At 48.1% G+C, this 121896-nt stretch overlaps 3 protein-coding genes and 1 pseudogene across 4 annotated transcripts; all 4 read right to left on the reverse strand.

Annotated features, from left to right (window-relative positions):
• Positions 1-13401: 13401 nt before the first annotated feature.
• On the reverse strand, positions 13402-24561 carry Arhgef19 (Rho guanine nucleotide exchange factor 19). The gene is made up of 16 exons (XM_027399909.2): positions 24432-24561; positions 22994-23440; positions 22390-22665; positions 22128-22236; positions 21984-22060; positions 21511-21773; positions 20538-20698; positions 20305-20457; positions 19984-20113; positions 19553-19627; positions 19388-19477; positions 19101-19261; positions 15964-16122; positions 15597-15676; positions 14156-14260; positions 13402-13878 (listed from the first exon to the last, which is right to left on the reverse strand). The coding sequence occupies exons 2-16, from the start codon at positions 23409-23411 to the stop codon at positions 13721-13723; spliced, it is 2415 nt and encodes an 804-aa protein (XP_027255710.1). The 5' UTR covers positions 23412-23440; positions 24432-24561; the 3' UTR covers positions 13402-13720.
• Positions 24562-32851: 8290 nt separating this feature from the next.
• On the reverse strand, positions 32852-33440 carry LOC113833892 (annotated as a pseudogene).
• Positions 33441-44030: 10590 nt separating this feature from the next.
• Cplane2 (ciliogenesis and planar polarity effector 2) lies at positions 44031-49435 on the reverse strand. 2 transcript variants are annotated; one of them, XM_027399908.2, is made up of 6 exons: positions 49292-49435; positions 48870-49018; positions 45794-45946; positions 45161-45285; positions 44827-44963; positions 44031-44628 (listed from the first exon to the last, which is right to left on the reverse strand). In XM_027399908.2, the coding sequence occupies exons 1-6, from the start codon at positions 49432-49434 to the stop codon at positions 44379-44381; spliced, it is 957 nt and encodes a 318-aa protein (XP_027255709.2). In that variant the 5' UTR covers position 49435; the 3' UTR covers positions 44031-44378. The 2 variants fall into 2 exon arrangements, with proteins under 2 accessions (XP_027255709.2, XP_035295328.1); XM_035439437.1 differs by having other exon boundaries at positions 49350-49433.
• Positions 49436-57457: 8022 nt separating this feature from the next.
• Positions 57458-120384, reverse strand: Fbxo42 (F-box protein 42). The gene is made up of 10 exons (XM_027399907.2): positions 120151-120384; positions 103318-103583; positions 99915-100031; positions 89709-89843; positions 68161-68314; positions 66857-66967; positions 63930-64026; positions 63441-63497; positions 62699-62815; positions 57458-62345 (listed from the first exon to the last, which is right to left on the reverse strand). Exons 2-10 carry the CDS (start codon positions 103565-103567, stop codon positions 61230-61232), a joined length of 2154 nt encoding a protein of 717 aa, XP_027255708.1. The 5' UTR covers positions 103568-103583; positions 120151-120384; the 3' UTR covers positions 57458-61229.
• Positions 120385-121896: the final 1512 nt, after the last annotated feature.

Here is a 121896-nt window from a genome sequence, read left to right on the forward strand (position 1 = left end):
TTTATTTATTCATTCGTTTATTATTGTGTCTTAAATTTTTATATGTATATGTATGTATGTACACATGTGTGTTCAGGTACCCGCAAAGGTCAAGGGAGGGAGTCAGATGCCCGCATGGGTTCTGGGAACTGAACTCAGGTCCTCTGAAGAGCAGCAAGTGCCCTTCACTGCTGAGCCATCTCTCCAGCCTTCTCTTTCCTTTTTTGAGACAGCCCAGGGTGACCTTGAACTCCTGATCCTCCTAATTAACCAGGTGCTACAAGCATGTACCACCACACCTGGCTGTTGCAGTCTAGCCACAGCCTGGGTTCAGGTCCTGAGTTGGGGAAGAGGTATTGAAGCAAAGAAATGAAGCAAGCATGTTTATTGCATGCTCAAAGATGATCCGTAGGCTGTAATCTAAGATTTCTTTATTCAGATAAACACCAGCCAAATGCAAGCCAGAGCGTGCCCAGAGGCCGCAAGCTGGCGAGGCCAGAGAGAAGGGGTCTCCATGTGTTCTCGACCCCTTAAGAATTGCCCTCCCCTGACCACGCCCTCACAGGCGTGGCCAGGCACACCTCTAGGGGCTACTAGGAGGCAGGGCTACAATGTCTCCCTACCCATGTTTTTCCAAGCTAACAAGTTTTCCTATCCTCCAACAAAAATAAATATGTCAATTGTGTTTTTTTTCCCAACTTTTACATCAAGACTTCTTTTTTTGTTTGTTTTTTGTTTTGCTTTTGGAGACAGGGTTTCTCTGTGTAACAGCTCTGACTGTCCTGGAACTAACTCCATAGACCAGGCTGGCCTTGAACTCACAGAGATTTGCCTGTCTCTGCCTCCTGAGTGCTGGGATTAAAGGTGTGCACCACCCCCACACTTTTCTCCACCTCAAAACTTCTTTAAACCAAAAACAACACTTAGCATTTTGCTAACTTGGTCGTATATCCAGCCAAGTACATCCTGTCTTTAGAAAACTAAAAGGTGATTGACATAGGCACACATTTCCAAGAACAACAATCCCATTCAAAACATATTTACAGAAATGGGGTGATCTATCTCCGATCCTGTCGGCACTGAGTTAGAATGGGGTCTGAAGTGACAGCTGTCATCCCCAGACAAGAAATCTGAGAAGCATCAACTCCCACAGAATTTGAGGGGAAGGTATTTTGAGAAAAAAAAAATGGGGCTTCCAGGAATGATCACATCTGTCCAATGCAGGATTGACAAAATGACTCTAAAGTCACCAAGAGAATCAGCTATATTAAGGGAGAGATGAGAGATGAAGGCCGCACCGTCCCAGTAGTATTCTGGACTGTCCCCAAAGTCCGCCGGTCCTGCTGAGTGAGACTGTCCCTGGGGGCTTTTGCCTCATCTGGAGCCCCATTGGACAAGCACTTGTATACTGGCTGAAACTAGGCTGCACAGCTCCCAGCACCTGGCTTTATGAATTGTTTTTGAGACAGGGTTTTGCTGTGTAGCCCAGTCTGGCCTCAAACTCTCTACCTTTGTGCTGCAGCTTCCCAGGGGCTGGGATTACAGGCATGCACCATCAAAACATTTGGCTGTGTCTTCACCTTCAATCCACATTGTTACCCTCATTTAATATTCGAGGAAACTGAGGAACAGAGGGGACGTGACAAGCTAAAACAACTTGCTTGTCAGTGAAAGTCAGGGCTCAGACCTGGTCTCTAACCCTGCCCCATTTCCCCACACCCCACAGCAGACATTTCACAACCCAGCCTGGAACACACCCCCACCACAGCCCAGAGCCCACACCAGCACTGGACCACCAGGCCCTGTCAGTGATCATTCTCACTCAGGGGCTAACAGCAGCCAACATCTTGCAATGGCCACCCTTTTCGTCCCCCTGTACCCCTGCCCAAAAGGATGACTGTATATCCTGCTCTTCTCGAGGTTCAGTGGTGAGGACTCCATACCTCACTTCCTCCACCCTCCCAACTGTTTGTGACAGTCCCCACAGTAGGCAAACCCAAATCAGACTAGGGTCCCTCCTGCTGCCATACCACACTTTTCCTTTTGTTCTTTCTCCCAGGAGTGTCAGAAATACGACCTGGGGAGGACACTTGAGAACGGTACTTGGAACAGGAAAGAGTCACTCAGGAGCGGAAGTGAGAGCTCAGCCCAAGTTCAAACCCAGGTCAGCCGGACGTTGGTGGCACACGTCTTTAGTCCCAACACTGGGGAGGCAGAGGCAGGCAGATCTCTGTGAGTTCGAGGCCAGCCTGGTCTACAAGAGCTAGTTCCAGGACAGACTCCAAAGCCACAGAGAAACCCTGTCCTGAAAAACCAAACCAACCAAACAAACAAACAAAAACAAAAACAAAACAAAAACAAAAAAAAACAAAAACAATCAAACCTGAGTCAAAGTGGCAAGAGTGGCCAAGTTGGTTTCGGTGCCCAGGGTTGCTCAGCCCAGGTGGAACAACCTCCCCCACAGCCCAAGGACACTCTTGCTGTACGAGCACCATAGTGCTCCTCGGGAAATGGGGAATAGAGGCCTTGAGGGGTAGTGAGTGGTTCAGACTCAGGACTAAGCAGATTTGGGTGTGACTCCTGGCCCGCCAGCCTTGGTCCACATTTTCTTTCCCATGGAGAGACCACAGCACTGGAGGGCAGCCGAGGCCCTGCCCTCATGGACCTCAAAACCCAACAAGGAAAACAACAGTAAATGAACCTACAAAGGAGTCAACAGGGAGCCCGTGGTGTTGAGGGGAAGTGGGGACAGCGTGTGTGCAGCAGCACCAGGTGCCTGAAATGGGAGGAGAAATCTGTGGAGCTTAACAAAAAGCTTTTTTTTTTTTTTTTTTTTTTGAGACAGGGTTTCTCTGTGTAACCCTGGCTGTCCTGGCACTCACTCTGTAGACCACGTTGGCCTTGAACTCACAGAAATCTGCCTGCCTCTGCCTCCCAAGTGCTGGATTGAAAGTGTGCGACACCACCACCCGGCCTCTGAAAGCATTTTCAGTGATTCTTGTCTGCAAGAATCGACAGGTGAGGTCCATCCAAAATGAAACTCAGGTAGAGTCATTGTAGGCATCTTCTGGTGTCAGAAGGTCACGGCTCTATGGTTAGCAGTTTTTATCCTCAGCTTCATGGACGTCAGATTCCTCCTGTAGAACCTTCTGCTTAGTTTTAAATTAGGGAATTTTATTTATTTATTTATTTATTTTGAGGTAGGGTCTCATTATGTAGACCAGGCTGGCCCTGAGCACACAGAGATCTGCCTGCCTCTGCCTCAAAAGTGTTGGGATAAAGGAGTATGCCACCGGGGCTGGGGAGATGGCTCAGAGGTTAAGCACACTGCCTGCTCTTCCAGAGGTCCTGAGTTCAATTCCCAGCAACCACATGGTGGCTCACAACCATCCAAAATGAGATCTGGTGCCCTCTCTGGTCTGCAGGTGTACATGTAGGCAGAACACTGTATACATAATAAATAAATAAATCTTTAAAAAAAAGAAAAAAAGAAAAGGAAAAACACAGAAGGAGTATGCCACCATACCTAGCCAAAAACAAACAAACAAACAAACAAACAAAAAGCCTTTAAAAAATGTTTTACAGGATGGCTCCACAGCGAATGGTACCATCTCCAAGCCTGATGATTTGATTCTAATCTCTAGGCTCCCAGAGTAGAAGAGAACCGACTCCCACAATCCTCCAATCTCTTGACATGCTGTAGCATATGCATGCAAGAACACACACCAGGGCTGGAGAGATGGCTCAGAGGTTAAGAGCACTGATTGCTCTTCCAGAGGACCTGGTTCAATTCCCAGCACCCACATGGACCTAGGTTAAGTTGGTCCCCAGCATTCACACTGGGTGGCTCACGACTGCCTGTAACTCCAGCTCTAGATCTGATGTCTTCTACTGGCCTGTGGCACCTGCACACACATCACACATGAACACACGTATACATAATAAAGATGAAACCAGGCGGTGGTGGTGCACATGTTTAATACCAGCACTTGGGAGGCAGAGGCAGGTGGCCAGCCTGGTCTGTACAGTGAATTCCAGGACAGCCAGGGCTACACAGAGAAACCCTATCTCGAAAAACAAACAAAAAGTAAAAATGAATCTTGAGAAAGAAAGACCAGCCGCCTAATGGATTACAGCAGCTGGCAAGCACAAGGAAAGAGAGATGGGGCCAGGGCTGCCGTATCTCCTTCAGGAGATGCCACCAATGACTTTCTCCCAGCAGGTGCCACCTCCCTGTAATGCCACAGGTTGGACAAAACCTTCAGCCTACGGCCATTGGGAGATATTTCAGATCCAAATCATAGCAATCAGGAATTCATTTTACTTTACTCATTTTTAAAAAAGAGATTCCCCAGCCGGGTGGTGGTGGCCCGTGCCTTTAATCTTTAATCCCAACACGCGGGAGGCAGAGGCAGGTGGATCTCTGAGAGTTCAAGACCAGCCTGGTCTACTATAGCTAGCCAGGACAGCCTCCAAAGCCACAGAGAAACTCTGCCTCGAAAAACCCAAAAAAAAAAAAAAAAAAAAAAAAAAAGATTTCCCTTTGCCCGTGTGTATGTATGTATGTATACCGTGTGTGTGCAGTACCTATGGCATCCAGAAGAGGACACCAGATCCTGGAACTGGAGTTACACAGAGTTGTGGGCTACATGTGGATGGGGGAATTGAACCCAGGGTCTCTACAAGAAGCAGCCAGTACTGAGCTGTGCTTGTGCCCTATTTGTTTTCTTCTTGAGACAGGGTCTTGCTGTGTTGCTCAGGCAGTTTCTTGAGCTCCTGAGAATGCCTCTCTGTGGTCTGGGCTCTCTTGCATTTCATCCATGTGCTCAAGTACTGCTGTGTTTTATTCTCATCTCTGTAAGTGTTTTGCTGTGTGACACCATAATTGTCATTTTAGCGTTAACAAGCATCTGGTGGTTCCTGCTATTTTGACAGTCAGTGGTTAGTATCCTGAACAGCTCTTTGGGACATCCGGACCCTTTCTGTTGGGTGTGTGCCAAGGAGACAGCAGACGCTGACTCATGGGGAGGCGCAGCCCACAGATGCAGTGAGTTGTTCGCAGAGCTATCCTTCAGCAGGCTGCTAGGAATATATATCCCCACTGCCTATCCTCAGGACGGTGGAGCCCCTGCACTTCCCTGTGTATCCAGCAGGGGGAGCCACAGAGGCTGAGGTTAAGAACAGTTCCCTGCTGGTAGAAGACACAAGTGTGTGTGTGGGGGGGGCACGACACGACACGACAGACAGAGGTAGGCAGAGACAGAGAGACAGACAGAAATAGCAACACACAGAGAGAGGATGAGAAAATAAGGGGGATTGGAAAGATGGTGAGAGAAAGAGAGAGGGAGGCAGGCGGGAACCAACAAAGAACACAGTCCCCAGGGCCCTGGGCTGTCCCATGCTCCGGAGCAGGGGTTCTCCACCTTCCTAATGCTGCAGCCCTTTAATACAGTTCCTCAACTTGCAGTGACCCCCAACCATACAATTATGAAGTATACCATATGAAGTAGTCGCTGCTACTTCATAACTGTAATTTTGTTACTGTTATGAATCTTTTTTTTGGGGGGTGGCTACCATGTGGATGCTTGAACATGTGGTTCAAGACAGGGTCCCTCTGTGTAGCTTTGGAGCCTGGTCTGGAACTGACTCTGTAGACCAGGCTGGCCTCGGACTCACTGAGCTCCTCCACCTGCCTCTGCCTCTTGATTGCTGGGATTAAAGGTGTGCACCACCACTGCCCGGCTACTGTTATGAATCACAATTTAAGTGTCTGATATGTGACCCCGAGGGGTCTCAATCCACAGGTTGAGAGCCACTGATCTAGAGCCTTAAAGGCTGAAGGCTAGACTGACTGGTTCTTAGAGATTTGGAGACGTTACAAGACACTGTGGCAATGAGCTGGGGGTTTGTTATTATTGTTTTCTTTTCTTTTAAAGATTTATTTATGTATTTATTTATTATGTATACAGTGTTCTGTCTGTATGTATACCTGCAGGCCAGAAGAGGGCACCAGATCTCATTTCAGATGGTTGTGAGTCACCATGTGGTTGCTGGGAATTGAACTCAGGACCTCTGGAAGAGCAGCAGGTGCTCTTAACCGCTGAGCCAACTCTCCAGCCCTATTTTGGTTTTTCAAGACATGGTTTCTTTGTTTAACAGCCCCTGGCTGTCCTGGAACTTGCTCTATAGACCAGGCTGGTCTCAAACTCACAGAGATTCCCCTGCCTCTGCCTCCTGAGTGCTGGGATTAAAGGTGTGCAGCACCACTGCCTGGCTGTTTGAATTTTTACCTTCCCTTTTAAAGATCTTCCTGTAGGGTGGGATGTCTGAGTCTTGGGGTAAGCTAGTCCTGACATCCCTAGCCCATGTTTTTCTTTCATTTTTCTTTTTTTAATTTAAATTAGAAACAATCTTATTTTACATGCCAATCCCAGTTCCCTCTCCCTCCCATCCTCCCATACCCCCATCCCACCCTTCTTCTGCTCCATAGAAAGTGTGAGGCTTCCCACGGGGATCATCAAAGTCTGTCACATCATTTGGGGCAGGGCCTACGCCCTCCCCGGTGTGTCTAGGCTGAGAGAGTATCCCTCTATGAGGAATGAAGCCCATGTTTTTTCAGTGTAAACATTATTGCTTTAACTAATTTCTTTCTCATGTGTGTGTGTGTATGTACAGAAGACGTAGGACAACTTGCAGGAGTCAGCTTTTCTTTCCATCACATAGGTCCTGGATGCAGAACTTGTTTTCAGACTTGTCAGCAAGTGCCTTTAGTAACTGAGCCATCTTGCTAGCCCTGTTTTTCACTGTTTTCTAAAGATTTGTTTTATAATTTTCATTTGTGTGTGTGTGTGTGTGTGTGTGTGTGTGTGTGTGTGTGTGCGCGCGCGCGGGCGCGCGCGCGCGCGCGCACGCGCGCACACACATGAGTGCAGGTGCCAACAAAGGCCAGCAGAGGGTGTCAGATCCCCCGGAGCTGGAGTTACAGGTTTCTTCAGTTACTTTTCTATTGCTGTGATATAAAACACAGTACCAAGGCACCTTATGAAGGATTTATTAGGCTGGAGCAGATGCTGGGGGTGAACCTCAAGCACAAACCAGAGAGAGCGCACTGGGAATGGTGCCGGTTTGAAACCTCAAAGTCCGACACCCCCCGCCTCCCGTGACACACACACCTCCTCAAGCAGAGCCATGCATCCTAAACCTATCTACCCAACAGTTCCACCTACGGGAGGCATTCTCACTCAAACCACCACATTGGTAATTGTGAGTCACAGGACATGGGTGCTGAGACCCAAATTGGTCCTCTCTGGTCACTAAGCTTTTTGAGGTAGGATCTATGTAGTCTTGGCTGACCTGGAACTCACTAGAGTGACTTTCTGCCTTTCCCTCCTGAGTGCTGGGATTACAGGGGTGCACTACCAACGCCAGCCAAAATGGACAGTTTTATGTGCCCCTTACTCTTGTTGTTTGGGTGCAGAGCAGAGATGGAATCCGGGACCTCCTGTGTGCTACATAAAGAGAGCGTCTTTCCTAGCAGACTTTCTTCAGGACAAAGCCTTCTGATCAGTGGGCTGGGCTTGGTGACCGGGGTGAGGGGTGAGGGGCAGAGGGGAGGGGGACGGGGATGGGGACCGGGAAAAACAGGGCAGCAGGTACGAATGAATACTGGTGGGTAGGAAGTGCCAGCAGCCTTTGAAGCCAGCCCCTGAGGGCTAGGGCCTGGAGATCAGCTGGACAGAGTACTGGAGCCAGACCTCTGCCCCCCAGTCTGCCCTCCCACGTCCTGTCCTGCAGACAGCCCATGGGCCTCTTTCTGCAGCAAGCAGAGGCAGGGCCCTCGGTCCACAGCCAAAGCTGGTTGCCAGGTCAGGGCCTCCTGGGCAGAGGCAGGCATCTCAGAGAGAGGTGCACCCTGTGAATTTGCCTGGAGGGGGCAGGCGGAGAGTGAGGCACGGGGCCCCTTGGAGGCCTTCTGCAATATTGTTTGCTGCCTGGCTGCATGTGCCAGATCAGCCCTGGCTTCCAGTGTGTAGCCTGGACCCTCTGCCAGCAGAGTCCTAATGTACAGGGAGCATCCTTCCTCTGTTTATTTTACCTCCTTTGTTTTTGATTTTTGGGGTTTGGTTGTTGTTGTTTTGGTTTGGATTGGTTTTTGGTTTTTGGGGTGGCGTTTCTCCGTGTAACAGCCCTAACTGTCCTGGAACTTGCCTTGTGGATCAGGCTGGCCTTGAACTCACAGAGATCCATCTGCCTCTGCTCTGCCTCCCCAATGCTGGGATTAAAGGTGTGCACCACCACTGCCCCACATGCTCCTTTGTGTTTTGAAGGCAGGGTTCTCACTGTATGGTTTTGGCAGGCATGGCACTCACTATGGAGACCAGGCTGGCTACGAACTCACAGAGCTCTGCCTGCCTGTGTTCTGTCCCGAGTGCTGGGATTACTGATGCAGCACCAGGCGCGGCTTCCTGCTCTCCTCTGTGAGTGGTGCTAGCCGTGGCTTCCCCTGTATGGTAAGACTTGGCACTGGAGATCTCAGAGGCCCGGTCCACACTTCACTCGGGATGCCTACTCTTGGCCTCAGTGTCTGGAGTCCTTAGGGGCTGGAGGGAAGGAAGCCCTGTGCTTTGGCGAGAAGCTCCGACGACAAAACCACCATTGTCTATATCATCTCCCAGAGCACAGCCTGTTGCATGCACCAGCTTTATCCCTCTGGGCTGGGCTCTGTCATTGTCACTGTCATCCCTGTTGGCAGCTGAAGCAAGAAGCCTTCCTAGATTCATGGTATGTGGCTAGGAAACATATGAGTTTGGGTCAGCAAGTTGGCTCAGCAGATAAAGGTGCTTGATGACCAAGCCTGGTGACCTGCGATCAATCCCCGGAACCCACAGGTGGAAGGAGAGAACCTGCTCCTGGGATTCCCTCTGACCCCCACACAGGCACTGTGGCACACACAGCCCCTCCTGATAAATAATAAATAATATATTAAATACATGCTAATGTATAAATGAATTTCCTCTCTGTCTGAGGCCCAGGGACCATAGTGGCTCAGCAGCAATGAACACACTATGCTTTCTAAATTTACTGTCCAAGACTTTGAAAAGAGCCACAGTCCTCAACTGAGTCTCTACCTGGGCAGGACTTGAACCTGGAGCATCTTGTAGCATGAGCCCCGAGGGAATGCTGTGTGTGGGACAGTACGAACCCCAGAGAGCTCATGGCCAGGGGCTCTCCTACACACCATGGCTGACCTTGAATCAGATGTGGCCAAGAACAGCCTTGAATTCCTTGTCCCCTCCTCCTCTGAATGTTGGGGTTTCGGGCACCATTCCCGCTGCTTATGCAGTATGGGGGTCCAGCTCAGGGTCACATCAATGCTGGCAGGTGCTCCATTGACTAAGTTATGTACCTCCCCAGTCCCAACTCTGCCCCCCCTTTTTTTTCCCTGGACATAAGGGTTTCACTATGTAGCTCAGGCTAGCCTCCTCGGCTGCCATCCTCCTGACTGAGCCCCTCACCCTTCCAAGGGACTGCTGGGATTATAGGTGTGCACCGCCGCACGCAGCTAGCTAGAACAAGGCAAATGAAAGTAAACACTGTGATGAAGAGTCCACGGTGACAGACAGGACAGGCTGACAGGATGAACGAGGTGCAGGGTGGACCTGCATGGTGGAAGAACACAAATGACACATGGAGACACCTGATCCAGGATGGGCTTTGGGTCCAGGTCAATGCTATAGGTCTTGCCAGGCTTGTGTGGGGCTCTGGGTTCCATCCGAAGTCCTAGAAATAAAAGAAGGGAGGGAGGGAAGGACAAACATTTCTTTTCTTTTTTATAAATATTTTTTAAAGATTTCACCGGGCGTTGGTGGCGCACGCCTTTAATCCCAGCACTCGGGAGGGAGGCAGAGGCAGGTGGATCTCTCTGAGTTCGAGACCAGTCTGGTCTACAAGAGCGAGTTCCAGGACAGCCTCCAAAGCCACAGAGAAACCCTATCTCGAAAAACAAAACAAAACAAAATATTTTATTTGTTTATTATGTATACAACATTCTGCTTCCGTGTATATCTGCACACCAGAAGGGGGCAGTAGATCTCATAACGGATCATGTGGTTGCTGGGAATTGAACTCAGGACCTCTGGAAGAGCAGTCAGTGCTTTTTGTTTGTTTGTTTTTTTGAGACAGGGTTTCTCTGTGTAGCTTTGGAGCCTATCCTGGCACTTGCTCTGGAGACCAGGCTGGCCTCGAACTCACAGAGATCCGCCTGCCTCTGCCTCCCGAGTGCTGGGATTAAAGGTGTGCACCACCATTGCCCTGCCCAGCCAGTGCTCTTAACCTCTGAGCCATCTCTCTAGTCCGAGACAAACATTTCTAGCATCTTCCCCCAAAATGGTTTTTGATCGTGGGGTGTGACGGCCTATGTCTGAGCACTCAGGAGGTGGAGGCAGGAGGATTAGGCTACATTGAGACTCCCTCTAAAACTTCTTTTTTAAATCAACATCATCTGGGCTTGGAGGCTCATCTCTGTCGTGACACCACTTGGGAAGGGAAGAAGAGGTTTGAGGATTGCCTTGAGTTTGAGGCTAGCCTGAGCTACAATGCTAAAAAAGAGGAGGAGGGGAGAAAGAAAAAAAAAACAACCCCCCCCATGGTGAGCCATGTGGCCATCACGTGCCCCCTGACTTCACGAGCTGAGGACTCTGTTTACCTCTGTGGTGTTCTTGCCCCAAGCCACAGCAACTCCTGCTTCGTCATCAGACACACCCAAATTGCAGGGTCGTCTACAAAATGCCGACCAGAATGCCTCAAAATTGCCCAGGTCAGGAAAAAGAAAAAAGGGAAAACTGAGAAGCCAAGTCCGACCGACAGCAAAGTGAGAGGGTGGACAGGGATGGCACATGTGGCCAACACACCCGGGATGCCTGTGACAGGCAACTTGAAGTCACACAGGCTCAGTGCAAAGGAGGGAAGCCCACCTGGGCTTCTGGGCAGGTCCAGAAACTTAAACTCGATACAGCTCTGGGGCAAATGGTGCAGCAGCTCGGTTGGGAGGGTTTCCCTCTTGCACAAAGCTGTGTCCACCCCCAGGACCGCATGAACCTGCCGTGGTGGCACATGTCTGTACTGGGGGGTGGAGGCAGGAGGATTAGGAGTTCAAGCTCATCCTGGGCTATGTAGGGAGTTTGAGCTGGAGACCTTGCCTGAGCAAGGAGCATTAAGGAGATGTAGGCAAGAGGAAGCAAGACTCCTTCCTGTTCAGGGTCATCCTTGGTTACACTGTGAGTTTGAGCTAGCCTGGACTACCTGGCCCTGTCTAAAAACACTAATGAAACCAAAGAGACTGGGGTGTGGGCTTGGAGGTAGAGTGTATCCTTTGGAAATGGGTCAAGCAGGAGGAGGAAGAAAGAGACTATCCCACACCACCCTAGAGGCCTGCTCAGCATCCCTCCCTGGCTACCCAGCGCTAGGGCCACTAGCCTCTTCTGTTCCTCCCCTTTTTGGGGGGAGCAGAGTCTCACTACGTAGCTCTGGCTGTCCCGGAACTCACAGAAATCCACCTGATCCTGTCTCTCTAGTGCTGGGGTTACAGGTGTGCACCACCATGTCTGGGGCCCCTCGCATTCTAAGCCCTGAAGGGCCTGAACCCCAACTGTTCACAGTCAATTCCCTGAGGTGTTCCACCCTCTGGGTCAGCAGGGGTGGCCAGCAGCTGCTTATACTCAGAGACCCATGGGACTCCAGGGCAAGCCCTGTGTTGCTTGGTTCTCAGAACTGTGCACATGGCCTAGAGCTAGGGTTTGCATCTGAGTGTTCCCGGAGGCCAAGGTACTGAAGGGTCACAGCCTGAAGCAGTGTTAGAGGTGGTGGACAATGGCAAGTCTGCCTGGGAGGTATTAGGTGACTGGGGGTCATGCCCTTGGGGGATATAAGAGACCCTGTACCTCCCTGTCTGTCAGGCATGCCCACTATGAACTACTGGGCTGCCACAGGCTCAAAGCAGCAGGGCCAGGTGACTCTAGACTGAAACTTCTGGGGACTCAAACTTTTTTTCTTAAGTTGATTATCTCGGGTATTTTGTTGAAGTGACAGAAAGCTACCACACTTATTAGGGCCTATCAGTACACACTAGGCCTGGATCAGTCCAGAAGAAACCATGGGACCCAAGCTGGTCCAATTAGAGAATTCCTAGGACTCCAGCTGGAAATCCTGATGGTTTTCTTCCATGCAGGGCTGGTAGAAGCCTGTGGAAGAAGTAGTTGGTAAGTGTATAGGAAGGAAGTAATAGCAAGACCTGGAATGGAGAGACAGGAAGAGCTGGGTCTTCAGGGACAGCAATGGGCCACTTGGTCCAGCCGTGTCTGAAGCTCAGTTTCTTCCCTCACTTTTGTTGAGATCTGTCATGGGTTGAAAAATATCTGCGCTGTATGTGTATGTCCTTATTTCAGGGACTTGTGAATGCTACATCATTTTGTTTTTGTGTTTTCTTTTCTTTTTTCTTTTGAGACAAGGTTTCTCTGTGTAGCTGTCCTGGCACTCGTTCTGGAGACCAGGCTGGCCTCAAACTCAGAGATCCGCCTGCCTCTGCCTCCCCAGTGCTGGGATTAAAGGCGTGTGCCACCACCACCTGGCAAATGTTAATACTTCAAAGTGTATGTTGAGGGCTGGAGAGGTGGTTTAGGGGTTAAGTGCACTGGCTGGGACCTGGGTTTGGTCCCCATAGGGTGACTCACAACCATCTATAACTACAATTTCAAGGAATCTGTTGCCCTCTTCTGGCCTTGCCAGGTATTGTACGAAGGCAAAACACCTATACACACAAAATAAAGCATACACCTTTAATCCCAGTACTGGGGAGGCAGAGGCAGGTTGATATTTGAGTTCAAGGCCAGCTTGGTCTTCAGAGTGAGTTCCAGGACAGCCAGAGCTAAACACACACACACACACACACACACACACACACACACACACACACACACACACAAAACCCTGCTTCAAAAAACAAAACAAAAAATAAATAAATTAAATAAATCTCTAAAAAAATGCTTCTAAACAGAAGAACATGGAAAAAGTGTGACGGTAGATGGTTTTGCCAAGACTGTGGTAGTGTGATGGTCTAGGAGGACTCCAGATGAAGACAGAGGTTCACAACAGGAGGCGGACGAGGACATCAGTGGAACACGGGGATATGACATACTGGAATACAGCTGCAAGGGCAGTTCACTGGCAACCACCAGGCACACAGAGGCAAAGAGCAGTTCTCTCCGGAGACCCTGATGGCGCCCAGCATGACCTTCACCTGGAGCTCAGCCCAGGAAGCTGATTTTACAGCCTGAGCTCTGAGCTTCGGTGCACCTTCCACCCCACTCCCCACCCCCGCCCCTGTGGGTGGTGCTTTCTTAGCACAAGTCGCAAGAGGCAACTACAAAAACTCATGGAGTCACTTTAATATTCACGCCTGCTTGGATCTGACACTTTGCCACTTGGAGGGGAAGCACCAGGTTGACACACAGCCCCTCTGCCCTCAAGGCACCTGGGGACCAGTGTGAGTGAGAACAGCCAGCACCCTCATGTTAGGCGGAGCTCTCCAGGCAGAGAAGGCAGTGCAAAGGCCCTAGGGTCAGACGTCAAAGCAGAGGCAGCCAGGGCGTATTTACAGAACTGTTACCCAGCGCCTGCAGAGAAGCCCCCAGACACACAGAAGCCCACAGCACAGGAGCAGACCCAGCTGGGTGCCAGGGGAGCATCAGGCAGGCGGGTCCCCCAGCTTGCTGCTAGCATTGGTGACCCTCTTGTTCTCTCGGAGGTTTCGAAGTCGAGCGCTGAGGCTGCTGATCTCCTCCACGTGGGCCTGCGGTACCCACCCCTTCTCACCATCAGCGAGGCGCACACCCTCCAGCCAGCCTAGGAACACAGCAGTCAGTATCAGTGGCATGGAAGGGATGCCGGCCTGGGGCCAGGTGACATTACCATAGCATCACCAGCTCCCAGGAAGGACCCCATTTCCCACTCTCCCCCATTGCTCTCCATTCTCCAGTAGGAAGTTCTTCCTCTGGTATCACCAGATGCCCAAATGCTGTGGTTGGTCACCACTTGCATAACCTTCCCCTGTGACAGGTTGGTCACTGCCCCTCCTCCTCCTGCCCCTCAAAAGGGCTGTGGGGGAAGGCCTGGCTCTCACCATCACTGGTCCGGGTCTTCACTGCCAGGATGTCTGTCTTCTCCAGGGTCAACTCATCAGGCTGCAGGGCCTTGTAGGTCCTCACGCACTGGACCTGGGGGCGGTCTGAGAGCCAAGAGAGGGTCCAGGAGCCCCCAGGTCAGAGGTGGGAGGCAGCAGGGAGAAGACAATGGGGGAGGGGACCACAGTTGCTCCTCTGCCCGTCCTGGGCATGCATCTCCCTAAGCTGAGGCTCTTGGCCAAGGGCGCTGACCTCCCCACCCACTGTGACACCATGCGTTGATCTCTAGACTGCCACACAAACCCCAGATGCCCAGTGCGTGTTCCTCGACAGTTCTCTGAGTGTCTAAAGTTCAAATCCAAAGACCTCTCAGGATCCTCAGGCTTCCCGTGCGGACCCTGCCCTCTGGCTCACCTCCCTTCTCCCAGCCCTTTTCCCTCCAGTCCCTGCCACATGGGGCTTCCTTCCATGGTCCCTTGTGTCTCAGGGCCTTCTGCCAGGAGGCCCTCTCCACCCCTCAGGGCCATTTCCCAGCGGCCTCTGTCTGGAGTAGGGGGCTTGTCCTCAGCCTCAGTGGGACTCTGAGGCCATGACAGAGAGCTGTCCGGTTTCAGTTCTTTGTGACAGAGCAGATGGGCAGGGACAACGCAACAAGTTTGAGCTGGGAGTGCTGGCTCATCCTTGTCATACCAGTGCATAGGGAAACTGAGGCAGGAGGTTTGCTACAAATTCAAGGTTAGCCTGGGCTATACATCAACTGTCTCAGACAGGGAAGAAGGAAGGAAGGGGGACAGGGAGGGAGAGAGGGAGGGAAGGAGGGAGAGCGGGAGACCAGACCTGGCCCCATTCCCAGCTCTGCCAGCTGCTGGCTGTGTGACCTTGGGCAAATTACTTAACTTTTCTGAACCTCAGTTTTCAGAGGTGTGTGAAAAATGAAGACAGTGAATCTAGGTAATAGGATCACTGTGAGGATTAAATAAAATGTGTGAAATTACAGAGTCCAGTCCCTGGCCTGACTCCCCCATCTCAGACCTACAACCCAACGCCACCCGCCCCCCCCCCCCCCCCCCTCTGCTCAAACACCTTCCATGGCTACCTACTGCCCACTGCCAAGACCCTCACCATCTAGATGTAGCCTGGCTTGCCAGCCTCATATCACACCCAAGAGAGCTGCCTCCATCCCAACTGAACACCCGTCCACCCTGCTACCACCATCGTTCTACCCCTGCCCCCCACATACACTCTGTACACACCAGGCCTGCGTGATACAGACGGTTGTGGGCTCCAGACCCAGCTCTGTCCAGCCCGGAGGACACTAACCCTCTGAATCTCTCTCTCAGAGTCTGCAAGACGGGCTGCCTACTCACATGGGGTGTGTCTATGCACCCTGCTGAGCCCTGAGTGGTCATCAGAGCCACCCTAGAGGGTTCTGAGTCCTACCTTCTCCATCACAGGTGACCTGCTTGTCCTCCTGGGGGCTGGCTGGTCGCAAGGCTGAGATCCACCGTTGCTTCTCACTTCTACGGAGAGGAAGACATGGTTGTAACAGGCAAGGTACAGTGGCCCAGAGCGGGGTTGGGAACCCAGGCTGGGAGAGCCAGGGCTAGCGCCAGACTCCAGGCCTGTGCCCCACCCCTAGTGCTTCTGTATGTCAACTGTGGCCACCGTAGCCTCATGCCACCTCACTGATAGAGGGGCACAGTGGCTGGTGCCATCTGCCAGAATTTGGGCACTGCTCTGGCCATCCAGTCTTGCTCTGTGCCCCAGGGGTTCAGCGGGACCCTTGCTGAGGGTTTGGAGTGCTTACTCAGTTCGTGCTCTCAACAGCAGCTGGTGCCTGGCACGCTGCCCATGCAGCAGCCGGAGCAGGAATACGTGACCTGGGATGCCCTGCAGCTTCAGGCTCAGGTCTCGAACCTGCAGCTCAGCCATATTGGCATGGACGAAAACAGCAAACTTCCCGAGCCTGGAGGACAGACGACAACAGGGCAGGGAGGGTCGACAGAGCCCGGATCCTACCCTCAGAGCACCCCAGGACCAGGTGAGCCAATGGGAGGAGGAGGAAGGATCATTTGCTCTTCCAGGCCTGGCTTCACTGGCCATTTCCCAATAACCAGTAAGGCCCCCATCAGGGCATCCAAACAGAGCTCAGGGTGCTAAGGCAGGAGGATTGCTGTGAGTTCAACTGCCTGGATTTCTGCTGGCAGAAGGTAACAGAAGCCAGGCCCCCATCCCAGATACACTCTCAATTTTTTTTCTGTACCCTTCCCTGACTCCAGCTGGACTGCCATGTGGCCTGCACCAAGACAGCAGAAGCTGCTTCTCTGCCTGAAGTCAGAACCAGGTATTGCCAGGCCTGGAGGGTGGTGGTGGCGGGGCGGTGGGCTTGTTACCCTACACAGAATCAGGGCCCAGCTCTCCTCCTGCGACACCCCCACCCCCACGCACTAGAGGGAGCAGGACCCTCCTCTGCCTTCTGATTCCCGTGTCTGCCCCTCCTGAAGCACCTGCCACCTCTTGGCCATCTATGCTTACCTGCCTAAGAGCTTCTGGTCCCTCCCACCACTCCACCCTCCAAACCGGCCAGAAGCAGAGTGCTGCTCCTCTGCACACCCTACCCCTATCCTCAGAACAAGCCCAGCCTCTACGATGACTTCAACACCCCCACTCCCTTTTCTTGACTTCTCTTTGATTTGTTTGCTTATTTATTTAGAGACAGGCTCTCACGACAGAGTCCCTGTTGCCTGGAACTTGCTGTGTACAGGCTGCCCTCCATCTCTGTCTCTGCCGCCTGAGTGCCAGGACTAAAGGTGTGTGCCACCATCCTGGCATTCTAGTTTCTCCGCCAGTCAACAGCCTGACCTCTCCATCCCTCAGACACACTCTTCTGCCACAACCTTTTTTGTCTTTTCCAAACCACTTCTCAACACAAAACTCTTACTCTTCAAAACACAGCCCAGCCAGGCGGTGGTGGCACACGCTTTTAATTCCAGCACTCGGGAGGCAGAGGCAGCCAGATCTCTGTGAGTTTGAGACCAGCCTGGTCTACAAGAGCTAGTTCCAGGACAGCCTCCAAAGCCACAGAGAAACCCTATCTTGAACCGCGCCCGTTCCCCAAAACAAAAGAATCAAAATTCGGCCTAAGGGCTGGAGAGATGGTGCAGTGGTTAAGAGCACCTGTTGTTCTTTCGAGGAGATGGGTTCAGAACCCGACACCCACGTGGTAACTCACAACTGTCAGTAACTCCAGTTCTAGGGGATCTGATGCCCTCTTTTGGACTCTTTGGGCATTGCATAAACATGGTAGTACACAGACATACATGTAGGCAAAACACCCATACACATACAATAAATCTTAATTAAAAAAAAATAATCCCAGCACTTGGGAGGCAGAGGCAGGTGGATCTGAGTTTGAGGCCAGCCTGGTCTACAGAGTGAGTTCCAGGACAGCCTCCAAAGCTACACAGAGAAATCCTGTCTTGAAAAGAAAAGAAACAAAACAAAATAAAACAAAACAAAAGAAACAAAAAAACCAACCAAATAAGCCCCAATTTTCATCCCCTGGCAACTTTACTCTTTCCACCTTAGCCCATCTTCCCATTAAAACCCAGACAGGGGCTGGAAGGATGGCTGGTCAGCTAAAATACCTATTGCTCCTGCCCACTTTTAGGTCCCAGAACCTACACTGCATGCTCACAGCCACCTGTAACTCCAGCTGCAGAGCAATTCTACGCCTTTAGCCTCTGAGGGCACCTCCACATATCATATCCACGGAGACATATAAATAAGACAAACAAAAACAACCAAATGGTAGCCCATGCTTGTAACCTCAACACTCAGGAGGAGGAGGCAGGCAGATCTGTGTGAGTTCAAGACAAACCTGGACAATGTAGGGGGTTTCAGACCAGTGTGGAATACAGAATGAGACCCCGTCTTATAAACAACAAACACACAGCCCAGGCGGGGTTTGGTAATACACACCTTTAATCTTAGTGTTTGGTAGGCAGATCGCTGTGAGTCCTAGGCAAGCCCACTCTACATAGTGAGTTCCAGGCCAGCCAAGAGTTTCTTAGTAAGACCCTGTCTCAAAACTAAAACGTTCAACAACAACAAACAAAACCACAGCAATACAGGGGCACTTGACTGACTGAACCAATAAGGAATAAACTTATCTATTGGCATGAGAGACCTTGGGGTGGCAAGATGGCTCAGTGGGTAAAGGCACTTGCTGCCAACCCTGGTGACCTGAGTTTGATCCCCAAGACCCACGTGACAGAAGAGAAATGACTCCTACTTGTCGGCCTCTGACCTCCATGTGTGCACCGTGGTGTCACATATACACACAAAAATAAAATTAAATAAAAAAAATTAAAAGATATCTGCCTTTTCACCCCCTCTCCAGTCTTATGTGCCCCCCCTGCCCCGCCCAACTCTTTCTCTTCATCCTGCTCACTAGAAAAATCATAGCTGTGGGGGAAGACCTAGCAGGACAGCCAGGTGGCCAGACACCTCCTGGCTCCTTTACTCACTAGCGCCCTGACCTTGAGACTGACAAGGGAATCTGCTTGCCAGGGAGGTGTCTTCTGAACAGACAGGAATAGTCCATGCAGCGTGCCAGCACAGGGAAGCTGCTGGGTGCTTGCCACTTACCTGGCAAGAGCTGGGTCTGGCTGTGTGTCTGTCACTGCCTTAGGGGGCTCAGAGCAGTGACAAGCCATCAGGATGCAGTCTACCCCTCAACTCTGCCTGAGAGATGGACCTGCCTCACTGCTCTTGCTACAGAGCCTCTGAGGCCCCGTGGTTCAGCCTGGCACCAATGGAGGCTCTGAGGCCCTGTGGTTCAGCCTGGCACCAATGGAGGCTCTGAAGCTCTAGGAGACAAGCCCTGCACTGGAGAATGAAGAATGGCGTCTCCGACCTCCCTGGCCTCTCCCTCGCACTCACTCTTTCCTCCGGGACAGTAGCAGACAGTCATTGAAGAGGTGAAGGTACACGGCCTTGCTGGACAGCTTCAGCTTGGCGGGTGGCGCAGCGGGCAAGGGGGCCAACTCCACCAGCTCCCCGTGCCGCACCAGCCAGCGGGCCTGTGAGATCAGTGGAAAGATCTAGAGAAAGAGGCAGACAATGGGGAAGGGGTGCTGGGTAAGTCCAGAGCAGGGAAGGGAGGCCATGGGCAGTGACTGCTGGACCCCTGCCCCCAGAGGAAGGAGGAAGCAAGGGCTGTCCCTTACCTTGCCCTCAAAGTGGATCTTCTTACTCAGGTGGATGAGCTCCTCAGTCCTCTTCATGGACTGCACGCTGGAGTTGCATTCCTGCACCAGCTGGGGATGGGGTGGGGAGTCATTTGGGCTCCCACCAGGGGAAGAGGAGCCCACAGCTCTGGCCCCTAAGCTTACCTCCTTGAGTGCACTGAAGGCTTTGGTGGCCATGTCCTCATCTTGGGAGCCCGGTGCCGTCCGCTTCAAGATGTTCTGGTGGGAGAGAGACATGTTCTTGAGGGCTGTAGTCACTAGTAAGGCACCCATGTTCCTGTAAATAACCCCTCATTTGAGTCCCTTAAGCTGCTCCACTGAAACTCATTGGGTCGCACAGGAAAAACAAGGGTAGAAGGAGGGGCCACCGGGAAGAGGAAGGAGACCAGTGGGAGGGGACACAGGGAAAAGGCGGTTGAGTATGGCCTATGTATGTATGGAATGTCACAATGGAACCTGTTATGCATAATTAATATATGCTAATAAAAAGGAAGACAAACTTGATAAAACAACGAAAACATAACCACCAGTGGCAGGCCAGCCGCTCCCTCCCCACCGTTCCTGAAGTGAGCTACCTCCACCAGCATCTTGAGGCGGGTGACCCTCTGGAAGGGTAGGATGAGGAAGGAGGTGAGAGGCAGCCGCTGGCACACAGGAGACTCTTCTAGGCGAGCCAGGATGCCAGGGAACTTGGGGTTCTCTAGGCTGGACAGTGGGCAGGAATGTGCTGTCACAGGTGGGTCTCTCGACACACCTGCCCCATGCAGTGGTCTCACTTATCCCAGGAATTTCTTCCCAGAAGCCCTCGCCTCCCCGCCGGAGCCTGCCTCACCCAGTCCTCTGCACCTACACCTGCCCAAGCCTCCCGACCCCCAGCCCCGCAGAGCCCCTCCTACAGCAGGCGCTGGTAGGTGCGCTCCTGGTAGGCCTGGTTGGTGACGTAGGGCAGGTAGACCCGGCGGAAGGCAGGGCAATGGTGCAGAACAACGTCGCACACGCTGAAGCGCAGCACGTCGGCCTCTAGACGTTGTTCCAGATCGTGAAGAAACCTGGCAGTGAGCCAAGGTCAGGGACGGCGCCACTCCAGACCTCCGTTCCCACTCTTAGCCAGGCCAGGTCACTCCCTCACCTCTCGCTGGTGCTCTTGACTTCGGGCAGTTTGGAAAATAGCCATTGCTTGTCCTGAGTCCCCAGACACTCGCTCAGCTCCACGGAGCCTAAGAAGTGACCCACGGCCACAGACAGGCTATGGATGTAGGAGGCCTCCGAGGTGATCAGCTCAAATTTGGCCTAAGGGAGGGTGGAGGCAGGGTGGTAAGAGCAAAGCCGCCCGGTATCAAGGTCTCAAATCTCCCTCTATAGACCGAATGAGGCCTCTATAGACACCAATTCCCTGTCCCTTCCCAGACCTAGGGATAATCTGGCGCCAGGTGGGCGCGCCCGAAGCTGCCGCTGACAAGCTCTGCTACTTATAAGTCTTTCCCAAGAGTGTGCGATGCCCATGGCGCGCTCTGCTACGCCCAGCATCCGCCTTTGGCCCCGCCCCAAACAGGGAGTGTACTCTCGGTGACCCCGCCCCATGCTACCCCGCCCCGTTATTGACCCCGCCCTCTCCCCGGCTTCCCCTTAGGACTTCCAGGACCCTTACTTTCCCAGGTCTTCCCAGCTTCTCTCCACGTTGATAAAGCCTCACCCCTACTAAGTCCCTGAGCACATGCACCTGGCCCCGCCCCGTTTAGGCTCCGCCCCTCCCGATGCCTCTCCTACCTTCCCAGTCTTCTCCCTCACTCTCCGCTTTGACAGTCCCTGGGCCCAGCTGAGTCAACTGCTTCTGGCCCTGCCCTGTCATAGGCTCCTCCCTCCTGTTTAGACCCTGCCCAGGCTTTTCTCTTGGCTTCCTAGGTTTGCCCCCACCCACCCTGCAAGTTGACAGTCCCCATCGCCTGCTTCTGGCCGCGCCCATCCGTGGCTCCGCTCTACTCGCCCCCCTTTCCTGGCTCTGGGCTCCGAGTCTTTTCCCAGGACCTCCCACCCCTGCTCCACGTGGACAGCCCCTAACTCCCCGTGGGTCCCCATCTCCTGCCTCGAGCCCCGCCCTTCACCTCCTGCAGTTTGCAGTCGCGCAGGCTCAGCGTGGCCAGGACGCCGCTGCCGCGCACGTCGGGGATGTCCTGCCACAGCGAGAAGGTGGAGCCTCGGGCCGAGCGCTGCGCGCGGAAGGAGCTGCTCGGGGAAAGGTTGGCGCGCGGTGGCCCGGGCCCCTCCTCCGCGCCCTCCGCCCCGTCCCCGGGGCCCTCCTCCTCGCGCTGCTGCCGCCGCAACTCGCGCGCGCTGGCCACGTCGCTGTACTCCTGGTAGAGGACAGCTGGGCGGGGTGGGGGGGGAGAGCTCATTTACCCATGCCAGGAACACTAATTGGGCACCAACTGCATGCCAGCCCACCTGCTAAACACTGGTTCTGCAATTCTCTCCCTAGCACTCTGTCTCTACCTCCCAACTCCCTCAAAACAGTCTTCCCAGATCCCAACGCCCGGGCCCATCCCCCCTGATCCCCTCGCAGGGACTCTGCACCTACAGTTAAGGAGGAAGCGGGACTGGCGCCTCTCGGTGGCGCTGCTGGCATCCTGAGAGGTCTTTTCGTGCGTGTCCAGCCTAGGAAAGAGTGTCAGGACCTCTTTGCATCCCTCCCCAGCCCGAGCCCCAAGAGAGAGGTGGGTACCTGGGTTCCAGTAGACCACCGTGAACCTCATTTGGGTCGACAGGGGCTGACAGCGACACGCTGTCCACCCTCATCTCTGCTCTTCGAGATTCCCTCACAGGCAGTTTCCCTAGAGAAAGCAAGAGCTGGGAGTGGGCGATCCAGAGAACGACGCGTGTGGGGCACCCGGCTGATCACCTAAAGATGTTAACACGGGTGGGTAGGCTCTGTCCTACCCGCCTGGCTCAGGCTGCCCTCAGTGCCCGGGAGAATAGCTGGGTACCTTCCCGGGTGATTCCAGCACCTGACCCTGAAGTCAGAGCCCTGGTGGCCGTGCGCCCCAGGCGCAGAGATGAGTGCAGCCTTGTCATCAGTTCAGAGGCTGAGAAGCGCCTTCGCTCCTGAGCCTCAAGGCCCCCTCTGGTGTTTCCTGAAAACTCCTGTGGCTTGGGCTCCTCCGCACACAGAGCCTGCTCTTGTGCAGTCTGGCCAGTCTCCAGACTGGGGGTCTCCGTGCCACCAGTGGCCTCTTCATTATGATACACCTGCATCTTGCGCCCTAGGTGTGGGGATAAAAAAACAGCTGTCACCCACTGTAGTCTGTCCCATCTTCCTCCTTGTTGTGGTGGCATGGCCCTGGGCAACAAAATGAGATCCCCAGGGCAATGGGATAGCAGAGGTCCTGACTGTAGAGAGCAAGGGAACAGTGGCTGCCAGACTGGTTATGTAATGTTGGCAAGTCACTTGGACCCTATGAGCCATCTTTCCCTTGTCGTTAAAACTTGTCCTGTCCTTTGGGACACTCTGAAGTTTAAAGAGTTCAAAAGAGCCACCCAGTCCCTCCCCTAGCTGCCCCAAAAGGCCCACCCCCCACCAGGGTGACTCACAGGCTGACTTCTTCTCTGAGCCACCATGGCTGGCCCTGCGCTGGGGCTGCATGTGTTGAGAGCTCCAGGGTCCCACCAGAGTTGGGGGCTGGGCACCAGGGCAGTGGGGCCAGCTGCCAGCCCTGCTGGGTCTCATTCCTCCGCTGGTGGAGACATGGGTATCTGGGCCTCCTGGGGATGGCGGCCATAACAGTCCTTGGAGAGGGGCAGGGGTCGCCAGGGACCAACGGCTACCAGGAGCCCGTAGCTCCTCTGGAGCAATGGGGAAAAGGTCCACGCACACTGTACTTGGAGGATGCAGGGTGGGCAGTCCCACAAAGGACAGGCTTTCCTGCTGGCACACGGCTACTGGGCGGTGGGCAGTGCCAGGTGGTCCAGCCAGGTGAGGCTGGAGGGTTGCAGGTGGCCCACAGTCCATTCCTCCTTTGCTCTGCCACCCTCCGGGGCCTGCCATGGGAAGAGGGATCAGACCCAGATATAGTTCAACAGGGAGGGCCTGTGAGCCTCCATGTCCTGGAGGCCCCAACGAACCCTTTTGTACACAGGTACACAGCTACACAAACACACTCACAAGCCCATTTAGCAATCGTATTAGTCAGTACTTATTAAATAAGTAAGCACCCACGTAACACCTCACTTAATCTCCACCAGCCTTCAAAACCGATGCCGTTAACCCCATTTTGTGGGTGAGGGAAGTGAGGCACACAGGTGGTTGTCTACCAAATGGTAGTGCCAGGATTCCCACACAGGCTCCCGCATCTGCGTTTTAGCCACTCCATACATTCTCTAACACACATACAGATAACATAGGTGGTCACACAAATTCATGTTCCAACACACAGCCACACAGTTTCTTCCGCAGATAACTTGAGACATCTCAAATGCGGATGTATGCCCACATACTTTCTTGTTTTGTTTTGTTCCACAGGCTTAGAAACTTTCTCTCAGTGACACACACCGACACCTTGCCTTACACACACACTTCCTCACACTGTTCCAGGCATACACACACACACACACACACACACACACACACACACACACCAGGATTCAGATACATACGAGACCTAATGTCCTTGTTCTGACGTTATCCACCCCCTTCCATACCCAGACTTGAGGCCTTCATGCTGAATGATGCCTACATCCTTGCCAGGCTGGCTGGGAGGGTCACAGACTGGCAGGCGGGCCACCACCCAGATTAGTCCCTCCCAGGGAAGAGCATGGAGATGCCCAATCCCCAGTTTGGGATGACAGAGGGGCTTATCCCCATCCCAGCTCCCAGACACTAGATCAAGCCAGGCAGAATGGGCCGTTTCTGGGCAGAACGCCATCCCCAGGCAGTCTGCCAGCAACCCCAGGACAGAACGATGAGCCCAGAGGTCCAAGCCCCTTCAGCCTCTGCCCCGGAGCCCTCTGTGGCCTCCCTCTTGCCCCTCACCTCTTCAGCAGAGACCGAAGCCTGCTGCTGATGCTGCCTGCCTGCTCCGGCAGGGGAAGCCCTCTCTCTGCCCAGCTGGCTGGGGGAGATCCCACCCAGACAAAGGGTTTGATTCATCAAACCCTGTGGTGAGGCGAGGAGAGGGAGGGAGCAGGCAGCGGGCTGGGGCTGGGCGGGGGCCTACACTTGCCTGGCTGCGTTGTGGGCAGTCTGGGCAGCAAGGACCCCTGCAGAGGCCCCCGCGGGCCAAAGGGGCAGTGGCCAGTCTGAAGAAACAAGAGGGAGACCCAGAGAAATAGCGGCCTTGGAGACAACAGCTCTGGAACCGACTCTGAGACACTGAGGGAGAGAAACCACAGAGGCCGAGACATTTAAGGCCCAGAGCCTGAGACAACCGAGGATTTCCGATGGCTCCAGATGCTCAGGCAGATGGGAAATTCAGGGAGCAAACAAACAAACAAACAAAAACAGGGAGACAGATGAACAAATAATAGCTCATGCTCAGTGGGGTTGCCAATCTGGTGGGAGAGCCAGAAAAACAAAAGTGGCTATAATCTGAGTTGGCAAAAGACAAGCCAGTTTGCCCTAACCCAGGAGGGGGCTGGGCCCGGCTCCATCTGAGTATGCCAGGAAGGCTTCCTGGAGGAGGTCCCAGATCACTGTTGCAAGACTGAAACCCTCAAGGACCCAGTACAAAGAGATGGGCAGTAATCCCCTGCCTGAACCAGAGACAGCACCTGGGCACATTGTAGAGCACTGTTGGGTCCCCACTGCACCCCAGCTGCTTTTCCCAGTACTCCTGGCTTGGGGAGCCTGAGGGAAAGGCTGACTGGTCCTCAGGGGCCCTCCCCCAAACAAAAACAGCAGCTGTACCTCACTCACTCGCTCACTCCCTTGTTTAGCCTTTGCTCCTCAAGTGTATAGTGCCCATCTGGGTAAGTCACTGTGAACCTTAGCCAGCAAAGTAGGAGAGCTAGTACCGACTTCCTAACTGCTAATACAGGAATTAGCGGTGGTGCACAGGAGGTGCCTCGGGCCGGGGCATGGTGGGATCCCTGTCATCGATAGGCAGTCCCCCAACTGTGGTTATTTTCTCAGTCTTTGGCAGGGGATGGCTTGGGCCAGCAGCCGGAGGTAGTAGCAAGTGGGAGGAGACACAGCCAGCTTCTGTCCCCACAAGGGTCTCTTCTAGATGTAAGAGCATACCCCACCCTAGAAGCCCCTAGGGAACAGGAAATGAGCCCTTCTCCCGTGATTTATAAGGCTAAATAAACAAAACGTTGAAACTTAAGGCAGGGGCGTCTTCAAATACGTTCTCAGAGAAGGTTGGGGGAGCTGAGGGAATGGGCAGGGCTTTCTGGAAAAAGGATAAAAAAGGGTGGCAGAGAGTGACAGAGTGCTCAGGCCCAGGGGCCATGGGAACGGTCCATCAAGCTGGCATGCCAGTCCAGTCGCTTTTCAGGGCTCAGCCCACCCAGCCTTGGTATGGGTGATTCGGGCCCAGAGCTGGATTTAATAACACATAGCTCGTTTCTGTTAATATAAAATGTCAGGGAGCACTGGCTTCAGGTGGCTGGCTCCAGATGGGACCCCACGACAGACCAGTGCTCACAAGGCAAGGCTCACTCTGGAAACCAGGGTCAAGGCCCTGGGTTGACACTGACCAGCCCTGTGAGGCCTTAGGCAAATTATAAGTCCTTCCTTGAGCCTTGGTATCCTTGTGTGTCAAGCGACCCTAAAGTCCCCCAGAAGCCTCCTCTATGAAACCCATGTCATAGGTGTCTCTGCAGACTGAGAAGGATTGGCAGAGGCCAAGAAGTGGTCTGTTCAGGGGCACTACTAGTTAGAGAGGGCAACAGGTCTGTCTAGCATCCCTGGGCACTGCTGCTGTGTGGGACAGTACCTTTGGCCTTTCCCTACCTTCTTAGTACCCCTTGGCTCCCTGCTCAGAGAAACAGAGACCCTGCCAGAATCCCTTGATCCTTAAGGGACAAAATCTAGTAGGAGGTCCTGCCTGAAAAGGGGGTTCCAAGTCAAGCAGAGCCCCAGGAGGCAAAGAACAGGTTGGAGCCAGAAACAGCAAGCGGGCAGGCGGTACAGCACAAAGGACTCCCTCGGGACACAGCAAGAGGAGGATGGGCTGCTGACCCAGGGCCCTACCTCAGCCAGGGAGCTCCTCTGTCCAGCGGCTGGTACACTCCAGGGCTCCAGGCCACCCTGGGGGCAATGGGGTTGTAGCCAAGTCCTCAGAGGACCATGCCAGCATGGCTCCAATGCTGGGCAATGCAAGCTCCTGGGTATTGTGTGGGGCAGGGAGGGGGGAAGGCGAGGGTGAGGGAGCCTCGCAGAGGCAGGCTGTCTCGACGTGCCTGCTCCCCGCCCCCCTTCCCCAGAACCGGTTTGGCCAGTCGGGTACAAGAGGGGGCTGGAACAATGGGAGTCCTATGCCTCCCAGAGGCTCTGAGGGACCCCAGACAGCTGCCTAAAGATGGGGTTAGCAGAGTCCTGCTCCTAAGAGGTAGGCCACCCCTCTTTGGAGCTTCCCAAGTACTAGGGATAGGTGGGGACTTTGTGGGAGTGGAGGACATCCTAGAAGCTTTGCAAAGGAGCCTCCAGACCTGGAACCCCCCTCCCCCAGGGATCCTGAGACCTCCTCTGTCCCTCACTGTAAATTGGGAAACAGAAGTCAATCTTGAAAGTTAGTTATCTTTTAGATGGTTCTTCCAGCATGGCCACTCCTTACCAGTGACCCTTGCATGCTGGAATGACCAGCCTCTATGTCTTCAGCAGCTGCCTCCCCAGTGAAATCTTCCCAGAGTCCAGCCTCCTGGAGGGAATTCTCAGTAAAAGGTCAAGGAAACAGCTGAAATCAAGGCAGCCTCCATAACTGTGTGTGTGTGTGTGTGTGTTTCATGCTCTGTGCCAGGCACACAACTTGGCCAAGCCTGTGGAAAAGGTAAAGCTGCTACTTCCTTCCAGTGTACTTGCATGTGTCGGTACCAGCTCTCCTGCTTTGCTGGCTGAGGTTCACAGTGACTTACCCAGATGGCCACTATAGACTCGAGGGGCAAAGGCTAAATAAAGGAGTGTGTAGGGTGTGTACAAAGATGATGCCCACAGGGTTAATAACCGGTACACTTCCTGTGTGTAAAGCAGTTCACATGCAAGGGTTCACTTATTGTCCATCACGACCCTGTGAAGCCCATACGGTGACTGCTACCATGTAGCAGGTGCATACACCCGGTTTGTACCCCTAAATAGGAGCGCTATTCCATCTGTGAGGTCCTGCTCACCTTTTACAGATGGTGACATTGAGGTTGTAAGGGTGTTGTTAACAAGAACAACCAGGGGCTGGAAAGATGCCTCAGTGGTTAAGTGTACTTGCTGGAAAAAAGAAAGAAAGAAAGAAAGAAAAAAGAGTACTTGCTGCTCTTCATAGAGGAGCCAGACTCAATCCTCAGTATCCACACGGCAGCTCACAAGCATGTGCAACTCCAGTTTCAGATTGTCTGACACTTACACACATGCAGGTCAAACACTCAGACACATAAAGGATAAACATGAGCCAGGCAGTGGTGGTGCACGCCTTTAATCCCAGCAGAGGTGGGCGGATCTCTCTGTGAGTTCAAGGCCAATCTGGCCTACAGAGAAAGCTCCAGGACAGTCAGAGCTACACAGAGAGACCCTGTCTCAAGAAAACCAAACCAAACCAAACAAATAAATAAAAGTGAATACATCTTAAAGAAAGAAAGCAAAGAGTAGCCCTATTGTCTGACCCCCCCCCACACACACATGCCTGCACCCTTCCCCACTGACTGTAGTTGGAGATGCCCTGCTGACCTACCTCAGTACCGCTCCCATCCTTTTTTGCTTTTTTCCAACTTGGTGGGTAGGTAAGGACGTTGATCTTGGGATATTAAGCCTCCTGCCTCTACCTTTTTGAATGCTGGGATTACAGAACACCACCACACCCAGTTTACACAGCGCAGGGGGTGGGACTCAGACCCTCTTGCATGCCAGGCCTGCATCTCCAGCCCCCTGCTAAGTCTTTCTACTGCTCCTCCCACACCACAGGGCCGGCTGTGCTTTATGCCCAGACCCCAGTGAACTCTCCCTCCGAGTAGGTTCCTTAGCTTGTCATTGATGACTTTAAATTCAGAGCCGAGTCCTCTACTCCTCCTGTCTGCTTTGCCCTCCCTGAGCAACCATTGCACTTGGTGAGAAGACACTGACTAAAGTGTGTGTGTGTGTGGGGGGGGACGACAGGGTTATGTCAACATGGCACAGAGAGCAGGAAGAAGGTGGAGAAAAAACTCCAACCTTCTCGTCCTCCCAAGAGACGCGACCCTGTCCCCATTCTGGAAACCAGCTGGCTCCGACTTTGGGGTAGGATACGGCGGGAGCTCTAGATAACTTCAGGGGACTGTGCTTCTGTTGCACCGGGCCGGGTGAAACAGGCCAATCTCCAGAGTAAAGAACCTTCCCCGGCCCTCTGAGACCTCAAGGTAAAAGGGAGCGTGTCGTGTTCAGGACCAAGCGGGAACTATTATCGGGAATCTGGCCAATCCCTGCTCCACTCCAGAAGGCGGGGCTTGAAAGGGCGGAGCCCAGGCGTGGAGCCGACGAAGGGGCGTGGTCAGTCGAGTGTGGATGGAGCCGGTCCGCGGGTCTTACGGACCTAAAGTAGCGGCCTTTGGTGGACCGCCAGGGGCTCCCTTGAACTTGGTATCACAGAGGGCACATTCCACAGGAGCCAAACTAACAGATGTAGGGAGATCGGAAGGAGCTGGGGAAAGAGGGACCAGAGAATAATCACAGTAGCAATCTTTTTCTTCAGTTTTGTCCAGACAGATTCTCTTTTGTAGCTCAGGCTGGCTTCAAAATGACTAGGCACCCCTGCTAGACATGTACTGCACATTCAGGCAACACATTCATACCCATCAAAGTAATAAAATAAACTTTAAATAATAAAGTAAGCTTTAAATTTATTTTACATCATAGGAGTGTTTGCTTGCATGCATGGCTGTGCACCACGTGCGTGCTTGGTGCCCACAGAAGCCAGATGAGGGTGTCAGATCCCTTGGAAAACTGTAGTTACAGAGGGTTATGAGTCATCACGTGGGTGCTGGGAACCTAACCCCGGGTCCTTGCCAGAGCAGCTAGCAACTGCTGAGCCATCTCTACAGTTCCTTGACAATGGGTGTTCACAACGACCTTGTTGTATACTATATATCCTCCTACAGCAAGTTGGCCAGTGTCAGAGCCTGAATTTAACCACGTTTGCAGGTCTTAGACCCGGGCTCAGTCTTCCTCCAAGTGGACAACGAAGCCAGAGGCATGGCCAGCATTTTCCAGTAGTGAGGGGGAGGTCCCCTGGGGGTCCCAAGAGCCTCTCGGGCGTGGACTTCAAAGAGCTCTGCACTCCTGCCCTTACCCGCCGCTAGAAGTTGGTCCTGCAGCTTCCATCCAGCAGACTCTGAACAGCTGTGTACGAGACAGACTCAGTTTCCTGTCGCTGCAGCTAGGTCCCTCTTTACTAGAGTCAGAGCCTCGCCCCATCCAGGCTCATCGCTCCTCCTCTTCTATGCTGAGCACCTTCTCTTCTCCAAACTCGCCACCCTACCGCCCCTGGCCACCCGGGCTCAGCACCCCCGCCCCCTTTAGACCCCGCCCCCTAGGTCGAGCACCCTCCAAGTCAGGCCCTGCCCTATCTAGGCTTAGTACTCTGGGATCCTCCCAGCGAGGCCCGGTCCCACCCAGGCAGGCTTCATCCCTCCGGGACCCAGCACACTGCCTCCTCCCAGAATGGCTTGGTCGCACCCAGGTTTAGCGCAGTGTCCCTACAGTCGCTCCCACCCTCCTCAGTGCCTGATGGGTCTTCCTCGTGCAGGGTGTGTGTGCGCTTGCTCTGGATCAGGGCCAGGTGAAGGGCACAGGCACCAGCGTGAAGTTGGCAAATTCACTCTGCTGGCTGTGGTATTCTAACTGGTACGGGAGGTGTGGCAAACAGTTGGAGGGAAGGCCTTCAAGAACCAATCCTACGTAACTCACCCCGAATTCAGCTCCAACTGCAGGCTCACACTAAGCTGTGCTTGACCTGAGATTTGCTAGGTCATGGGCCCTAGAGGAAAACAGACTATTATTCTGCTTAATGAACATAGCAATAAAATGACTCCTAAAGACATACTGCTACAGCCATAGATCAGTGCATTGCTCAACCTGAGAAGCTGCTAGCAGGGATAGGAATTAACAGAGAGGCCCATAGCTCTCCAAAGACTTTCACAAACCTAAACGGGAGATGTTTATCATACCCCCAGGCTCTGGGATCTATTCCAGAGAGGGGGCAGAGCCAGAGGTGGTAGATAAATCCAAAGGAAACTGAATTTTTCAGACTCAACAGGGCAAATGCACATACGAACTCGGAGACTGTGATAGCATGAGCAAGACTTAATCACGTTCAAGACAAAAATCCCAGCATGCAGAAGGTGAAGTGGGCACAACCTCCCGCCCCTAACCAAGAGGCTTTTTGCAATTGATACTGGCTAGGAAAGGGGAAAAGTTTTCTTCAATGGAGTGACACCTGGTGTATCAACCACACTCTGCAGCCTCATGCTCAGGAGTAGCTGGCCAACACAAAGCTGACTCCAAGGTTTTTGGCTTGCGTTCTGCTTTGGTTTTTGGATTTTTTGAGACAAGGCTTCTCTGTGTAGACTTGGCTGTCCCTGGAACTCACTCTGTAGACCAAGCTCGTTGTTAATTCAGAAATCTGCCTGTCTCTATCTTCCAGGTGCTGGGATTAAAGGCATGCACCACCACCGCCCCAAGATTTGTTTTAATTTCCTTTTTTTGTTTGTTTGTTTGTTTTTTTGTTGTTTTTTTGTTTTTCAAGACAGCGTTTCTCCGTGTAACAGTCCTGGCTGTACTGGAACTCAGGGTGCCCTCAAACCCACTGAGATCTGCCTGCCTCTGCCTCCTGAGTGCTGGGATTGAAGGTGCACACTACCATTGCTCAGCTCTTTTTATAAAAAATAATTTATTTTTATTGTAAGTGCACTGGTGTTTTGTCTACAAGTATATCTGTGTGAGGATGTCAGATCTTGGAGTTACAGACAGTTGTGAGCTGCCATGTGGGTGCTGGGAATTGAACATGGGAACCTCTGGAAGAGCAGCCAGTGCTCTTAAACACTGAACCATCTTTCCAGCCCCCTTGTTTTGTTTTTAAAGAGAGAAGAACATGAAGTTTGGTGGGTAGGGAGGGGAAGAGGATCTGGGAGAAATTAGGGAGGGGAAAGATATGAACAAAATATATTGTATAAAATATATTTATAAATAATAATGAACCATTTCTTAAAAATATCCAGTGTTTATAGTATAAATGTGCTTAGAGAAACCTACCATGTGGTATATATATATATATATATATATATAATATATATATACATATATATATATATATATATATATTCTTTTAAAGATTTATTTATTTATTATGTGTAGAGTGTTCGGCTTGCATGTATGTCTGCTGGCCAGAAGAGGGTACCAAATCTTATTACAGATGGTCATAAGCCACCATGTGGTTGCTGGGAATTGAACTCACGAACTTTGGAAGTGCAGGCAGTACTCTTAACCACTGAGCATCTCTCCAACCCCATGTGGTATATTTTATTTACTAATGTATACTATCATAAGCACACAAGCACAATTATTATTTTTTAAATTTTTTCATGTGTATGGGTGAGTTTTTCTGTTTTTTTTTTCTTTTTTGGAGGGGGGAAGATCATCAAATAACTTTATTATAAAATGTCTGCTATTTATTAACAGTTGTTCTTCTAAAGACACAAACATGAGAATCAAGTACCACATCCAGAGTGACTCACCTCTGCGTCTAGCGAGTCACCAGGACAGAGACAGTAGGGCTATCCCCAAGTCTCAGCTTCCTCACTTACTCCAGGGCTCCAAGCTACTTCTGACAAGAGAAAGGAAACCACTAAAATCTCCAAGCACAGGGAGGTGACTTAGGGCTACTGATGCTAACTGCTGCACATCCCAGCCTGGAACTCTAGCAACAACATCAAACAGCTGCTCCCATTGCTCTTTGCTGTCCTGATGGGCCAGCCTTAGTCTGTCTTCTGCATACTGCCGAGCACAAGTGCTAACAACCGCATGCAGGGGACGTGTTCAAGTTTAGGGGTTTGTTCAGGATAGCAGTGCTTAAACCTCTACTGTGGTCAGCCCCTGGGACAGGCTGGTCAAATGTGGCACAATGCATGTGTTTTCCATCGAATACGGACACCACCCCAGTCAAGGCCAAAATCTTGACCTCGGTAGTGGCATGGTCGACTCAAGTTATATTCGTATGAAACAGGAATCCATTTCATTTCTTCATTAAATGGAGTTTCCCAAAGGCATCAGGGATATTCTTAGGAAGTGTCTTGGGGTGGTGTTGGAGGATCCTGGCATTCAGATTCTGGAGTGGGAGCTGGCATAGCTGCTCTTTTTTTTTTTTTTTTTTTTTTTTCTGGGCTGCCAGGAACTCATGGATCGCTCGATCTATCTGCGGCCTGAAGATGTGATTTAGTTTGGGGTCCACCCTGCTTCCAACATGCCTGACTGGACCACGCTCTGCCTCAGTCCATCTCGCAACTGGTTCTGGTTCATTGCAGGATTCCATTCCTGTTGGTGACACAAAATTATCCACTTTCTGCCTCAGGTTCTGGTAGGCTGGCTTGGTGTCCCGGCGGAAGCTATCGAACAGGCCACGGCTCTGGAGCTGCTCCACTATGAGAGCGATGAGGCAGCGAAGCGGGGTTGGCCAGCCCTGCCCCCGCGGGTCCCGAGGCCTGGCCTGCTCTGGGCCCCGGCACTGGGCTGGGCCGTGCTGGGCAGGCACAGAGGGCCCCACGGAGGAGGCGAGGCGGCAGGCCCTGGGGGCGGCAGGGTGGGGGGCAGTGGGGCCCACGGCGCTCCCCGCTCGCAGCACTCGTGTACGTGTGTTTTGCCCGAATGCATGTCTGTTCACATGTGTGCAGTGCCTGTGGAGTCCAGAAGAGAGTTGTACATCCCCTTGGACTGGAGTTCCAGTAGGTTGTTGGAAGCCATGAGGATGCAGGGAATCCAATATGAGTCCTCAGGAAGAACAGCCAGTGCTCTTAACCTCTGAGCTCTCCCAGCCCCCATTTCCCTGTTCTTTTCTTTTAAGTAGGGTCTCACTATGTGGACCAGGCTGGCCTCAAAATCACAGAGATCCGCCGGCCTCTGCCTCCAGAGTGCTGGGTGACCATACCCTGTCACCGTTTCCCTATTCCTGGCCCCATGCCTCCAGTCTCTGGCCTCTGCCTCCTCCCATGACCTCTATTGCCCTCCTCCACCACTCATTCACCAAGACCAAGGGATGGGTCATGGGCTCCATCCGGATCAACCTGTTTCTGATGCCCTGGGCCCTCCAGGCTGCTGGCTGTGGGATTCCAGTCCGATTTCCACTCAGATGCTGAACACAGGCAGATGGGCAGAGTCAGGAATCTCTCCATAGAGACAGCAATGAGCCCAAACTCTGGAGCCAAGGGAGGGAAGTATCAGGCTTGCACACACATGCACATTCCCAAGTCACACGGCTGGGCCACTGCTCACCCTTCTCTAGGCATTCATCAAAAACCCTCACACTAGCTGGGCAGTGGTGGTGCATTCCTTCAGTCCCAGCACTTGGGAGGCAGAGGTAGGTGGATCTCTGTGAGTTCCAGGCCAGCCTGGTCTAGAAAGCTACACAGAAAAACCCTGTCTCAAGAAAAAAACAAACAGACAAACAAAAAACCAAAACAACAAACCCTCACCCTAATTTCATAGTTGTCACAGTGTTGCAGATTTTGAACCACCCTGGCGACCTGAAGCTGGGCTAGCTGGGGCTTCCACTGCTGGGGTGGAGAAACTGGAATGGTGTCACAACAGCCTGTGCCAGAAACTGCCACTTCAAGTCCCCCAGATCCCTTCAGAGCAGGTGCCATAGTTAGTCCCCCTTTACAGAGGAGGAAACTGAGACCTCGGAATTCTACCAAGGCTCCAGAAACTGAAGTCAGGACTCAAACACAGCCACTTGGACTCTGGTTGGTGCTCTTTGCTCAGCGCCCCAGAACTCAGGTCATTTTGGTCTCTGTAACTCATTCTCTTCCCAAAAGAGTAATAGATGCCCAGCAGCTACCAAATGCTTCCCTGTTTACAGAGGTGTCATTGTCCCCATTGTGAGAAACTGAGGCTCAGAGAGCAGCAAAGCCACACTGCCCACCAGAGTCTGGGCTGGGACTTGTGTGATGTTTTGTTGATGACCTAACAAATAAAGCTTGCCTGAAGATCAGAGTGCAAAGCTAGCCACACTAGTTAGCCATAGAGGCCAGATAGTGGCACACACCTTTAATCCCAGCACTCAGGAGACAGAGGCAGATGGGTCTCTGTGAGTTCAATGCCACCCTGGGTTACATGAGAGTGAATCAGTCTGAAAGAGAAACAGCTCACACCTTTGATCCCAGCACTTGGGAGATGGAGACAGAAGTGATATGGCTGGGCAGAGAGAGGCATATAAGGCCGGAGGAGACAGGAGCTCATGGAGTCTGAGGTTTGGTGGAGAGCAGTGCAGTCTGAGATAGGATCACCCCTTTGGTCTGAGCATTAGTAGAGGTGAGAACTCTTTAGTGGCTGGCCGCTTTGCTTCTCTGATCTTCTGCTTTAACCCCAATACGTGTGCCTGGGTTTTTTGTTTGTTTGTTTTATAATTCATGCTACACTTGTGCCCGGGTTTCAGGCTTTCAGTCAATGCTTCTTCCTACTGTGCTTTCAGGGACAAACTTGGTAGACACACACAGGGCACTTTGCTGGGGGCTTGTGACGGTATGGCTGACTCTCCTCCCTGCTGGTACTGCTCCCTTTGACCTGAGAGACCCCGGAGGCAGATCCTGCCCCTCCAGGCTTGAAGATGTAATGACGCCCACTCCTCACCAGCCAGCTACCCAGGTGTTCTCACTCTACATGCTTCTTGCGGCACCGCCCAAGAGACCCCACACGCCGGTGGGCCCACTACACGAGCTGGCATGCATCCTCGCTCTGAAGCCAGACCACAGCTCACCTCCAGGCCGAGGTGTAGCCCTCTCTCCATATGATACTTTGGATCCCTGGCCACTAAGAGTTAACCCGTGGGCAGGGCTGAGTAGACTTGCCAACCACCACTCCAATACCCAGGAAGCCTCCCCCCCCCCATGGCTCTGAAGAGACGGTGGCCTATATTTACTCTTCAGCCTGTTACTGACTGATGGCATATTTGTGGTGCCAGAAGATGCAATATGGTTCTTTTGGAGACTCTCTTTCCACCCTGCCAATGACAGTGGTAATTATATCGTAATAGCTTCTTCTGGGATTTCCACCCACTGTGGCTCCTAACCAGTCCTCATTAAAGACCAGAGGCTCCCATAGGGAAAGAAGCAGCTCTGAGTCACTTCTGAGGCCCCCTTCTGGACACCCCAGTATGAATCCAGGCTGGCCCCTCGGAAGGAAAAGACTGATGCATTCAATATCTCGGGGGGGGGGGCGGTTCTGTCCCTCCCCTTAGGCTGAGTGAAGGAATGGAGGGAGGGCTTGGGGGACCACAGCTACCTAGTACTGGGCCAGGTTACACTGGAGGAAGCTCCAGTTCAGGAGAGAACAAGCCAGCCTCAAGCTCAGCAGCCAGTCCTGTGTAAGATGAATCTGGAGTCCAAAGGCGCTGCTCCTCCACCAGGTCCTTGGTTGGGAAGAAATCAGGTTTAAAAGTAGTAGGGGTGAGGACCATCCTCATTTGACCTTGAAAAATGCCACAAATTCAGGGCTGGAGAAATGGCTCAACCATTAAGAGCACTGGCTGCTCTTCCAGAGGACCTGGGTTCAATTCCCAGCAACCATATGGTAGCTCACAACTGTTTGTAAGTTCCTGGGGGGAACCCAGCACCCTCAAACAAACATGCACACAGAGAAAATACCAATGCACACAAAATAAAAATAAATAAATTTTAAAAAGGAAAAAGAAAACTGCCATAAAAGGGGAGGAGTGGGAGTGTGGCTGAGCTGATAGAGTGCTTGTCTAGCATGCACAAAGCCCTGGGTTCCATCCTCAGCCGTCATAAACTGGGCATGGAGGTGCATGTCTGTGATCCTAGTTTGCAGAATAATCTTTTTGTACACTGTGAAGATGTGTCACTATGATTGGTTTAATAAAAAGCTGAAGCCAGGCGTTGGTGTTGCACACCTTTAATCCCAGCACTCGGGAGGCAGAGGCAGGTGGATCTCTGTGAGTTCGAGACCAGCTTGGTCTACAAGACCTAGTTCCAGGACAGCCTCCAAAGCCACAGAGAATCCCTGTCTCAAAAAACCAAAACCAAAACAACAAAAAGTTGATAGATGCCTTGTTCCTGCTCAAACAGGACAACAACAACAAAATCATCCTAAGCATATTGTTCATTTCTTACTTGTATCAAGGCAAATATATATGTTACCTTTAAAAGTTTAAATATGTTTTAGAAAAAACAGACCAGACACCAATAAAGACAACTAGCCCAGGTGAGCCAGCATCTCAGAATGCCTCTGTTGTGGTATCCTAAAATTCTGCATCCAGAACTGTTAGCAGAAGTTTCTGTCCTGCCAGCCAGCTCCCAAATAACCACACAGAGACATATTATTATTAATTATAAGTACTCTGCTGATAGCTTAGGCTTGTTACTAACTAGCTCTTTCAACTTAAATTAGCCCATATTTCTTATCTATGCTCTATTACATGGCAGTACCTTTCTTTCAGCATGGCACGTTCATCTGCTTCCTCCCATTGTGACTGGAGACTCTGCCCTCCTCTTCTCAGTGTTCTGTCAGTCTGACTCCCCTGCCTAACCTCTTCCTGCCTAGCTACTGGCTGGGTAGCTATCTATTCAACCAATGAGAGTAAAGCATCTTCGCAGTGTACAAACGGATTATTCCACAGCACAGAACAACTTCAAAGCTGCTGGCTGAGATGGTTCAGCCTCACAGGCTACTCCAGCCAGGACTTCAGATAAGCCTTGCACTTTCCCATCATGCCAAGACTGGACAACAGATAGTTCTCCCAGGACTTGACCATTATCCCAATTTTCTCAGGGTTCCCCAAAGATGCTGTCACCCCCCAGACAACAGGAAGCAGTCTAGAGAACACAGAACTCACATTTCCAAGAGGTGGGGTGGGTGGTTTTTGGTCATTCATTGGGGTATGAGTGTTTGTCATTGTTTAGGGGGGGTTGTTTGCAAATTGTTACTGGTCACACAGGGTAAGGGAGGAAACTAAGCGAGGGAGTCTGAATTTAAGGATCTTTTTCTGAAAAAAAAAAGAGGGAGGGAGGATATGGAAAGGATGGGATAAAAGGGTAGATTGTTGAGTCTACTTTAAAAAGCAACTACTTGTCTTAAATACTTTACATTTGTATGGATTTTTGGATATTGATACAAATTTAAGGTTGTTTTGTTATACTATATACATGTTTCTACTCTTGTTTAAGGTATTGTACCTATGCAACTCATTAAAAAATGTAATGTATAATTAAGAAATACAGGTTGGTAGTCATCTATAATAAACTTCAGGTATATTTTTAAGGTTAAACAGAGATATATTTTAGAGAGACAGGTGATTTTCAAACACTTCAAAGACCTTCAGAATATGGCATTTAATGTGTTTTAATAATCCAAAGCTTTTCATGACAGTGAGACATGTCTGTTCCTGGAAGCACTAATTTTGTTTAAAAAAGGATGATGGGCATTGAAGAACCTCTATATGGAGTGGCAAAAGTTAGCCACTGGGCAATAAGCTGCCCTTGCCTTGACCACTGACAATATACTGTTCAAATTGGACAAGCAGGGCACAAAAGAAAGTGATTGTTGAACCTTGCCAAGACAAGGTAGGACAGACCTTCAAATTCCCTACTTAACAGAAAAGTCTCAGATATTTGAAATCTGTAGGTTGAAGACTCACGCCCCAACATTGCAGAGGAACCTTGGGTGACTGTCCAGGCAGCTGGATGTCTCTGTTGTTTCTATAAATTTGAAAGTTGTTTGCTCTGCACTTCCTGTGTACTCAAGTAATATTTTATCCTTCTCAGATCTCTGGTGGAGTTGAAGACAAGATAGTTATGGTTAGTAAAAAAAAAAAATACCTTACAAAAGAAATGCAAAGTGTATAAGGTCTACAGAGTGAGTTCCAGGACAGGCTTCAAAGCTACACACAGAAATCCTGTCTCCAAAATAAATAAATAAATAAATAAATAAATAAATAAATAAATAAATAAATAAAAACCAAGGCCGGGCTCATGCCTTTAATCCCAGCACTCGGGAGGCAGAGGCAGGTGGGTCTCTGTGAGTTCGAGGCCAGCCTGGTCTCCAGAGGCAGTGCCAGGACAGGCTCCAAAGCTACACAAAGAAACCCTGTCTTGAAAAACCAAAAACCAAAAACAAAACAAAACAAATTTTGGATGGATGAATGGATGGGTGGGTGGATAGATGGTAGGGGGATGGGTGAGTGTGGGGTCATCAATGGATGGATAGGTACTTGGATGGACAGATAAGCGAATGTGTGGGTTAGTGAAGGAGTTGACCAATAGGTGAGTAAACAGAAATAAATAATTGGATAGATAGATGCAGAGGGTTAGAGAGACCAGTGCATGGCTGGGCAGGAGGTTGAACTGAAAAAAATCAGTAAATCTCTTTAAGGGCAAACAAGTGGGTAGGAAGGGCAGATGGACGGGTGGACGGACAGATGGATGGGTGGATGGGTGGATGGACAGATGGACAGATGGATGGGTGGATGGACAGATGGACGGGTGGATGGAAGGATGGGTGGATGGGTGAACAACCAAGCAGATGAAAGTCTGGTTGGATGGTTGGTGGATATGAGGATGGATGGATGGATGAGCAGCAAGGTTAATTTACCAGTTTCACCAGTGTTAACTGACTGTGTACACCTCTGCAGTAGACACTGGGTATCCCACAGTGATGGTTTTTCCACGTATGTGCCTTCTGCCTGAAGAAGCCAGAAGAGGATGCTGAATCCCCTGGAGGTGGAGTTACAGACCCATCATGTGGATGCTGGGAACCAAACCTGAGTCCTGTGGTAGAGCAACCAGTGCTCTTAACCACCGAGCCCCCTGAAGAGACTCCATCCCTGAGACGACTCCACTCCTCCTCTACCTGCAGCATGCAATAGGCTCCATGCCTAGTGTAACACCAGCAGTCCCCATGGCAAGGTCGGGATGGCCAAGAGCATCACTTAGCTGTGCTCCTGGGAAGCCAAATGTCAAGGTAGACCAGGTCCCCCACAACTAACCACTATGAGAAGTGGGAAATGAGGTACTGCTGCATTCTTGGGGAGAAAGACGGCTCAAGAGAGACTTGTCTCTGGCTACTCCAGCATCCTTGGTGGGGTGGTCTCTCACCTGGAAGAAAATGCTGCCACTAGGGAATGGTACATGAGTGCCCCTGTGGTACCCAGAGATCCCGGTCATTGCTGGGTTTTTGTCATTGCTTCAGGTGTGAAGGGTTGGGTAATCAGAGAACCAGATGTGCTGGAGCCAGGAGCTGCTCAAGCAGCCCAGCTGGGCCACTCCTCCCTCCATTCACTATCATTTACTTGAGCTAAAGACAGAATAGAGGAGGAGGTCTCCTGGCAGACTTGAGTCCCTTCCGACTCCCTTCCATGCTCTCAGCCTAAGAGTCACCTCTATGGTAAGAATGGTCTCTGTACCGGTGCAATAGTGGCATGAAAGCTTTGGAGTAATCAGGCAACCAATTACTTTCTGATTGGATTTGAGGTCTGCCTCAGAGGAGAAGGGATTCATGTCTGGTACGGTAAGAGTGCTCAAAGGCTCTGGAGGTCATAGGCTCTCGCAGGGACCCTTATACTGTTGCTTTGCTAAATGGACATGTTGTCAAACTGCATTCTAAATATTTGCTTATACCCATGGATTAGTGCTGCTCTCAACCCCTTTCTGCAGTGGGTAGCAGTTAGTGCAGAGATTCATAACTAATCAAACCACAGACAGCAAGAGACTGTTGAGTGCTCAGGATTAAATAGGACACATATATTTCAACCCCACCCCCAGCCCAAGGCTCAAGGAACAATACCGAATAAGGGGCAGAAAGAATGTAAGAACCAAAGGATGGAGAGAAGGAGTGTGAAATTCTGTCCTCTGGGCATGGCACAGATGTTTGCACTCAGGAACTCACTGTAACTATGGTTACCTGCATTAGATCAAGCCAGTGAAATCAGTGAACATTCCAGCAGGCGGCACTGATTGGACTCAGTGGGTTACAAAAAAGAATGGATATGAAGATGAGATAGGGATGTGTTGTCGGGGGTGGGGCTGATGGGGGATGTCCTTCCGTATGCTGTGAATATGTTTCTCTTATCGGTTGATGAATAAATGCTGATTGGCCAGTACCCAGGCAGAAAGTATCGGTGGAGATACTAGACTAGGAGAATTCTGGGAAGAGAAAGAAGCAGGGAAGCCATTGCCAGAGAGTGATGCCATACAGCTACCAGGAAGATAAGATGCCGGGCATTTTCCAGTAAGCCAAAACTATGTGAAGATACTTAGATTAGTAGAAGTGGGTTAATAATGAAGAGAGAGCTAGCCACTAAGAAGCCTGAGCCATAGGCTCAACAGTTTATAATATAAGCCTCCGTGTGCTTATTTGGGACTGAAAGGTGGCAGGACAGGGCTACACAGAGAAACTTCTGTCTTCAGGGGTGGGTCAGGGGAAGCTATAGACAGGTAAGATACATTGTATACATGTATGAAACTATCAATGAATAGAAGATATTCTAAAATGAAACAAAAGGGAAGACCTCAGCAAGTCAGCATTCTGGCACCTTATCATGGTGTTGGGCAGGGCTAAACTTTTCCCTGGGTAGGTTGCGTGCTGCTGTTACCTCCCCTAGACAGCAGGTCTGCTGAGCATATAGACTGTGTGTGCTCACTCAGTTCTCCCTCATCTTCTTGCTGGACCATCCCTCATGTAAGCCTCAGTGCCTCTCCTGTGCTTTCTAAAGGAGTTGAGCACTCACTCCTGACATTGTCCTAGCCCCCATCCTTTATCTCACCCCCCCCCAAGTCCTCTGTTGATTTGCCCTGACCTTTAGCCCCACCCCTAACTCTGCACACTCCTAGCTCCCCTAGACTGAACCTGGCACATGAAGGTTAGGAGAGGCACAGGCTGGCCAGAGAGTAAGATCTAGAAGCCTGGACAGAAAACTCAGGCTCCATCCAGGACTTAGCCATGGACTCCTATGGCCTGCCCAGCAGCCTCTGCATGACCTGGTCCTGTGTCCCAGTACCTTGCTGTGGATCATCCTCTCTGACATCCTACGGCCCAGCTGGCTGCTCAACTGGCAAGAACTTGTCTAGTGGCTCAGTATGCCCAAGGAGTGAAGGAGCAGGGGTGGAGAAAGAAAGGAGAAAGAGAACAGGGACAGGGAAAGGAAGGGAAGGAGGAAGGGGGAGGAAGGGAGGAAGTCCCCAGCAAGGTATCTCCCCTCCTGCAGGATAGAAGCAAGATGGGCAAGGGTAGCTAGTGAGAAGCCTGGCCCACCAGTATAAGGGCTGTTTGCATCTTTGAAACCTTGACTTCCTGTTCCTCTTAGGGCTTCACCCTCACTATATCTGTTGGATGTGAGAGGCAAGAGAAGACAGCTGGAGAGCCCCCGGGGAGACAGTGGGGCTGGACCTGGCTGCACACATCCCCACCCTCCTAGTCCCAGGGAAGAACCCTGATCCCACCTGGGGTGTGATCATCAACTTTGTCCTCCAGGGATCCTCAGGAAATTTCAGGAATGTGGGACATCTCAGAAGAAAGCTGTAGTTACCAAATGGAGGGAACCCAAGAGAGAGATTCCGAGGGTGTACTGCAACATGGTGGAGGCAGAGCTGGCCAAGCACAGAGGGGCTCCCATGACACCTGACAAAGGACATGGAGCCTTGGGGCTATAATTTGCCATGCTGGGCTCCAACTCTGCCTGCCCCCCATGCTTCCTTTTGGAATGGAATTGTTGACTTGGTGTCACTGTGAGTTAGATATATGTAACTTATTCTGGGACTGTTACAGGGACTCTTCAATAGGAGATAGCCATGAACCTATGGCAAGGTGACAGCCTGGGTCTGCACCGTTTTCCCACAGGCCCAGCTGTCTGAACACCTCCTAAATGGACGTGCTGTTTTGGGACATTGTGAACTTTTATATTGGAAGCTGAGCTCTGGTTGCTGAGAGTGGGCTGTTTTTGAGACAGGGTCTCACTATGTAGCTATGGCTGTCTTGGAACTCACTACTTAGACCAGGCTAGCCTTGAAGTCCCAGAGATTCACCTGCCTCTGCCTCCAGACTAAAGGGGTGTGCCACGGTGCCTGGCTGAGTGGGGTTTTACAGTATAGCACCACTCCTGTTCTGGTCTTGCTCTCTCGGCTTCCTGCCTGTCACAGTATGATACGGATTTCGTGTGTCTATCAACACAGGCTAAGCGCCTTACCCTGCCATGGCCTCTTCACCATCATGGGCTAAAGTTTCCTAAACCATGAGCCCATATTGCTTCTGTCACTTTGTTATACTAACATAAAAGTTACTCAAATCCAGCCGGCAATGGTGGCGCATGCTTTTAATGCCAGCACTCAGGAGGCAGAGGCAGGTGGATCTCTGGGTTGGAGGCCAGCCTGGTTTACAGAGTTCCAGGATAGTCAAGAGCTGGAGAAACCCTGTCTCCAAAAACAAGCAAACAAAAGGTAAGAACTGCTGACATTAACATCCATTCGGCGTCTGTGACTGATGGGGCTTGGTTGACAAGGTCCTAAACATAAGGACTGTGACTGGATCAACAGAATTGATTGTTACTGGGTAAACAGAAATTTAAATTTGGGGTTCCTCAAGAATCCTCTAGATTGGATTCCTATTAACTAGGACTGTCCCCCCTTTAATTTGCCCCAAAGATCAACTACCTTGGGCATCTAGTTCCCAGTTAATCTGAATGGTCTGTGTCAGCTCACAAATCCTACCCTGCTGACTGTTACATAAAATGTGCTTGCTTTCCACCATTTTGCTGTTTTCTCTGCCCGAGAAAGGAGAGATAGCCTTGGCACACTGACCCCAGTAAATCTTTCTACCCACAAAGTGGTCTAGATCAGTGGTTTCAGTGGCGTTGCTTATGCTCTCCCTTTTTCCATACAGGAGAGCTAGCTCAGGCTACCCCACATCCCACTCTCTACTCAGTAGGGAGGGCCCTTGGTCCTGCCCAGTGGTGTTTTCTGACTCCTAGGCAAAGCCCTTGTCTGAAGGCGTGTTTACAGCTTCATAGCAGTCAAGGTCAAGAGAGAAGGGCTAGCTTCCTGGATGTACAGGTGGACCACTTCTCTCAGGCTCCCTTTAGCACCATGAGACTGGGTGCTGGCCATTGCGGTCTGTCCACAGAGACCTCTGGTAGCCTTATACATGCATTCATTCCATGTCTGCTGACTTGGGACGCTAATAAACTAGGAACATAGCTCTGAGTAGGTGCAGGGAGAAAACGAACAAACCCATTCTACAGAGTTCAGCCACTGAGATTCTAGAGTTTATCTGTTAGAGCAAATGGTGTTACTTGAACCAATAAAGCTCCTGGCCAAAGTCAAGAGAGGTCCAGGGTCCTTCTGAGGTGTCCCCCCCTACCATACCCTCGGTGGGTGCTGCAGAAGGGTGAGGGGTGGGGGGGCTAGGAGACCTTTCAGCTCTGGAGCTTGTGTCCCCACCTTACCACCAGGTGAGTGCCCTCCCTGGAAGGTTCTGAGGACAGAACAGGGTCCTTGCATTAGCCCTAGGTTCCATCATCTGTCCAAAATCACCCAAGGGATGGGTGTAAGGATCATCAGTCCTTGTCCCTACTCGGGATGCCGTCACCCTTCAGCCAGGGGTATTCTCTGGGGAACTGGGGAGCAGGCCGGCCACCACCTGGTCCTGGTGCCACAATTGTTCTGCAAGGCCATTGAGCACATGGGCAATGTCAGCCAGCCCAGCTCGCCCGTCCAGTGTACGCCCATCTGCCAGCCGCCGCCCTGGTACACTCTTCACCCGCAGCAAGGGCAGTTCCCAGGCCTGCCGGAAGGCTGTGAGGTCTCGCTCTGGCACGTCTGTGTGCATGTACTGGTCAAACCTGGAGGAGGGTTAAGGCTCCTAGCCAAGAGGCTCAGCTCACCACCCCATCAGACCCAGCCTTGGCCTTCCCTCTAGAGGCCACACCCAGAGGCTGGGGTAGGTCCTGGACACCCTTTGAAGAGAACCTATGGGTCGGACCTTACAGAGTGACAAGTACCTTACCAGGAGTGCGTTCTAGGGGCCGCTCAAAGGATACTTGGAGCCAATGACCATTTTGACGACCCCAGGAGCCTCACTGGCTACTCGGGTCAACTGTCCAGGAAGGTCTTCGAAGGAGGCGCGGTCAGTAAAAGAGAAGAGGAACAGGAAGGCATCTGCATTCTCTTTGCAAGCCTGAGGACACATGACATGTGACCACATGGCCCCATGGGCCCAGAGGTCCCCAAGAATGATCAGGAGTACCCCCAGTGCCAGTCAGAGCCCTGCAGCCCAGTACACTGCCCTCGGGTAACTAATGTTCAAGTCAGGATCCTGTGGACAGGGTGGGTCTCTGACAACCTCTGCCCACAGCCCGCCCAGGCCCAGCTCACCGGCAGCATGTGATCAAACTTCTTGAGGGCGGCCTCGCCACAGTCCCAGAACTCAAAGCGGAACATGACCACACGGTCGCTGGCCCTTAGCTTGGCTGGCCAAAACACCACAGTGGTCTGAATACCTGAGAAGAATTGGGATCAGCCAATCAGAAGTGGGGTGGGGTAGGGTGGGGCTGGGAAGGGGTATGAAGAAGAGCTACATCTCCACCCTGTGGGTCACCACCCCAACATGGAAGGCAAGGTCCCTGACCTGGGAGAACCCTCAGATCAGGAAGGAACAGTGTTGAGCTGCAGGAGTCCTTGGTAGACCAGGCAGAGTTGACCCACGCCACAAGAAAGCAGTCTCACTGCTTATATAGGGAGACCTCAAAGGTCTTGGGACATAGGATGGATCAGAAAGAAACACGAAAGGGGGATGGGCAGGTCTTGAGCGTCTACCTTTATACCAACTAGATCCGAGGTATGTAGCCACCACTGTCTCTGGTACCAGACCAAACAATATGACTTCCCAAGGTCACAGAAGAAATGGCATGTTCCGTATGAACCCCTGCTAATGTAGTCTGGGACCAAGTTCTTGCCTCCATCTCATGGAAGGCCACCAAGGACAGGCTGAGGGTTAGATCCACTCACCAGTCGTCTCATGGTGCACTACAGGAACTTCCAGGCCTGCCAGCTTTGCCACCAATGCCGTCTTGCCCACACCACTCTTCCCGGACACGAAGATCTTGTAGTTGGCTGTATCAATGGCCACTGAAGGGGGCAGTACCGGCCGTTCCAGCAACCCTGTGGCAAGGAGGGAGCCAGGGAGTTGGGGAATTAATTCTGCTCTTGCTCAGACCCTGGGAGAGATACCCGGTATCTAAAGCTAACTAGCCAGCTTGGTTCTCAGCCTTCGGCTCAGCTCTACAGAGGCCCAGAATAGACAGAGACCGGTTGCCAAGGATCTCACAGTTCATTTGCTCAAATTGTCAACTGCTCTAGATCTTTGCTGGGGGCCTAGATGACATACTCCTCTGGGCACACTTTTCTGTAAACATAGACAAAAGGCAGGGTATTTGCTTGCAGGTATGTCTGTGTAGCATATGTGTGCCCAGTGCCTGCCAAGGACACAAGGGGGTGTTGGATTCCCTACAACTGGGGTTACAGACAGTTGTGAGCCACCATGTATGCACTGGGAATCAAACTTGGGTCCTTTGGAAGGGAAACCAGTGCTCTTAACCACTTAGCCATCTCCAGCCCCTCATACATTTTATTTTGTTTGTTTTTGTTTTTGCTTTTGGACACAGGGTTTCTCTAGGCAGCCCTGGATGTCCTAGAACTCACTCTGTAGCCCTGACTGTCCTAGAACTCACATTGGTATACCTGTCTCTGTCTCCTGAGTGTTGAGACTAAAGGTGTGCACCTCCACCTCCAGGCTATACTTTTTATTTTTAAGTGAGTTATTTACAAATTGTCGTCACTACCATCATCAGTGACAAACGATTCTAGCTCAAACTTCACATGTGTAAGCGATGGCCAATGTGAGATTTGTATTAAGCATTTATTATTCTGTATATTATCATGTGGGAGTATGTCCATGTCACATTACACATGTGAAGGACACATTACACATGTGAAGCAAATGAACTGTGAGATCCTTGGCAACCGGTCTCTGTCTATTCTGGGCCTCTGTAGAGCTGAGCCGAAGGCTGAGAACCAAGCTGGCTAGTTAGCTTTAGATACCGGGTATCTCTCCCAGGGTCTGAGGACCTTTGAGAAGCTGGTTTTCTCCTCCCACCTTATCAGGCTTCTGGGGATCCAATCCAGGCCGTAAAGCTTGTGCTAGTTGAGCCATGTCACTGGCCCCCAAACACCAAGTTCTTCTTGTTGTTATTTTGTTTGAACTTTTGTATTTATTTTGATGAGTACCTACATGTATGTATGTATACCATGTGCATGCCTGGTGCCTACAAGGCCAGAAGGAGGTATTGTGATCTACCACTGGATGCTGGGAACTCAGCCTAGGCCATTTGGAAAAGCAGCTGGTGCTCTTAACTGCTCTCTCTCCAGCTCCTCCAGGCCACTTTTAAGCTTGATGTTTGAATTTTTGTTTGTTTGTTTTTGACACAGGGTTTCTCTGTGTAGCTAGAGTTCCTGTCCTGGAACTCTCTTTGTAGAGCAGGCTGGCCTCGAACTCACAGAGATCCACCTGCCTCTGCCTCCCGAGTGCTGGGATTAAAGGCGTGCTCTACCACTGCCAGACTTTGAAATATTGTCTATTGATACAGTTAACTATTCAATCTGGATTCCTCATACACAAAACGTGGTGTTTTACAGTTTCTTCTTTAATAGGGAAATATAAGCAACAGTATTTACAGCTACTAGAAATAAATCCCATAAAACCAAATCATTGATGTCTTTATGAGTTCTTAAAACTTTCACAGAGGGGTTGGAGAGATGGCTCAGTGGTTAAGAGCACCAGCTGCTCTTCCAGAAGACAGGGGTTCCAGTCTCAGGGGATCTCTCTGCTCTCCTCTTCTGACTTCTGACTGAGGACACTGCATGCATGTGTGCACAGATACACATGTCAGTATCACACACAGACACACAAAGAATACTTAATAATTAAAAAGTTGCACATAGCCGGGCGGTGGTGGCACATGCCTTTAATCCCAGCACTCGGGAGGCAGAGGCAGGCAGTTCTCTGTGAGTTCAAGGCCAGCCTGGTCTCCAGAGCAAGTGCCAGGATAGGCTCCAAAGTTGCACAGAGAAACCCTGTCTCGAAAAACAAACAAACAAACAAACAAAAAAAAAACCTTGCACATAAAAAGTCAAAAATGATGATATTGCGTAGTCTAATGACTTGAAGTCCTAAGTTTCGAGCTAGTCTCTATTCTGTTCTTTGTGGCACCAGGGACAGAACAGCCCTTGCATGCAGGGTGATACCCAGCCCTCATGAGATAGAATCTTTCAGTGTTGTCCAGGCAATCCCTGAATTTGTTCAGGCCAGTAGCCTTGGCCTGAACCCAAAGCAGACGCCATGCCTCTTGGCCTGTTAACTGGGGCCTTGCTTGGGTAATCTGCTTAATCCTGGGACACCGATGTCTTACCCTAGGCAGGAAGACACTAAAGGGGCTCCCCTTAGTGAGCCCCTTAGGTGGCACATGCCTAATCCCAGCACTCAGACGCAGAGGCAGGCAGATCTCTGAGTTCGAGGCCAGCCTGGTCTACAGAGAGTTTCAGGACAGCCAGGGGCTACATAGAGAAAAAGACAAAAACAACAACAGAAAGGGGTTGGGAGAAGGAGAAAGAGAGGGAGGGGAGAAGAAGGTTGAATGGTTGCAAGCCTGACTTTAATCCCAGCACTGGGAAGACAGAGGCAGGTGGAGCTCTCTGAGTTCAAGGCCAGTCTGATCTACATAACGAGTTCTGGCTACATAGTGAAACCATGTCTAAAAACAGGTTGCACAGAAGGCCACTGTGCAAAGTGCCCAGCAGAGGGCATGACCCCAGGTGAGGAGGGCCCAGTCAACAGCATCTCTGGTGACAGCTGCTGTTGGCAGGGATGGGCCGTTTCCATGCTCCAGGCTCCAGGCCCTTCACAAAGGTCCTCTAAGAACATGTGGGTGAGGCGGCCCTAGAGACTGCTGTGGCGCAGGTCCCACTGTCCTGTTTCTGCCACCCCAGGGAGGGCGTGTCAAGCGTTCGCGGTGAGGGAGGCACTTACCAAACTCCCGCCGGCGACTCTTGCGCAGGATGCAGGCTAAGTACTCCTTGCCCTCGACCGTCTCATGCCAGTCTGGGACAATCACCGAACCGTGCACGGGAGGTCTGGCCATGGCTGAACACGCAGTGAGGTTGGGATGGGGCAGAATACTGGGAGTAGGAGTGGAGAGAGGGGTAACCATTACCCCAAGCCCGCCCGGGGGTTCCTCTTAATCTCTCTCTGGCTCTCCCTTGGAGCCTGGCTCCTCACCCAAAGGTGCATTTCCATAGCCCCGCTCCTCCACAACGCTCGCTCTCTGCGCAAACAGCCCATCCTTGTCCTGGGAAGGTATTTCCACAAGCCTCTTCTGCCCTAGCACCTCCCGAGAGTCTCAGCCCCGTTTCACCTCTGCCTCCTAGACTCCCACTCCCGGGACCACCGACCTCCACACTTCCAGCGACCCGGCCGGCTGGACCAGGGAGGATCCCTTTAAAAGCCCGCCCTGTGGTCTCGCCCTGCCCGCAGAGCCTGCGTCCGCCAGGCCTAGCCGCGCGGTCCGCCAGGCGCATGTGCAGGGCGCTGCCATGGCGACGCAGGGGGAGGCGGGGCTCCCGAATTCAGGCCGGTCTTTTGTGGGTTCTGCAAGGTCTGCAGTTCCTTCCCTCAGCTGGAGCTCCTTCGGTTTTACCAGTCTGACCTCAGATTTTCCTCTCAACATGATCACCTCCCCCGCCCTCCCGGGGGCAGGAAGGAGGCTTCCTCGGTTCTCTGTACCTCAGTTTCCTCTTCTGCAAAGTGGACTTTAACATTAAATGCTCCCCCCCCCTTTTTTTTTTTGGAGATGGTCTCACTATGTATCCCTGGCTGGACTGAATCATCCTATGTAGACCAGGCTGGCCTCGAACTCACAGAGACCCTCCTGCGGCTGCCTCTCTAGTGCTGGCATTAAAGGTGTGTGCACCACCACGCCTCATAGCATTCTTTACAACAGTGTCTGGCCAACACAGCTCAGCCGGTTTGGTTATTATGTTGATGTTATTAATGTCACGGCCCCAGCAATCCTGCTCAGGCCTGGCCAGCATCAAACACTTCTGGATGCAGAAGTCAAGGAACTTTCTAAGAGGTCTGAATAGAGAGTCATCTGTTTACTAATTGATTTATTCATTCCTTTTCTGCAGCAGTGACCAACCCCCAGCTGTGTGCTCAGCATCTAGCTGGTGCTGTGCCTGCCAGGGTGAGCCACAGTCCTGCCCTGGGACTGGATGCTCCAGCCTGGGCCTGTGAGCAACCCAGAAGGTGGCTGCTCAGTAAATGCCTGTGAGCGGGACAGGACGTGGGGCCACCTCTGAGAGGTGGCTATTACATTTAATCTTCACCGGCATCCTGCACAGTGTCTTCAAGTGGGGCCAGCCACTGCCGCGCAATGGAGGAGGGGTGGGCGCTCTGTGGGGGCTGCGGCACTGGGGTCTACAGCACTCGTCTCCATATAAACAGCGTCATGGCTTTTCTATTACAGATGAAGAAACTCAGAGGGATGACATGACTTGTCTGAGGTTACACCCGCCTCACAGCCAGTCAGTGGAAAAACAGACTCAGAAGCCTGGGTAAGTTACCTGACTCTAAAAACACGTATCCATTCAGCCAGATTGGGTTTTGGGTTTTCACCACTTCACCCCTAGCACCTAGGAGGGGCTAGTGAAGCTGGCAGCAGGAAGCGGGTAGGGAAGGGAGAAGGGCGCAAGAGCGGGTGCTTCCCTCACCGGCCTACACTGCATGGGGCAGAAGGACGGGAGGAAAGCATTTGTACAGGGCTCTGTGGCTGGAATCCGTTGCTCATGCTCCCGGTGCCTCCACAGTGCTGAGAATCAGCACAGTCAGGGTTATCCATGGCTGTGCACAGCTCTCCCCACAGGCCAGGCATGCGCAGATCTGAATCGTCTTTGGGCTTCCAGACTTCACATCCAGCCTTGCCCAGGCCTGGTTTGTGGGAGGCACAACCAGGGGATGAGAAAATGCAGCAACTTGGCAGAGTGAGCTGCTGTTAATCCTGCTGTTAATCGAAGCACTTCACTTCGATGTGAAGTCCTCGTGGGAACAGCCAGGGAGGTCTGTGGATAGAGGAGCTGGTGGCCAGAGGGCCAGGAGTTTAGTTTTCACTGCTTGCCTGAACTCAGGAAAGGACACTTGATGGCCCAGCTTCACCTGGGAGCATAGAGCCTTTTCTGGCACTCGCTCTGTAGACCAGGCTGGCATCGAACTCATAGATCGGCCTGCCTCTGCCTCTGCCTCCCAAGTGCTGGAATTAAAGGCATGCACCACTGACAGGGGAAGTGCTTCTGTATATGTGTTTGTTTTATTGGATGATAAAGTACTGTTTGGCCAATGAGGCAGCAAGTTAGGTGGGGCTAGGAGTCAAGGAGGATTCTGGGAAATGTAGTAAAGAAGTGGAGATCCAGGCAGGAAGTGACATAGCAGGGAGACTCATATATAAGCAAAGGCAAGAAGGAAGTGGGCTCCCTCTCTCTTCCCCATATGAGTCACCATGTGAGCCTGGGAAGACAGGACGCTTGCCACTGGCATCCAATAAGTCTTATAAGATATATAGATTTATGATAATTAAGACTGAGCTAGCAGATGAGAAATCCTGGTTATTGGCCAAGCAGCATTTGTACCTAATATAAGTCTCCGTGTATTATTTTGGCCATCCACGTGTCGGGCAGAACTCAAGCGGGTGGCGGAAAGATTTCTCTTAACACACCACCACCTCCCAGCGCCCTGGATAAAATTGTAGAAAGCCAGTTCTAACTGTGGAAACACAGGTTTTATCCTGAGTCACTTTTTCATTATACTTTCTGAGTGTGGTGGTTTGAATGAGGCTTGTGTATTTGAAGATTTGATTCATAGTCTGTTGTGGAAGAGATGGCCTGCTCTTGCTAGGCAGAGGAGCACTGTGATTGGTCATCATTGACTCACAGGTGTCATGTGGATTCTTGGTGGAGACTGCTTCACCCTTCTGAGCTCAGAAGCCAGCTGCCTCCCAGCCCCTGGGAAATGAGGTTGAACCACCCTTACTTTTCAAATTAGTGCCCTGGAACTTCCTCTCTCCCAATCCCTGCCAGTACCTTTATATTGAGTGTGGCTTTTACTCTGTGCACTCTTTTCTTATTATTGTGATCATTGCTATTTTAATAAGCTTTCTAAAATTTTAAAATGTTATTTGATTGACATGTGTCAGTGACATGATGGCAGCATTTTATATGAAGAATAATTGCTTTAAGAAAACCAACAACAACAACAAAAAAATCTCACTCCTGAGCCTCTTGTCTCAGCCTCTCATGTGCTGGGATTACAAGTGTGCACTACTGGCTGAGCGGTGGCGTGCACACTTTTAATCCCAGCACTCGGGAGACAGAGGCAGGTGGATCTCTCTGAGTTCAAGGCCAGCATGGTCTATAGAGTGAGTTTCAGGACAGCCAGGGCTACACAGTAAACCCTGTCTCAAAAACAAAACAAAACAAAACCCACAAACGAAACCAAAGCAACAGCAAATCAAAACTAAGTGTGCATATACATATGCACTGCAGGAGGGAGAGGCAGTAAACAAACACATAAACAAAGGCATAAACAAACACATATACAAAACTAACTCTTTCTTGTTTTTTTTATTTTTTTAATTAAAAAAAATTTTGATACAGGGCCTCACTGTGCAGCCTTGGCTAGCTTGGAGCTTGTTATGTAGACCAGGCTGGCGTAGAACTCACAGAGATCTGCCTGCTTCTGCTGTCTTGAGGGCTGGGACTGTCACACCATATAAGGGCACTAATCTGGTTGGATTAGGGCCCCATCACTCCCACCTGTTTTAATCTTAACTCCCCTCATAAAGGATCCAAATATGTCCTATAAAGAGTCAGACCTCAACATGTGAGCTTTGTAGAGACACATGTAGGTCAGTCTACAGCAGGGCCCAAGACCTTAACCAAATAAACACTGCTGCTGCAGACAGGGAGCCAGCCAACATGGGCTGAGGATGACGGGTTCAGAGCTGTGCTTAAGGACGAGTGGACTATCTTGGTGTGCTGGGTTCCACCTCCTGTTCTTCAATCACTCAATTTTCATTGTCTTCGCCCCCAGCTTCAGCAAGTTGCTTTTCTGTCTCTTAAACTTATTGTGTATACAGTGTTGTTAGTATTCAGGAATCTGGACTGGCCTGTCCTTGGGGTTCTGACAGGATACGCCCTCAGCTGCAGCCACTAAGAGCACCACCTGTGATATTCACTGTTTTAAAAGGGCCCTGCCACCTCCCATCCTTCTCTTTCTCTCCCTCTCTGTCTGTTGCTCTCTCTCCCCCCCTTCCCTTTCTCCTCTCTCCTGCTGCTTCTGTCTCTGGAGGCCCATCTCCCCCCTTCTCTTTCCCTCCTACGTGGCCCGCCAGCCTCCTCTAGGCCACTCTCCAAATGGAAAGTACAGTTAGCCCAGTCACCGGCACTAGCCTGACATCATGGTGTCTCTCCAGCCACTCCATGGAGAGTGATTCCCCTGAGAGGAGAGTACCAGAGGAAGAGCCCCTGACAGAGGGCCCGGTGGGCACTATCTGGAGGTGTCCAAGACAGTGGGGTGTAGCATGTGAGTGGTCTGGCCAGCTGGGCACTGTCAGCCACATAGACCCTGGCTGCCACCCATCCATTACAGCGACAGGCTTGGGCTGAGAAAACCCTCAAAGAGGCTGAGAAGTGGCAAGCACTCATGGGAGAGCCGGGGACCCAGGCCCAGGTGACTGAAAACACAGGTGGCCGTGCTTGGCACCCTCAGCCCGGGGTCATGTGACTCCTTGCAGGGAGCGGTTCCTCCCTGCATCTCGAATACCCCACTCTGCTTCCTTACTGCGGCCTGTCGGCCCCCAGCCGCCCTCCCTCACACAGATATGCTAGCCACACTGCCTCTCCCTCCTGCAGTGTGTGGACTTCCCGCCACCTCAGGGCCTTTGTCCCCGATGTCACACTTCCATGGCATGCTCTTCCTTCCACCAGTTTCTCCAGTCAGCTCTCAGCTGAAACTTGTCTCTCCCGAGGCCTCCTGGGACCAGTCAGGCTACATGGCTTTGTAGGTAGGAGCACTTGCTGCCAAGCCGGTGACCTGAGTTTGATCCCTCAGGCCCACAGTGGAAGGGGAAACTCCTGGGACCCATATGATGACGGAAGGAACCAACTCCTACAAATTATCTTTTGACAGCAGCACATGTTCATCTATGAAGGTACAGATATATACACTTATTTTAAACAAATGGGTGTGTATTTATGTATTTATATTTATTGCTTTATAAATATAAAGACGGGAGCTGGAGAGATGGTTCAGAGGTTTAAGAGCACTGGCTGATCTTCCAGAGGTTGAGTTTAATACCCAGCAACCACAGGGTGGCTCATAACCATCTGTAATGAGATCTGGTGCCCTCTTCTGGCCTGCAGTCATACATGCAGGCAGAACACCAAATAAATAATAAATAAATCTTTTAAAAAGGTGGTTAAGATGAACCTCTTTTTTGTTTTTTGTTTTGTTGTTGTTGTTTTGTGTTTTTTTTTTGTTTTTTTTTTCGAGACAGGGTTTCTCTGTGTAGCTTTGGAGCCTTTCCTGGCACTTGCTCTGGAGACCAGGCTGGTCTCGAACTCACAGAGATCCGCCTGCCTCTGCCTCCCGAATGCTGGGATTAAAGGCATGTGCCACCAACGCCTGGCGAACCTCATTTTTCAAAAAAGTTTATCAGAGGGCTGGGATCCCAGCACCTACATCTAGGGATTCACAAATGCCTGTAACTCCAGCTCCAGGGAATCTGTCACCCCTTTAGCCTCTATGGGTATTATTTACACACACACACACACACACACACACACACACACACACACACACACACACACACGGGGTGGGAGGGGATGTGAAAGAGAGGTCAGAATAAAATAGTCTGTTTGTTTGAGACAGGGTTTCTCTGTGTAGCCCTAGCTGTCCTGAACTCACTGTGTAGACCAGGCTGGCCTAGAACTCAGAGATCCACCTGCCTCTGCCTCCCGAGTACTGGGACTAAAGGAGTGAGCCACCACTGCCCAACCTTCTGTCTCATTTTAATTCAGCCCTGAATCAGTCATCTAAGTTCAGTTATTTCCAGGTAAACACTATCTGCCCCCCTCTCCCCAACCCGTGTGTGTGTGTGTGTGTGTGTGTGTGTGTGTGTGTGTGTGTGTTTCAGACAGGATCTCCCTATATAGCCCTGGCTGCCCTGGAACTCACTCTGTAAACCAGGCTGGTCTGGAGCTCAGTGACCCACCTGCTTCTCTCTCCCAAGTACCCAGCCTCGGGGCTCATGTTCAGTGTTGGACGCTTACTCGAATGCCAGAGAGGCACGGTGGGGAGGGTCACCCACTCAGAGGCCGTCTCTCAAAGCGTTTGTTCCAGGGAGAACTCTGCACTGAGCCCTTAGGTGCTGGTCTGGTCTGGGAGAGACTTGATCCTCCTATGGGGATTCAGGTTGTGATCTTTCCCTGCCACCTCTGGGAGGATGAACTCGGGTCATCACATTGTCACGAACAGTCTGCCAAGAATAACAGCCATCACTAGCCTAATCAGAGCATCTATGACTATGAAAGAGACACCCCCCCACCCCCCGAGAAAAAAAAAGTTCAGGCCTGCTGACAGTTCCTCACAGGAGGGGTGAGGAGGAGGGGTAGACCTCCTGCTGACAGTTCCTTACAGGAGGGGTGAGGAGGAGGGGTAGACCTCCATCCAAGGTCCTGAGCACTCCCTCCAGCACCTCTGCCCAATTGTATGTATTTGTACCTCAACTGCATGTGGTTTCAGGAAGTATATAGGAGGGAAACTAAAGGGCGGATGTAATTTCCACAGTTTGGGGGAGTTCATTACTCATGCTGGGGTGGGACTTTTCACTGTTTGGGGGTCACCTATGCTCCTGCAAAGAACCCTACCGTTGTTCACTAAGCTGGGATAGGATGGATTTGATCCATCCTTTGATCCATTGCTGACTATTGAGGTGAAGAAACATTTGTGAGGAAACCAGAAGCTCCATTAGGGGCATTTCTTTGGGCCACTAGTGTATCCCATTGCCTGGGGGTAAGGGTCAGTAAATGCTCAAGGGATGCTTGTTGAGAATCAAGGGTTCCCAGGTCAGTGCCACCCTTTCCACAATCAACAGTTCATGCCTTCCTGCTGTTTGCAGTAGCCCTTCATCTCTCCTGCAGGGGGTGGGCAGGTGAGGTCCCTGGTTGGGGGAGAATTCAGGGTTAGGACTTCTAGGTCTTAAGACACCAGCTTGGCTTTGGGTATACTGACAGCATCTGTGGCCCAGAGTCCAGCTTCAGAGAAATACCAAGAGTCCCACAGCTGGAGTGGGCTGTGCTGGGCCTGCAAGGGTTAGCTTGGGGGTGGCACTCTGAAGTTGAGTCAGGCTAATCAGGGAGGGCCAGCCAGGGTTCTGAAAGGGAACAATGAGTAAGCCATCTTGTCTCTTTCCCTACTGCTTTGAACAGAGCATAAGCAGGTGCACTCAAAGCCTTTCCTAGGCCTCCTCCAAGTGGTCATTGGGGGAAAATCACAGCTTTTCAAAAGCTTAAGCCTTGCTTGGTTCCAGCTAAATTGCTAAAGGGTGGCTTCCCAACACTGTTGCTTTACTGATAAAGCTTGAGGTTCAAAGTGAGAAATCTTGCCCCAGCTCATCTCTGGTTCCAAGTTTATCTTGGTTTAAAACCTGTACTATAACCCCTCTTGCTTTTAAGTCCCTCTGAGTCCAATCTCATTCCTGATCTGATGTATAAATCGTCTCCTCTCAAACACGCCCAGCAATGGTGAAATCACCCCTCATACTCATACACTGGCAATACTGTACAAGGGCTAATACAGGTAAGAGATTTTTGTCCTGTGGGGTGGAGGGAGAGAAGCAAGGGGAAGCCCCAGTCGTGTGACCAGCCTGCTAGGTTTGGAGGTGGTGCCCTGATCTTGCCAGATCCACGGGTGCTTCTGACCCACTGCTTATAGGGACCTTTCTCGGGTTTCCAGAAGATAAAGACATAGGCTGGGCTGGTGAATCTGCATTGTCTGTCTTCCTGGTCATTTACACTCAAATGAGGGAGGCCACTTTGGTTGGGGTACTGTGCTGGGCCTGCAGGGGGCGACAACTTACCATATTCCAGGCACAAGGCTGGTGTACTTCCTCTATACCCGCAGCACACCCTCTTGATGCCACAGGGTGGAAACAACCACCCCACAGCTGTTAAGACCTGCACCCCAGGGTAAAGGAGTAAACAGGGGCTTTTGCTGTGCTGCCTCAAGACCCCACGGTCAGGCCCCACCTCTGCTTAGGTCATTGGTGACATAAAGGCTATCCCGGTGCTTTGCACAAACACTCCTCACTTCCCTTGGGCCTCCATTACAGGGTGAGACTGAAGATCTGCAACACCAAGGCCTTCAGGCATGGTGGGGACAGGGACAGGGACATTCCTTCTCAGCAAACACAACCTTCCAACCACCTTGTCAGCCCCCCTCCCCCAACTGCCCTCCATCCCAGGATTTTTTTCCATCTCTTTTCTGTACTAATACAACAGTCAAGACAATTCAGTCCATTTTTGTTTTATTTGTTAAACTGCTAAAAAGTCATCAGGGGAAAACATTAACAAAAATGAAATTGACAGATTTAAATATCCATGGGTTCCGTTTTCATCCCTACACTGTGATGTGCCTATCATGACTATCAGGGTGAGCCCCCTGGCACCCCTGAGTTGTATGGGAAACATCACTCGCAGCACCAGCTTCGCCAGGGCACGGTGGGTGCACACTGACATGAGCCCTGGTTGGTAGGAGGGGGCAGATCGAGCAGAGCGAGCACAGTGGAGCCAAAGAGGCTGGCTTTCATTCACAAGGACGGGAGTGGTGAGAGGCCACCTACTGGTGACAGCAGAGCATGCCTTATGCAGTACCCGAGGCCAGGCTTCCTCGCCCTGACCTTCAGTCCTCTCCACCATCTTATGCACTGCAGGACTACAGGTAACACGAGGCAGAGTACATCACCATGCTGGGGTCACCACGAAGACAAGGACAGACAGACGGACAGACCAAGCAGGTGATTCACTTTAAAGGGGGAGGGAAAAAGCAAAGCAGAATGAACCCAGAAAGACATGGTGAAGGGAGGGAGGACCCCCAGTGACTTTCTGTCCTTCAGAGTTGAGTCTCCCCGCAATGGCGCCTCCTCCTCTCCTCTTCTGTGTTTTAAGGAGTTCCAAGGCCATTCTTCCACAGTTCTTCCTATAGCTCAAACATTAAAATCAATCAACCTATAGAGGGCTGGGAGGAGAGTAAGCCCCAGCATTAAACAAAATTGACATTTGTTCCTATACCTTATTGGTGCTTTCAGATGTGGGGGGAGGTGGCGTTGTGACGTGCTCACCCAAAGCAGGGAAGAAAGGTGGAAACAGGAATGACAATGAATGCTCTCTGCTGCGTGGCGTGTGGGAAGATGAACAGGAAGCTCTGTGCAGAAAGAAGCAGAGCAGTGCCCAGAACTCTCACACGAGCGAGGCCAGCCAAATGACTGAAGTTAATATGACCGAGGGCTCTCAAAGGCACACTTGCAGGAATGGAAAGGGTTAAAGCTTCAAGTAGAAACAAGATGTATTTTAAATACTTAAATACTGATAAATATTTGCTTTAGGTGCTCCTGAGGGTTCAAACAAAATATTTTGTCTCATGTCTCTCAGTGAATTTTAAGACAAAATTGGTATCGCGTCCAAAAAAAAAAAAAAAAAAAAGAGTTGTGGTTAAATCTGAACTAACGGTGTTGTGGGAATGCTGACCTCTGCAGAGACATCGGAAGTCCTGCCATACAGTCTCATGGGGCTGAGGAGCCCACCAGCTTCACTGCTGAGTCACTTTCCCACAGCACACATCCACAGAGCTCAGGACCAGCAAGTCCTACACTGCTGGCTGCACGAAAGGTTCCTTCTGTTTCCTCTGGAGGGACTGCAGATACCTGGCTCTCAGCAGTGTGGGCAGCCCCAGGACCCCAGGGTTCAGAGGAACCCCTTGCTTTCTAAGAGGTTAATGTTTCTGCTGCCTGCTTGGGAAAAGTAGAACAATCAACAGTTGACCGCTAGCTTAGGAAGGCCACAGGGGGAAAAGAAAGACTACAAAAGTGGCGATTCTGAACTTCAGGTGTCTGAATACTTGATGTGCAAGTAGAAACCAAGTCCAGAGGCACGTCCACAGGCAAACACCACAGCCAGGTTTCAGCAATGTCAGGCTGCTCATCTGCTGACCTTGCCTCTTAAGTCAGGCCCCACAGGATCAAACTGTCAACCAAAGGACTGGCAGAAGCAACAGAGCAGGGAGCTGGAGTGGTGGGATACACAGGAAGTAGGCACAGGGGTGTTCCCTTGGGAGCAGCTCCAGAGCACCTTCCTCTCCTCGAGAGCTGGTCCTTACCTGGGCTTCCCCAGGGGGACTTTCCTGCCGAGACCACCAGAGCGAAGCTAATGGCTAAGGGAAGACTGAGCATGAAGCAGGAGACACACACGTCAGCCAGGGCAAGTGCTGGCTGTGAGCCAGGACCCAGGGTCAGCAGCAGTGAGCTTGAGCCTGGGAGACACTGACAAGAAAAAGGGGATGGGGCTGGGAAACACATTTTTGTTGTTTCAATTTCGGTTTTAAAGGCAAAATGAAAATCCTTTACCACTGATGAGAAACCACCAAAATCCATAGTTGCATGTCCATTTAAAATATCTTTTTGATGTCTCCTATGTCCAGAAAGACTAGTAATTTCTGGTGTCCTCTGAACAAAATAAACACTCTCCTGGGTGGCTGTACTTTATCTAGGAAATGAAGTCAAAGTACGAACTAAAGCCCTGTTTGGGGGATACAAGAACAAGACAACATGAAGGATGGAGCTGCTCCCAGGTCAACATGTATCTCCAAGGTCAAGGACAGGATACTCAAACCAGTCACTTGTCAACAGTACAGCAGAAGGTGTGTCACAAGTAAGGAAACCCTTTCTGGAAGGAACTGTTTCCAGATTCCCTTTTAAGATCAACTCTTATATTCTACTAGTAAGAATGGGCGTGCCCAGTGAAACGTGGAGATAAAAGAAACACACTGACTAAAAGATAGCTTTTGGGTTGGGCCTGGTGTCACACGCCTTTCCTCCCAGCACTTGGGAGGCAGAGGCAGGAGGATCTCTGTGAGCTACACTGAGACCCTACTGGGGGAGGGGATGGAAGGAGAGGTGACTTTTGGATTTTTTTTTTTTAATGATTCTGGCATCTTAATTTTGTTTTGTTGAGACAGGGGCTCATCATATAACCCAGGCTAGACCCAAACCTGAAATCATCCTGCCTTTGCCCGGAGTGCAAGGGTCACAGGTGTGTGCACCCCCACACTGCAGTGGATACTGGCCCTGGAGATGCAGGGAAGGCTCAAGAGCATCTGGTTTCTTTAGGCAGAGAAGAATGAACAACAGACATTTGGATGCTTTTTAAAAAGTCAAATGCCCCAAACAACAAAACAAAAAGTAAAATAAAATACCCCCAACTAAAGCAAACCACCAAAGGGCAAGGGAGCAGCCTACAGACAGAAAAGAGGCCTCTGAGGACCGAATTCTAAAAGGAAAACAATATGTTTTTTGGCAACTTGCAATCAAACACGATTGTCAGAAAAATCCCATAATCAGACACTGCATGTTTGCTGAGACTGTAGGGGAAACTCAAAAGACCAAGGGACAGGAAAGAGGCAGATGGACGGCGGCTCTATAAACATCGTTTCACCGTGACTCCAGCATGTGGGGAACTGTATTTCTTGTTGGGTGACTTCTCTGGATCACAGAAGGGACCAGGCACAGAATGCTTCTGCAGAATTGTCACAGGTTCAAACAGGAGGTTTACATTGTTTTCTCTAAGTGACTCTGACCCTGCAGTGTGGTGTCTGAAGCCTCTTCCTTGGTGTCCTGTCTGAGAAGGCCACAGAAAGATCCAGGGAGCTCTTCAGCTTGTTTCTTGTGGGAAGTTACTGCTGTTAGTCTGTCCCTAACTTCCTGGTCTGATTACCAGCAGAGTAGAAAAGGCCAGCACAGCCTCCGCTAAGATAGCAACAGCTGATCTGAACCAGAACGGAGACCTCACCTTTATTTGTAAACAGAGTTGGTTATATAATATATCTGTATATATCTATATATAATCTTTTCCTTAATGGAGATTTGATCCCAGCCTGGAATGAGTTAGGCATGGAATTGGAGTTTTGGTTTGTGGGAATCATGTTGTTTTCCCGAGTCTCGGTCCAAATGCTTGTACACTGGAAAATTCCGAATGAAAAGCCACAGAAAGGGAAAGGACTTTGAACACATTATCTCTTTGCTCGCACAAAGTACAAGGCGTTTGTTTTTGGATAGTACTTCACATTCTGCTTCTTGTCCATGAGCCCTCCAAATATGATAAGCTCTCCTCGGCCCTGTACCACTGTGTGCAGGCTGGTTTCAGGAGGCCCGACCACAGAACTGCTAGTAAATACTTTCCATTTGACTCGGCCTTTCTCCTTGGTGTCTTTAATGTCCAGCACATACATCTGCATGGGCTTGCAGTTCATACTCTGGTACAGGGGTTTGCCAACATTGAGGGACTGTGGAGGGTGGTGGCCCAGGCGGCGAGCAATTGGGGGTAAGGAATGACCATCTCCTTGGGCTGGTCCTGGGCGGGGGATGGGTACAGTTTCTCCACTGCTCAGGTTCTGATTCCCTGGAGAGCTTGGAGAAGACCCAAGAGGAGGACTTAGCGTGGCCGAGGCTGAGGGGCCTTTGGATGACATCGCTTTGATGGCTTCCAAACTCCGACGCAGGGCACTGGGGGATACAGCCCCTGCAAGGGCACTGGCCACATGTGGTGGTGTATGAACACCATTGGTCTGTTCTGGAGGGTGTCTCACACTCCCTGCAACTGTCCTGTTGTCTGTACCATCCACATGACTGCTATTGGAAGCAGACTTCAGGTCCCAATTCAGGTCAATGGAGCTTAGCCTCAGGTCCTTCTGATCTGGGAGAGAGCCTCTGCGGGGAGCTAGGGAAAGTCCCATTTTTAGGTCATATCCTTCGGAGGCAGATGGGGTGCTTGGAGATACCACCTGCACAGGGCTGTCCAAGGAAGCACCCCCAACAGCTGCTGTCCCTGGAGACAAGGTTCCACCATTGAGGATAGGAGAGCCATCTCCTCTGGCTGGGGAGAGGCTCCCTTCTCGGGAACCTGAGGGAGTCTGCCTTTGAGCCCTGGGCCTCAGTGTTCCCCAGCGGCCATTAACACAAGGAGCTTCATCCATACTCCTCACAGGAGACTGGGATCGGTATTCTCGGGTCTCAGGAACCAGGGCTGGAGGAGTGGCACTGATAGGTGATGGGCGAGAGTTCAAACTGGGGCTGAGTGGCGCTCGCCCACTAGGAGCCTGGCTGAAGACCACCACACACTGTCCCACCTGGAAGACAAAGGACTTGTGCTCATAGCCTTGCCTATCAAGCTAGCACTGGAAAGGCCAGGGCTTTGCAGGCCTGGGCTGTGGAGACAGAATGAACAGTGGTACTGACAAGAATGAGTGCAGAACAGTGGCATCTGCTGGAAGGACTTGGGTAACATTCTTTAGACAAATGGATCTTTAAGGCTACAAGTAAAACAATGTACACCTATGTCCTCCTACCAAGCAGCTCATGCACGTGGGAAATACTAAAAGAGCACATGACACCAAACTGTTTTCTACTTCTGTAAGCTTAACAAGTTAATTCCTTTTTCCAGGTTAGGGCATTTCCTGCTGGCTGCTTATTCCCCACTTACCCGGCAGGCTGGATGGCACCACAGTTCTGGGGCACCGTGGTCTTCGTTTTCTACCTTGAGTGGCTGCCAGGCCCAGGGACCTGGGTGCATATGTAGCAGCCAGGCGTCTTTGAACAGCTGCAGGAGAAGGACCAATGAGAGAACATCTAAGTCCGCCGCTGTTCACAAGCAGCTTTGTCTGCCTCCTGCCTCAATTCTCTCATACATGGCCACTGACTATCCTGGCACACAGAACTGTTCTTGTGACCACACACCAACTGTAGCCAACTGTAGCTGGTGTGTGTGTGTGTGTGTGTGTGTGTGTGTGTGTGTGTGTGTGTGTGTGAGAGAGAGAGAGAGAGAGAGAGAGAGAGAGAGAGAGAGAGAGAGATGACATATACATTAACTTTCTCAGTCTACATTCTTAAGTAAATTCCATGTGGACTTCTGTTATCCACTTGTTTCTACCCCACTGGCCGCTTTACTGGCAAACCTTTTAGCTTAAAGAGGAAACAGAGCTAGAAAGAATGGAGGGATGAATGTTTAAGAGACCAATGTTTCTGATTAAAAGTACCTCTCACTCCACTTCCCCCTCCCCGAAAAAGAACAGAGAAAGGGGCAGACAATACAAAAGCTATCTACTCAAAGCATATGGGTGTCCTCTGAGTGAGCAAGTCCAAAGAAGACTCTGTCTTACTAAACAAGCAGGGCAAGCATGTTCCAGAACTTAGCAGTCGAGGCAGATTGTCACTGCAATACTCACAGCATTGGGACCACCACAACCGCCAAGGATTAGGATAGTTGCATCATCTATAACAATCTGGGAAGATGAAGAAATTTAAATAAACCTACAAAGACACAGGCATCTGACTCATGATTCAGTGACACACACAAGTGGCATGCTCAGCTCCCAAGTGAGTGCTCCAGCTGCCCACTCTACCCAACCCACATCAGTTCTAGCCCTTTAAACGGACGACTCTTGAACAGTATATTCTAACTTGAAAAAATATGAACACAAGAGTGCTAACCACAGAAAATGAAGAATTCACTTAAGAAATAAAACCCCACTAAGGCCACTATAAGCAATACAGCAATAGAAGCTGAGAACAAGCAGCACCAAAACAAAACAAAACAAAAAACCCCAAAACAACAAAAACCGAAAGAAACTCTCTTTGGCTTGTTGCACAGGGCACCTCACCTCACTCTCATAAAGATATTACAGTGCTTGCTCAATAGTTAAACTCTTTAGCACCTGAGACTGGCCACCTCGGGGGTGAGGACTGGGGCCAGAGATGTTCGGCTTGGACCACGCCCACTGCTCCAGGTCAAGGACCCAGACTTCATTGCTCCTGTGAGATAAGAACACAGTCATAAGCAAGGTGGGGGCTCCAGGGAGCACAGTGGTGGCTGGAGTTTCTGGTGCCTGTGTCCAGTAGGGAAACTTTCACCACTTCACACATACAGCCTGTCTGGGCTGGAGGCTTCTGATGCTTTCCTCAGAGCCCAGGGACTTCAGAAGAAAAACACCATGGCTGAACCCTAGTTTTGCAGCTTAAACAAGAAACTTTATTTTCTCTACTTTTGGTTTTCTTTCCTATGAAACAGAAACACCGCTGATCTTCAGAAATGACAGAAACCAGGCACATGGCAGGAGTGGTGGCGTACACCTTTAATCCTAGCAGGAGGTTGTGGAGGGCAGAGGCTAGAGTTCTTTCAAGGCCAGCCTGGTCTACAAAGTGAGTTCCAGGACAGCCAGGACTACACACACACACACACACACACACACACACACACACACACACACACACACACACACACACACACACACACACACACACACACACACAGAGAGAGGGAGGGGGAGAGAGAGAGAGAGAGAGAGGGAGGGAGGGAGGGAGGGAGGGAGAGGGAGAGAGAGAGAGAGAGAGCATTTACATTACATTATAAAGGCGTCAGTGCACACTTAGCACCCAACCATCCAGAAACCTTTCAACCTTTCATAAGATCTCAGCTGAGTTGAATGTGCAGCAACGCACTGGACCCAAAGTACAGGCAGGAGGCAGCTGGTCAAGTGACCACCTTCCAAAAACAAAAGCCACAAGAGAGAAAAAAATGGTTCTGAAGGCATCTATCATTGTGCAGAAGCTTAAAAAAAAAAAAAAACCAAAAACAAAAATTCCACTCACTGATCATGGTAAAAAGAGTATTTCTCAGTGATTCATAAAAGCTTCAAGGTTTTCCTTGTTGTTTTGAGACAGGGTTTCTCTGTGTGACAGTCTTGGCTGTCCTGGAGCTCACAGAGATCCACCTGCCTCTGCCCCCCAAGTGTGCCACCACCACCCGGCTCAAAAGCTTCAGTTTTATCTTTTATCAGCAACCAACTGCTATATCCAACTCAAGAAGGCAGCAGTGCTGGGCGTGGTGGCACATACCTTTGATCCCAAGCAGACAGATCACAGATCACAGAGAGACCCTGCCTCAAAACACCAACTCCCCTTGCCAAAGGAAAGGAGCAGTATGACCTTGGCATGGGCATACCCCCACTGCAATCCTAGCACTCATCAGGCCAAGGATTGCATGAATTCAAGGCCACATAGAGCAAGACTGAAGGAAGGAAGGAAGGAAGGAAGGAAGGAAGGAAGGAAGGAAGGAAGGAAGGAAGGAAGGAAGGAAGGCAGGCAGGCAGGCAAGGACTAACTCCTGGCTGGCAGTCTCTAGTTCACAGTTAGCTCTTCTTCTTCTTTTTTTTTTTTTTTATATGTATACCGTGTTCTGTCAGCATGTTTTGCCTGCAAGTCAGAAGAGGGCACCAGATCTCATTATAGAAGGTTGTAAGCCACCATGTGGTTGCTGGGAATTGAACTCAGGACCTCTGGAAGAGCAAACAGTGCTCTTAACTTCTGAGCCATCTCTCCAGCCCCCCCCCCCCCCCCGTTAGCTCTTCTTCTTAAGGTCATCTAGTTACACACAATGATACAAAATAAGTACTCCCAAACTTAAATCCTAAACCCTCTCATCTGGAGGGTAGTTCCTTTCGTTTCTCTCCATAAATATTTTATATTTAGTTCACATTTTTGTTCTGTTTTGTTTTTTAAGACAGATTCTCATATAGCCCAGGCTGGCCTCAAATGTGCTACACAGTCTAGGATAACCCTGAATTCTTCCATAACTTTTTTTTTTTTTTTTGTAGACTAGGCTGGTCTCTTTTTATAATTTATTACTTTTATTTTATGTTCATTGATGTTTTGCCTGCATGAATGCCTCTATAAGGGTGTCAGAAGCCCTGGAACTGTGAGTTACAGACAGGTGTGAGCCAACACATGGGTGCTGAGAATTGAACCTGGGTCCTCTGGAAGAGATGACCAAGCCATCTCTCCAGCCCTCCATAACTATTTTAGAACAGAGATGGTGAGTCCTGTCAGAGAGTAAGCCTGGGTCTGCTTTTCTGATAACTCATCAACTCCCCATTTTATTCAGAACACACAGCAAACTCTCATGGTTCCTCTCACAGCAATAATGCAGATGGAGCTGGGCGTTGATGGTGCACGTTGGAGGCAGAGGCAGGCGGATCTCTGTGAGTTCGAGGCCAGCCTGGTCTACAAGAGCTAGTTCCAGGACAGCCTCCAAAGCCACAGAAAAACCCTGTCTCAAAAAAGAGAGAAAAAAAATGCAGATGGACTGCTGTTCTCACTCTAGACTTCACAGGGCAGGAATGATTCGGAAGGCATGGTGGGGAGCAGCATCCCTGACAGTTACCTGTTTCTAACTCACTCTCCCAATCTCCTATCCCATTTGGAGAGTGCATGACTTCTACCCAACTTGTAAATACATCTCCTTTCTTCCCTGGAGGGCCTGAGCTGGGCAACACAGCATCCTGCTTCTTGGAAGGTGACCTCTGATAGGCACAAGACAGTACACAAGGGGGAAGCTTCACAAGAACTTCATCCCATTTGATTAAACAGAAAGAAATTCCACTTAACCTTGACTTTATGGAGCAAAGTTTTCAACCTATTGATTTGTGATGGAGGGTCAGAAGAACTAAATGCTGGGGCTTAGTAGCTAACTAGGTTAAAGAGAACTATGTTCTGGGACATTGCTGTGCCTACTTCACCTTTCTGGCCTGTTATGCACAGAAATTTCTACCTTTGCATTAGAATGAACCAAATCAGAAATACTTACATTTGCCGGGATCCTAAAGAGCCACCAAAGACAATCATTTTATCACCTATCACACAGGAGGAATGGCCAGCCATAGGAGGAGGCCCATGTGTGGTGACGATGCAGTTCCACCTAATGGGAAGAAGCAAAAGTGAAAACCACCTACCCCATCTTCAAAGTGTAAGGCACAAAGGAGCAGTGGCATCCACTAAGAAAGACTGCCTGTCACCTTCCTACAGACACCTGACCCCTTACACAGACATATATGGAGGCAAAACACCAATGCAAATAAAAAAGACAGACAGACAGACGTGTCTGTCAGGCATGGTGGCACATAGTTTTAATCCCAGCACTCAGGAGGCAGAGGCAGGAGGGCCTCTGTGACTTTGAGGTCAGTCTAGTCTACAGAGTGAGTTCCAGACAGCCAGGGCCATATAGAGAAGTCCTCCCTCAAAAAACCAGAAACACACAATAAGACAAACTTTTCTGAGAAACACCATGTTTTGTCTGAGAATGGCAGAACACAGGGGTCCCCTGGTGCACACTGCTCCTGTGCTCCTGAAGAGGAGCTGCTGAAACTGAGAGCTCCTTCTCTACCTGGCCTCCCCACTCTCTTCTGAGACAACTAGAGCTCTTCTGCTTCTCCTGGGAAAGGGTGCTGCAAAGCATCTCAGTCCAGAAGCAAGCTCCTGCTGTGGGCCTCTGCCTGGGCACAGCTTCAGTTCCCACCAAACGCTTCAAGAGATTCTGTTGTTTCATTAATTAAAAAAAAAAAAAAACAAAAAAAACCACAAAAAACCATTTATTTAGCCTCGCAGTAGTGGTGCACGCCTTTAATCCCAGCACTCGAGAGGCAGAGGCAAGCGGATCTCTGTGAGTTCAAGACCAGCCTGGTCTACAAGAGCTGGTTCCAGGACAGGCTCCAAAGCGGCAGAGAAACCTGTCTCGAAAAACAAAACAAAACAAAAAAACCCAAAAACCATTTATTTTTATATTAATGTGTCTTAGTGAGTGTATGCTGTGTTTTGTGTGTGTATGTGTGTGGGGGTGTGTGCCCACAGTCCAGAAGATGGTGCTGGATCCTCTGGAGCTGAGTGTTTGGGCCAGCAAGCAAGATGGCTTGATGGGCAAAGGCACTTGCCACCATGCCTGACAACCTGGGTTTGATCCCTAGGATTCACATGGTAAAAGGAGAGCCCCCCCCCCCATGCATGTTATAGCATGCAAATACGCATGTGTGCACGTGCATACAAACACACAACTAAAATGTAATACAATGAAACCCATTTCTTCCAAGTATAGAATAGATTATCTTTGTGGCTTACCAATTTTTAGATGGTGAGTACGTGTGAATTTCATCAAAGAATCTCTCTGGTTGGTGTAAGGGATAGGGACTTGGCCTCGTCCAGCCACCAAATAGCACTAGCAAGTCCTTATACACGACTAGAGTGGCTCCAGCTTTGGGGGAAGGATAGGACCCTAGGAAAAGGCAACAGCACCATGGTTAGGATTTAGGAACATACAATTTATTAGGCTGGCCAGGGTCATCTTTCTTTGGAAGGACAAGGAGGAACCAGTGTCACACAGCAGAAGGGTGGGGGGAAAGGTTGGGTTTTCAGGTCTGAGAGACTCATTACTGATTTGAACATCTTCAGACCCAACAGAGAAAGTTACTCAGCTTTTTTGGAAGGTGGAGTGGGCTGGGTACCCATCTCAAAAGGTCACAGCTTGCCTTGGCTTAAGTTTACAGTGGTGCTGCTGTGGCCTACAATCATTGGAGATCCTCCTTTGAAATTTCATCTTTTATAGGCTAGTGAAAATGCTGGATAATGCAGTGAACCTCAGCTCCTAGTCAGTCTCCTGGCCACAGGAATGGTGGGTACCGCATGCCATTCTGTGCTGCTGGGCTGAGGTGTCCAGAAGGCCAGGTATATTATGTATACATTCCATTCACGATGGGTTTATTGGGCTATAACCCTATTACGGATCACATGGAGTTTTAGACAGCGTGGGCTCCATGAAACCAGGAAGGAAGGAAGGAAGGAAGGAAGGAAGGAAGGAAGGAAGGAAGGAAGGAAGGAAGGAAGGGAAAGAGGAAGGAAGGAAGAAAAAAAGAGAAAAGAAAGAGGAAGGAGGGAGGGAGGGAGGAAGGAAGGAGAAAAGGAAAAAAAAAAGAAAAGAAAGAGGAAGGAAGGTAGGTGATGGGGCAAGTCCTTCTGTGTATATGATTGTCTTATTGGTTGATAAAGTATTGTTGGCCAATAGGGAAGCAAGTTAGGCGGGACTAGGAGTCGAGGAGGATTCTGGGAAATGTAATAAAGAGAAGTCTTGTGATCCAGGCAGTAAGTGACATAGCAGGCAGACTCAGAATATAAGCAGGGATAAGCAGGAAATTGCTCTCATCCTCCTCCTCTCTTCTCTAGAAGCCCCCATCTGAACCCCACAAGAGAGGACGCATGCTGCTGGCATCCTCAATCAGATAAGTCTTTATAAAATATATAGATTAATAGTTATGATTGATAATTAAGACAGAGATAGCAAGTAAAAAAATCCTCATCATTGACCAGCATCATTGTACCTAATATAAGTCTCTGTGTGTTATTTTGGGCACCCACGTGGCAGTGGAGCTCGGGTGGCAGGAGGAAGAGATGAAGGGAGGGAGGGAGGGAGGAGAGGGAGGGAGGAGGGAGGGAGGGAGGGATTTGGCTCATGCAGGAATGACTAATATCTCATAGATTAGGAACATATCTTTCCACAGTTTGTTTTGAAATGACCATTGCTAGATTTTCCCCAATTCCTCCCTGGGTATCTCACTGTTAGATTGGTCAAAGTAATTTGTCCCAATATCTAGGGATCAGAAAATACTGGAATATCAAAAAAACTTTACCAGACTAGAAATGGCTTAGCAGTTAAGAGTACTTGTGGAGTATTAGTTTAAGATATATTACATTAATTTATGCTGTGGAATATTTGTTTAATGATGCAAAGATGTATTTTAGTCTTTTATGTTGCATTTGTTTAACGCTGTGAAGCTGTGTTGCTTTGCCTGCCTAAAATACCTGATTGATCTAATAAAGAGCTGATTGTCCAATAGCTAGGCAGGAGAGAGAAATAGGCAGGGCTGGTGGGCAAAGAGGATAACTAGGAGGAGAAATCTAGGGAAGAGAGCAATTGAAGAAACGAGGAAAGAGAAAAGAAGGAGAAGAAGACACCAGGGTTCAGCCCCCGAGCCACACAGCCAACCTTGAAGAAAGAAAGAAAGAAAGAAAGAAAGAAAGAAAGAAAGAAAGAAAGAAAGAAAGAAAGGGAAGAAAGAGTAAAGAAAGGTAAAAAGCCCAGAGCCAAATTTTAGTTAAAGAGAAATGGGATAATTTAAGTTAGAAAAGCTGGCTAAAAACAAGCCAAGCTAAGGCTGAGCATTCATAAATAAGAATAAGTCTCCATGCATTCATTTGGGAGCTGGATGGTGGGCCCCCAAAGAGAAAAAAAGAAAACAAACAACAACAATAACAAAAAGAGCTAAAAGCACTGGCTGCTGTTTCAGAGGATCAGGGTTCAGTTACCAGAACCTGGCTGGCTGATCACAAGATGTAAGTCTAGTTCCAGGGGGTCGGGTGCCCTCTTCTTGACTTCAAGCACACACTCGGTGCACAGCTGCACATACAGGCAGAACACTCAAAGCACACAAAATAAACTAAAATTTCATTTTTTTTGGTTTGTTTATCAAGACAGGATTTCTCTGTGTAGTCCTGGCTGTCCTGAAACTCACTCTGTAGATGTGGCTGGCCCTGAAGTCAGAGATCCACCCAGTTCTGCCTCCATCACCTTGCAAATTTCTTTTTTTTTTGGGGGGGGGGGGTCTCTGTAGCTTTAAAGGCTGTCCCTGGAACTCACAGAGATCTGCCTGCCTCTGCCTCCTGAGGGCTGGGACTAAAGGCGTGTACCACCAACGCTCGGCTACCCCGCAATTTTTAAAAAACTGTGATTACTTTTTCTTTGTTAAGAAAGGGTCTTTGTAGCCTAGGCTGGCCCCAAACTTACTTTATAGCTAAGTATGACAGTGAACTTCTGACCTACTGTCTCAACCTTTTGATTCTTGCAGGTGAACAAGGTCCTTTGTTTAGTGCCTTATGCTTCCAGACTAGCATGTGGATTTGATCTGAGACGTGGAGAAATGGATTCAGAGCCAAGTGTAGAAACTGAAACTTAATAGTGGGTCTCCCATACAATGGAACAAAAGTGCAATTTCTTTCTTTCTTTTTTTTTAAAGTATTTTTTAAAGATTTTATTTTATTTATTTATTATGTATACAACATTCTGTTTCCATGTGTATCTGCACACCAGAAGAGGGCACTAGACCTCATAGCGGATGGTTGTGAGCCACCATGTGGTTGCTGGGAATTGAACTCAGGACCTCTGGAAGAGCAGTCAGTGCTCTTAACCTCCGAGCCATCTCTACAGCCCTCTTTCTTTCTTTCTTTTTTTTTTTTGAAATTTATCTACTTATTTATTTGTAGTTTTATGTGCATTGGTGTTTTGCTGTGGGTATAGGATCCCCTGGAACTGGAGTTAAGACAGTTGTGAGCTGCCAGGTGGGTGCTAGGAATTGAACCTGGGTCCTCATGAAGAGCAGTCAGTGCTCTTAACCACTGAGCCATCTCTCCAGCCCCACAAAGTGCAATTTCTATTTTTGCTTTTTTTTTTTGTTTTTTTCAAGACAGGATTTCTCTGTGTAACAACTCTGGCTGTCCTAGATTGCTCTGTAGACCAGGCTGGCCTCTAACTCACGGAGATCTACATGCCTTTGCCTCCTGAGTGCTGGAATTAAAGGCGTGCACCACCACTGCCCAGTTATTTTCATTTACTTATTAAGATTTATTTTAGTATTTATGTGCATGTGTGTGCTTGGGCACATGTGTGTATGTGTGTGTGTGTGTGCACGTGAGTATGGGTGCCCTTGGCGACAAGAGGCATCAGTTCCCCTGGACCTAGAGCTGCAGGCCCTGCTGTCTGCCCATATGGATGCTGGGAACTAAACATGAATCCTCTGCAAGAGCAGTGTGTGCTGTCAACTACTGATCTGTCTCTTCAGCCCTCTTTAAAACAAATGTGGGAATCTGCATTAACAATCTCTAGAGCACCTACACTGAGTGAGGATTCTGTTTTGGGGTCAATGAATGAATTTGGGAGCAAATGAATGAATCAGTGCTGCTTGGGCATTTGTTTGGGAAGAGGGTCTTCAATTGAGAAAATGCCCCCGTCAGACTGTCTGTAGGAAAGTCTGTAGGACAGTCTCTTGATTAATGATTGATGTGGGCGGGTGGAACCCACAGGGGGTTCATGGCAGTAACAGTCAAATGTCGCAAGACAATGGGAAGATTTACAATCCCATCACTTTCTCAAAAATTATGTATCGTCTCAACAAATAAGATTGTTATCTTAGTTTTAAGATTTAAAATAAGTAAAAAGTCATGTGGTGTGTGTGTGTGTGTGTGTGTGTGTGTGTGTGTGTGTGTGTGTGTGTGTGTGTGTGTGTGTGTGTGTGTGTGTGTGTGTGTTTGTGGTAGCCATGTGTACATACTTGTCAAAGCACTTGTGTGGAGATCAGAGGATACCTTGTAGTTCCTTCCTTTCATTTTGTGGGTTTCAGGGATGGAATTCAGGTTGGTGGGTGGGCAGGGAGCAACACTACTTTTTTCTGACTTCTTTTTTATATAGGGGCTCCCTCAGAGGGTATCACTCATTCTGAGGGTCTTCTGCTCTCAGATAACCCTTTCTGGGAATGCTCTCATGGACCTGCCCAGAAGTGCATGTCTTGGTTGGTTCCAGAGCCCATCATGATTAGATATCATGAATGCTAAACATCATGAACATTAAACATCACGGATGTTAAACATTGTGGATGTTAAGAATCTTCCTTCCTGCTAGGTTTCAGGGGATGAAGGTAAGGGGGTGGGGTTGTGGGGTGGTGGTACACAGTGGTACACACCTTTAGCCCCAATGCTATTTTTTAGGAAAACATCTGATGAACTGAAACCCATTATCGAAGCCTACTGATGACAGGTCCCTCCTGTGCTGGGACAGAGCTGGCTCCCTGTAATCATGACACAGCCTGGAGGCAGTGGCTGTCATCTCAACATGATAAATCCAAACAGTTCTCTTTATTTAATTTTTGGGCTTTTGAGACAGGATTTCTCTTTGTAGCCCTGGGTATTCTGGAACTCAATTTGCAAACCAGGCTGGCCTCGAACTCACAGGGACCCACCTACCTCTACCTCCCGAATGCTGGGATTAAAGCTGGCTTTAAACATTTCTTAATATAAACTTTTCTCTCCAATCCCCCCCCTTCTATTTTATCCCCCAGTTTCAGCAAGATCAGACAAGTCATTAATTGATACAAAAACTCACTGACGTTAGAGCTTGAGACAGATGGACAGACGGACAGATGGGCACACATACAGGTTTCACTATGTGGCTTTGTTTTGTTTTGAGACCTGATCTCCCCATGTGTTTTATGATCGAGGGAGACCTTAATTTGCTTCAATCTTCTACTCTCAGGCTCTGCAGTGTTGGAATTATAGGCATGTGCGGCCCTAGCAAACTAAAGATACACACCCATGCCTTTAAAACATCCCTGAGTAGTTATGGGACACCCAATGGCAAGGACTTTTAGTACCTGCCGTGAGAAGCAGGCCAGAGCCATGAGCATAGACAACGCCATGGGCGTTGTTTCCACTGCCAAGAAACAAAGCCACATGAAAGACCACTGCATGAACAGGGAGCACTTCCCAGCTAAAAATTAACAACATGAAAAGCAGCATGGACTCCTTGTCTCCACTGCAAGCTCTCTTTTGATGCAATTTCTAGGGCAGGAGAGGTTGCATCTGATAACTTGTTAATTGCAGCCCTAGTCAGGGGCACCTTTCAAGTGGCTCCATTCACAGTGAAGACAATGTTGCTATAGACCTCTGTGCCTGGAGCAAACAGGGAAGGCCCACTAACCCTGAAATATGCCAGTCTATTCACACTCCCGAGAGGACCAAAGGTTACCAAAGATCTGTATGGGGCAGTTTCGGCTCTTCTCTCCAGCAGCACAGAATACTAACCATCTCCAAAAAGCATGTGTTCTAGAAAAATCCCAGGATCTGAACTTCATAAACAAAAATTCCTTGCTTTCCTCTGCTCTTCCCCACACACCCCGAGACCGCAGGCAGACTGTCCCAGGGCTGCACTGGGTCAGAGGAAACAAGGCAAAGCTGCCACCCAAGAAGAGTAAGATCAATAGACTGGGCCTCCAAACACAGTAGGAGGAGCCAGAGCTGGCTAATGAAAGGTGGAGAAGCCCTCTAGTCAAGCCCATTTCCTCCCAGCTGTGTGCTCCACTTGCCCAAGGCTCCACTGTCTGCCAGCAGAAGCAAAGGCTGGCAGCAGCTGACCAAGGCCAGACCTACGAGAGATGGCTGGACATGAGCTCCTCCTGCTTGTGCCCTCTTGCCTCCCAACTGGACACAGCAGGCCCACATGCCAATGTAGGATGGAAGCAGAAGGGATGGAGGCATGGGACACACTCTCCTGTAGTCCCTGGATTCCAACGAAAGTGGGAGTGGAAATGATGCAGCCAACTGCGGGTCATATTGACCATCCTGATCCCCAATTCCAAGACCTGCTCTCACTGCTCTTTTGACAAGTCCTGGTCAGGGGACAGACCTACTTGCAAGCCTGGGAACACCATATTCCCCTCCCCAGTGCCCCCCTCTCAGTTAGGCACTCCCACCCCACCCCTCTAGTGCTGCCGTTCATGGACACCCACAGCTCTAGCCCTGCACCACACGAGCATTCTGCTTGCTTCTGTCTCTCTTCTATGTTAGGGTGTCTCACTGAAGAGACACTACTTTAGTCTTTGGGTGCTCACTAGCCCTCTATAGGACAAAATGTTTCATGCCTAACATAGGAAATAAGGACTATTCCAAATCTCCACCCACTTAGAGCCCAACTGAAAATGCTTTTTGAGAAAAAAGGCATTGCAGTCATCAAAACTGATGTACATAAAAACCCACAGCCTTGGGGCTAGAGAGATAGCTTAGTGGTCATGGTAGTTTGAAAGAAAATGGCCCCCCAAGGAGATGTGGCCTTGCTGGAGAAAGTGTGTCACTGCAGAGGTGGCTCTGAGGTCTCATATAGACTCAAGCCATGCCAGATCATTTCCTGTTGCCCACAAGATATGGAATTCTCAGCTCCTTCTCCAGCACTATGTCTACCTGTACGCCGCCATGTCCCAACACGATGATAATGGATCAAACCTCTGAAACTGTAAGCCACCCATTAAATGTTTCCTGTATAAGAGTTGCCATGGTCATGGTGTCCCTGCACAGCAATAGAAACCATAAGACACGGATTAAGAGCACTAGCTGCTGCTCTTCCAGAGGACTTGGGTTTGATATCCAGCACTTGCAGGGTGGCTCACAACAGTCTATAAACCCAACTCCAGCAGATCCAATGCGTTTTCTGGTCTTCTTGGGCACTGGGTACACATATGATACAAAGATACTCATGCAGCAAAAAAGCCACAAACATAAACATATTTTTTAATGGAGGGACAAGCCCACAGCCTTTCCCAATAAATGTGTAGCCTCTGCCCTTTACAATGTTAACCTGGGTCCCAGAATATATAATGGCAAAAATAGCCTTAAGGGCCTGGTATGGTAGTGCATACATTTAATCCTAGTACTTGGGAGGAAGAGGCAGGTGATCTCTGTGATCACCTAGCCTGATCTACATAGGGAATATATGAGAAACACAGGGAAACCCTGTCTTCAAAAAATAATCAAAAAATATATATAGTAAAAAAAAATTGAGTAATTTCTATTTTTAGTTCTTTGAGACATGGTTTCTGTGTGTGTAGCTCTGGCTGTCCTGAAACTCGCTCTGTAGACCAGGCTGGCCTTGAACTCACAGAGATCTGCCTGCCTCTGTCACCAAGTGCTGGGATTAAAGGCATGCACCACCACTGCCCGGAGTTATTTATATCCAACTAGGCAATCACTCATGGCTGCAGCGATTAGGAGAAATGGTTTGGTTGCTGTCCATGGTTCTTGCTCCTGGCTCAGGCCATAGAAACCAGAATTTCTGGCTGAGCTGAGGCATAGAACTGTCCTCCTGTACTGGAGCTGCCATAAAGCAGGGTTCTGGCCTACCTTGCCTGATAGTAGATGATGAGAGTCTACTTTGGAAATGGCCCTGCTAAGGACCAGGAAGACTGAACAGAGGCCTGGCTGGATTGGCCTGCAGTGTGTCAGTATCACATATGCCAGGCAAGCTGTAAGAAAGCCACAATCAAGTCTGGAGCTGCTGGTGACTGAGCAGGTGGAGAGGCTCCAGGGAGACATGGCCCTCAGCGCTCCTTCCCACCTGTGCACCTTTTCTCACCTGCCTCCTCTGTAACGGCCTTTACAACATTTGACTTGTAGTGTGTCTTGCCTGCCTGTGCATGTCTGTGCAGACATGAGTGCTGGTGCCCAGAGAACAGAAGGGACAGGTCCCCTGGAACTGGAGTTACAGACAGTTGTGAGATGCCACATGGGTGTTGGGAATCAAACCTGGATCTTCTGCAAGAGCAGCTAGCACTTTTGACAGTTGAGCCATTTCTCCAGCACCACCCCTCACCAGGCCAATAAATCCCAGGGGAAAAAAGAAAGGGAGAAGGAGGAGGAAGCGGTGGCGGCGGCAACAGCTTGGCATGGTAGTAGACACCTCTAATCCCAGCACTCCTGAGAAAGAGGCAGGCAGATCTCTGGGAGCTCTGAGGCCAGTCAGGTCTATATAGTGAGATCCTGCCTCAAACAAAACAACAGAACCAATGTCAAAACTGGTAGAGTGGTCTGTAAACATTTCCCCACTGTTGTTACATGTCATAGGCTACTTTAACTAGTAAACAGCCATAAGTAAAATTACAACTTCTTGGTGTGAGGTTTTCAAGAAGCCATTCTTAGAGACTAGCAAAATAATTCATTGGGTAAAGATACTTGCTGTCAACCCTGATGACCTGGGTTCAATCTCTGCAGTCTACATGGAGGAAAGGGAACCAACTCAGAAACATTGGCCTCAGAGTGCCATACATATGCCACAGTGCATGAATGGGTGCACACACACAATCACACACCCACCAAAAGTGTGGGTTTTTTTAAAAAATAAGGCATTTGTTAATTTTTTATTTATTTTTACATGTGCATTGGTGTTTTTGTCTTCAAGTATGTCTGTGTGAGGCTGTTTGATCTCCTGGAAGTAGAGTTACAGACAGTTGTAAGCTGCCATGTGGGTGCTGGGAATTGAACTAAGGTCCTCTGGAAGAGTAGCCAATGCTCTTAACTGCTGACCCAACTCTCCAGCCCCAAGTGGGAGTTCTTTTAAAGCAATCATTCCTCATAGAAAATGCAGTCATCATCAGGGCCGTGGTAGCACACACCTTTAATCCCAGCACTTGGGAGGCAGAGACAGGTGAATCTCTGTGAGTTAAGACCAGCCTGGTCTACAAGAGCTAGTTCTGGGGCTGGAGAGATGGCTCAGTAGTTAAGAGCACTAACTGTTCTTCCAGAGGACCAGGGTTCAAATCCCAGCACCAACATGGCAGCTAACAACTGACTATATCTGTCAGTCTCACACGGACTTACCTGCAGGCAAAACACCAATGTCCATAAAATAAAAAAGTAAATAAATTAAAAACGGGGGGTGGGGGCGTTGGTGGCACACACCTTTAATCCCAGCACTCAGGAGGCAGAGGCAGGAGGATCTCTGTGAGTTCGAGGCCAACCTGGTCTCTAGAGTGAGTGCCAGGACAGCCTCCAAAGTCACAAAGAAACCCTGTCTCAAAAAAAAAAAAAAAAAAAAAAAGTGACTCAGGATAAAACCTATGTTTCCACAGTTTGAATTGGCTTTTTACAATTTCATCCAGGGCATAAAAGAAAGGTTAACATCTAGATGGCACTGGAGATATATAAAAAAATATATAAAATGAAGTTCATTGTGTCATAAACTGCTGAGGGATATTTATACGCGGTGTGAAGATGCATTGCTGTGACTGGTGTAATAAAAAGCTGAATGGCCAATAGGAGGTATAGGAGGGACTTCCAGGCAGAGAACGGAAGAGGAGAACTGAGGATTACAGGAGACACAGAAAGGAAACAGGATGTGCAAGACGGAAGGGAGGTATTATGATAGAGCATACATTAATATAAGAGGGCTAATGTAACCTATAAGAGCTAGTTAGGAACAAGTCTAAGCTATAGGCTGGCAGGACAGAGACTCATTCCCACAAATCCAAGTGGATTCCATCGACCCCTGGGAGGAAATATAGGCCGTGCTGGATGACGTGAGAGTGTCACTGCATAGGGATCCCAAGAGCAACCATGGTGAGGGTTCTGCTTGTTTTCAGTGATACTGTGGGACCTGAACTCAAATAAGAATCTAAAAGGCACCTGAATTTGACTAAATGACTCAAAGTCAAAGGATGAAGAAGGACTTTCAGCATAGAAGAAAAAGTCAATGACATTTTGCATTTGGTCACCAAAGGGAGAGAAAACTCTAAAGGCAGAAGAAAAATCTCATTCACAAGCAAAGCAAAGCAAAAATAAAGCAATGAGGTTAAGGGCTGGAGAGAAGGCTCAATGGTTAGAGCACTGGCTGCTCTTCCAGAGACTGGATATGATTCCTGCACCCACATGGGAACTCACAACTGTCTGTAACTCCAGTTCCCAGAGATCTGGCACCTCACACAGACAGACATGCAGGCAAAACCTGCAGTGAACATGACAGAAAAATACATGGGTTTCTACCAACACCTGGAGCTTGAACAAGTCTGGAGGAGGAGGAGGAGGAGAAGGAGGAGGAGGAGGAGGGAAGAGGGAGGGAGGAGGGAGGGAGGGAGAGGGAGGGAGGGAGGGAGGAGGGAGGGAGGGAGGGAGGGAGGGAAGGCAGTGTCAGAACCTCTGGAACTAGAGTTACAGACTGTGGTGTATGAGTGTGTATGGCTGAGTGTGTGTCTGCTTCATGTGCACATAGGGCGAACAGTTGGAAGAGGTATTGCTCCTGGAACTGAAGCTAAGGCTGAGCTGCTACATGGGTGCTAGAAACTGAGCCCCAGGCCTCTGCAAGAGCTACCAGTGCTCCTAACTGAGCTATTTCTCTAGCCCCCACTGTCATTCTTTTTAAAGGTAGCATTTACATCAAGAAAAAAAAAAACAAAACAACAACAAAACAAAACCAGTGACACTTTGGGCAGGCGTTTCTGTAGAGTTCCAGCACTTTCCAGCCTTGAGGTAAGTTTTCCTAAGACATCTGCTATAAATGATATTCTTCTTCCTGACCCTGGCTCCAAAAGGAAACCAGCTCCTCTGTGGGATTCCCAGGCAGCTGAGGGCAAGATTGTTCTTTGTGAGCAGCCCTCAAGGCCATCTACAGTCTCAGTCAATACTTTCTCACGAAACACCTCAGAAGACAAACTATGCTGGTGATTTTAGGTCCTCTCAGCTTGACCTTTGGGACAGCAGACTGCTTGGGACTGAGAATGGTGGAAAAGCCCAGGCTAACTGTGGTGATAACATTCCTGGTCTCAGCTAGCTGGCCACCAGCTTTCACCACTCTGAAGCTATCTTCCCCACCATGAGAGGCACCTGCAAACTGCGAGCCAGAACAAACCCTTCCTTACTGTTCCCCGTCAGAACAGTAACTGATGCGTGGGGTAAAAGGTAGCTCATTTTACAATAAGCAGTCATGAGAGCAGAGCAGCTGTTTCTTCATGACAGTTGTGGCGTTCCACCCAGCATAGTGCACTCACCTGTGACAGTGAAAACTCCAAGGAGGCAACAGACTACACAATGTAGTACAGGGTTCCCAAATTCAGCCATGTTAAAAGCCAACTGGGTCAGTTTTCTCCTTTAAAAAGATATTTTCGGGCCAGGCGTTGGTGGCGCATGCCTTTAATCCCAATCCCAGAACTCGGAAGGCAGAGGCAGGCGGATCTCTGAGAGTTCGAGGCCAGCCTGGTCACCAGAGCGAGTGCCAGGATAGGCTCCAAAGATACACAGAGAAACCCTGTCTCGGGGGGGGGGGGGGGGGGAAGGTATTTTCTAGAGCTGGCTGTGGTGGCACACGCCTTTAGCACTAAGGAGACAGAGGCAGGCAGATCTCTGGATGTGAGACCATCCTGGTCTACAGAGCGAGTTCCAGGACAGCTGGGGCTAACATAGAGACAACTTCTCTCAAAAAAAAAAAAAAAAAAAAAAAAAAAAATGTTTTTAAGCCGGGCGTTGGTGGCACACGTCTTTAGTCCCAGCACTGGGGAGGCAGTGGCAGGCGGATCTCTGTGAGTTCGAGACCAGCCTGGGTCTACAACAGCGAGTGCCAGGACAGCCTCCAAAGCCACAGAGAAACATTGTCTCAAAAATAAATAAATAAATAAATAAATAAAATAAAATGTGTGTGCATGCCCACATGCGCATGTGCGATGGTGCACATTTGGCAGTCCTCTTCTACCATGTGGGTATTGGGGCTCAAACTCAGGTCATCAGGCTTGGGACTGCTGAGGTATCTATCTGGCCTAGTTTTCTCTTCTAGAAGTACAGATCCAGGAAGCTGGTGAGGTGGCTCAGTGGTTAAGAGCACTTCCAGTGGCAACTACGAGGACCTGAATTGGTATTCCAGCATTCGTGTAACAAGCTGCGCATAGTTTCACTGGCACTAAAACCCTAGCTCGTGGAAAGTAGAGACACAAAGACTACTGGGGTTTGCTGGGTGCCTGGTACCAGCCTATTCAAATCAATGTGAGCTCCAGGTTCAGGTAGAGAGTGATAGCAGACCCCTGACACCCTCCTCTGGCTTCCACATGTGTGCACACACATCACACATATACAACACCCCATTCCCCAAATCCATCATTCTACCCCCAACTCCTTACATTAGAAGAGTGAGTCTTCTCTGGGACCAAAGACAACACCTAACTAGACCAGTGATGTGGATGGTATACTTTTTAGGAGCTTATACTCCTTCTTACAGAGAAAGGAATCTGGGCCCGGAGAAGACACAAGCTGTAAAGTTCACAGGCACAGTTGAAGGTGTGGGCTGAGAGTAAAACATGACCCTGAACCCACAAGCCAGTACTGGGAACTCCATGGGAAGGCACAGAAACCAGGAAGGAAAAAAAATCCTTGGAAGATTCTATGGGAGAAAGTAGTGGGAAAATCAACTGAACTCCACGGCTATTTATGACACGACAGGCTGAGCTCTGCGTCATTAATATTTATAGACTCCACTAGTATTTAAAGCCGCCTCTAACTGAGGAAATATGCTTCACCAACTGAAATCCTCTCCTCTTTTGCACATGAGAGTAGGGTAATCTTTAGGAAGTTTTAAAAATCCGAACTATCAAGTGCAAAATTAATAATTTTATCTTGATTTAAAGCAACTGAAAGGGTAGTATGACTTACAATTGTTATTAAATAGGTGCTGGAATTAGCTTCAGTTTGAATTAAGAGTAATTTATTTGAGAAACTGGTTTAAACATTAGTCTTTTGAAACACACACCCAAAGAATGGCTTATTTACTTTGGGAATTAAACACAGGCTAAGCCAAATAAACCTGATTATGAATTAAGGTGCACCTTTGTACAATTCTAGAAGGTCAGTCAATTTCCTGGAACTATTTGGCAAAGACTAGAATTATGTACACACAATTGTTCATTCACAAGTAACCTTGACTTCCAATGGCTTCTCTCCCGTTCCACCCTCCATGATTTCATGACTGATAAAACAAGCAGTAGAAACCCTGTACAGTTGCCACTGCTCAGCACCTGGCATCATCTACCCCCTTATTCTATTCCTACCAATGGATAGCCAACCTTCCCATCTCTGCCAACCCTTCCACTTGGTGACAACTGTGCCCCTCTGTCTGACTCAATCACTTCCTCTAGAAGATCACTGAAAGTGGCATACAGGCATGCTATAAAATCATAGCCATGGCTGGCCTAGAATTCACTATGCAGACCAGACTAACTTCAAACTTGAAGCAATCCTCCTGCCTCTGCTTCCCAAGTACAGAAACTATAGGTATTTGTCACACTTGGAAAATATACTGCCTTAAAAATACAACTAACTTCTCAATGGACTTGGTGGCACATTCCTTTAATCCCAGCACTCAGGATCAGAGACAAGCGGATCTCAGTGAATTGAAGTTCAGCTTGGTCTACATGGTTAAGTTCTAGGTCAGCCTAGGCTGCACAGTGAGACCCTGTCTCAAACAAGCAACCAAGAGCTGGAGAGATGGCTCAGTGGCACCTACTGTTCTTCCGGAGGACCTGAATTCAGTTCTCAGCAGTGACATCAGCCAGTTTTTTTAAATTACCTGTAACTCCAGCTTCAACACCTCTGGCCTCCTGGAGTGCCAACACTCTGGTGCATATATGCCCATACTCCAGAGACATGATATACATAACCAAACAACAAGAACAACTACCCTCTCAGACTATGCCTGTGTCACTTGGCACCTTACTCTCCTTCCTACTCTACAAACTACAGGCAGGTTCCTTTAGCTAGCTGGTTCTTAACCTACTGCTCATACCTTTCTAAGCGGGTATAATTTCTCATCTAGAGATCACTACCAGCTCTTTAGATTCTCTTTACCTTCCTGTTACCCTCTGACAGGAACTCACCTCAGAAACCTGACTAGCGGGCTGGAGAGATGGCTCAGGGGTTAAGAGCACTGACTGTTCTTCCAGAGGTCCTGAGTTCAATTCTCAGCAACCACATGGTGGCTCACAACCACCATGAATGAGATCTGGTGCCCCCTGCTGGCCTGCAAGCAGAAGACTGTATACATAATAAATAAAATAAAAACTATACGAAAGTCCTCTTAACAGCTGAATGCCTATGGACATGCTATCCCTCTTTTTCTGTCTAGACACTTGCTCTTAATACTCTCTTTTCACTCTGGCTCCTGTCTCATTGAGTTCTCACTAGAACCCTAGGCTATCCCAAACACAGTCCCACCTCTGGGTCTTTGCATTGTTTAAGATGACGTAGCCCCATTCATTTGTTCCTTGCATCCACCAAGTTTGTTTATTTGTTTTGAAAAAAAAACAACATTCATTTTATGTTTACAAATGTTTAATTGCATATATATGCAATATATGCATGTATATGTGTATATGTGTGTGTGTGTGTGCATATACATACATACATACATACATACATACATACATACATACATACATACACACACATACACCATGTGTACTTGGTGCTTGAGGAGGCCATAAGAGGACATCAGGTCCCCTGAACTAGAGTTACAGATGGTATTGAGGTGCCATGTGGGTGCCAGGAACCAAACCTGGGTCCTCTGTAAGAACAGCCAGTGCTCTCTTAACCACTGAACTGTTTCTCCAGTCCCTGTATTCATCAAGGTTTTTGTTCCAATGTTACCTTCTCCTTGATCCCCTTGTCATGATTCCCCTGGTGTAGCCCCATACAGCTATCTAGCAGTTCCTCTCTACTTAGAACTAACATTCTATATTACATGTATTTGTTTTTTTGTTTTGTTTTGAAGGCAAGGCCTTACTCTGTAGCGCAGGCTGCACTGAACTCAGGTAGTAGGTACACAGGCACTACACCACATGTGTCATTTTCCATTCACTCACTCTTGGTTGTCCATCTCTGCCCATCTCTCTCTCTTTTAGTTTTTTGAGGCAGGATTTCTTTGTGAAACACTGGAACTCACTCTGTAGGCCAGGTTGGCCTCAAACTCAGAAACCCACCTGCCTCTGCCTCCTGAGTGCTGGATTAAAGCCATGCCCTGGCTGTTTGTCTTTTTAAACACCCTGGTTATGCCAGGTGGTGGTGGTGCACACCTTTAATCCTAGCACTTGGGAGGCAGGTCAGGGAAGCCAGCCTGGTCTATAAAGCAAGTTCCAGGACAACCAGGGCTACATAGAAAAACCTTGCCTTGAAAAAAACACAAACAAAAGAAAACAAAACAAAACAAAACAAAAAAAACAAACAAACAAAAAAACAAAGCAAAACTCCCCCTCTCCCCTTATTTGAATTCACTGTCCATTAGAATTGGGATTTCTGTCTGCCACTAACTCACAAGTATCTCAACGGGCAGCTCCTAAATGTCTGTTACTTGAAATGAAGGCGATGGCTCAGTGGGTCTAGTAACTACCACACAAATAGGAGGATCTGAGTTAAGGTCTCTGACATTCAGGTAGAAACCATGTGTTGCAATATAAGCCTGTAACCCAAGAATGAAAGAGAGGGGGTGGGAAAAATGCCTCTAACCTGTAAGCCCCAAAGGACCCGTACTTCCTGAGATGCTAAAGGCTGTTGTTCACATAAGATAACAAGCCACAAGTTTTCACTTCCCTAAACAAGTTTAGTTGATGCAACTGCACTAGATATGCTTAATTACAAGTAGGCAGGAAGTACATCAGGATGTATGCTTGCCCCTGACTGGAAGAAAGTGGAAGGTACTTAGTCTTGCAGTTTTGCCTTTTTAAGCACCTGGTCCTTTTCTGGGAATCCCAGAATAGACCTGGCCAGAGTCCATTATCCTGGCCAGAATTTAATTAAAGCTTGCTTCAAATTTGGTGGGATTCACAACATCTATAACTTTAGCATTCAGGAGGATAAAGTGTCCAAGTTCAACAACCTCTACAACAGGAAGCAAGGTCAGCTTAGACTACATGAGACCCTATCTCAAAAAAGTAAAATAATAAAACCTACACTTCTCTCCACTACGTATCCTACTCCCCCCACCCCAAAAAGGCTTCACTTTGTATCTAGCTGCACAAGATGTGAACATTGCCTTGACTGGTCCTCTCTATTTCCAATCCACCAAATTCATTTTAATCTAAAGATCCAACTGAAAGTCATCCACTTCATCCTATCTCCATGCCAAGATTCCAGTCCAAGCCTTCATAATCTCTCACAGCTCTTACTGTGATGGAGCCTCTCCAACCTGCTCTCTTTGATTTACTTCTTTGAGTAGGTGTGACCTTGTTGGAAGCAGTGTGCCAATGGGGGTGGTGGACTGTAAGCCCATGCCAGGGGGCCCAGTCTCTCTTGGCCTATGAATCAGGGTGTAGCTCTCAGCTACTGCTCTAGTGCCATGCGTGTTGGCACGCCCCCCCCCCCATATGATGACGATGGACTAAACCTTCGACACTGTAAGCAAGTCCCCAATTAAATGCTTTCTTTATAAGAGGTGCCTTGGTCATGGTGTCTCTTCACAGCAATCGAACAGTGACTAAGACACTCATGAGGTGACATCCATATATCCTGCTTTCAACTCCTCTAGAATGTCTTCCTCTTTGCTGCCCCACGGTGTCTGCATATGAATCTCACTCACTTCTACTTCAGATAGCATTCCTGTTTAAAGTCATCTATTCTTAGTTTATATTTTGTTGCAAACCTTGGCTTTTGCTTTACTACTCGAGTATAGCTTCACATGAGTTCTTCCTGGACAAGTCTCACCATCTATTTCCGCTGTGAGACCTGCCGTCCTTCCCTGATCCTGGAGTAAAGCACTGCTGCACCGCTGCCCCCTCAGTCTGTGGCGCAGGGGGCCTAAAAACTTTGCTGCAGGAGCCTATGCTATGATGCCAGCCAGATCAGGACAGCCACAGGCTTCTGTGTGACACACCCAAATCTCCATGTTGGAAGACACCTCCTAGAGCAGTCAATCAGAAGAGCTCAACTGCTTGCTCAACATCTCACCTCTCCAGCAGCTCTGAGTCGGAAGACTGTTCAAACTGTAAGCATGGGTGGCACACAAATTCAACACCACTGCCTCGAAGCTGGCACCGGAATAAGAGCAGAGCAGCCTCCTTCAACCTATCCCTCTGTGCACTAGAGCAGCAGGCACAGCAGGACACTAGAACAACTTGTGTTTTGTTCAGACAGACACCAATGTTTCCGTTAGAAAGTGGCTTGGGTTGGGATTCAGGAAGGCACACACAAACATTCAGGGAATTGTCCCAAGGAATTTCTGCCTAAATGAGAATTTCAAGATTCTTTATTATTAAATGTTTTGTTTTAAATAGGTATCTCAAAAAAACTCCCTTCAAAAAACTAGGGTCTAGTTACAGGTTTGAGTGAGGTGGCAACTAGATTCAGTTAAGGCACTTCAAGTGAAGATGACTTTAAACATGCAGAAGCTTGTGTTAAAAGAAAACAGGCGTGGTGGTGCAGACCTGTAATTCTAGCACTTGACAGAGGCAGGAAGAGCTACAAGAAGGCTAGCCTGAGCTACAAGAGTTCTTGTCTCCATCAATCAATCAACCTAAAGAGAACATTCTCAATGACTATTCACCACATTAACTCTAAACTACCAAACCAGCTACTCCTTCAAGTCTACCATGGGAATTTCAAAGCAAAGTTTTTAAACTTTGAGGTCAGGCTGCAGAGATTGCTCAGCAAAAACAACACACTCTTGCTTATGTAGAAGATTCAAGTGCGGCTCCTAGCATCTGTGCTGGTTGTTCAAAACTGCCTAAATACCAGCTCGGCAGATCTGACATCCTTGTCTGGGCTCTGCAAGCACCCTTCCCACACTACATAAACTGGAAAACATTATATATATATATATATATATATATATATAATATATATATAAAATATGTTTTTGGAGACAAGGTTTCTCTGTGGTTTTTTTGGAGCCTGTCCTGAAACTCGCTCTGTAGACCAGGCTGGCCTGGAACTCACAGAGATCCGCCTGCCTCTGCCTCCCGAGTGCTGGATTAAATTTTTTTTTTTGATGTTTCATTTTATATGCATTGGTGTGAAGGTGTCAGATCTCCTGGAACTGGAGCTACAGACATTTGTGAGCTGCCAAGTGGGTGCTGGGAATTGAACCAGGGTTCTCTGGAAGAGCAGCCAGTGCTCTTAACTGCTGAGCCATTTCTCTAGCCCCTTAAAATAAATCTTAAACAGCAAAAACACTGCTTTATTAAAAAAGAAAGTTTTTCGTCTATCTTAGAGAAAGCTGTGAAGATCCCAAACTGAGCTCTATTTGCAAAAGAAGGAACAACAAACACCCACGGCAGATTATCAAGGTGTAAACTGGAGTGGCAAGACAAAGGCAGACCAGCACTGTGACAGGGACAATCGAGCCTGCTCTGAAATGGCATTTGGGCCCTACCAGGTACAGTAGCCAGCCACAGGGTACTTAAGCTGAAAAGATGTTCTACATTTTAAATTTTTGTTGATTTATTTAATGTATATGGGTGTTTTGTCTACATGTATGTGTCTGGTGCCTGTGAAAGCCAGAAGTGGGTGTTGGATCCTCTGGAACTGGAGTTACAGATAGTTGTGAGCCACCATGTGGGTGCTGGGAACAAAACCTGGGTCCTTTGAAAGAGCAGCAAATGCTCTTAACCACAGAGCCATCTTTCCAAACTCACTGTTCTACATTTTTGACTCTGTGACTCAAGTGGCTGGAGAGATGGCTCAGTAGTTAAGGGCACTTGTGGCTTGTGGTGATATTTTGTTTGTGCTTTAACAAATAAAGCTTGCTTGAAGATCAAGTGTGGAGCTAGCCACTAGTTAACCACAGAGTCCAGGCAGTGGTGGCACACATCTTTTAATCCCAGCATTTAGGATATCATGCCTTTGATCCCAGCACTCAGGAGGCAGAGGCAGTCAGATCACTGTAAGTTCAAGACCACCCTGAGCTACACGAGATTGATCCAGTCTAAAAGAGAAACAAAGCCAGACAGTGGTGGCTCACACCTTTAACCCCAGTATTTGGAAGTCACGTGCCTTTAATCCCAGCACTAGGGAGGTGGAGACAGGAGTGATATGGCTGGGCGGAGAGAGGAATATGAGGCAGGAGAAAGGGGCTCATTGCCTTCAGTCTGAGGATCCCTAGGGACAGGATTGCACACTTGGTCTGAGGACTCAGTAGAGATAAGAATTAGTGGTTGGCTACATTGCTTCTTTGGTCTTTCAGCATTAACCCCTATATCTGACTCTGGGTTTTTATTATTAAAACCAATTAGAATTAGCACTACAGTTGCTCTTGCAGAGGACTGGGGTTCAATTCCCAGTGGGGTTCAATTCCCATTTATAAGCCCAGTTCCAGTGGATCCAACAAGCATGCACATGGTTCACATATGTGCACACAGGCAAAACACATAAAATAAATATTTGAAAAAAATTTTTTAAGAAAGTTATGTTCCCACCTGATTTAATGTTTATAGAAGTATTTTTTAAAAAAGAAGAATTGGGCTGGAGAGATGGCTCAGGGGTTAAGAGCACTGAATGTTCTTCCAGAGGTTCTGAGTTCAATTCCCAGCAGCCACATGGTGGCTCACAACCATCTGTAATGTGATCTGGTGCCCTCGTCTGGCACGCACTGTATACATGATAAGTAAATAAATAAATCTTAAAAAAAAAATAAAAAAGAAGAATTTGAGATTCCAAATACTTATGAATCAATATTTCACTAAACGAATAGGGAACAAAGGGACCAGAAAAGGAGACCTTCCTAAGCATAAAACTCTGAGCCCTAAAACAGTACTAGTCTTCATCGTTTCTGTAAAATTAATAGCCATACTTTCAGTATTTTATATAGATCTGAACAAGCCTGAGTACTCCAGTAACCCTGTGTGCATGCTCCTGCTCTACTTGCTTACAGCAGGGGAAAGAATGGAGCTCTCAGCTCTGGAAGCAGATCTCAGCCTCTGGGCACAGCTTCACAGCAGCAGTTCTGTAAACACAGGGAATGTGAACTGGCTTCCCCAGCCTTTAAGACAGGATCAACCAGTCCACACCCGTGAGAGGCCGGTAACTCACAGTCACTGAGAACTGAGATCATGCCAGAAATGAAACTCCCGCCTCCTTACCAGAGCCCCCTTTAAAAGGCCACGCTGGCCCCAACCTAAGCCAACCAGTATGGCAGAGCCTAAGAAAATGGAAAGGGCCCAAGGAAAACGAATGCCCAAGTCTCCTTGGTGTTGAGACTGAGTTCCAACCTGGAACAGCCAAATGAAGAGAGTTAAAGAAAAGCATTCGATGAATCTAGCAGAGCATTTCACACCCCAGGGACTCAATTTCTCCATGGCACGGGCACCTCCTATCTTACCACTGACACTTCCAATTGACAGCACTCTCATGAGTGCAAAAACAACTTTTTTTAAATTAAAGATTAAATCAAAAGGAGCAAAGGAATCTGTTTTCCAGGGTAATTCTGCCATCCTGGGACTGTGCAGGAATGCACCTACTATGGAATCTTCCCACACTCCTGAGTAACCCGTAGAGGCACGTCCCATACACTCCCGAATATCTAAGCTGGCAAGAGCAAGTGTTATTCAAAGACCTCAGCCCTGGGACAATAGCTCCTGTCAGTCACCTATAGTTCTCACGACTCTGCTTCTGTTCTTCGACTTCATTCCAAACACAAATCACACCTGTGTAAGTACCTGAGAAAACCACACCACTGGATTCACACAGTAGCACAGTGATTTTGGACAGATACCAATATTAATATTGCTGGTAAAATGCAATTTACTTTTAATTTTATTAATTTTAAAAAATTTTTTGACACAGGGTCTCTTTTTGTAGTCCTGGCTGTCCTAGAACTCTCTGTAGACCAGGCTAGCCTAACACTCACAGAGAACCATCTGCCTCTGCCCCCCAACAGCTGGAATTAAAGGTGTGTCCCACTAAACCCAGCTACAATTTTATTTTTAATACAAGGACTCAGATGAACATATGACCCCAGGCATCTACACAGCAGATTTGACAAGGAACCTGAGACACCAGTAACATGTGCTTGAATCCATACAAGAAGGCCTCTGTGAGAAGGCAGAAACCGGCAGCCCGTCACTTACCTGAGGCCAATGGTCGAATCCACTCTTTGCTATTTAGGTCGAGCCTCCAGAGGTCATTGAAGGCAGCATTGCAACTGCTCTGGGTACAGCCTCCAAAGACATACATAGACTGATTGGCATCATAATAGCACGCACCTACAGGGGTGGGGGGTGGGGGGGAGCAAAAAACAAGTGACTCAAGGTTAATTAAGAGGTATCTTCAACACCTTAACCATACCAAATTATTTCAAAATGCAAATTATTCCACACATTCAACAACTCCTCTGTTCCAGACACCAAATTCCTATCCCTACATCTTGTCCTCAGATGGATCAATATCATATTATCCTTGCAAAAGAAGCCCGGGGAAAAGCTGTAAACATTTCTTTTGTTAATTAATACTTGTAACATTGTAAGATTTATTTTCGGGGCTGGAGAGATGGCTCAGAGGATAAGAGCAGTGACTGTTCTTCCAGAGGTCCTGAGTTCAATTCCCGGCAACCACATGGTGGCTCACAACCACCTTGGATGAGATCTGGTGCCCTCTACACTGGCATGCAGGCAGAAGACTGTATACATAATAAATAAAATCTTTAAAAAAAAAAAAAGATTTATTTTTATTTTATGTTTATGGGTGCCTTTCTTACACATATATAATGTGTACCATGTATATGCAGTGTCCATGGAGGCCAGAAGAGGATGTTAGATCTCCTGAAACTGGAGTCACAGACAGTTAATAGTTACTGTTTAGATGCTGGGAACAGAACCCAAATCTTCAGGAAGGGCAGCCAGTACTCTTACAGGCAAGTCATCTTTCCAGCCCTAAATGTCTGATTTCTTTTATATATATAATGTGCATAAGTGTTTTGCAGGCAATCTGTGTAAATGTGCAGGATCCCCTGGAACTGCAGTTACAGACAGTTTGTGAGCTGCCATGTGGTGCTGTGAATTAAACCCGGGTCCTCTGGAAGAGCAGTCAGTGCTCTTAACCACTGAGCCATCTCTCCAGCCCCTAAATGTCTGATTTCTGAGCACTAACTAAACTAACAATAACATCATGGAGCAAGATGGCAGAATTCCAGGAAGAGCAACATGCATTCAGATAGAGAGGGAAGCTTCTCTGAGACCAGCTATGTCACCATCTAAACCGCACCATGTCCTAGAGCAAGGCAAAGCCAGCGTTCACAGATGTCCCTCCTGTCTTCCCATGGATTTTTCTCTAAGTTTTGTATTTTCAAATGAAACCTAAAGCACAAATCTTTATATGAAACACAACAATAACTGTGAAAACAGCCCTAACCAGTGCCATGAAAACCACACAGACACCAATGTGACTAAAGCAAGACAGATTTTTGTGAAGTGAAAATACAGCCAAGGAAACAGCAGTTCAAGCCCAAAGCAATTGAAGGGAAAAGCAGAAAGCTACTGGACCCCCAGGCATGCTGGTTGGTGTGGACTAAATAGGACAGTAGGAAATACTTGAAGAGAAGCAAGGCCACAGAAGAGCCACAGTTGGTAATCGATCACAAGCACATCACCTGAGCATTCCCAAGAAATAGAGGCAAAGAAAAAGGCTAAACCCAGAAAGACCTAACCCTGAGTTCAGGCAAGAGGTGGGAAAGCTGAGCTCTGCTGGCATCTCCCTGAAGGCTCACCCAGCTGCTGTCCTTAGGAAAGATGAACACAAGCCCTGCAGCCTCACACTTACCAGTGGGCTCCAGGAAGAGACTGAACAAAGCTTCTCTTTGTGTCTACATCATGCTACACAGGCCGAAGGGGGGTACCCCCATTTCTCATATGAAACCAACAATTGGTGTCACATGAAAGGAAGGAGTTCTGAGACACTAGCGCTTCACTGCAGGGATCACCTAGCTATCCGCCTGTGCAGTTCAGTCTCACGAACCACTGCTTTCAGGTCTCTTTTCAATTATAAAGCCACCAACTCAAGCTCAGAAAAAAGGAAATGCTCCTACACTGCACCCCACCCCACCCTCTATCGGCTGCCACTGTTACAGTAACAGCAGTGGAGAACACCAGCTCTGGAAGTTACCAGTTCTCTCATCTGTAAGCAAGCTCATTACGAAGGCCATGTCTGCTCTCCTCTGTAAGCAAACTCATGATGAAGGCCATGTCTGCTATGCATTTCATCAGTTGCTCCAGTAATCCCAGGAAGGGAGTAAATGACTGCAGATGTCACTGCAGTAACAATGAATGCAGTGCTTGCACGGACTTGTTCCCATGCTTGCCCTGCACTCACAGCAGTGATACAGTGATACATGGAGCTTTAAGTGTTCTCGTCAGTCTATGTAGCCCTGACCTGGACCTCGCTCTGTATACCAGGCTAGTCTAGATCTTACAGAGAACCATCTGCTTCTGTCTCCAAGTGTTGGGATTAAAGGTATGCGCTACCACACCTGGCCTTTAAATGTTAACTTGTTTATGGACTCTTGTTTTTGGTCTAAAAATAATTTTGAGGGGCTAGAAGTTTTGTCAGCTCGGAAGTTAAAAGCACTGGCTGTTCATTCAGAGGACTGGGGTTCAATTCCCAGCACCCACATGGAGGCTCCTAACATCCATAATTCCAGTGCCTGTAATCTGACACTCTGTTCCGACATTTGAGAGCACTGCATGCACTTGGTGCAAAGACATACATGCAGGCAAGACAGCCATACACATACAGTAAAATAATTTAAATCTTTAAATAGTAATTTTGAATTTATATCTAAATGAGTTACTTTGTCTTCACAACAAAAAGTCTGTTTTAAAAGTAGAGTCTAGCGCCGGGCGTTGGTGGCGCATGCCTTTAATCCCAGTACTCGGGAGGCAGAGGCAGGTAGATCTCTGTGAGTGAGTTCGAGACCAGCCTGGTCTACAAGAGCTAGTTCCAGGACAGCCTCCAAAGCCACAGAGAAACCCTGTCTCGAAAAGCAAAAACAAAACAAAAAAAAGTAGAGTCTAGCAAGGTCTAAAAAGCAAGTTCCAGGCTAATCAGGGCCACACTAAGCTCCTGTCTCAAAATAAATAATGTAATACAAATAAATAGAGTAAAAAGGTAGAGTCTACTAAATCCCATTACTCACATCTGCTAAGAACTGTAAATAACAAAGAATTAAGTTAAAGAGAGGAATGAGGATAATTCCTTTTTCTACATCTGGATCTCAATTAAAGAAACTCACCAGCTCCAGGTTATCTTGGTCCCACAGAGACAAGGTCTCACTGTATAGCCCAAGCTTGCCTTGAGCTTGTGATTCTTCTGCCACAGCCTCCTGAGTACTAGTTCAAATGTGGATTACTCATCTGGATTCCCTCAGACTTGGGATAAACTAATAATTTCAATGAATGAGGCAATTATAAAGCACTAACAGTATTCTAGAACTTCTGAAATGTAACGTTTATCACAACACATGATAAAGCAAATCCAGGCCAGCAAGATGGCTCAGCTGGTAAAGGTGTTTGTGGACAAGCCTAATGACCTGGGAACCACATATACAAATTTACACAAATAAATTAAATAAATAATATATGGTAAGGCAAATCCCTGATTTCCTACTAGGATAGCCAAGGCTAGTTTATGTTGCCCTGTCTATACACAACTCTTAGCAGCAGTTTCCCTCATGTAGCAAAAGTGCAGAGTGCCTTTATTTTTCAAAGCGATAGCAAACATTCTTCTCCTCTATTTGGATTGAAAACCCAGCCAGTTGGGCCCCATGAGGTCCTTCACATGTATTTTAATCCTAAACTAAAATAGGTCAGGCTGCATTTTCCTGTTTCTCTCTGAACAAAGGTTTTTGAAGCGGGAATATGGGGCCCAAAGCTAAGGTATTGAGATGCAAGTGACACACAGCTGTTTCAGTGACCATTGGTCAAGTACTGGTGAAGCAGGGAGAGAAAGGGAGTCAATTTAGAGAACAATGTTCAGAACTCAGATACAGTAGAACAAGAACACATCACATTACTGAACACGGTGCACACAAGTTTGAGGACAATATAGTCTATATAATGAATTCCAGGCCAGCCAGAGCTATATAGTAAGACTTTATCTCAAAATCCAGAAAGAAAATAGGACCCTCAAAGATTCTAATAAGCATCTCATTGCTTTCCCTTGTTTTTATTTGAGACACTGAAGTGGTAATGGCAGTGGGAACTCCCAACAAAATGAAGAATGTAACCAGCTTTCAGTCCCAACTGTTAATTGCCTTGTCCTCAAATAAGTTTCCTTCCAGAACATCTAGACCTCTGGAATGTCACAACTCTTAGAGCTCACAGTGGCATGAACACTGCACTAAGCAACGTAGAGGCTGTGTGTTCCAACTGTTAAATCTCCAAACTTGCCCAAGTAGGTTTGCCTGCTCTTGAAGGAACCGGCTTCCCTTTTGGCAGCCATAACAGCCGAACACGTGCTTGCCATAAACCTGCCTTGGTCACTTAGAGGTCAGATGCCTGTCTCGTGACAAGGAACCTTAGTCACTAAAAGGTCAGATGCCTGTCTTGTGACAAGGAACCAATCAGAAGTTAGCTGGTGGCGCTATGCTTTACGACCCTGGGTGTGCTTTAGGGACAAGCGCACGACAATGACGTAGAGAGCATAGCAACCACCCCTATGAGCCATAACAACCAGTTGACCAATCAACACAGGGCAAGCCCTCCAAGCCTGGAGGCACACCAATCGTGAGCCTGTGCGTACCCCTAGACACTCCCCTTACGCTGCCCTATAAGATCTTTTGGGAGCCCGTAGGAGCCGTCTTTTTCTAGCCGTCTGCCATGGCGGGTGGGTGAAAGACCCGAGCTAACATGGGGTTAGTTCGTTAAATTACAATAAAGCCTCATGCAGTTTGCAGCAAGCTCTCGAATCCGCCTGGTGATTGGGGTGACCGCGAACCTGGCCTGAGACCCCGGATACTTGAGTTTTCGGGGGTCTAACACTCTGTGAATAGCTATTACAAAGACATCTATCTCAAACTGTCAATATCTAAAGGCAAACTGCACAGCCACAATTTAACTGTACGCAGGCAAGTCAACAGTTCTTCACAGACCACATAGTTTTCTACTGAATTACAATCATCTCAGGCACAAGATCTTTGGGAATCTGGATTTCCATGGTACCTGGAACAACCCCCAAATGCTCCCTGAGTGAGCTGTATACTCTAAACGTTCAGGAGTTTCAGATGTTAGGCTCTCTTTTGTTTCCTGCCGTCACCAGGGAAAGGCCCTGAGGCATGTATCCCATGCAGAGAGAGACTAGGCAGTTATGTGTCTCCCATCTACAAGCTGGAACATATTTGATAAGGTCTGTAATTACATAACTCAGGACAGGCGAGGGTGGTGATCCAGCCTGGGCCTGCAGGCTCCTGCAAGCGCCAGATTAGGAGTATGTGGAACTACCCGACTATATGAGAAGCCTAAACACTTCAATGTTGGGGATTCTCTGTAGTAATCTGACAGGGGTATCCTCTGTTAACCAGGGCTGGCGTGATTAGACTTGCAGACATTCACCAAAGATTACAAAACTGGCCTTTTTACTTCACCTGCCTTTTCTGTTCCAGGCTTTTAACATAGGAAAGATCTTGTACTGGACATATATTTGTTGTGTCTATGTCTTTATAATATTTTTTAATTACTCATGTGTGTGTATGCATGCCAAGGTGTGCAGAAGTCGGTTCTCTCTTCTGTGTGGGTCCTGGGAATTGAACTGAAGTCCTCAGTCTTGGTGGTAGGTGCCTTTCTATGCTAAGCCACTGACCCATATTTGTTGTGGCTAAGCCTACAAATCTTGACAATTATTAAAATGTATTCATATTGATGTAGAAGGCACTCAAATAGAACTGATGTTATAAAGGATTTACTAGTAGATCTGCTTAGGAGACATCAAGGCACATACAACAGAACTTAACTTAGGGAGCTGCCTCCTAAGTACCAAAAAGATGAGTAGTCTACTACCCAGGCCTGTTAGAGACAAGGATGCTAATGTTCACTCATCTGTATTAACCAGCTATTGGGTTCCACTTTCATAACAAAGGAGGCAGCCCTGACTTACAACCAATCATTAGGCCCATCACCATTTGAGCTCAAGGGGGCAACACGGGTTCACAAAAAATATTAAGTCCTGGCCTGCCATATGGCACCTCAGTTCTCTTTTTGAAAAAAAGCATAATTCTGCCAGGTGAGCAAGATGACCCTGGGTAACAACTATTTGAAAAAGAGTAGCATTGATGTAATAAAAATGATTCTGGCAATATCTTTTCTGTGTAGACCGCCCATCTGCCTAAGTGACCAGACTTGCAGTCTCCTAACTCTACTTAAATTGTTCAAAGTATAATGTGAGACAGGGATCCAAGAGATTTAAGTATGACAATGTATATGAAATGCCTAAGGTATATGTCAGCTATGTAAGCTATAGAAATCTTCTATCCGGAGTCTGGTTCCTCTTCAGGCATTAGCCAGAGCCCAGCATGCATTACATTAAAGAGCTTTATCCTTTATTAATCTCTATGTGCCTGGAGTGATTTCTCACTGGAAAGCCATATTAATTCTAGAACTAGTTATGAACTGGATGCTAAGAGGTACAAGCGTGTCTACAATGTAGGACCTATCCTCAAGTACACAACCCCCACAGAAGAGACAGCACGCTCACATCCAACAGCCTAAAGAATGTCTTGACCAGTGCTTCTCAACTACACTTTTCGGCAACCTGTAACATAAACAGTATTTGCTACATACATCTTACAAATAAAGAAACTGGGTAAGAAGCCCGAGGAACTTGGTTCCCAGATAAAAAGGTCTTTGCTGTTGACGAAGCTTCTCTGGCAAAAACAATGGTAATGAGGAAGGTGCGGGTGTCAGAAGAGCAGAGTGACAGAGCAGTCCCCTCAGTGGAGACGGTGGTGCTCCAGCAGGGTGACCTTTTCTGTTTGTGTAGGGCGTAGGATCTAGTTGTAGTTCGTCTAGCTTGAGATGGAGAGAAGAGAAGAGGACACTCAAATATGTATGGGGGCTGGGTGGGGGCAAGGAATTCACTTCATGTTTGCTTTGAATGAGGCTCAGGGTTTAACCTCTAGCACAAGGGGAAAAATGAGGAATGTGTTATGATGGTGTAGAGGTGTAATGATCAGATTATGGATTAAGAGTGATAGGAAAAAAGAAAACGCTTGAGGCAGAACAAAAACTTGGCTTTTTGTTTTACACAGAATCTCAGGCAGCCTGGACAGACCTCAGACTCACGAGGTAGCCAGGACTGGTCTTGAACTCCTGACCCTCCTGCCTCCACTATAAGCATGTACCATTACATCCAACTTGGATCTTGAGAGCAGAAATTGAGAATGAATCCAATACCTTAAGTCTGCATATCTAAGATGACGGTGACTCACTAAATTAAAGAAGGGAGAAAATGGGGAGGGGTGCTGAGCTCTACTTTTAGCTAACTGGATACGAAACATCCAGTGTCTCCATGGTAACATAAGTGAAGAATTACAAATGCAGATTTTCAATCAACATGAATTAGGGATATGAAGAAAAACTGAGGGATTAAGGATGCAGAGCAGAAAAAGGAAGAAGCCAAGGGGAGAAAAATTAAACCCTTAGTTTTAATTCTAAAATTACATTTATTAGCCCGGTGGTAGCACACGCCTTTAATCCCAGCACTCGGGAGGCAGAGGAAGGTGGATCTCTGGGGCCAGCTTGGTCTCCAGAGTGAGTTCCAGGATAACCAAGACTACACAGAAAATGCTGTCTCAAAAATCAAAACAAAATTATATTTATTTATTCCTTCGTTCACTCATTCCTTCAGTCATTCTGTGTACCTGTGCTGGAACACAAGATATATGTGTAGAGGAGAGAGGGTAATTTTGGGGATTGGTTCTCTCCATCTACAATATAGGTCCTGGGGATCAAACTCAGGCTGGCAGGCTTTGTTGCAAGTACCTTTACCTGTTGAGCCATCTTGTCAGCCCTGGAATTCTTAGTCTTTAATCTATTTTGCAAATTGCCCTTTTTTCTGTAATAGTCCTGCTCAGTTTGTCAGTCAGCTAGGCAGTGTAAAGAGATACATGAAAGAAAGAAAATAGACAGACCAGAAAAAGAAAAACCAATGAGGTAGAAACCTTTTTTTTTTACTACAAGATTACCTATGACTCGTTCCTGGATTTCAAAGAGCATGATGAGCCGCCCTTGCCAGAGGCTCATAGTAACTGGGCCTCTAATCTCTGGCTGGAATGTCCAGCAGTGTGAGGTAAGTAAACCTTTCCCTTCAGAAGCAGAGTGCTTCCAGTGTGCTGGGGTGGTGACATGAAGCTGACTAATGCATCCAGACTCACTCTTCTCTCACTGTGGAACAATCTCAGGGCTGGGGACATAGCCCAGCAGTAAAGAGCTTGCCTTCAGCAAGAGACCCTGACTTCAATCCCCAGCCTTGCAAAATCTAGGCCAACAGTTTCCAGAAACCCTGCCAGTGTTAGCATCCAGGCATTATGCTGGCCTGCCCCATCTCCTGGCAGGATGAGCTTACCAGTACTCAAGTTTGGCAGTATTACAGCTATGCCCCCTCCTTTAAAAGGTGGGGCCCTGCTGCCTGACTCCTCCCCTCCCCCTTCCTCCCTCTGCCCACCCCTTTCTTTCCCTTCCACCAATAAAGAAACCCTCCATGTGAGCCCTTCTTCCCGCCCTATTTTTAATCACAACAGTCAGTATCTCTTCCGCTATTTGTAGTAACTCACGCTGAATCAAATATGGATCCTGAGAGATGAACGTCATGTAGTCTAGCCATTCTAAATCACGATGTGCAAACTCCAGAAAAACTGAGACCTTTTCAAAATTCTTACAATGCCAGCAGTAACGATGGCACTTGCCTTCTGCTTCTGAGACAGAGTTCTGCTGGACAGCCCAGCTGGTCTTGAAACCCCCCTGCCCCTGCTGCCATGACAGGCATACATGGCACTTTTCCCTGGGCTGGCAATGGCACAAACACCTCAGAAGCACTGGGGGAAACAGCTGGTGTTTCAGCATGGGTCAAGGCAGTACCACTGAACTATTCTCTTTTTTCCGGTTACATTTATTGATAGACTCACTGGGGGGAAGGGACACGTGCCACAATGTGAGTGTGGAGGTCAGAGGAACTCACAGTTAAAACATAACTAGCAGGAGGCAGTCCTCCTCCACCATGTGGGGCCTAGAGACAGGACACATGGAACAGCTTGGCAGTGAGCTCCTGCACCCGCTGAGCCAACTCACCTACTTTCAACTACTCCTGTGAACCCAGTGCCCTCCACTGTCACACACGCACAGTTTTGACTTCAGTGAATGCCACAGAGGTGTCAAGGATGTCCTCCTTGGAAAAGGATAGAGCGGCACAAGTACAAAAGTAGCTCCTTGAGATCCACACAGAACACTTTATCTGTCACTTTGGTCTATTTTCATTCAACCCCAGAGCAATAAACGAGTCATACTATTTCTGAACATCTTCAGACAAAAGCATAGCAAACAATCTGGGGGTGGGTGGCACCAAAGGATCTTCCCCTCCTGGTGACCAAGAGAACAGAAAGGAGGCAGTGAAAAGATACTCTGGCTTCCTTCCATCTCAGGTACTCTCTCATCACCACCTGCTCTGCAGTAAGCCGCTGACAGTGTGGCTGGCTCTAGCTAGAGGTCCAGGCAGTAAGAAACTGAGGCCTCCTTTAAAAGGTCACCCAATCCCAAGTGTAAGCTTCAGGACAGTGAAGCTCTGGAGAGCAATGGTGGCAACTCTAGAAAACACTCCTAACCCAGGACTCAGTACTCCATCCCCAAATCCCACACCTTCAACAACAGGTAAGAAATACAGTTTTAAGTGCGCAGTTTTGGGGTCACTTTTTACGACATGGGTAACAAATATATACTCCTTCCCACCAAAAGCTCAAAATATAGCCAGGTGATCACATATGTCTGAAATCCACGCCTTCAGGGGGCTGGAGCTGGAGGAGAATCAAATGAGGCATGACAGCAAGCTAACAGACCCTGGCAATTCATCTGTGGAGGTATCAGGATGAACCACGAGCCTTGACTAGGCAAGCACTCTTCCACTGAGTTGCATGTCAGTCTTCACAACAGGTTTAGATTCACTTTTTCCTAATTCTGTTAGAAACCCTCATTTTACATTCTCTTCATTAAAAAGACAGACAAAATGCAAGCCTCCCAAACAGTTTCTAGAAACACAAGTACAGGCAGCATGGGACCTGCTTTCCCAATGTGGATACTCACTGTGGGAGAACCGCTGAGTGATGGGGGTTCCAGGATAAGGGTAAGTCCTGCTCTCCCACTGAATGTTTCCTTCCTGGACAGCCTTCATGAAACCATGGTAACACTGGTGGGCTACACCTAAAGATGAAAAAACCAGAGGCATCAGCTTGGATACCTAATTTGTGGAGGGAAAAAATCATTAAAATTGTAGCTTTTAACTGTTTTATCACTTGTGTAAAGTCATAAATGTTTTGAGAAGTCCAAATTTCTCTCATTTTCATTCAAAGAAAGGAAACAGAATCAGGAAATGTCAAGATAGAAAGAACTACATTTTACCAAGGCACAGGAGGTTCAGAGATGTGCACAAGTTTACTAAATCAGCTCACACGACAACCCTTGTCCACTTTGGTTATATCATGTGGCAATAAAGATAATGGGTAGCATTACTACAAAGCAAAGGGGGTGGGAGTAACTTATCTTTGTGAAGGAATATGATAAAGCAGTGTCTATAATGTAACAGCTGCTCAAAAAGCTCTGCAGTTAGAGCATGGCAATGAGGAATTCCCCAGCTTAGGTAAGAACATAGATTATTATATAACAGATTATGAAATGTTGAGTGTGTGTCTAAAGGCTGTGTCTTAAAAATTAAGAGCTTGGGTGGGCTGGAGACATAGCTCAGTGTTTAAAAGAACACTTGGCTGCTCTTCCAGAGGACCCATGTTTACTTCCCAGCACCTACACAGAGACTCAGAACAATCTGTAACTCCAGCTCCAGTTGGTGGTGGCACACTCCTTTAATCCCAGCACTCAGGAGGTAGAGGCAGGCTGATCTCTGAGTTTGAGATCAGCCTGGTCTACAGAATGAGTGCCAGGACAGCCAGGGATACACAGAGAAACCCTAACATGAAACACCAAACATAAAATGAAATGTATTGAATATTAGTAAATAAGTGAAGTTCAGGGGAAAGCTGACACCTTTGGCCTCTGAGGAGACCTACACACCCGGCATACACTCTCACAGACACACTCATCTGTGATTCTAAAATAAAATCATGAGAGTCTGAGAGCACAAAGTACTCAGAGACACTGAGAACACAGGTACACCCAAGTGTGGGCCCAAGCTCAAGGAGTGTTGTGGCCCCATCTTTATTTTTTTGGGAAAGCATCGTCTTTCTTTTTTTCTTTTTGAGACAGAGTCTCACTGTGTAGCCCTGGCTGGCCTGGAACTCAATTTGCAGACCAAGCTCACTTTGAATTCACAGAGATCCGCCTGCCTCTGCCACCTGAGTACAGGGGGTGCTCTGGAAGAACACTATGTACTGTTAAGCCATCTCTCCAGCATACTCTTCTTTCTCTTGCCTTTATGTTTAGCATATATTAAAATGTCTCTACTATCCCCCACTTCTGCTTCATAAAAAAATTATTTAAGGGGCTGGAGAGATGGCTCAGAGGTTAAGAGCACTGGCTGCTCTTCCAGGGGTCATGAGTTCAATTCCCAGCAACCACATGGTAGCTCACAACCATCTATAATGAGATCTGGTGCCCTCTTCTGGTGTGCAGGCACACATGCAGGTAGAACACTGTATACATAATAAATAAAATCTTTAAAAAAAATGAAGGTCAAGCTCTGTCTTCTCTCTTATTCTCTGCCCTGCTCTGTTCTTCCATTTCTCTCCCTCTGGATTTCCCTCCCTATAATAAACCATGGTTAATGTAAAAAAAAAAAAAAAAAAAAAAAAAAAAAGAGGAAAGAAAGAAAGAAAAAAGAAGGTCAAGAGCACTTGAGGAAAGGCAATGGAAGTCAGCCTCAGGTTCCACATCCATGTACTCACATACCTACAGCCACACACTAACAGGTACTTACAACACACACACACACATATACAAACACAGATAAAGACAGACACACCAGGCACACAGCTGTCTGTAACTCCAGTTCTAGAGATATGATGTCCTCTTCTGACCACCATAGGCACCAGGCACAGACAATACATGCAGGCAAAACACTCATACACATGGAACTTGCTTTGTAGACCAGGCTGGCCTCAAACTCACAGATCTGTCTGCCTCTGCCTCCCAAGTGCTGGGGTTACAGGGGTGTCCCAGCACCACCCATCCAAATAAATCAATCTTTAAAAACAAAACAACCATCATTTTGAAACTACAAATTAATTAAATACTATTACTATTATACAACTGTATAGTATTATACATTAATGTTCTAGATGTTCATAAAATTAACCAAGATAAGAAAAATGTGTTAACTTATCTAATACTAATTTTTACAGCCATAATGTCTTTAAGGGAGAAAAGAAAAAAGGGAGTCTAAGAGTTCTTTTCCATGGCTTTCTGTCCAGGCTATTATTTTTTGGGGGGATGGGGAGTAGGGGTAGGGATTGTCATAGATGCCATCTATATCCCTCTTTCTCAACTGTGAGTCTGCAGTCCTTGATACCACTGCAAAGGTAGCTTCCTTGCCCTTTACAGTCAGCAGAAGCACGGATCATGAACGTCCACAAGGTTTCCAGTGACGGTAAGGACCATAGACATCCACATGGTCTCTGGCCTCAGCACGTGCCACAAACCTCAGCATGGTCTCCAGTGGCAGTACAGACCACGGATGTCAACAGAGTGATCAAAGAGAACTCTTAGAAATTGTGACAAGGGTGCTGAAGAGTAGCTCTCCATAGTTGATGGCTTCTAGCAGGGATGTGGCTGGAGAAGGACTCAGTTTTCTTTAAGGGCTGGCCACCAGGAGTTTGACCATGCTCCAGTGAGTATAAGGACAACACAAATTGGACATGTTTTTCTTTTGTTGTTTTCTTCTTCTTATTGTTGGGGAGGTCACAAAGGTAGAGGGGCAAACTTTGGAGGACTGAGAAGTAAGTATAATCAGGGTGCATGATGTGAAATTCCCAAGAAAAAAAATCAATAAAAATATTATGTTGGAAAAAAAATCACAAATTAAAAAAAAGAAAGAAAGAAAGAAAAAGAAGGCCTGGTATTGGAAGAGTAGTTAAGTGGAGAGGATCTGGGAGGAGATGCGAGAGGGGGAATCATGATCAAAATATATCATAAGTTTTCTATTAATAAAGATAAAAACAAATGAAAAGAGGGGGAATCCAAAACTAAATTACTCAATAAAATAACCATAACACAATCATGTTTATGCAGTTAGGAACTCTTGCTGCTCTTCCACAGAACTGGATTCAATCCCAGCTCCCACAGTAAGTGGCTCGCAGCCTACTGTAAATCAAGATCCAGGGATCTGATACCCTCTTCTGTCCTCATGGGTACCTGCACACATGTTAGCATATACATACACAGACAGACAGACAGACAGACAGACAGACAGACAGACACACACACACACACACACACACCTCTTTAAAACACTTGAAATAACCCGTCTTTTCCATAGTACCTTTGATAAGCCGATACCACTGTTTGCAGACCAGAGCTGCAGTTTTGTGTTCCTGATACGGTGAGAGGAAGGACAGGATATACTCCAAAACCTCTTCTGGCAGCTCAGACATGGACCTATTATGTCTTGTCTCTTCAACTTCCAGCACTGGGTGGGATTCCTCTTCTTGCTCCATTGTCCCTTCCAGTACAGTTTCTTCTTGGTCCACAGCCATGAAACTATCATCTTCACTGTCCGAGGAGCTGGCCATGACATCCCACTTGAAGCTGTAGCGGGAAGAAATAAACATTAGTGTATAACTTTCAGAGCACAGAAGCTGCTCGTGGACTCTTTCCTACATAGCATGAAATCGCTCCAGCACTTCCCCACACTAGTTGGGACCATCTTAACTTGATAGACACTTTCCCCTTCCCCCTAGAACCTCACTCAAGTTCTAGTGTGATCTTAAAACAAGGAAACTGGGACTAGAGAGAAGGCTCAGCAGTTAAGAGCACTCTACAGGGGGCTGGAGAGATGGTTCAGAGGTTAAGAGCACTGACTGCTCTTCCAGAGGTCCTGAGTTCAATTCCCAGCAACCACATGGTGGCTCATAGCCATCTATAATGAGATCTGGTGCCCTCTTCTGACCTGCAAGTATAATTCCATATACAGGAAGGAAGGAAGGAAGGAAGGAAGGAAGGAAGGAAGGAAGGAAGGAAAATAGCACTCCAAAGACAGGGCCCAGGTTTGGTTCCCAGCACCACAAAGTGGCTCACAATAGCCTGAACTCCAATTCCAGAGGATCCAGCACCATCTTCTGGCCTTTATGGGAACTGCACACATGTGATAGGTACACAGACCATCCATTCGGATAAACATGCAAACACATTAAAAATAAATCTTAAGCTAGGCGTTGGTGGCGCACGCCTCTAATCCCAGCACTCGGGAAGCAGAGGCAGGTGGATCTCTGAGTTCGAGGCCAGCCTGGTCTCCAGAGCGAGTGCCAGGATAGGCTCCAAAGCTACACAGAGAAACCCTGTCTCAAAAAACCAAATAAATAAATAAATAAATAAATAAATAAATAAATAAATAAATAAATCTTAAAAACAAAACCCATGGTAACATAACATCTTTAATTCTAGCATTTGGGAGGCAGAGACAGGTGGATCTCTGTGACTTTTAGACCAGTGAGTTCTAGGCCACCAAGACTATATAGTGAGACCCTGTCTCAAACAAGCAAAAACAACCTGGAAAACCTGTTCTTTCATAATTCCTTTAACTCAGATATCTGACTAATATATGATTCAGAGAACAGCCAATGATCCAAAACCTCCCACTGGCAATGAAAAACTAACTCTGGGTCCTACAAAAGAGCAGAACACTGGGAAGAATTAAGAAACAGCAGTTTAAGCCCAGGGTAGAGGGGCATGAAGTGGGGCTGGAGGCACATACCTTTAATCCCACACTCTGGGAGCAGAGGCAGGTGAATATTTTGTGTTGGAGATCAGCCTACAGAGTGAGTTTTATGACAGCCAGGGCTACATACAGAAACCCTGTCTCAAAACACAAAACCAAACAAACAAAACAAAACCCAGCAGCTTTAAGGCAGGTATAAGGGCACACACCTGTGATCCCAGTACTTGGGAGGCTGAAACAGGAGGAGTTGGAGGCTAGCCTAAGGTTCATAATTGAGACCTGTTTCAGGGAGATGTGTGTGTTGTATATGTGTGTATGTACACATGTATGTATATATGTATGCATATCAATTTAAAAGGGGCTATGGTTCAATGGTAGAATGCCTGCTTAGAGTGCTGGTCCTTACCAGCACTTCTGGAACTTTGTATGTTAGTCACTGTCCTCACTTTAATAGCACTTTAAATTTCCTTTTGTGCTTAGCTCTATTCCCAGAAATTTCTAGAAAGAAAATTCTGTATCATACACAAAAGCAAACAAGTCATTTGCATGTGCAAGCCTAAGTAGAACAGTAAAATTAAGGAAATGAATGTCATTTATGTAAGATCAGGTATAGTGGTACACACCTTTAGCCCCAACACTTGAGAAGTGAAGAGGTAGAAGGAACCAGCTGAGTTCAAGGCTGGCCAGGACTTATTATGTTCCAGTGAGAGGGGCTGGAGAGAGAAGGTGCTAAGCAGAATTAGGCCTGTAAGTTTAGTGGGGAGTAAATTCTCGAAGGGGTATGGGAGAACCAGGGATCAGACACGAGGAGACAGATCATGATGCCAAGCTGGCCAAGCCCGTCTCACAGACCTTACTAGGACAGCCGGTTGGAAGGATCTGGTGAAGGATGGACACGGTGAAGCTCCTGTATCACCATTTGGCTAAGGCGTGGGTTAGCCTGGCCTAGTTTTGCAAGTACATGATCTATTTGTTCTGAGCTTACTTCTCCACCTTCCCCTACTACCCCCACTCTCACCCAGCTCACCAGTCCTGTGTCCCCTAAAGAGTTTTCTCCTATTTTCATTTCCACAAACATACAGCTAATTCCTTTCTCTGATTCATAGTTATGTTAACCTCACTCTGCTCTAAGCTTACCCAAGAAAAAGACCCATTGGGTGAGGCCATTTTTCATATCTACTTCAAACACATCAGGCAGCCCCAACACAGCACTGACAATGAGCCCAGGTTGTCCTCAGAACAACTGAAGCAGAGGAGGCTATGGAAGGTCATTTACATTTCTATTTTTCCCATGTAGAGTATATCTGTCTGACAATTTACCTCCTGTCCAAATCTTCTAAAGCACAATTAGCAAATCTGTGTAGCAGCATTCCCATTTTAAGGAGCTTTCACTGTCAACCCTTGCTTGGTTCACAGAAACGCCAGTCTCATGCCCTAAAGGCTCCCTTTGCTAGCTCTGCCACGACACACAGACACACACAGGTGGCAGATGCCTCTCTTGGTAACTGTATGCTCTGCACCCATTCATACAGTGCTTCCTTTTCACTTCTTTGATCCAGTACTCCCAGATCCTGAGGGCATAGAGGCGTTCTGATGCTCTGAATCTTGTTTTGTTTTCATTTGGCCTAAAGCATTTCCCACGTAATTGCATTAACTCAAGGAATGTGGTTTTCATGAAACTGTTTATGGCAAGTTCTCCTCCTCACCAGTGTCAGACCTCTTCAGATGGTGGGAAAACTCACAATCTGAAGTCATCTCAATAGACACAGAGTGCCAAGTCAGGGCACTCTGGGCTTCTTTGCCTTCCATTGGATCATCCCAATGAGCATGGGATTTCTAGATATTTCCCCTCCATCTTAGTTAGGTTTCTATTACTGTGAAGAGACACCATGACCATGTCAACTCTTATAAAGGAAACATATAATTGAGGTGGCAGCTTACAGTTTCAGAGGTTTAGTTCATTATCACCATGGCAGGGAGCATGGTAGCATGCAGGAAGACATGGCACTGAGAATTCTGCATCTTTATCCAAAGGCAACAGGAAGTGAACTGAGACACTGGGTGTGGCTTGAACCACCCCAACAGCAATAGACTTCCAACAAGGCCATACCTACTAACAAAGCCATACCTCCTAACAGTGCCATTCCTCATAAGCTTATGGGGGCCAGTTATATTCAAACTATTACACTCTCAGAGCACCTGCATGCTGACCTCCTTCACTTTATAATAGAAACCAAATCACATTACAGCAAATTCCCCCTGTAAGTCACTGAGTGGCAAAGTAGTCTATTGGCCAAAACTAATATGCTTTGGGGGGAAGGGGTTGGTTTTTCAAGACAGGATTTCTCTGTGTAGCTTTGAAACCTGCTCTGCAGACCAGACTGGTCTTGAACTCACAGACATCCATCTGCCTCAGCCTCCCAGTGCTGGGATTAAAGACGTGCGTCATCACCGCCAGGCCTAGTATGCTTTTTACGTCCCTCAAATGCTTACGTTTTGTTTTGTTTTTAAAGAGGGGAGCAGAAAGAATAGATTTTTTTTGTTTGTTGTTGGGGTTTTTGTTTGTTTTTTGAGAATGCCAATTTTTATTTGCCAGGAGGTTGCTAACTGTCCATACTAGTTAGACTGCTGAATTCCAGCATTAGTGGGAAACTCTGTCTCAAATAAGGTTGAAAGGTAGGTGAGATGGTTCAATGGGTAGACACTTTACCCCAAGCTTCATGACCAATCCCTAGAATTCACACGGTAGAAGGAAAGAGCCAGCTCCCACACATACCTCCCCAAGAAGCACCAATGAACATGCACACAGACAGACAGACAGACAAACAGAAATTCAGTTGATTCACTTAAAACGCAGTTGAAGATTTAGAACAGAATCCAGCTTGCTCTTCAAAGCTTTTTACCATAATCACACAGTGCTGTTAGAAGCCAGGAGGTTCCAGCTGAAGACAGTGCTGCTCCTGACACCACAAACACTACTGGATGAGGAATCTATACACAGTCACAACACGGCTCACCCAAAGATCACACTAAGCCTTAAAAGCACACCGCCATTATCATCATTATCTTTGTACCAAGTCAAATGAAAAGTTACAGGAAGTGGAAAAATTATAAAGGATAATAGTTTGCCATATTTCATGCAGTCAACAAATATCAATGTAACATGTACATGGACCAAAAGACTATATTCAGAGCTGGGAAGATGATAAAAGCACTTGTCATACAAGTTGAGTTCCATCCTTGGGTGCTGTGGTGGAAGGAGAAAGCCAACTCTCAAAAGTGGTCCTCTCCCGTCCACTGTGGCATGCACATATTGGGACACACACACATAAATAAAATGTTTCAGTTATTAAAAATATTGTTTGGATCTTACAGAAGGTATAAAAAGAGAATGATCCCATTAGTAGCTAGTAACACATGCACGAGCAATAGCACAGAGCTATAAGATAAATTAGGAATGGTATCAAGTTTGATTAGCTCAAGGGAATCGAGGACCTACCCGCTGTAAGACGCTAGAGAGATATGCTGAACTCCATTTGGCTAACAGGCAGGGTTACAGAGCATCAAAAGGAAAGTGGGGATAGAGGGGTTTCAAATTATTATTTCTTAAACTGATAATTTGCCAGTTAGAAAAACACACTAGAGAAAGGGTAAAACTCCATTTGGCACTCAAACAGATGTTTTGATCACACTCAGGATATTAAAATACCTTATCTATAGTAATAGAAGCTCATAATCAGGAGACTCCTTCACTCCTGGCAGTCAATGATTTAACAACAACAAAAAAGTCTAGGAATAGAATGTTTTGGCACAACTATCACTGTACTGTTGCTATTAGCAAACTGAGTTCCTCTGATACACAGACACCACTGAGTAGCTGCTATAAAGCACCCCACATTTAATAACAGATGTCAGCAGGAGTGAGGTTTTTTCCAATGGTTAACATGTCTCTTACCCAATTAGGATTCCCTTTAATAAAATAGGAAAATAAAGTATGTCCTCAAATTACCTATTTGTATTATTGTATAAAAATTTGGTATATAGGAGCTAGAGAGATAGCTCAGTGGTTAAGAGCAATGGCTGTTCTTCCAGAGGACCTGGGTTCAATTCCCAGCACCCACATGGCAGCTTACAATTATCTGTAACTCCAGTTCCAGGGTATCTGATACCTTCACACCAATGCACATAAAATAAAGTTAAATAAATTATTAAAGATATATAAAAATAAAAGAATTAAACAGAGGGCCTTGGTTGTAAAATACAGTACAAATCAAAAGGGAAGTAACAGTGCCCCCCCCTTTTTCAGACTTGGTCTCTATCCAGTCTAGGCTAGTCTTGAACCTGTAATCCTCCTGCCTCGGATTCCTGACCGCCTGTCCACCATGTCCAGCCCTCTCACTACAGTATTCAGGTCTCTATCATTAACAGAATTTAACTACCTAACACTGCATTTTACTTTCATCTAATAAACTTCAACTGATTATATCAAAGAAACTCCTAAAGTCAGATCAGTTTCATCACCTTATTCCACAAAGGTGGGTGTTTTACTAATAGATTTTCACATGATGTTAGTTCAATGCCACTGAAGAAAAAGTCCAAACCTTATTACAAAGTTATACAGGCCAGAAATCTCACATGATGCAGAGAAACATGTGACATGATACTACTGCTTCATGGCTCCAGTTTAAGAGAAACAGCAGCCCACTCATCCACAGCAGGTCTATGTCCATACAAGGACCAGTTTTATTAGCTTAATTCACTGTGCTCTGTATGCCAGTTCTGCAGAGTGAACTGTTCTTTCCTAATACTTCCTAGAGCTGCATCTGCAAATGCCATCCAAGAGATTTCTGCTACTGCATAGGCAGAAAGAAAACAGAGGGCAGAAAAGTTTAAGTACTTCATTTGGCAACATTTATCCATTAAATATATAAACAGGGGAGGGGACTTGACTGAGCAAGGTAATTTTCAGGCATCTTTCCACTGCAAACAGTCATATACACACAGCATGTGTGCAGAAGTAGCTTCAAGCACCTTCCTTGTAATAATAAAAAACTGCAGAACTGAGATGGCTATAATGGGAGAAGCAATGCTAAAACCGGGTTCCACAGCCAGGCAGTGGTGGCACACGCCTTTAATCTCAGCCCTTGGGAGGCAGAGGCAGGTGGATCTCTGAGAGTTTGAGGCCAGCCTGATCTACAGAGTGAGTTCCAGGAGAGCCAAGGGTACAAAGGGAAACCCTGTCTTGAAAGCCAGAAAAAAAAAAAAAAATCGGGTGGTCCGTTCCCCCCCACACACTTTGGTTGACCTAGCCTAGAGCTCACTACAGTAGCTGAGCTGGCATCAGTTGCCCCCTTTTGTTACCCACATAATTTAAACCGACATTAGGTGGAAATGAGTGGGCTCCACAGGCATCTAAAGCATTTTCCACAAGGAGCTTTGGCTTACAAATGTTTAACATCAGCAAGTTAGTGGTGGCGCACGCCTTTAGTCCCAGCACTTGGGAGGCAGAGGCAGGCGGATCTCTGTGAGTTCAACACCAGCCTGGTCTACAAGAGCTAGTTCCAGGCCACAGAGAAACCCTGTCTTGAAAAAGAAAAAAAAAGAAAAAAAAAAAAAAAAAAAGGCCCTAGGCATGACAGTACAAGCCTGTAACCCCAACTCTCAGGGGGCTAAGGCAGTAGGATCAGAAACTCAAAGTCATGCTCATCTATAATAGAGGGTTTGAGGCCAGTCTGGACTATACAATATTCTGCCTAAAAAATAATTTTAAAAAATAAAATAATAAAATAAAAAACAGAAGCAAATAAAATCTGGGTTTGGGGAGAGTCCAGACTACTGAGGCACCTAGAGGATGTAGCCTCCGTGTGTGTGTGTGTGTGTGTGTGTGTGTGTGTGTGTGTGTGTGTTTGTGTATGTGTGTGTGTGTGTGTGGCACTTGTGCATATACATGGAGGCCACAGGAGATTCCTCCTCCATCACTCTCCACCTTATCACTTTGAGGCAGGGTCCCTTACTGATCCTGGAGCTAGTGTTTTATGGCTGGTGGCCAGCAAATTCCAGCAGTCCCTCTGTCAGGGCCCTGTTCAGTGCTGTGAGATGTGATCCTGTGTGGGAACACATCTAGTTTGTTACGTGGGACCAAATGCAGATCCAACTGCAGCAGACATCGGACAATCCAGCACCCCATCACCATCTTTACAATACAGTATGTGTAGTGTTTGTAGAGGTTCTGTGAGCCCAAAGGAGTCATGAGAAACTAGATTTGCAGTTGGCATCAGAGTGGGGAGTTGGGTTACTCTGGTAGTCCTGAACTTTCAACCTTGGTGTTTGAAACTATCACTACCTCTAGGTAGTGTCAGAATTAAATGAATGACTGAATTAGAGGATACCTAATTGGCGTATTCTGCTGCTTGGTTTGGGGGTAGGGAGATGGACTCCTGTAATTTCAGCAACTTGGAAGCCAGGACAAGAGGATCTTGAGTTCTAGGCCAGCCTGGGGATACAGAGCAAATATAAAGCCAGCCTAGTTTACATGGAGAAACACTGACTCCAAACAAAAAAATAGAATGATCAGACAGTATGTACCATGTTGAGGCCAGGGGGTAACCAGTGAGATTAGTGGCCTTTCCCACAGATTTCACTTCAGCCACTGAGCTCCTGTTCCTCAGACATCCTCAGATCTCTTTGAATCTCTGTTTTTGCTGGCCATCCCCACTTCTGAAATAACCCTCTCCACTTGGAGTATGATAGGACCCTTAACTAGTGAGGTTCTCCTCTGATCTTCTACCCAATTCATCATCTTAGAGCTTTGTGAACACTTGAGTGAGGTGACCCTACAAGACCAAAGCCAAATTCAGACAACCATGCAGAGAGCTGCTACTTTTCACCACCTCACAAGTTAGATTCTGCCCACTAATCACCTAATTAAAACCCACACTTCATTTCTCATTGCTATGGTTTCCATGGAAGTAGAGACAAAGGCAATAAATAGCAGGAAGATAATAAGATGTAACACGCACAAAATTTTGCTCTAAGGTAACAAGGTGGTGATCACCCTTTGATCCCAGCACTTGGGAAACAGAGATAGGTGAGTCTCTGTTGTTGTTGTTATTATTATTATTATTTTCCTGAGACAGAGTCTGTGAAGCCAAATGTAGCCAGCAACTCTCCTATCCATAATCCTGCATTGGCCTCCCAAGTGCTGGAATTATAGCTATGTGACACCATATTTATAGTCTGTTACTTCATTAAAACTACAAACCATAAATCAAAACTTGGAATGGGGTGGGGTTTAGTTCAGTGGTTAAGCACTTCCCTACCATGTTCAGGGCTCTGAGTTCAATCCTAAGTACTACAAGAAAATTAAAAACAGAAAACACTTCCAACAGAAGTGATGCTAGATAAACAGAGTGCATCAATGTGGCTTGTATTGGAAAACACGTAAGTGGAAGCACCCCAAGTTCTCACTGTGTCTTTTTGTTTTCTTTTTCAATGCTGGGAAATCAATCTTGGACATGCTATGCTATGGAAGTGCTCTTTCTATCATTGAATGACACAACCCAGACAGCCAGTCCTCTTGTTTCAGCCACTGAGTGCTCACACTGAAGAAGTTAACATAAAGACAAGATTAAATACATTGAATTCACACATAAAAAAGATATAAAATTGCTAGGAGAGTGTTTGTTCATTCCTTCCTGCCAGTTTAGTTTTAACAGCACTGATCAGCAAGTAGAGATTTCCCAGACACTCCTCCCAGTGACATAATGAAGGGGTGGGGTGAGACAGGGTCTTACTTTGTAGCCCAGGCTGGCCTCAAACTAACAGCCTTAGCCTTGTGACTGCTGGGATTACAAATACGAGATGCCAGCTGTGCATGGTGGCACATGCCTTTAATCCCAGCACTTGAGAGGTAGAGGCACATGAATCTCTGTGAGACCAGCCTGATCTACGTAGTCCAGTCAAAGTTCAAGGCCAGCCTGGGCTACATAGTAAATGCCTTCTAGACCACCCACACTGAGCAAAGACTGAGACTCTGTCTCAAATAAACAACCCTAGACACTTTTTTTTGTTTGTTTGTTTGTTTTGTTTTTGTTTTTCGAGACAGGGTTTTTCTGTGTAGCTTTGGAGCCTATCCTGGCACTCACTCTGGAGACCAGGCTGGCCTTGAACTCACAGAGATCCACCTGCCTCTGCCTCCCAAGTGCTGGGATTAAAGGCATGCACCACCAACGTCCAGCCTAGACACGTCTTTTTTTAACCAAAAGGCCATTAACATGGCATTTTATTAAGATTTTTTTTTTTTAAGGGCTGGAGAGATGGCTTAGCAGTTAAGAACACAGGCTGCTCTTTTTAGAGGACCTGTTCCCAGCACCCACATGACAATTCACAGCTGGATCTGATCAATTCCAGGGAATCTGAATCTCACATACAGACATACTTGCAGGCAAAACACCTATATACCTAAAATAAAAATAAATAATTTTGCCAGGCGGTGGTGGCACACGCTTTTAATCCCAGCACTCAGGAGGCAGAGTCAAGTGGTTATCAGTGAGTTCAAGTCCAGCCTGGTCTACAAAGCGAGTTCCAGGACAGCCAGGGCTGTTTGACAGAGAAACCCTGTCTCGAAAAACAAACAAACAAACAAAAAACCCCCACAAACAACAATAACAACAAAAGATTGGTTTTTTAATTATGTATATATATATGCAAGACTAAGCGCAGGTGCCTGTAGAGGCGAAAGAAATAAGAGCTGGAGCTGGAGTTACAGGTGGTGGTGAGCTACTCAATATGGGTAATGGGAACTGAACTCCAGTCCTCTGCAAGAGCAGTACACACTCTTAACCACTGAGTCATCTCTCCAGCCCTGACATGTTCTTTGCTTTTATTATTGGGGGGTGTGGAGGGGTGTGCTGAAGGCTGAACCCAACCAGGGCCTTATGTATGCTAGACAAATGCTCTACCACATCCCCAGATCTGTTTAAAAACTTCCTTAGATTAGCCCAATGTGGTAGAGCATGCCTTTAATACCAGCACTGGAGAAGCAGAGTCCGAGGAAGGTGGACTGCTGAGTTTGAGGTCAGTCTGGTCTACAGAGTTCCACAGCTACACAAAGAAATCCTGTCTTAAAAAAGAAAAACTTTCTTAAATTTATTTATTTATTTTATGTCAGTTAATGTGTTGCCTACATATATGTCTGTACACTACTTGCATGTAGTACCCTCGGTGGCCAGAAGAGGAGATCCGGTCCCATCAAACTGAAGTTACAAGGTTAGCCATCTATAGAGACCTGAACACAGCTCTTCTGGAAGAACTGCCAAGTGTTCTTAACTGCTGAGCCATTTCTTTAGTTTTGCCGACCCCCCCCCCCATGCATTGCTTATACTTTTCTTGTAATAAACTATTTCCACTCACTACTGTCTTGAAATGCACAGTTTGGTGGCATTAAGTCCTTTTGCTAGCTGTACACATTACCCATCTCTCAGACAGTCCACACTCATCAGCTATACATTTCCTATTCTCCCCTGCCCCAGCTTCTGGATACTAGCAACAGCTCCAACATTTTTAAAGTACATGCCAGGTGACTTATACAGTCTACGTCTAGAAATGTCTGAATTAGATCTTCCCACAATTAAGTCTCAGGAGACAGCTCAGTGGGAAAGTATTGAATTCAGACCACCACTCACACAAAAATCAGGGCAGAGCAGCATATACCTGTAGTCTCAGTACTGGCTTACTTGCCAGACAGTTTAACCAATTTATGATTTCCAGGCTCTATCAGACAGACAGACGCATGCATGCACGCACGCACGCACACAAGAGGGGGGGGGAGACAAAGAAAAGGGAGAGGGAGAGGGACAGAGAGAGAAATTTTTGAATTTTTAAATTTAAATTGTTAAAAAGGAACTTTAAAATGAAGAGCAAAAAAATCTAATCAGCCTGCCTAGAGAATAAAGGAGCATTGGAAGAGCATGGCTAACTAGTCTAAGGAGCATTACCAGCTAAAATTAAAACCCATTTGCCCTTATAGAAACTAAATTGCCTCAAAACTGCATGTGACCATGTTGAAATATGAAAGGGTTACTATCAGAGGTTGGGAATATAGCTCAGGGGGAAAGTGAAGTGGGGGCTGTGACCAGAGCATGCCGAAGTCCTGGGTTCAATTCAGAAGGAAGGGAGGGAGCCAGGGAGGAAAAGAAGGGAGGTGTGTGAGTTATCTAAACTAAGCTACAATCCAGAACAAGAAAATCTTACATAATACCTACATGTTAATCAGATTCACATATGCACATAAAAACACACCATCTCTAAGTACCATGTAATACTTCCACCTTCTGAAGCAAAACAGAATAAATAACACTGGAAAAATAAAATGAAATTTTTTACAAATAAAGGTAAAAAAATTAATACAAGAAAAACATCCAGGATTCACAGCAAAATTGCCTCTAATATATGCATCAGGAAAGAAATGCAAAATTCAAGGAATGCCACTCCATCATAGTTTCTAAGATTTGTAATATCACAAGAACAATTTCAGAAATAACATGATGCACTCAATTCTATGTGATTTTAAATATATATATATATATATCAGATCCTAGTTCCATGTAACAAACTGTCACAATACAGAATAACAAGTGGCTGGGTATGTGGCTCAACTGGTAGAGTACCTGTCTAGCACGAACATAGCAGTAATTAAGAACATTCCCTGCTTGTCCAGAAGACCTGAGTTGGAATCCCAGCACCACTTGGCAGCTCAAAACCTCCACAACCCCAGTTTCACAGGATCCGGTGCCCTCTCTTCTGGTCTCTGTGGGCACCAGGACTGTACACAATGCACATGTATACATGTAGGCAAAAGACCCACACACAATGAAAAAATAAAAACAAAACAGGAGCAGGGTAGTGGTGACACTGAGTTCCAGCACTCAGGAGGCAGATGCAGGTGGATCTCTATGAGTTCGAGGCCAGCCTAGTCTACAAAGCTACACAGAGAAACCCTGTCTGGAAAAACAACAACAACAACAAAAAAAAAAAAAATCAGGGCTGGGTGTAGATCAATGGCAAGAAGGCCGGGCAAGGTCCCCATCATCATCATCACCCCTGCAGCAGCAACTAAAACACAATGCTCATGTGCCAGTTCCTTCCCAAAAAATAAAAAGTATCATTCTGAAGTTTCCTCATTCAGAACTGGAGGGACATTCACTAAGGGGAATGCTTCCTGCCTGTGCCTGTGACTCACCAGAAAGGCTCTCCCAAGACTGCTGGATCTTTGATAATTCAGAAAGCCTAACTGGGGCAGGCTGTGTAAGAAGCATCATGACGGTGAATGAATAAAAGGGAAAAGAACTCAGGACAAAAAAAAAAAAATTAAGTTTTCCTAAGCCATGTGTGGCAGTCCACACCTAGAATCCCAACCCTAGGGAAGGCAGGAGGAGAATGGTGAGGACCTGGGCTAGCACAGGCTACATAATGAGACAAGAAATAAATAAACAAGTCGGGCGGTGGTGGCTCACACCTTTAGTCCCAGCACTTAGGAGGCAGAGGCAGGCGGATCTCTGTGAGTTCTAGACCAGCTTGGTCTGCAGGGCGAGTTCCAGGACAGCCTTCAAAGCCACAGAGAAACCCCATCTTGAAAAACCAAAGGAAAAAAAAAAAAAAAAGAAGAAGAAAGAAAGAAAGAAACAAACAAACAAACAAATCCCAGAGCTGGAGAGATGTCTCGGTGGTTAAGAGTAGCTGCTGTTCTTCCAGAGGACAACGCTTGGATTCCTAGCTCCTACATGGTAGGTCACAGCCATCTCCCACTCCAGTTTTGGGGAATCCCATGTCCTTTCTCATCTCTGAGAGCACCAAACAAGCACATGGTGAACACACAAACATTCAGAAAAAAAAAAAACATACACAAAATTTTTGTTGTTGTTGTTGTTTTGGTTTTTCGAGACAGGGTTTCTCTGTGTAGCTTTGGAGCCTGTCCTGGCACTCGCTCTGGAGACCAGGCTGGCCTCGAACTCACAGAGATCCGCCTGCCTCTGCCTCCCAAGTGCTGGAATTAAAGGCATGCGCCACCAAAGCCAGCTTTCAAAACAATTTTTTAAGAAATAAATGACTGACAGAATAGGCAAGGCTGGAGAAAATCACCCTCAGCTCTGAGAACCCCCTACTCTCTCCAGGTTAGACAAGTGCACTCACTGCACTGCAATAAGCAACTAGTTTTGTTGGCTGCCTTTCCAACCAGGCTCTAGGCAACTATAGAGAAAAAACAGTCCTTAGAATCATTAGTACCTCCTTCCTTAAGTACCCAACACATAGAGGGCAACTTTTAATAGATGCTTTAATGAAGAGATAATCTATTTCCCTGGTATTGTACTTTTTTTTTTTTTTTTTTTAAGCCAGGGTCTCATGAAGTCCTGACTGTATTGGGACTCTGCGTACGCCAGACTGGCCTAGAACAAACACAAAAGACCTGCCTACCTGTACCTCAGGAGTACGGATCAATGGCCTGCACGGTCATGACCAACTATTTCACACATTTCAAAGGATACATTTTTCAGAGCACCTTCAGAAACATTATCTCTTTTTATCTACATAATGATATGTAAGGTGGGAATACTACCATTGAATCCAGGGGCATTGGGTTTTATAAAGAATTGTTAATTCACTAACTAAAACCCCCTGAAAACACATAATCACATTCTCTTCATCTCTAGACCAGCCTCCCTGGAGACTTCAGCATGCTCAGAAACCCAAGGTTTGGCTAGCTCTTTTTTTGCCTGCTCTTTACAGAAGGTTGCTATCACACAGCTTCCAGAGGTAGACATTAAGAAGCATCCTAGGGCTAGAGAGATGGCTCAGTGGTTAAAAGTGCTTACTGCTCTTGCAGATCCAGGTTAAACTCCTACCATCCACACCAGATGGCTCACAACCACCTGCAACTCCTGTTCCAGAGGATCTGATGCCTCTGGCCTCTGCTAACATATGGATTCTCTCTAGCCCTGTCCCTAAATCTCATTCTCCCTTTCTTTCTCATGCACAGACACACATACACATTGTTTTTAATAATATAAAAATAAAACGGGGACTGGAGAATGGCTCAGAGGTTAAAGAGCACTGACTGCTCTTCCAGAGAACTGGGGTTGAAATCCCAGTACCCACATGGCAGCTCACAACTGCCTATCATTTCAGTTCTGGGGGATTCATGGCACCAGGCACACACACATGGTACACACAAATGCGCATGCAGACAAAATGCCTGTACACATAAAATGAAATGGATCAAGCTAAAAAATAAAACAACAAAAACATGCTGGGCGTTGGTGGCGCACGCCTTTAGTCCCAGCACTCGGGAGGCAGAGGCAGGTGGATCTCTGTGAGTTCGAGGCCAGCCTGGTCTATAGAGGGAGTTCCAGGACAGCCTCCAAAGCAATACAGAGAAACCCTGTCTCAAAAAACAAAAACAAAACAACACACACACACACACACACACACACACACACACACACACACTCCTTAGCTGTTTTTCCTGAGACAGGTAAGGAAACTTAGCAAAAACGCTGCAGAGAGTTCCACCATCAATACCTGATGACTACGTAGCATAGCAACACAACAGTTGATGCCAAGGAGCATAATGTCAAACCACCACTGATTCCAGGACCCTCTACTAGCAAATTAACACTCAGAATGGCCCTCCAATCTCCTACCCTTGGTTCAAGTCTCTATCTTTGGCAAAGACACTAAGGAAATCTACTCATTTCTATAGGAAACGCTGACTTAAGAAAGCAGGAAAAATGGCCAAAAAACTGCCTAATATTAGATGAAATAATTGTAATTTTAACTTAATAGTTGGCATTAAAAGCTGGCTGAAGGCCAGGAGTTGGTGGCGCACTTTAATCCCAGCACTCGGGAGGCAGAGGCAGGAGGATCTCTGTGAGTTCGAGGCCAGCCTGGTCTCCACAGCGAGTGCCAGGATAGGCTCCAAAGCTACACAAAGAAACTCTGTCTCGAAGAACAAAACAAAACAAAAAAGCTGGCTGAAGTACAACAACAACAACAACTCATGGCTCAATGTAGATTGAATGCTATATTAAATTGGGTTTATCTGAAGCAAACAGCTATAATATACAAACTGATCAGCGTGCAACAGAAAAGACACCCCACCACACTAGACAACTGAATAAGCTCTGTTAGAATTTGAGAGAGCATCCCTCTCTAGCTTAAGAGCTACAGACTGAATTCTAAGTGAGGGTGTTTCTTCGGCAATTTCCCTTGTCCCTTTAAATCCATGATGTCATCATTCTTAAGCACAAGCAAAGCCCGATTTGTTACAAAAGACGTTTGGTGTGTCCAAGCCAAAGAGATGGTCCCAACAATTCACAACACAATTCCAACTGAAGCTATTCTTCCTCAATGAAAAGGCCACCAGGCATCAAACCGTCTCCTCTACCCGAAAAACTAAACAAAGTCTCTCAACTACTACATTTCAACAACAACAATAAAAAGTTGTTGCAAGGGGGAAAAAAATAACAAAATAGTACAGTGTTGCCTCCAGCAAGTGAAAACCGGTTATGTGTCTGGTTCTGCATCTAGATCCATCGGAACGCTCCTACAGAAGGGTCCAAACATTTTGGCCATTGAGAAACGAAACGAAGCGTTTATTTCCTTATTAAAACTCAGAATATCCAACAGACAAAGCAAGCAATCGGTTGTTCCAAAGGTTTCGAACCAACTCCATCATCTGAAGTTTCTCTGCTCAAGACTACCAGGATCTCACCCAATTATATTTTTTTCTCGATTCACAAACTCGTCCCCACCCTCCACAATTCTCTGAACAGACAATTCTCATCAGGGCAAGCCTTCCTCAGTCACAGCGTGGACTGCTGCTGTCTCCAGCAAGGAGAGCTGCAGTTCCCACTCCTAAGAGAACATTCAAACGGCTAGGGGTCAGGAAGGGAACTGCTTGTGTTTCAATTTGTCAGCCAGCTCCAAAAAATCATCTCTTTGTAGCCGCAGCTTCCCAGACGCCAGCCCCTCGCCGCCGCCGCAGCCGCAGCCGCAGCCCCAGTTCGGGAGGGCAGCCGTCTCCCGCTCTTCTCCGAGGACTTAAGGGCTTCAGGGGGCGGGGTGAGGCTCGGTGACACCCCGAAAGCCATTCGTGCCCTGGCCACGCATCCTCTCCCGGCCCGGGCGAGTGAGGACCAGAACCACCCTGCTGAGGAGAGGGCACAGGTCTGCGCCCATCCCGAGGGCAGGCTGCAAAGGGGCGCCTGTCCCCACCTCAGCCAGGGGCACCGAGGATGACGACAGCAAGACCCCAGGCCCGCCAAGACCCAGCCCGCGCAGTACACGGGGCCCGCGCCGGACTCGGGGTGCCCGGGGTGCCCGGGCATGAAGCGCAGGAGGCGTCGGCGCCCGGCTGCGGCCGCGCACCGGGAGAGGCCTCACCTGGCCCAGCCCGCTCCGCGCTCTCGGCTTCGCGTCTCCGGCGACGATGGCGAAGGAGCCAGGGCCAGGGCCGGAGCACGGCCACTCTGCCTCAGGCCGGTGCTCGCCGTGCTCGGGGAACCGTCACAGCTGGCGGGACCCGGGGCCGCCCGGAGCCGCCATCTTCCTCCACTCAAACGCCGCCGCGGCCGTCGCCGCCGCCGCCGCCGCCGCCGCTGTCCCTGATGCCGCCGCCGCCGCCGCCGCCGCCGCTGCTGCTCAGGCTGGGAGAAGACAGCGCGCAGTGCGCATGCGCCGGGGCGGGGCGCAGAGGAAGCGCGCGCGCACACACGTCAGCGCGGCCGGCCTGCGCGCGGTGGCCGCTGGGCGGCGCCATATTGAGAAGGGCCGAAGGGAGCTGAGCGCTCCTGGACTGTCTGGAGTCGGCGCGGGTCCCTGGGCTGCCTTCCTGTTGGTTTGAGACTAGAGACTTAGAAGAAGTCGCCTGTGTCCCCCCCAGGGTACCCACTGAGCACAGAGAAGGGCGGTGGCGAGCGCAGGTCATCTCACCGCGTTGGAAGCCTTTGGAAACTGTAGCAACAGCTATATTGCTACCACCCTTTTTTTTTCTCTTTCCTTTCCTTTTTTAAATAAATGAGGAAGCCCAGGCTCAAAGCTGCCCACGTAGAGCGGGGGCCCAGGAGGAAACAGGCCTCTGGGTTGCTCTGTGCTTCCCACTGTGGCCACCACCAGGGTGTGGGGTCCCGCAAAGCCAGACGGTGGTCTACATAGTGAGTTCTAGGACAGCCAGAGCTACATACTCAAGATTCTGTCTCAAAAGAAAAAGTATATAAAATAAAAAGAACTACTTCATTTAAAATAAAAATAAAAGTAGCCGGACGGTAGTGGCTCATGCCTTTAATCCCAGAGGCAGAGGCTGGTGACAGCCTGGTCTACTGAGCGAGTTCCAGGACAGGCAGGACTACATAGAGAAACCCTGTCTAGAAAACAAGAAAACGTGTGTAGGTGAGAGCCGTCTAGAAATTATCCCTCAGGTTTGGTTTAAGTAAATGCCAGATACAGAGACTCAAGGGCTTTGCTTCGCTTCAACTCTTGTGCAACTGGAATATCCTAAAACACGGAGCAATTTGCCCTGGGATAAAATAGACTTCCTAGGCTAGGTCTTGGGACATAGGACTGGGTCAGAAGCTAAGTACCACAAGGCTTGGTGGCACTCCTTTAAGTCCCAGCTACACAGAAGGCTTAAGGGCAAGAATTACTTGATTCCAGTTCAAAACCAGTTTGAGGAGTTTCAATCTTTGAAACTTTTATGTTCCTCAAACAAATATTACAAAACCCCCTGACATACAGTGTGTGAGAAACTAAGAAATTCCACTGGCATGTCATGGAAGTTCATTGCTAATTCGAGCACTCAGGAGACAGGGGTAGGTAGATTTCTGAGTTCAAGGCCAGCCTGGTCTACATAGTGAAAAATCATCTCCAAAAAAGAAAGTCTTGGCCTGCAAAATGGCTGAGCAGGTAAGAATGCTTGCCCCAAGCTTAAAGACCAGGAGCCTCAAGGTAGAGGGAGAGAATCAACTCTAGCTCCTGCAGGTTACCCTCTGACCTTCATTCTTTAACAATGACACTTGTGTGCACACACAAATAAATACTGTGTGTGCCTGAGTGTATTATTTGTACCACATGTGTGGGTGCCCTTGGAGATCAGAAGAGGGTGTCAGATCCCCTGGTACTGGAATTACAAGC

The sequence above is a fragment of the Cricetulus griseus genome, chromosome 2 (genome assembly GCF_003668045.3).
Source record: "Cricetulus griseus strain 17A/GY chromosome 2, alternate assembly CriGri-PICRH-1.0, whole genome shotgun sequence".
NCBI classification, from domain to species: Eukaryota; Metazoa; Chordata; class Mammalia; order Rodentia; family Cricetidae; genus Cricetulus; species Cricetulus griseus.

Coding starts and splice junctions, on each gene's coding strand:
- Arhgef19 (XM_027399909.2), bottom strand. CDS start 23,411: ATGGACTGTGGGCCACCTGCAACCCTCCAGCCTCACCTGGCTGGACCA. Junction 20,114..20,304: donor CGCACCTACCAGCGCCTGCT/GTAGGAGGGGCT, acceptor CCCACTGTCCAG/CCTAGAGAACCCCAAGTTCC. Junction 13,879..14,155: donor GAAGACCCGGACCAGTGATG/GTGAGAGCCAGG, acceptor CTGTGTTCCTAG/GCTGGCTGGAGGGTGTGCGC.
- Cplane2 (XM_027399908.2), bottom strand. CDS start 49,434: ATGGCAGCGCCCTGCACATGCGCCTGGCGGACCGCGCGGCTAGGCCTG. Junction 49,019..49,291: donor GGGTCGCTGGAAGTGTGGAG/GTCGGTGGTCCC, acceptor TCCTACTCCCAG/TATTCTGCCCCATCCCAACC. Junction 45,286..45,793: donor AGTGCACCATGAGACGACTG/GTGAGTGGATCT, acceptor AATTCTTCTCAG/GTATTCAGACCACTGTGGTG.
- Fbxo42 (XM_027399907.2), bottom strand. CDS start 103,567: ATGGCCAGCTCCTCGGACAGTGAAGATGATAGTTTCATGGCTGTGGAC. Junction 63,498..63,929: donor CCCGAGGTGGCCAGTCTCAG/GTGCTAAAGAGT, acceptor TCATCTTCCCAG/ATTGTTATAGATGATGCAAC. Junction 62,816..63,440: donor GTTGTGGTGGTCCCAATGCT/GTGAGTATTGCA, acceptor CTTCTCCTGCAG/CTGTTCAAAGACGCCTGGCT.